Source organism: Phycodurus eques, chromosome 15 (genome assembly GCF_024500275.1).
Source record: "Phycodurus eques isolate BA_2022a chromosome 15, UOR_Pequ_1.1, whole genome shotgun sequence".
Classification (NCBI taxonomy): domain Eukaryota; kingdom Metazoa; phylum Chordata; class Actinopteri; order Syngnathiformes; family Syngnathidae; genus Phycodurus; species Phycodurus eques.
The window spans coordinates 17,777,067-17,890,420 of NC_084539.1; the positions used below are offsets into that span (position 1 = coordinate 17,777,067).

General features: G+C 41.4%; 9 protein-coding genes across 15 annotated transcripts in view; 7 read left to right on the top strand and 2 right to left on the bottom strand.

Moving 5' to 3' along the window:
• The window catches only part of fubp3 (far upstream element (FUSE) binding protein 3), a 25,814-nt gene extending 17,234 nt beyond the window's left edge, over positions 1–8,580 (top strand). The window contains exons 13-19 of the mRNA XM_061699353.1: positions 2,063–2,223; positions 2,444–2,517; positions 2,616–2,692; positions 3,834–3,890; positions 5,306–5,359; positions 5,453–5,580; positions 7,035–8,580. Coding sequence (XP_061555337.1) covers positions 2,063–2,223; positions 2,444–2,517; positions 2,616–2,692; positions 3,834–3,890; positions 5,306–5,359; positions 5,453–5,580; positions 7,035–7,043 — 560 coding nt within the window. The 3' untranslated portion in view covers positions 7,044–8,580. The remainder of the gene's footprint in view (positions 1–2,062; positions 2,224–2,443; positions 2,518–2,615; positions 2,693–3,833; positions 3,891–5,305; positions 5,360–5,452; positions 5,581–7,034) is intronic.
• A 7,411-nt stretch (positions 8,581–15,991) lies between these two features.
• On the top strand, positions 15,992–23,174 carry LOC133414134 (PR domain zinc finger protein 12-like). Its single transcript, XM_061699280.1, has 5 exons — positions 15,992–16,211; positions 19,151–19,341; positions 19,449–19,604; positions 20,580–20,709; positions 21,585–23,174. The coding sequence occupies exons 1-5, from the start codon at positions 15,992–15,994 to the stop codon at positions 22,106–22,108; spliced, it is 1,221 nt and encodes a 406-aa protein (XP_061555264.1). The 3' UTR covers positions 22,109–23,174.
• A 2,087-nt stretch (positions 23,175–25,261) lies between these two features.
• On the top strand, positions 25,262–37,994 carry fbxw5 (F-box and WD repeat domain containing 5). Its single transcript, XM_061698136.1, has 11 exons — positions 25,262–25,341; positions 26,828–27,023; positions 27,132–27,289; positions 28,620–28,803; positions 29,535–29,683; positions 30,018–30,332; positions 31,022–31,205; positions 31,273–31,420; positions 32,395–32,607; positions 32,788–33,823; positions 37,456–37,994. The coding sequence occupies exons 2-10, from the start codon at positions 26,837–26,839 to the stop codon at positions 33,062–33,064; spliced, it is 1,815 nt and encodes a 604-aa protein (XP_061554120.1). The 5' UTR covers positions 25,262–25,341; positions 26,828–26,836; the 3' UTR covers positions 33,065–33,823; positions 37,456–37,994.
• traf2b (Tnf receptor-associated factor 2b) lies at positions 36,846–52,700 on the bottom strand. Of its 2 annotated transcripts, none has more exons than XM_061698137.1 (11): positions 52,620–52,700; positions 47,998–48,206; positions 47,282–47,360; positions 47,084–47,182; positions 41,556–41,717; positions 41,406–41,480; positions 41,195–41,269; positions 40,663–40,869; positions 39,192–39,495; positions 38,362–38,510; positions 36,846–37,620 (listed from the first exon to the last, which is right to left on the bottom strand). In XM_061698137.1, exons 2-11 carry the CDS (start codon positions 48,171–48,173, stop codon positions 37,402–37,404), a joined length of 1,545 nt encoding a protein of 514 aa, XP_061554121.1. In that variant the 5' UTR covers positions 48,174–48,206; positions 52,620–52,700; the 3' UTR covers positions 36,846–37,401. The 2 variants fall into 2 exon arrangements, with proteins under 2 accessions (XP_061554121.1, XP_061554122.1); XM_061698138.1 differs by lacking the exon at positions 52,620–52,700 and adding an exon at positions 52,496–52,610.
• Positions 52,701–53,168: 468 nt separating this feature from the next.
• coq4 (coenzyme Q4 homolog (S. cerevisiae)) lies at positions 53,169–73,165 on the top strand. Of its 6 annotated transcripts, XM_061698143.1 has the most exons (12): positions 53,169–53,430; positions 54,304–54,447; positions 55,480–55,576; positions 55,658–55,760; positions 56,115–56,244; positions 56,669–56,762; positions 56,873–57,092; positions 57,373–57,826; positions 57,936–57,977; positions 67,577–67,667; positions 67,761–68,102; positions 68,796–68,876. In XM_061698143.1, exons 1-7 carry the CDS (start codon positions 53,364–53,366, stop codon positions 57,021–57,023), a joined length of 786 nt encoding a protein of 261 aa, XP_061554127.1. In that variant the 5' UTR covers positions 53,169–53,363; the 3' UTR covers positions 57,024–57,092; positions 57,373–57,826; positions 57,936–57,977; positions 67,577–67,667; positions 67,761–68,102; positions 68,796–68,876. The 6 variants fall into 6 exon arrangements, with proteins under 6 accessions (XP_061554127.1, XP_061554126.1, XP_061554124.1 ...); XM_061698142.1 differs by lacking the exon at positions 68,796–68,876 and adding an exon at positions 73,105–73,165 and having other exon boundaries at positions 67,577–68,102; XM_061698140.1 differs by having other exon boundaries at positions 67,577–68,102.
• On the bottom strand, positions 58,151–68,140 carry bspry (B-box and SPRY domain containing). The gene is made up of 6 exons (XM_061699281.1): positions 67,658–68,140; positions 66,122–66,220; positions 64,837–65,067; positions 64,723–64,748; positions 63,001–63,125; positions 58,151–59,813 (listed from the first exon to the last, which is right to left on the bottom strand). Exons 1-6 carry the CDS (start codon positions 68,138–68,140, stop codon positions 59,278–59,280), a joined length of 1,500 nt encoding a protein of 499 aa, XP_061555265.1. The 3' UTR covers positions 58,151–59,277.
• Positions 70,841–79,287, top strand: zmynd19 (zinc finger, MYND-type containing 19). The gene is made up of 6 exons (XM_061698139.1): positions 70,841–71,083; positions 73,105–73,164; positions 73,253–73,359; positions 73,539–73,679; positions 75,144–75,324; positions 77,014–79,287. The coding sequence occupies exons 1-6, from the start codon at positions 71,033–71,035 to the stop codon at positions 77,155–77,157; spliced, it is 684 nt and encodes a 227-aa protein (XP_061554123.1). The 5' UTR covers positions 70,841–71,032; the 3' UTR covers positions 77,158–79,287.
• Positions 79,288–80,629: 1,342 nt separating this feature from the next.
• Positions 80,630–86,232, top strand: tmem141 (transmembrane protein 141). The gene is made up of 5 exons (XM_061698540.1): positions 80,630–80,790; positions 80,916–80,982; positions 81,478–81,561; positions 81,635–81,745; positions 82,996–86,232. Exons 1-5 carry the CDS (start codon positions 80,737–80,739, stop codon positions 83,055–83,057), a joined length of 378 nt encoding a protein of 125 aa, XP_061554524.1. The 5' UTR covers positions 80,630–80,736; the 3' UTR covers positions 83,058–86,232.
• A 9,857-nt stretch (positions 86,233–96,089) lies between these two features.
• On the top strand, positions 96,090–108,849 carry sapcd2 (suppressor APC domain containing 2). The gene is made up of 6 exons (XM_061699385.1): positions 96,090–97,042; positions 101,640–101,773; positions 104,581–104,727; positions 104,824–104,925; positions 105,845–105,964; positions 106,073–108,849. Exons 1-6 carry the CDS (start codon positions 96,310–96,312, stop codon positions 106,199–106,201), a joined length of 1,365 nt encoding a protein of 454 aa, XP_061555369.1. The 5' UTR covers positions 96,090–96,309; the 3' UTR covers positions 106,202–108,849.
• Positions 108,850–113,354: the final 4,505 nt, after the last annotated feature.

The following is a 113,354-nucleotide window of genomic DNA, read 5'->3' on the forward strand; positions in this document are numbered from 1 at the left end:
TGTTTTTTTTTTTCCAGCCATGGCAAAAAAAAAATTAAAAAAATAAATAAAAGTGATATTGTGAAAAACGTTTTAACGCCAGATCTCCACAATGGAGCGTTACATAGTTCTTAGTCTTCGAATGTGTTGTTAGAAATTATCTTCAAACGTGTAGAATGTATTTCAAAACAAATCTCTAGTCCCTTTACAGGTTTTTTATGAACAATTTAGTAGCAGCTCCCCAAATGGGCGTGACAAGGGTCTCCCCCTTCAGCACCAGCCGCTAACCAGACCCTCTGAATACCGTCACCAGTTGCACTTTTGTGTGCCTCCCTTTCTTGAAGTGCACTAAACCAGTCTCATTAATAAGACCTGTATTATCTGCGCTGACTCCAGGCCAGTCCATGAAATGAATAGTCAGCCTCTTCATCGCTCTCTGCCGTCTGACTGCGAGAGCTCATAATGGCTTCATTAAGGCAGAAGTTTAATTTGCTTTACAATGCCTTAATGGGCCATGCGCAGTCTGTTGGCGGTGTGGAAAAAAGCTCCGGGAGGAGGAGAGCTTTTTGATGAGCGTTTCACGCGGGGGTCAGCCCGGGTCATCAGAGTGTCAGCCACAAGTGAACAAATGTGTAATTGATGTCAGGACGGCCCCGGTGTCCCCCTCCCAGCCCCCCCGGAAAGCACCCTCGGCCCTTTTCCTTGCACTTGGTTCAAATGCGGAGGGGCGCGCGAAGAGGGGTGGTGGCAGTTGTTTGGCCCCCCCACTTCATTCACTCCCTGCGCTCATCACAGAGGACAACACCAAGTCAAGAAAGAAAAGGCTAAAAGAGACAAACGATATCCCAGGAGGAGGATACGCTTCAATTTTGGCCCCATTCTCCTGCCAGCTATGTTTCATTTCTCCCTGCTGGTTTAATTGCTCTCCCCACACGTCGGGACACTGGCATCTGATGCTGAGGAGGGGGTAAGGGGTGCAAGAGATGTCCCTCTTTTGTTTCCCGATTTGCACGGATGTTACCAGAAAATGGTAGTAAAGTGGTGAGACGGCTGGCAGTCGTCATAAGGTAGCGTTGCAGCGCGCATCGTTCCGTCATGTGACTCGACATGATGCCAAAGACGCTGCGGAACGTCTCTTCTCACGTGGCATTCTACAAAAGCTGGATTTACACGGCGGTCTGAATGCCAATTCCTATTTAATGCCTATATTCCGTATGGCTGTCTACATTCATAGAACACGTGAAACAACCCACGTGCCAGGTGCCCAAATTACACAGAAATAACTTAATGTCAGCACAGAAGTAAACTGACACACAGTACAAATTTATAATGACGCATAGCATTTAGTTGGACTGACTCTTCCCCCCCCCCCCATTGAAAAACTACAGTAGCATTATTCCCCCCATTGACAACGGTAGGATATATACATATGTATGCTTTCACTCTAATTTAGATCTACAGTGAGTGGGTTTTTTTGGGGTCTTGTCGATTACGCGATTTCTGTCTCTGTTCTCAACCGGGTAGCCGAAATGCTCCCATACTGCTTACTTGAATGAGTTTGTAGGGTCCGCAATTTCAAGGTCATTAGTACTAAGAGCCATGGTTCTTGCCCTTACATAGTTGAAGTAGCATTAGTGTGAGTCACAGTTTTGCTCTCACTGGTTAGATGACCATCACTGGAAAAAGTATTAAAATGACACGCAGTTAGAGGCTTACAAAGAGTTGGCATTTTAGTCTCTTTTGCCAAGCAGCAGTCGGAATGTTACAAACACAATGAACACCAGGAAGGACATTTAGCTTTGAGCAGTTTTACACACCTTTCCCTGTGGGTTTAGTTCCTCTGCAAAGTTGAAGCACCTACTGTTGCCAGAAAAACGTATGTCATTAATCATGATGAAAAATAACAATGAATTATCTTTCTAATGCAAATGTCAGACTTAAAAATCTGAAGCAAAATTTTTTTTGTCATTGAGATCTTCCAGAAGAAATTTTATAAATTGGTGACTTTGATTAAGGCAGAAGTGCCCTACATACACTGTAAATGGGCAGTCGAGAGACGTTAAGGTGTCCGTTGCGTTCGCAGGCGGCGAGACTATCAAGAACATCAAAGAGCAGTCTCGAGCCCACGTGGAGCTGCAGAGAAACCCACCGCCCAACACTGACCCCAACGTGCGCATCTTCTCCATCCGAGGCACACCGCAGCAGCTGGACAAGGCTCGCCAGTTGATCGACGAGAGAATTGGGGTAGGTGGTCTGGCTATTGTCCCCCCGCATTTATTCGTTGAGCGCGCATGTCACCGCTGTGAGGGTGTGGGGTGCTGTTGCGTGGTCACAGGGATGACACCAGAGGTTACACACCAAGAATCCATCAAATGGACTTCATGGAGTGCACCAGTGCCCTTCGACCTTGTCTGTTGGCTTCCTTTGTCAACACAAGTGTGGTCTCTCACTCTGTCCGCTGCAGGCTCCCGGGATGGGAGGAAACAGCAGCTTTGGCATGAATCCTTACAACCAAGGAGCAGCCACTCCTCCTCAGCAGTAAAGTCAAATTTTTCTTATTCTTTGTTTTGTTTTTTGTTTTAAATATTTCAAAAACGTACTAAACGTGCACTAAACCCCACTTCATCTTCTCACAGCGGCGCTCAAACGTTCATGACCGGAGGATGGGGGGCAACCTTCCAGATTTGGCAGCCTCCAGGCCAACAGGACCACAGTGAGTTAGACCAGTGATGATTAGTGTTGTCATTATAAAAAAATTCTGGCTTTGATACTATACCTATATAAAGTTCCTCAATAGAGAGAGTGAAATGATACTGTCAAAAACCCAAAACATCAGTAAAAGCAATGGAATCATAGTTGGTAAAACAGGAAATTTCTCCTGATTGAAGTAAGCAATTTTAGACTAAAAAGAAGCATTTTGGCAAAAGCGGTTGCTAAAATGTGCCAGCCACTGAAACTAGGACGTAACCAGCAGGCTATGGATCATTTTCAAATAATCAAATTTGATTCAGTTGTGACTCGCTGGTCATTCATTACTGTTGATGCGAATGAGGATTTAAACAGTCAGTCCGAGCTCTGTTTATATGTTCCTTCTTGAGAAAAGAATGTTAACACAGCTGTTCAGCTAATGAACTAAAATGACTCCCACAGCTGCTGAAACTTTTAGTACTGTAATGTAATTCTCCGAAAAAAGTCACTGTCGCTGCATTTTTTTATTTTATTTTTTGTATTTAAAATGCATCGTTCTGTATAGTATCGTTTTTGACGGCGAGAGACCGCGGTACTTTTTTAGTACCTGAACACCATGCAACCCCCCACAAGTGATCCCCCAGGCAGTGTGCCGTGAGAGATCGTCAGGCGTGCTGCGGGAATTGTCTGATTTCACGTAATTGTTCCAAAAATATATTTTACTACAAATAATGTATCTTCATCTATCTATGCCACTGATGTATAGTGATGGGTAGAACAATGAAATGCTTTCCCACTAGATGGCAATTAACCTGTATATTTACTTTTTGTGATGTTTCTGTTTGGTGGTGTGGGGTGAATTATTTTTGTAATGACATTTTATGTGCCTTGGCTCAAAAATAAAAAGTCAGGACACACAGAGTTAGACCACCAGGCTTCTTCATGTGGACCACATTGAAGTCACACGCTTGGAACAAAATTGTCAGATCTCAAAATGACGGGAAAGGAAAAGAGTATTTCTATAATAAAGTGGGGGGTTTGAGACGTGATGATGATGGTAACCACCTCGTTCCTGTGCAGACGCGTTTTGAATGAAGCCTCCATGGAAACGATCATGAAAGACAATTGCACATGAGGAACTGATGGTGTTATCTGTCTGTTTTCAGGTCACAATGGATCCCAGACAGGCCAGATGGACTGGGAGCAGTATTACAAAAAGCTAGGCAAGCATGCTAACTGCCCTTTTTCTAACACACACTCTGCCGACTACATAATCGAAGGCCAAACGCGTTCCGTTCCGTGATGGTGGCGAAAGTTCAATTTGGTTGACTCAAAAATTTCTCCTATTGAGATCAATTGTACTTGGACTTATTAATTCCAGAGTTCAAATGATGGTAAAAACGTTAACTGTACAGACAGTGTTAAACACACTCTAAAGTCGAAACGTGGATTTTTAAAGCTCCTGCAAGTATTGTTTACACTGAGCATCCAGACTGCCTGAAAATACAAAGAATAGTTGTCGGAGAAGAAATAGAAAAAGCCAGGTTAAATGTTCTCCTTGTCTATTGTAGCGAATGACATGAGAGACTTATTTGTCACCGTAAATATTAAGCAAGTTCAACATTTACGATTGTCGGCCAAACCGTCGAGGATTGAGATAAACCATATTTTTACTTGGTTAAAGAGCAATTATGAATACATGATAAAATAAGCCATTTCACAAAATAATGAACGGCCAGTTAATTTTATTTATTTTTTTTAAATCAGTTTTATTCCGTAAATGCACATTGAGCAGCAAACTGTAGACTTATGGTCAATAAACATTTTCAGTGAGGCAATTTCAAACAAATAAACAGCTAAAACTCAAATATATTTGTTTATCCATTTCTTGTAAGTATAAAAAAAACAAGGCATTAATTAAAAAAGGAATAAAAAGCCTTTTTTGTGCTACCTCACTTGAGCAGCTAGCTTTTTTTTTTGCATCTGACATTATAATACTGTACGTTCATGGCTGTGTGTTTATGATCTTAGACTAAACTAAAATGACACCTCGAGAGGAAACACAAATATCTTATTTCGTTTGGGTTTACTCAGTGTAGCCACTCATTGATCAGATGGTAGTACACTTGCCATATTTCTCACAGTGCTTAACTATTGGCCTACACTGAGCAAAACTGTCCCTTAACTAATATTAATTCACATTATAATCGCGCACATACTGTCGTTCTCACCATTACAATAAACTGGCCACAAATTCACTGATAGTTCTCATTTTTTATTTTTTTTCTCTTTTTTGACTTGTCTGGCGTCATTGCCATCATCCTCTTTGTTGTGTCTGCAATCTATAACTAATAACTAACTATAGCAAACTATAATAGTGCATTACAAGCTGTAGACGCCATCTTCCTGCTCCTCAAGTACTCATTGCAGCCATAATACAAATTAGAAACCTTTACGATTGTCGGTCCGTACCGTTTTCCAAGCAGATCAGGGAGGGGGAAAAAAATCACATTTAACACACATCACCACAGGATAATCTTTCCCAGAGAACCAATATTCTGGCCTCTGGTGACTTTAATTGTAAGGGGAGGGAAATGCTGAAATTGAGGTATTTAAAGGTGGTTGTTGTCTGTTGCAGGTCAGCAAGGACAACAAGCCCAGAGCACCGCTCCAGAATACAACAAAGCCTGGGGTGAGTTAGTGAGTGTAGATTACATACATGCCAGAATCTCGTCTTTACATGTCCTCATCTGTATTTGTATTTATTTATTTATTCGTTTGTTAGGGCACACTTCGACCCCTGGCTCTCAGCAGGCTTCAAATCCAGACTTCAACGCCTGGGTGGACTTCTACAGGCAGCCCATGGCCTACTTTAACCAGGGCGGCCAGCAGTCTCAAGCTCCGGGCCTTCAGGTGAGACGCACAATGTATTCTCTCGTTGACAACAGTTCAATAGGAAAAAAAAAAAAAAAAAGTCACGAATCTCTCCGAAATCCCCCGCTGCCACGAACCCCCTTGGCATGTGCATGAAACACCGTTGCGCGACAGTTCACACAATTCAGCTGCCAGAATACTTGACAGCTACTCTACAGTATGCAGCCAATCTGGATGAAACATGGTGTACTTACTGCACTATGTAGTGGAATTCAATATAAAAGCTGTGTCAAAAAAACATGGCTTTTTAGATCACGCCCACGTTTTGACAGTAACATTGAAGACAGTGGAGCTGAAATATTTGGTTTAAACGAGGGGTGGGCTAACGGCTCATGGGCCAGATATAGCCTTCTAAAGCAGGTGATCTGGCCCACCATGTCATTCTAAATACATTGAACCCACAAATGCTACAATGTATGATGATTATTTTTTTGCATAGATGTATGATGATGATTTTATTCATCTATTTTTTTTGGCCGTTTTGATTGAGCCCAAATTTGACATGCCTTTGAGCTGCTCGTGTGAAGTGAAAGAAATAGAGCAATTTAGGTACTATGATGCCCTCACATGTGGCCATGGGGAGCCAGTCACCGATGCGCTTTCAGCTCCTTATTGCATGGGCAATCAGTCCAATAAGATCACTCACAAGAAGCTGCTGTTGACCACAACTCTCGTCCATACGCTCACACGCAGCCAAAACAGCCAACCTGACTCTAGCTTCTGACATCACGCTCTAGGCCACTCCCCTTAAAGGCACATATCAACACATGACTACTACAGTATGTACAATAATTAACCATTTTATTTATGCAAGTGCTATTTTTTTGTAAGGTGTTAGTGTGAATGGTTGTTTGTCTATGTGTCCTGAGATTGGCTAGCAACCAGTTCAAGGTGTACCCCCCCCCCCTCTCGCTCAGAGTAAGTTGGGATAGGCTCCTGTACGCCCACGACCCTCATGAGGATAAGCAGTACGGAAAGTGTGTGTGTGTGTGTGTGTGTGTGTGTGTGTGCGTGCGTGCGTACGTACATACATGTATATCTGTGTGTGTGTGTATATATATATATATAAAAAATATACACATACATAAATATACGCGGGCGTGCTGGAGCCTATCCCAGCTATCTTCAGGCGAGAGGCAGGGTACATCCTGAAGTGGTTACCAGCCAATCGCAGGGCACATATAAACAAACAACCATTCACACTCACATTTGTGTGCATGTGTGTGTGTGTGTGTGTGTGTGTGTGTGTGTGTAGACAGAGAGAGATAGAGAGACGTATATTTTAATTGTTTTTTCCTCTTTAAAAACTGAATAAACAAGCAGCACTTGTGCTGCATATTGTGTATGAAGTGGGAGCGATTGCTATTTTCATATGTATCAGTTTCCACATGTTGCTGTGTGTGTACTACTCCATTGTGTGTTTTGTCCCTCAGGATCACTAGAGAAAGTCTCATCGCAGAGGATGAAGACTGCCTCTTTTTTTTTTTTTTTTTTTTTTTTTTCTCTCTATAATTTTTTTTTAGACTCGCAGCGCCTTGAAGATTTTTCTTAGTGGGAAACACTAGCTGTAGAATGACATTATGAAAAAATATATTTGAAATCAGCAGAACCTTTATTTGTTACTAAATGCTTGTGTACACTGTTATTTTGAATAGGGCGTGTTATCTGGGATCCGTTTTTTGTTTTTCGCCAAAATGAAAAGCGTGTGTGTAACATTTCAGAGGCAATACGTATATATGATCTGTTTGTTCCGTTTCTTGCGGCACCATGTTGATTCCGCTTAGCAGTCTTGAATACCCTTTTTTTTTTTTTTTTCCCTCATAGTGTCTAATTCAGTGAAATGAAACTGTGATGTTTTGTTACAGCAGAATGTGTTTTTGTTACATGGTTTAAAGCGAAGAAAAAAGCAATAGTTCTAATTTAATTGTGTCGTATGCTGTTCTTTCATGCATTGTCATTTTATTGTACTCACACACGGGGGGGGGGGGGGAAGGTGCAATATCTTATTTCACGTTTGAAATACAAAGATGGCTTCTCTAATATTTTGTCTGACTTTTAACTTGTAGTTTTATGATGTTTTTTTTCTCTCGCTTGAGGATAATTTATTACATGATCTGATTATATAAGACTTAGAGGGATGTTTGCCTTTGCTACCTTGTAAAAGTGTGTATATATATATACTGTATATATATGCTCATGTATCTGACTGTTAATTTAAAAAAAAAAAAATGTTTCATATAGAAATTATCTTTCCTACCACCAGTATTGTAGGAAAAGTGTCCCTCTTTTTTTTTTTCTTCTCGGTTCTTATTTTCTTATACTGCTCCAAGATTGCGAATGTGATAGAAATTGGATGTTGCATCTTGTTATGAAGAAGAAATATGTTGCCTTTTTGTTTTGTTTTGTTTTTTTGGGGGGGGGGGGGGGGGTTGTACGTTTTGCGCGTGTGTTCAAGACTGCTAAGCCTCTGTTTCCTTCTACCTTTGCGATGATTGATTGGTTTTTGTTATGTTTTAAGAAGTGTTATGATTGAAAGATACGCTCTCCTTCGGTACCTCCCGCTTTTGTCCGATGCTAATAACTTTTTAATTATTTTTTTATTTCTTTGTTGTGTGATCTAATATAAAAACATCGACGATGTCGCGTCGTCATGGAGATCTGATTCTTGTATTAACGTCATTTCTTAATGAAAAGGGATATAATTTGAAAAAAATGTCTATGGTGGGTTTACTTTTGGTGTACAGTTAACCATGTATTAAAAAAAAACATCCAGACTACCTTCATTGTGTACTGTTATACAAGCTGTTTTTGTTGGTTGTATTTGTTTTTGATGCCTGAGAGTTCTATTGTGTAAATACAACCATGATAGGCCAACTGTGTATGTTTTATTAGCAGAAAATCTATTTTCTATATAGCCTGTTGACAGTTCTCAAAAGTCAGAATAAATTTTCCGCAAGCCTCTCTTGTGGTTGACCTCCATTTTAGTTCTCGCTCCTAACTTGTTCATCAACACGTTACGTCTGTGCACAAATTATTCATATGAACTGTGTACTGTACACGGCATATGGCACCAATGGTTTTTGGTTTTTTTTACCCATTTGTTGTTGTTGTTTTTATTTATTTATTTATTTTTTCAACCCATTTTTCTTTTTTGGGGGGGTGCGCAACTCCGAAAGTGCTTATTGCTGGTTTATCCCCGCTAAAGAATATTCCATAATGGTCGTCAATTTTCACTATTCACGGTTGAATGGGCCCTCGCATGTCCTTTTTCATGGCCAATCTTCAAAATCATCAAAACTTGATGCCTGAGTTAGATGGTTAAGGTAAAAAAGCTCCTGTCGTCCCTGGGGTTTTGCGGCCACCGGGACATTTCTCAACCAACACCGAGCCGGATCATGCCGGCAGTGTCAGATGCAATTATTTCCCCGGCCCCAATTTACATCCAGTCCCCATACGCCCACCACCAGCAAGCTGAAATGAAACAAGGATTTCCCAAGCATATCATCGGAGCCGCTCACATTTCAATTAAAACAGACCAGTGATGTGAACAGGAAAGGATTTTTCATTCAAAAAATGCACAAATGATGAAAATGACAACAAACAAACAATAACAAAAAATGATGTCCACCAAATTTCATGTTGATGGGTGGAACTGGTGTTGGTCTGATTTTTCATTCCTTCTCATTTTCAAGGCACCAAAATGGCTGACTTCCTGTTCAATTTCTGCCGCGGCTCCTTCAGAAATTTCCATGTGTGCTGTTACGATAAACGTGTCCTCCCAATTTCATGTCGATCAGTGAAAGTGGTGTCGACTTTTCCGGTGAATGGGTTTTGTTGGGAATAGAAACATTCTTTCCAGGATACACACGCTTGCAAAAATTGCTGCATTATCAGGCATGTTGAGGCCCAGAACGAGCGGAAGAATCATCTTAAACGGCGCTTCCAAGAGTGCCTTGGCACCGCCTTGTCCTCGGGGCTCTAATAATACGCGACATGTTCCTCCCGCTCTACCAGCGCACGTTTGCGCCCGGCAGGGGGGCTCCTGCCGCACTGGGCCCCGTTGTCGCCCCTGCATTGATGCACTGCAGCTGTTTCCAAATCCGAGCCTTGATTTTGATCCTCTTCCTCTTTTCCCTGTGGACACTAATGACCCGGTGGTTCATTGTGTCTGGCTAATAACGTTCTTGTTCCAGGCTCATTCCCAGAGCTTCAATGAGTGCAGCCTCTATTGTTGTTGATATAATTAATTCATTGTTTGCTTATCTGCGACATCATCTCGTGGCTAATAGGACTATTAGTGCTAAAAAGAGAGAAAAAAAAATAAAAGAACCTTATTTTTCTAGTTAGTCTTATGTGCTGAAAAGCTCAATTTGGAGATATTTTTCATAGTGATTTTTTTTGTTTTTAATATAATTTTTTTTTTTATGTAATATTGGAATTTTGACAGAATATTAAATTATTGAATATAAAATTAGTTATTGTAATGTTTTCAATATAAAATTAGTTTTATTTAATTGATGTAAAATAGTTGATGTTGGTAATATAATTTTAATTAAAAAAAATATTTACTATACTGTTTTGTTTTTAGAATTGTTAACATTTTATATGAAAAATCCATTGACTAAATTTAATGAGGTTTGAAATTTTGGGGGTCAAATTTGAGTCTTTTTTGCCCCCAAGAAATGTCATTTTCAACACGTCTGAGTGTTACCAGATTTTGTTGTTGTTGTTGAAATGTTACGACAAAACTATAGTAAATGTCCACACTCACAAATGCACCAGCAGCTGTTAATGCTTTTCAAAGCGCTTCTGTATTAAATATTATATAAATAATATTTCAAGATTTCGACGACTCATACAATGACTCTCATTTTTAAAAATCTGATTATCACAACTTTGTGTTAAATGGTAACAATATTCTTGTAGTGTTACAGCTTTATTCTCATTAAATTATGCAATTTTACATTATTGTATTTTTTCAGAGGACAAAAAAGTCAGATTTGAATGGTATGAAGTTATTTTTATTTTATTTTTTTAAATAACATTACAAGAGGTGGTAGCGTTGCCAGATTACGCTTTTTTTTTTTTTTTTTTTTTTCTCTCAAAGAAAAATTTGGGAATGTTGAATGTTAGCGTTTTTGTTTTTTAAAACTTGTAAAAAATGTAAAAACTCCCACACATACAAACACACCATCATGACACCCGCAGCTAGTGTTGGAGAGCTGTCATTACAATTCAGCTAATATTAAAAATGTATTAGGGAAATATTTATTTACAAAACATTACTACTTACTATGATTATACTAAAAAATAATAAAAATCCCTGCTATTTCGGGTATTCATGTCAAATCAAAACTATTCTTGCAATATTACCACTTTATTGTTATATTACTTTTTCCGATTTAAGCAAGGATATTCTCAATATTTTTTTTCTATTTTTTTAATTGTTAAATTATGTAAATTTATACTATTTTCATTTTTAAATTTCTTGATATTACAGTTGTTAATTTAAAATAAACTATATTCTTGTGCTATAATGACTTTGTTCTCATTGTATTTAACTAAGGTTTCTACTTTGTCCTTTAATTACTGCTGTTTTTCTCTTTTTACAACTATGCTCACATTTTTCTGGTTTACGGTGTTCATATCAAATGTGTTTATTCTCATATTCCGACTTTATTCTCTTTGTAAAGCTATAATTTCAATTAAATTTCAACTTTTCTCTCTAAAACAGTATTCTCAAATTTACTTTTTTCGTGTTGAAACAGTTGTTCGTATCGAATGACAACATTGCTCTTATAATTTTTGCTAGCCTTTTCCTGAATCCAGGCCGCCACATGTACAGTAAAATGGAATAGTCCATTGCATGAGAAGGCAGGGAGCGGCACTCGAGACAATTATGATGGATTAAGATTTTTGTGTTGAGTCAAAAATTGCTTTAAGTGGAAGACAACTTTATTAAACAGTTTTTATGAGTGGTTTGGGTGCCCCTGGTATTCTCAGCACCCCAGGCCATTGGCTGTGTTTGCTTAATAATGGTAATGGCTACTCCTAAACACCAATTTATTTATTGTTTTCTGTTTCGCATGCTGCAGGTTTGAAGTATTGATGTCAAAATGGTGAATGGTGGCATCTTTAATAGCTTTGCATTGCACTTCGGTGAAATTTCAGTGAAATGCCGTTTACTACTAACACTTGATTCAGTAGAGCGCCGCCTCCACTTAATGCTTTATTGACATGTTGCCCATTATGACGATTTTATATGCGCCCCCCCACCCCCATATGAAGGCAGGCAGGTGTGGTGTGACAAGGGGAAGAATGGTAGAGCAGGAGGGGGGCGCACCTCTGCTCTCACCTTTGCATCAGATTAGCTGATCTTCACTGTGGTGCACACACTGAGACACTCACTATACGGCTTAATCTCATTTTAATGACTCCTCTCTTGTCAAGTGTGTGTGTGTGTGTGTGCGCACGCCCTCGTGTGTGTCTGTGTGTGTTTTGTCAATTGCAGGTTGCAGGTCCGACTGTTCATCAAAGTACTGCGGTTGAGTGGATACGTTTTTTGTTTGGGTTTGGTTTTTTAATTCACCGGTCACCTTTTTTAGGACACCTGCACCGCAACCTTCCATTATATTAGTTACTTTGCACGCCATAATGTTGGGTTGGTTTGACCTGCTGCATGTTTGTTTTGGTTGTTGAATTAAAATGAATAATAAATATATTTCCTTTTCGAGTCGTCGGAATACTGAGCGAACTTTGGTACCATAGACAAAAAAAAAACTCGTTTCGTCAGCTTCCCTAGTCGGAGTCTGTCAAAGTATGAGACCTGGAATTTGCCCACGTAAGACAACTGCAGGTTATAATACATTATTGCAAAGCATTCTCCCCTGGTTATATTATATATATTATAATATACTTTAACGTGTAGCGACCCTGCAATTGTTACGTGAATTGGTTTTGGAGTTTTACAATTTACGACCGTCTGTGAGGGAATGAACATGTCCAAATGTGATTGGATGAATTGGCCGGAGGATGGCAGAAAGTGAGGGAGTGAGCTTGCATTTGGGGGGGAAAAAAACATTCAATGACATCATCAATTAATCGAACTCGACTCGATTATCATCACCTTAGCATCTACCACACAAAATCAAAATCTGTCCACCAATTTTCATGTCAGTCGTTAAACTGGTGTCTGGGGCGGATTTTTTTTCAAGCTTACCAGGGTAAGCTACAAAGTAATTTTCAGCGTTTTGTCTTCGGTACCCCGAGGATACGTTCAATCTCATCAGGATAGCTGGGCTTGCCGAACCTGGTGGGTTTCTGGGCACGTTGAGACCCCAAAAAGCTGATTTATTCATCAGAAGAATGATAATGAACAAGAGAACTAAATAAGACTCAAGTTGTGTTTAAACAGAAAAGTACTTTATTAACATCAGCATCCTGAGTGCTGTTTCTAATACTGCATTTTGTTGGTCATATTGACCTTAACGCGACTGATCCCGTCAATCAAAACTGAGCTTTATAGGGAAAATGTGACCTCATTATATGTGTGCAAGCGTGCCCGACGTATATAAATGATTATTCATTGAACATTCAAATGTATTCCAACATGTTTTGTTGTTCTTAAAGGGGAGCAAATCTGCATTTATCCTGCTTTATTTCCCTCTTTTTCTCTCCCTTCTCTTTGATAGCTTTCCCAGCAGCTCTTTGAAACGCAACAATTAGCGCGCGTCTTTGTGCAATAATTGTCAATCATCCACACGAAATTGATAGGCTTTAAATGGCCGGGAGAAAGGCCCCCTGACAATGGGGCCGCCTGAGCGGGGGGATGACATGACCAGCAGCCGAGGTTAATGCATAAATAAGCAAATCAAATCCATGCCTGAGCCCAATTCAGGGCCTTTAATTCCTCTTTAATAAAGAGCCTGGCCCCACCCTGATTTTTTTTTTTTTTTTTTGGCCTGATGAATGCCATCAATGTAAATCAATCTAGATGAGAAAAGGAATAGGGGAGAGTGGAGGGGGGGGTGCCCAAATTTCATCTGGGAAAAAAAGGGGAGGCTCATAAAAAAGCAGCTGTTTGCGCAGTAATCTTTTTACGTGCCCTGTCACTCACCTTGCCTCTTTTGGGATCTACTTGCCATCTATACCTCCATATTTAACCACTCCCCCGCCCCCCCACCACCCCCCACACACACACCCACCACCATCACCAATCTCGCTCTTCTTAAAAAAAAATCCCATTTTTCTCCCAATCCCCCTTGTAGCTGCTGCAGTGAAAAGAGGCGTGCATGGATGTCAAATTGTCCTCAAAAGCCCCCATGAAAGATTGATTTGCGACACTTTTCAGGGGTGCTGACATCACTTTGGGGGGGAAAAAAACAAGGTCGGGGTCCTGCAGGGGGTGGGTGAGGGTGGTGGGGTGCTTCTGAAAGCACGAAGCAGCGAATGGAATAAAGATGTCCTAAATAAAAAGAAGGAAAACTGCCCGTTTAGCCGCACTCCATCAAGCCTGAAAAATAGGGGGCTCATATATACTCATCTAAACGTTGTGGGGGGGGGGCACACACACAACAACACCCATGAATATTAAACCGTTTTACTTCAACAAGTGCAGCCTGTCAAAGCAGCTTTGCATGGGAACAATGCTGTAAAACAACCCCCCCACCAACACCTTTTCATGCCCCCCCCCAACCTCTCTCATCATCCCCAATCCAAGAAATATATTTAAAAAAGAAAAAAAAAAACATGAGCGTGTTTCTATTCTTGTTATTCCCGCGCTTAAATAACATTACAGGCACATGAATAGCAAATGCACTCAGGGGAACAATAGCAACCACCGCTTTGGAAATGAATTGTTGTTTTTAACAAAAAAAAAAACTTCACGTGCATCACTTTTCTTGATTTTTGTTTTTTTAAGGCAATTTTGTAAAAAAAAAAAAAAAATGCAAATAAATAAACAATTTATTAAAAAAAACAAGCATGGTTGTTGTGTTTTGTTACATTTTACAGCCACTCCCTGTATTTGTATTTTTAGACTTCACCCACATTTTGTTTCACTTTTTTTCTATTTCATTTAAACAAAAATGGTCGTTATTATTTACTGTAGTTTTTTTTTTAATTGTCTGCATTTGTAAAAGTGACCCAGTTCAGTTAACTTTTTTTTTTCATCATTATATTTTTGTTTTTTTCTAGCAATTCACAAAAGAAAAAGACACCCACTGCTCATTTTTTTATTTTAAAATGTATTTTTATCTTTAATAGTGTTGAAGAAACTACTTCTGAAATTTAACAATTAACAATTGTTAAAAACAACAATTGTTAAATTTAACAAATGTATCATTTAAAAAACAAAGTTGCCATACTTGAGAGAACGAGTCATTCAAGTCTAAAATGTTTTCCTCTCTAGTTTTGTAAAGAATCTTTGTTTGTAAAAATAATTTTGTGCACTCATGAGCAAAAACAAATCATCTGCTTTTGATTTTTTCCCCTCACTTGCATCATTTTAGTGTTTTTTTTTTATTTATGTCTACATAGTTTTTCAAAAACAGCATGCAAAGAAACTTCCCTCTTTTAATTTCTAACAATAATTCCAAAGAACAACTTTTTTTTCATCTTTTAAAATATATTTTTTTTAAATGTTTTCCTATAAAAAAAAATAGTATGCATTCATGCGAGAAAAAGCAAGCCACTCATCCAATTTTTTTCACCTTGAGTGCATTCTTGTTTCGAGTGTATTTTTTTGGATCTTTGTTTTTCTTTGTAAATACTATGATGCATTCATGGGGGAAAAACATCCTCTTCATGTTGTTTTATCTTTTTCTTCACTTTCATTTTTAAGTATTTTTTTTTTAAATATTTTAATTAATAGTGTGCATTCATGAGGAAAAAAGCCGTGCATACCCTTTTTTATTTGTTTATTCATTTCGTTTTTTAAAATTGTTATTTGTGCATGCATTCATGAGATAAACTCTTTGATATTTTTCCATGTGCATCGTTTATTTTTAAGTGTTTTTTTTTTTTTTTTGTCTTCAAGGGTTCCATTTGTGTTCAGCAAGTTATTTTTAATTGTGTTTCTCCATTTGGAAAACAAAAGTGCATTCATGAAAGTAAAAGTTTTGGGATTTTTGTTCCTTTTTTTTTTTTTTTTTTTTTCCATCGTGGGCAGCACCACGCCGCAAGGGGTGTGTCATTAATAAGTGATTAGGGTCCTGGGGGCAGCCCCCCCACTAGTATAAAGGGCCCCTCAAGAGCCGAGCAGAGCCAGATCTCACTCACACACTCTCGGGAGAGGAGACCACCATTTTCGCCTCCTCCCCTCCTTGTTCTTGTATTATCGTTATTATTATTATTATTTTAAGTTCACCTCTCAGGTCCACAAAGCAACAAGATGGGCTCCGTGCTGCCCGCCGAAGCTTTGGCCCTCAAGTCTGGATTTAAGTGTCCGGCCCGAGCGGCGCTGTCGGACGTGATCACGTCGGACGTCCTGCACAGCTTCCTGTACGGCCGCTGGAGGAACGTCCTGCAGGGGGGCGAGCACCTGCAGGCCGCCGACGGCTGCACCAGGACCGCCTTCACCGCCGAAGTGCTGGCGCAGTCCTTTGCTGGAGGTAAGCACCACCTGTTATGTTTTTTTGTTTTTTTTTAAATATATATATATATATATTAAACAATGTCCATCACGGCTTGGGAACGTGCACAGCACCGTGTCTTGATGACGAATGACATTATATTCAAGCGCTAAGTTAATTAAATTCTCAGTGCCGTTTGTTTGCTTATTTGTGTATCTACCCGGGAAATTCATCCAAATGAGTGATAAGGCTTCGTTGTGAGGCTTGGGCAAAAGTAAAATATGTTTCTTTCTGATTGTAATTCAGTTTAATAATAATAATAATAATAATAATAAAAACACAACTGTATTTCCTTTCATTCCTATTGTTGCATGTTGATGACAAAATGGTTGAACAAATTGATATCTCGATTATGTAGCTTTGCTCATTTCTGAAGGACATGAGCAAGAAGCTTGTTTACCGACATTTATTTCACATTAATCGAGAAAAAAAATTAATAAATACAAGAAGAAATTGGAGTAGTAGCCCTATTTTATTTCTATCAATTGGAGGTGGATTAGGCGAAGTATTATTTCCCCCACTAATCAAGCGAGAAGTAAATAAAAAGAAGAAATCGGAGTTATAGTGTTTTATTTCAAAGTGTTTGAATTTCCATGCGACGTCAACCTGGGAGGAATTCATTAGACGAAGAACAAGTGTTAAATTAACTCAAGAAGAAGAAAGGAAAAGTACAGTAGAAGAAGAGAAAAACCTTTTCAGAGGATTTAATGAAACGAAGAAGAATGAGTACAGTATCTCGGTACTATTCAATTTGAACAAATTAAACCTATAAAATTGGGCGTAATAAGTGTTTTATTTCCCTGTGACATGAATGAACCATGCATCCATCCATTTCCTTTACTGCTTATCCTCACTCGGGTCGCGGGGGTGCTGGAGCCTATACATGAATGAATGTATCCGATTATTTCCCCACGAAAAGGAGAATTAAACAAACGAAGAAGAAAAGTGAGTCGTAGAAGAAGAAATGCTTCTTTCCCGCTGTGAAGGAGTAGTAGAAGAAGAAGTGTGTTGTTGATATTGTTGTTGTTTAGTAGAAGTTGTTGTAGTAGAAGAAGTTTTATGGCCTCCAACTTGTTGCTGCCCCTTTTTTTCCCCTTCCCACATTTGCCCGCCATTCTGTTTGTTTCTGCTCCTTTTCGAGCCATTCAGCCCCTGAAAGAAGTGTAAGTGTCGCCGATTGAATGGCGGACGGGCCTTGAAATTCATTTGGTTAACTTTTGCGGAGTCGACCTGAGAAAGTGTCCACTTTTCTTTCTCGCAGCTTCCTCGCCGGTCGGTCAGCCGGCCGGCATTCATCACTGTGCGGACTGCAGTCTCCCCCCCCCCCCCCCCGTGCGCTTGGCAGCCAAGTGGGGCTCCGTCGTCTTCTCTTCTCTCGCCGTCTCGCTTTCTTTTCACAGATTTGCTGTTGGTCGTACAATGCGGCGTGAAGGCTAAATCTAATGCTATTCATTGCATGTCAGCCATCTAATCGCCTTTCCATTATTATATATATATATATATATATATATATATATTTTTTTTTTTTTTTTTGTCGCGCGGATTCCAGAGTCCCTTTTAACAAGACGCCGCTCCATTCAGCGTAAATTTATTACTACAAACTTCTTTAAAGGATAATGAATTTGGAATTAGCCGTCTCTCTCTTTTCTTTCTTTCTTTTTTTTTTTTTTTTTTTTGCACCGACCCTTTAATGAATATCACATCTGAAGCGTGACCAATTGCTGGAGCCCGTGCAATGGAGGACCATTTAACCCCCACTGGACAAAGCTTTTATTATAATTTTTTTTGTGTTGTTGCAGCTTTTAAATACAAGAATAAGGGGGGACTTTGATTTCGACATTAAAGAAACGTTTTCCCCTTCTTCTCCCTCCATTCGCCTATTTAGGTGGGGATAAAACTGCTTTCCAAAACGTTCAATTCAAGCACATAATCGAATTAAACGGAGGATGAAGTGTCGCTAAATATTTGGAGCCGGGCCGTTTTGTGCAACCGAGGGGGGTCGGGGGTTGGGGGGGGACGGGACCTGCGGGCGGTGGGTTACATGAGAGCCTGCATGTTATCCATGCAGGACTTCTCCAAATGTGCGGGACCGAAACATTAAAACATTTTTCATTGGGAAAAGAAACAATTACGGCCCAATGTGTCGTTGTAATTTGGAACAATAAAGTTAACAAATACATTAAATTGTATTTTTCTTTTTAAATTGATCATGTGAATAAAATTGATGAATAAATAGGATCGTTTTAAAAAGTATGGACATTTCCTCATAATACCAATAATTGCAATAATTTCTTTTAAAAGTCTTGTATTATGTTTATGATCATAATAGAATTATGTAAAATATTTGCCTGGCGCCATAATTGTGAATAGCAAATAAATAAATAGATTAATTCATTTTAAAAAGCATGGAATTTTGTAGTTTTAATTTATCATCATACAATTTGGTGTCACAATTGTGAATAGTAAATGTAAAATATTTTTTCTGAATCTGCAAATAAGATATATTTTTTATTATTTTTACTGATCTTGGCACAATTTGGCTCCATTATTATAAAGTATGCATCAGCTAAAAAAAATAAAATAAAAATCAAGAATGGATTTGTTTGAGAGGGGGGGGAAATCACAATACAATTTATTCATAGTTATGAAGAATTAATAAAGTGAAAATAAATAAGGTTTTTATCTTAATATTTGGCATCATAATTGATATACATGAAATAAAAATACAAATGCAATCAATATACAAAACAAACATGATTTGTTTTTAAAGTCATAATATTGTGGCCCAGTTTGGCACCATATGTAAAAATTTGAGAAAAGACATTTGTTTAATTGAGCAACAGCACAATTATTGCTATTTTTGACATCGGAGTAGTTTGTTGACATTGTTGATTTTTTCTTTTTTTTTTCTTTTCCAGAGGTGCAGAAGTTGTCCAGCCTGGTGCTCCCCACCGAGGTAATCATCGCGCAGAGCTCCATCCCAGGAGAAGGTCTGGGAATCTTCTCCAAGACCTGGATCAAGGCCGGTACCGAGATGGGCCCCTTCACGGGCAAAGTCCTGTCCCCGGAACACGTGGACCTGCTCAAGAACAACAACTTGATGTGGGAGGTGAGTCTCTTTTGTGAAGGTCCCAGCCGCTTCTACATGTGTCATTCCTAAAGCTCATATTCCTTTTTTTTTTATTTATTTTTTATTTTTTTTATTTTTAAATTAAGGTGTTTAACGAGGATGGCACTGTCAGGTACTTCATCGATGCCAGCCAGGAGGACCAACGCAGCTGGATGACTTATATCAAGTGCGCCCGCAACGAGCAGGAACAGAACCTGGAAGTGGTCCAGATCGGCAGCAGCATCTATTACAAGGCCGTGGAGGTAAAGGAAACACTTTTGCATGCATGCAGGGTTTCCTAACCGTTCATATTTGGTTGCTCCCTCAGGCCAAAATGCAACTTATAATGCCACCTCAAACTTTTTAGACCAAGTACCACCTAAAAAAAAATACTTGGCTCTCCAAGTACCAACAGAATGGCCATCATTTAAAATACAGTAGTGTAGTAGGCCTACAGTAAGTAGAGTATGTATTAAAAACGAGACATATTTTATTCTTAAAAGTATATTTAATATTATTGTAGAACACTGTAGTATTTTGCACAGTTTGAACATAACCACTGTACTGGAATATATGTACACAATAATTGATTCACTTAGAATGTATTGAACATAAGTTAAATAAAAATTGTACCTGAATAGATGTCCCAAAACAAACAGTTCTTAAAGATTAACACAAATCATGCAAATATATTACAGTAAAAAAAAAAAGTACAACTGAACTATACATTTTTATGTACTGCACTACTTGGAAAAAAAATCTATTGTATATGAAAAAAAATTAACTGCATTAAAAAAAATGGTACTACTTGGAGTTTAAAAAAAAAAGAATTGTACATGAAAAGTTAAAAAAAAGTACTGTATTGGATTTGAAATTAAAATTGAATCCGCAGTAACAATACACACAGCTTGAACATTTACACTGCATTTAAATGTAATATATTTAATAATGATTCATTTAAAATGTATCGCACATAAAAGTTAAATACAACTGAATGTTTTTGGGCGGGGCAAAAGCCACTGGTTTGTCCTTAAATGTTTGGTTATAAGATGGCGTTGGGGATGCGATGGTTTCATTCATGCCTTTATTGCCAAGAACCTGGCCACATGCCACATACTAAGTACCACTAGAGGGAGTCCGCTAACCACATTTTGAGAATCACTTACAGAACACACCAAAAAAGAATAACAAATGCAAGTTTTTGTATTTTTATGAATTTTCCCCTCTTTTTCTTTCAGACTATCCCACCAGACCAGGAGCTGCTGGTGTGGTATGGAAACACTCACAACACATTCCTGGGCATCCCCGGAGTGCCGGGAACAGACGAAGAGCAGCAGCAGCAGCAGCAGCAGAAGAAGAACAGAAATGGTGAGAAACCTTTTTCAAATGACTTTTACAATCAGAAACAATGAGCGATTTATTATTATTGTGGCCCAATACTGAAAAGCAGTCCAATGCTATTTTAATACATTCAAATTTGATGTGCAATTTCCTGTCAACATTTTTTATTTTAATGATACAGTATTTACATACTTTTAATGATACAGTCATGGGCCACCATTAGATGTGTTCCATACAAATATTTCTCAATGAATCATCATTCCCTTACTTTGAGGAATCTGCCACTGTGACAAAATACACTGTTACAAAATATGAGATATTGATGGTGTGCTTATGCATGTTTTTTTGTTATGATTATGAATTTATAAGGGACACTATTTTCTCCCTGCATTGGCTTGAATATTTGTACCTCTGCCTTTCCCAATACTCAAGAGGATTATCAATTATTTTAGGTACATAATTAACCTGTGTATCCACTTGTAGCTGTCCATACAACAAAATATCTACTATTGGTACATGGGCTCCCTCTAGTGGTATGCAAAATAATCACTGCCTCGGTACAGTTCTGTTGTATTTAACTTTTATGATCAATGTATTTGCATTTAATCTATAAGAAATATTTGTTTTTAAATTTATGTGCAAAACATGTTCATTCAATTCTTTAAGTACAGTTTTTTTTTTCCATTTTCCTATCGACATGTTCAAACTGTCCTTGATGTTACGTTGGCTTACAATAATATTAAATGTGCTTTTTAGGAAAAAGACGTCTTGTCTTTGAGGAACATGGTACGAGGCAGCTTTATTTTAATGTCGGTCATGATGGTGGGACTTGGTTTAAGAAGTTTGAAACCACTGATACAGCGGCTAGGAAGTAATTGTCCACGTTCTCTCTCCTGTTCCAGATGACTTGCAATCCTGCGAGTTCTCGTGCTCGCCGCCCTCTTCCTCCTCCTCCTCCTCCTCCTCCTCCTCCTCTTGCTCCTCCTCCTCCTCCGCTTGCACGGCCGGGCTCCTCACTTCAGGGCGCATGCGCTGCGTCATCTGCCACCGCGGCTTCAACTCGCGCAGCAACCTGCGCTCGCACATGCGCATCCACACGCTGGACAAGCCGTTCGTGTGCCGCTTCTGCAACCGCCGCTTCAGCCAGTCGTCCACGCTACGCAACCACGTCCGCCTCCACACCGGCGAGCGGCCCTACAAGTGTCACGTGTGCCAGAGCGCCTACTCGCAGCTGGCTGGGCTCCGCGCGCACCAGAAGAGCGCACGCCACAAGCCCGCCTTGGCCCCGGTCCCCGAGGCTACTGCGCAGGCGTCGCCGCCTCTTCCTCCTCCTCCTCCTGCCGCCGTCCAGCAAATGGCGCCCGCGGTCCGCCACCACCACCATCACATTCCGATGGTACACCACATTCCCGCCTTGGTGCTCTGACAAGTAAGACAACACCAAAGATGCACTTTAGCGAAGAGCTCGAGTGGAGAGGAGGCGCCACGCGTTCCATTTATGTGTTAACAAAGGGGGGGGGAAAATCCTGAGACAACTCACCTAGCACGTGACCAAAGACTTGGAGGAAAAACATTACGTGATTGAAACATCCAGAAACAGTCGTGAGATACACACAGGGGTCACCAACCTTTTTGAAACAGAGCTACTTCTTTGCTACCGATGAATGCAAAGCGCTAACAGTTAGATACACACCTCTGAAATAACACATTTACTCAATTTGCTTTGAATTATGTTATTATTAAAAATATTCATCTTGGTGAATAAACTGATCATGTTAATGAGTTCTCACAATAATAATGAACAATGATTTAACAAGGTGGGAAGCAGAGAAATATCAATAAGCAAAACTTTATTCCCATAAATCTTGAAAGTTCTTACAGTTTCAAAGGAGCATTTTACAACTTTTCTAGGAAATCACAATGTGCCATCAATTAAGTTATTTTTAGCACAGGCCCGCGGGCTACGCATGTGCTCCTTCGGAGCCCACGGGCACCGTGTTGGTGACCCCTGCGCCACGTGATTGAAACATCACGCCAATCTGCGTGAACTCACACGTCAGGTGGTCGAGACTTCTCTCCCATACGCTTCACTGAATTTTATTTATATAGCACTTTTCACAGAGCGGAGTCGCCAAGTGCTTCACATAGTTAAAATACAGTCATACATAAAGTACATAAAATACAGAGGCAAAATGCAAAAAAAAATAAAATAGCTAACTGTAAAATCGCCTGGCACGTGACCCAAAGACTTGAATAAGACGACCCGCCTGTCACGTGATCAAAGCATCCCTCCAATGCTCTCGGGCTCACACGTCACATGACCCCAATCCGAGCCGTTTCTATGGAGTCGTTGGGCCCACACTTTTCAAATAAAATTGTCACTTTAAACTTGTACAGACCGAAAAATTGTGTAATATTAAAAAAAATAAGTAAATGTATGCTACTGTATATGTGAGTGTAAATACATTTGCGCTTCTTGTATTCTAAATAAATCATCTGAATTTACTGGTATGTGTACTTGTTCATTTTGAATGTCCATTCAACATAATAATAGAGAATTGTACAGTACTGTGTTACTTTCGATCTATGGTCCTTGTAAAATACTTTTTTCTTTTGCTGGGTTACGAATGTAGAGTCACTCACTTCACAATGTTCTATATTATGTGTTGCATGTATAAATATGTTTTTAGGACAAATAATGTATACAATAGAGAATCAACCGGAACAATAATTAAATTGGTATCCAATCATGTTTCTAGGAATTCGCTGTGTATTTTTTAAATCGTGTAGCGTTTTTATTGTTATTTTGCAGTTTCAATTATTTTCCAAATACACAAGCAGCAAAAATTAATATCTGAGGCTTTCATGAAACACGCACAAAATAAGGTGACGACAACTGTTTATTTGGAATCAAATGAGATGATCATGACCACTGGTGTGTCCAAATTACAGGCCGGGGGCTATTTCTGACCCGCCATCTATTTTTTTAGCGGCCCGCGGCATAGATTGAAACGAACATTTGACACGACCTGCGTTGTTTGACTGCATTGTACTCCAGTACTTTCTACAATGGGTGGCAAGGCAGGAGAAGAGAAGAATTTTGTTCTTATCTCTCACGTCCTTCTTTTCTGCCAATCACACATTTCGGTAAGACATGACGCCAAGGTTTGCTTAGTACAGAAATGCTCCTATTTTGGTTCTAAATGTGAAGATGTGATTTTGCTGCTGCTCAGTGCAAGAGTAGGTCTATAGTCTTGTGGGATATAAGGCCACTGGCCATCTGAAAATCCTGAAAACGATCTGGCTGTCTTTATTTTTAAATGTACAGTGTATATATATATAATAAATATTGCATCAAATAGTTGTACCCACATTGATGGATTGTTTTAATGTGTTAATTAATCAAAAGATGTCAAAGGGGCCCTTGCCTCCTTTGATTTTCAGTGGATGAAAAAGTTTGGACACCCCTGACGTAGGCTGATAGAATGGGAAGCTGTCATGCTTGTCAGCTGTCAGACGTGAACCGACTTCCCCACGGGAAGATTCCGGAAAAGTCATCATTGGAACAAACACTGCATCACCCAAGAAGAAAAGAATCAGTAGATGTGTGGACTGGATGTGGCTTTGTCCTGGCAGACGGTCCACACTTGTTGTCCTGCATTGTCAGATTTTCAAAAATCAGAAAAGTGACAGGGGGAGATGATGTGACTGCAGATCATTTATTAAAAATGTCCAGTACTTTTAATGTTTTTTCCCCCCTTTTATAAATCACCTTTACAGCGGTTGAGTCATCCTGCTACTGTTGTCTTCTTCTCCTGCTTTGTACAGCAACAAGAAGTGATCAAGTCAGCCACGTGGCTCAACGCTGAAAGAAAACTGATTATCACCTTTTTGAATTTGACACTTTGACCTCAGGTAGATACAAAAATGAAACAATTTACCTGAGAAAATGAGTCACAACATGGCGCCTCTGCGGTTTGCTTGCCTCCTCCCAAGTTATCTGAAGTGCAGGCTGGCTGTTCCTGTGCAGATGCACTCGCTATAATGACACAGCACTTCTGTGCAACTCGCTGTGTGTGTGTTGTCAGTAACCTGAGAGCCACCACACAGTATCACTATCATGAGGGCCCTCAACTTTTCCATTGCGTGTAAACATGTTTGCCAAGCAAGTAGTTACAACTTCACATCTACCATCCAACCATGAGTTTTCTTTACCGAGCTACAATATATGTGGTCAGGTCGCTTTGCAGCAAGTAAGCAGAGAAACCCAGACGGCCCTCTGCCCAGATGATCGATCGATCTAATCTAATCTAATCTAATCTAATCTTATCTATCTATCTATCTATCTATCTATCTATCTATCTATCTATCTATCTATCTATCTATCTATCTATCTATCTATCTATCTATCTATCTATCTATCTATCTATCTATCTATCTATCTATCTATCTATCTATCTATCTATCTATCTATCTATCTATCTATCTATCTATCTATCTATCTATCTCAAATGCATTAGTCGGGCCTTCTGCTTTGAGTGCGACGATATGTTCTGTGTTCGACTACTTAGGCCTTGTCGCTCCTACGCTCTGTGTTGTTATTCTTCCAGGCGGCTAGCCGCTAGCCGGTCGCCAACATGCAAAACTGTGATCCAGCAGGTGGGTTTGAACACGACATTGTCACCGTTTGGGTTCGGTGGGCATTTCCTGAGCGTTGTGCGCTGTTGCCAAAGGGAAACTTGTGCAAGTTGAACACCCAACGTCAGCTAGTGGCTAACTAATTAGTTAGCTAGCAGGGTTAGCAGCAAGTTGGCAAGCGTAACGTCAGCGTTACGTGGGCAGCTTCAAAATATTTTCGATTGAACGCTTTCACGGAGTCAAAGTTGCACTTTCAATTTGGTCGGAGTGTTTTTGCACAGCCGAGTACAGGCCGAGGAGCAAACACGGTGACTTGTCAGGAGTTTCCCCACACTCAGACTGGAAACCTTTACCATGTTAGGTCATCCTCCGTGGATGGCCTGCTTTAGTGAGGACGAGCTCACTCCATGTACGCTCTTCTCAGCCATTTACAGCACAATTTTGTTACCACCAAGGGGACCGTTTTATAAAGTGCCTACTAAATGTAGGAAAATGTAATGTTGTTAAAAGCTGGCCAAAAATAGGTATACGCGTTTTGAATGATCTTATTTAAGGAAGGGAGGGAGCTTGGAAGGAAGGATGGGTGGATTTTAAGAGGGAAGGATTGAAAGATGGAATGAAGAAAGGAAGCAAGGTTGTATGACAGTAAGGAAGGAAGAAAGGGTGGCATGAAAGGAAGGTAAGAAAGATGAAAGGGATGAAGAATGAATGGAAGGATTGAGTGCAAAGCAAGAAAATAAGGACGGGAAGAAACGAAGGATGGGTTGAAGGAAGTGCAAAGGATGTAGGGAAGGAAGGAAAGAAGGTTGGCAGAATGAAAGGAGGGGGCTCACCATCTTTAGGATCGCCAAACCTAACGCTGGTTTTGAAACTTTAAGCCTTGTATAAAAGAGAGACTAGAAACCCTGGTTTGGAAATACTAATGCGCATTTTCGAAATGAAACCGTGTTGTACTCATTTCCTGCTGGCCATTTTCAAAGCAGACTTCACCATATTATATTTTGACAAACAGAATGGTTGTAACGGTAAGCACCAAACCTACCATAGATGAGAAAAAAAATGGTTCCGTTGTTTAGTAATCAGCAGTAGAATCTGGGTTGGTTCCACCAAAAACACCAGTTTCTGACCAAAAAGTGGAGAAAACAAGCTTTTTGTGGAAATACAACATACAGAACTGTGACTGATGTAAATAGTTTTTGCTTTTGTGACACCTTAAACTATAAATTTACAAAACGCGAATGAGAGGGCTTTTGATGGCAAAACAGTCATTTACAGTGAGCGACGGTGGTTTACCGCACGACTGGAGTTGAACGTCAGTGGATTTTTTACGTGACGTTCCTCATTCACGCCCTGATAATCGACATAACATGCCAATAAATGTAATTGCAATAAATAAATGTAATAACATGGAAAATATGCCTACTTGTGACCCATCCTGTACAGAATGAGCATGAACTGAGAAGTTACATCCAATTGAAGTGAACTCAATGTGTTGGATTCAACCCAGGATGTTAGGATGGAGTGTGGCTCATTTTTGCCAGACATTCTGGTGTTGGAGATCTTCCTGCGTCTGCCCCACGATGCCGTGCTGAGGGCGGGCCTCACCTGTCGCCAGTGGCTGGCCGTCTCCAGGGATGAGTTTTTATGGAGGGAGCTGTTCTACTCCTACTACCGCATCCCCCGCGCCGTACCCCGACACCCAGGTGGGGCTCTCACAGGGTCCCGCAACTCTTTTTCTTCCTCCTCCACGCAGCGCCTCAACCGTGTGTGTGTGTGTGTGTGTGTGTGTGTGTTTGTGTGCGCTCGCGCAGCGGCCGTGTCGTGGTACAGGGAGTTCAAGCGTCTCTTTGACTGTATCCCGTGTGTTGAGGTCCAAACACTGAGGGAGCACAGCGACCAGGTGCTCCATTTGGCCTTCTCCCACCGGGGCCACCGCTTCTCCTCGTGCTCCAAAGACTGCACTGTCAAGGTAATCCGTGGCACATCCTTCTCGGATCACAGCGCTAGTGACCGCAAGTTCACAGCATAGTCGAACTAGCGGTCAGCACGTCTGGCTCACAGTGTGGAGTTTGCACGCTCTCCCCAGCCTTGAGTGGGTTTTCTCCGGATACTCGGGCTTCCTCCCGCGTTGTAAAACCACGCATTCAAGTTTCAGTGAAGACTCTAAATTGTACATATATGCCCTGCGATCGGCTGGTCACCAGTTAAAGGTGTATCCCGCCTCTTGCCGAAAGACAGTTGGGATACTGTCTTGCTCATCTCTGACCATAGAATATAAAAGCAAACATATCATACTTTCCCCCCTCCCACACTTTAAACCATTCCAAGGTGTTTTACTTAATCAAATCAAAGTAAAGTCTTCCCCAGTGGTAAAAGGGGAAATCTGGGGGGAATTGACACCCCTTTAAAAAGCTTTATGATTGCCTGTAGATGTCACAAGATGGCGGCAAAGCACTACTTTTCTCTCAGGGCTATTGCCTGGCTCAATGAAACACCTCCCTTCACTTCAACATATTTCCTTGGCGCCAAAGTGCCACAAGATGGCGCCAAAGCTATATTTTTATTTGAGACGAGCCTTTGGCCTGAGCACAAAAACAGTGATTTGGTGGGTTTTTCAGCAAATTACAGGGGATATGTCTGCCCCCCCCCCCCCCCCCCCCAAAAAAAAAATCTGCGGATAAGTGAATTTGCAAATGTGCGGGGAACACTGTACGCCAACGATAAAATCACTTTGGAATTTTGGAGTTGGAATCACTTTGTTTGGTGTGGGCAGTTCTTGTCTCTTGCAAATGCAAAATAAGCATTTTTGTAATATCTCTGCTTTAAGACGTAAAAATAAAATGTCAGATTTGTTTTTTAACACATTTATCAGTCATACAGGTTGATAGAAAGAACTACAAATAAAAATACACAGAATAATCCCGCCCCTCAGAGGAAATATGGATATAGAAAACATGTTTCAGGTGCAAACCTTGACCATCATAAAATCTTTATCACGTTATGGGCAATGTAATAAGTAATATTTTAGCCTTTTTAAGAGTCATGCAAGTGTAATAGTGGGTCCTTCTTTAAGAATAAGTGTTGCTAAAAAGCAAAATGCACGCTCGAAGTTAATCATTTCATCTCATACATGACAGTTGTACATTAAAAAAAAGTGTGCCTACAGATTCCAAATAAAAAGCAAAACAAAAAATGAAGCAGATAGCTAGCTAGATAAAAAGATACCTTTGTCATCACTGCACTAGATTGTGTGGAACCAGCTGCGTCCGTCCTTATCGCTCTCTTTGGTTTTCCCCGAGCTTTGGGACACGGAGCGGCACGATGGCAACATCTCGCTGGTGCACAGCTCCAGCATGCGTCAGTTCAACTGGGGCTACACGCAGTTCTCGCAGTTCAACGCCGACGACAGCCTGCTGCTGGTGTCCGGCGTCTACCTGGGCCCGCACCACTCCTCCTCGGGGGAGATCGCCGTCCTCAGTTTGGGTACGTACGGCGGTGCACCTGCGCAATCCCGAACGAGGACCGAGCTGGATTCATTTCCCAATTTTGATTCAATGCCTATGTCGGATTTTTGTTTCTAATTCCATTTCCATATGCATTCCAAGTGGCGCAACCCGTAAGACTGTTTACATTCATAGATCTCTTATTAGCTTTTTTTTTTTATGTAATGATGGACACAGCTATAATGTAGCATATTGACACCCAATTTAGTGTTCTATACACAACCGATGTGGCATATTTAAGCCATGCTTAAAGTTCTATTCACCTATAATGTAGTATATTTACAGTAAATTGAGTGTTCTATATGCTTCTAATGTGGTGTGCTTACACTATATTATGGTAAGTGTTCTACGTACCACTAATTTTAGCACATTTAGACCATGCAGTATTCAATGTTCAAAACACCTCTAATATAGCATGTTTCGCCCAGTCATATTTAATGTTAAGTACTCTTGTCAAAAAGCATATTTAAACCGTATTTAATTATCTCTGCTTTTGCTGTAGTGTTCATGTGTGTTTTTTGAAACACCGTAAGATGGCACATGTTGGCGCCAAAGCCCCGCCTGACACCTAAGTAGTGCATCGAGTTCAAGGAAGTACATTGAAGTTGACCACTTGAGAGCAAAAAGATCGGAATTGTGTCATTAAAATCACGCAGTGTGAATCCAGCCCAATCCAACAGCGGCGATAACGTGCTTTCTGCGGCGCGACAGAAAACTACACACTGCTCTCGCGGGTGAGGAACAAGCCGTACGACGTGTTCGGCTGCTGGCTCAACGAGACGCACCTGATCTCGGGCAACCTGCACTGGATCGGCAACATGACGTCCTGCTCCGTGCTCTGGCTCAATAAAGCCTTCCAGGTGAGGCCTGGCGGAGTGGCTGCACGTGCTGCACAATTGAAATTGAATTCAAAATACTGAAACATCAAAATCTGTTATGTTTCTGATTTTTTTCCTCCGTAAGAAACTGTGCAGTCCCCCAAAAAAGACAAAGAAGAAGCAAAACACTTGTAGCATTAATTTCGATGCTCTATTCTGAACTCCAGTGCCGCATGCTCAAGATTTTTGTATAAAAAAAAAAACATAAATGGCTGAAAAAAACAAAAACGTTTCTCCCATTTCCGAATTGTCGGACCACCATTAGGAGTTTCCGCCGTACTTTACTGATTAATCAGTTGTCCGTCATCTTGGACAGGATATCGAGTCGGAGAACGTCAACGTGGTGAAGCGTCTCTTCAAGATCCAGAACATCAACGCCAGCACCATCCGCACCGTCATGGTGGCCCACTGCCGCCGTCACGACAACCCCGACCTGCTGCTGGACTACGACGCTCAGTCTCAGGCCCGCAGGCAGAAAAGCCAACAGCAGCAGCGGCAGCACCAGCCGCTCCTCTTCGACCTGGGAACGTCCGGCAGCGAAGAGGAAGACGAGGAGGACGCGGCGAGCCCGAGAGACGACAGATGTCACGGCACGGCCGCCGCCATCTCGAGCCTGGAGCACTTGAAGCAGGTGAGCCACGTGCAGTGGTGAGAAGTAACAAATACTTCTTCATTACGGTACTTATTACTTCGGCCGATTTTTCAGGTATCTGTGCTACACTTTATGTGCCTTCTGTACTTTTGCTTGCTAATGTCAAGGGAAAAATGTTAAAGGCAAGAACTTTGAGAATAATGAGAGACTTGGAGAACCCCTCGGAATTTTGCCGCGTACGAGCTTATTGGTGGATATTTTTAACTGAAACTTGTCAGCCAATCGGGGATTGATTAGCAGACGAAACGAAGGGGTCCAGGAGATATGTTGAGGAATAATACATTTATATAGTTAAACTCTTCATTGAAAGGCTTTTTGGGACCAGATTTTCATAAGTGATATCATACAACCCCCCCCCCCCCCACACACACACACACCCACACACACACAGACACAAACTACATTTCTCCGGAACCCATCATCCGATTTTCAAAATTCTTGCTGCATTGTACTTAGGTTGAAGTTGCAATTCCATCCAGACTTGTTAAGGTTGCTATTATAAGTGCAAAGTCATAGAATATGCATTCATCTAATGTATTTCAGAGTCTGTCAGCACAGTACTTTTACCAGTGTTTACACCCCCCACAAGTATCTGTACTTTTGCCTCCTCTGATATGTGCAAGAGCCTCTTAACGGATTGGCTGTCATGTTTGTGTTCTCTATGTTAGAGTTGTAAGAATATGGAGCCCAGCCAGGTGGCCATTGAGAGACAGGTGGCTCAGATGATGGGCCGGGTCTACACCAAAGCCCCAGACACAAACCTAATGGAGACCTGCGAGCCCGGTGACGGAGAGGACAAGACTTACTTATTGTTTACCACTGGCAGCCTTACGTACTCTCCTCACCAGATAGGTGAGTGCCTCCGTTGTACTTCCCTGTCGCTGTGGGGCGGCCGTCTTAGCGCTTGTTTTGGGTCCAGGCATTAAGAGGATCAAGCCGGACCAGATGACCACCTCCGGACCCGTGCTCGGAGAGGAACGCAGCTCCGACGAGTTCTTCGACTCGCTGGACCACGTCATCGATATCCACGGGCACATCATTGGGATGGGCCTCTCTCCGGACAACCGGTCAGTAAATCTTGTTCGTCCCGCGTCCAACACCAGACACAACCGGTCGCAAGTCTGTAACGCAGTGAAGCCCCTCCTCCAACAGAGAACATTTCCAGGAAATTGACGGCCGCTCAAAAAGTAGTTGCCAATAGATGGCACAAATCACTTTTTTTCTAGTAACCTGATCAAATGAAACTCTTCCCCCTCGTTTCATCGTACGTGCTTCACACAAAGATGGCACCAAACGTAGACACTTATATGCGACGTTGTCGACCAATCATTTACTTGTACGTGAACAGGTCTGTGTTGCGTGTCGACCAATCGGATCATCAAATTAATCAACTCTTTTGATCATCGATTAATTGTTTAGAGCCATTGTTAAACTTAACATTGTCTAAATCCTCTGATTTCAACCTCTCAAAAGTAAATATTCTCTGATTTCTATCGTCTTTCAAAGCAGAGGAATTATCTTTTGTGTTTAACTGTGGAAAATAACGATGAACATTTTTGCCTATTTTTTGACACGTTATGGACCAAACCAGTGACGGAATCATAATCAATTTATGAGGAAAAATAAGAGTCAATTTAAAGTATTATGAAAAGAATCATTATTTGCAGCCGTAGTATGAATAACCTGTAATTGACACGGTCGAACCTGAAGCAGCCTCAGAAGTGTATATCACTACGAACTAGTAGCCCAGAGCATTAATCTGTACCCAACAAGTAACTCTTATTTCAAAAAAAGGTTTGAGAGTTTGACATATTTGATATTGCTGAATTGTTATTTGGTTTTCATTAATCATTTAACAATACAAAATAAACAACAAAAATCACTTATTGAACAGTAATCTGAAAAAAACCTTTGGAATAAACTACCGCAAAATACATTTTTATCCGATATTCAATAGTGACAGCCCTACACGTCAGTGTCACTTGTCGACCGATTGCCCACTCGTATGTGAACACGTCAGTGTTGCGTGTGGCCCAATCAGGTACCTGTACGTGAACAGCCGGGCGTGGCCCGCGGGCTGCATCATCTCCGACCCCATGTCTCCGCCCCCCATCGCCGAGGAGATCGACCTTCACGTGATCGACCTGAAGAGTCTGAGGGAGGAGCGGCGCAGTCTTCGCGCCCACCGAGCCTTCACGCCCAACGACGAGTGCTTCTTCATCTTTCTCGACGTCAGCAGAGACTTTGTTGCCAGGTGGGACGCACGCACGCACTGAACTGAAAGCATGTATCGAATTATTTGATTACAAATAAAGTGGGAGCAAAAATCTCTGACTCGAAGCACTTTAAATGGCTTTTATTGAACAAACGGTGACAAAATAAAAAGTCCATTTTGAGTGGCTCCAAGCTATACTGAGCTCCCAACTCTCTCCAGCGGCGCCGAAGACAAGCACGGCTACATCTGGGACCGCCACTACAACATCTGCCTGGCGCGGCTGGCCCACGACGACGTAGTCAACTCTGTGGCGTTCAGCCCCGCCGATCAAGAGCTGCTGCTGTCGGCCAGCGACGACGCCACCGTCAAGGTCTGGCGCTCCCCCCGCGCCGTACGCCTGGCGTGGGACGCCACCCGGCACACCCGGACCCACCGCCGCCCTGGCCTCTTGGCCTCCTGGCTCAATCGCAGCAGGGGCCTCAACGGCAAGCCGTGACGGACGCCGCGTCAACACTGGGGGGGGGGGGGGGGGGGGGCGTTTCCTAAGCGTGCACGCAGACTGTTGATAGCTTCGCTGTGAACAACCGTCACAAGACATTTTTAACAGAAGACAAAACATTTTTTAAACTTTTTTTCTTTGTTTCTTTTGAACACAGACATAACACTGGGGAAATTGTTTTTAATTGTGGCCACAGTGTAGATATAACAAACGTGGACACAAAATAGAAATTTGTGGCCATGAAATACATGGGTATAATGTATGACCATAATATGTACGTGTGGTCACAAAATACTAATTTGTTGCCCCGAGATAAATAGAAGGAAGAATTTTCTTCCCATGTCATATTTGGGGCCACGTAGCCCAGAGAGAATTTTAACAAAAAATAAGTTACATTTTAGGCGGCACGGTGCAGACTCGTTAGCACATCTGTCTCACAGTTCTGAGGACCGGGGTTCGAATCCCGGCCCCGCCTGTGTGGAGTTTGCATGTCCTCCCTGTGCCTGGTGTGGGTTTTCGCCGGGCACTCCGGTTTCCTTCCACATCCCCAAAACATGCACGGTAGGTTGATTGGAAACTCTAAATTGCCCTTAGGTGTGAATGTGTGCGCAAATGGGTGTTTGTTTCTATGTGCCCTGCGATAGGCTGGCAACCAGTTCAGGGTGTACCCCGCCTCTCGCCCGAAGATAGCTGGGATAGGCTCCAGCATGCCCGCAACCCTTGTGAGGATAAAGCGGTACAGAAAATGGATGGAAGGTACGTTTTATGTTGTTTTGTTTGAACATAATATCTCACATTTTTGTGATTTATTTTTAAAAAATGTGGGCATGGCTGAGAGAAAACTAATCATATTGGGCCTGTCATGTGCAGAAAAAGGGTATTTGTTCCATCTTCTTTTTCTGTAATACAGCATGTAATCCTCGGAGGATGTCCGAAAATGAACCCTGGATGTCATTTGTTATTAACAGACATGTTTCAATATAGCATAAATCAGGTAAATATAATATATTTGGGGAAAAAAAAAAAAAAAAAGTGCAGAGGGACTTTCCCTATAGAAACACTCGCAAGACATCATTAGGCACGCCTGCACCATTTTGCCCCTCTCGTGTAGCCACAATTTGAGAAACAAAAGTCAGGACATTGTTCAAATGTGACAATGTCAGTCAACACTGACTGACATAAAATTGCGCAGGTGTACCTAATTCTGTGTCCAGCGGGTGGACATTAATAGACCCTAATTTGGTCAAAAGATTCTCCTTTTTTTGTCTTTAAAAAACATAAAGGTTTCCATCCCTTGGTTGAATGTATGATAATTTTTTTGTTCCCTTGTTAAGTCCTTTTAGGATTGTGAGGATTTTGTTTTTGTTTTTACACATATTGACATATCTAAAAATAAATATTGTATGTATTGAACAGCACACTGAATTCCTTTTATAGAAAAAAAAAGTTCTAATTGAAATCAAACTTCATCTTCAGTTGGCAACACGTTATCATGATGGCAAAGTGTTGTTCAAACAATTAAAGGCCAACAACGGTTGCATTTAGGGGAGGTGACTGAGGTTCATTGCAAAAATAGCTTCCTTGTTGTCTTCGTGTGAATTGCGATGCTTTCAGTTTGGAATCAGGCTTGTCAAATTGGCAGCCTTCGATGGTGGTGATCGCCATGATAATAATAAACAGGAACTGACCAAAAATCTCCAGTTTTCTATAAAGGGAAATGTTAAAAATAAATAAATCCAGGTCAACAGTCTAAAAAAATCAAGGCCGCCAAAAAATGTATTCTCACTAATTGTCATGTGAAGTGTCCAACCCTTGGGCAAAATATTTATCTGAAAATGTGACTCTTTATAAAGAATATATTTTTTTAAATATTACAATTATGAATTAATTTCAAATATTCATTTTAATAGTTGATTTTCTTAAACAATTGTAAAACAGCATATATACAACTAAATTATATTTCAAAAATATTTTGAATCTTAAATTTTTTTTTATATAGTTCTTTTATTAGTTGAGTTTTTCACAAGTTTTTTTTTCAGAACTGACTCGATAAGTTTAAAGAAGAGTTTCACAACTCTTCTTTAAACTGCATTAAAGAAGAGTTTCACAACTGACTCGATAAGCTGCAGTAAATTAGTCATTTTTCGCAAAGGATAAAGAATAAATATATGTCTGTTTTATATTGTCTGTCTACATTTAAAATCAATTATTTCATTCAGAAAACGTTTACATTTTTAAAAGTATACTGTACCTATATTGGTATTATATATTAGTACTCTATGATACATGTATACTGTACATAGTACTATATATTAGGACTCTCTCTCTCATAGTGTTATTTTTTTACTTTGTTGTAGACCTATTTGTTGAGTCACAGCAGTTCCCACAATGTGATACTTGTGAGTATTGATATTGAAATGGTAAATATGTCAAACACGTCATCATTGAAACGTCGTAACCACGAGGTGGGAATGAGGCGACCTTATCTTAGTGTGGGGAACTAAAGGAGTTTCCCCTTTTCATGATTATGATGACTTGATGGTTTCAATGTGACATTTTGCGCTTCGTTCCGCCTCAGGTCTCATGTTTATGGGAAGCACACTCACGCACAAGATATGGTGAGGAACATCACGACCATTGTAGGTCAGGGTGCGTTTTATTGCACCAAATGTCGATTCGTATACTGTATGTTGATCCTAAATCTGGGCGTTAAATGCTTTTAGGCTTTTATTTTAGAGGACGTGACACACGCAAACCGATCAAGGTGCATTTGGGGCTCTTACGTCTACACTAAACATATGGGGAAAAACTAGGCAAGAAAGGGTTACTAGTATACAGTTCAGGTTGCTTCTGTACTGTTGATTTTGGGCTTTTTCATAAGTCTCTCTTGTTTAGTGATGCATGCGCACATGCGTGCACACAAACAATGTTGTGATGCGTTGTGTTGCTTAATGATACAGCATTGAAACCTGCTCACACTTTGTTTTATGACTTTGACATGAATACAAACTAGTTTTCTACTTGCATACAGTGAAGAAATTAACAGATAAAATAATAATTAGCAATAGGATAGAAATAAGTGTGTATACATAGTATCTTTCAAATGATCTGAAACACAACAAAATATTTTGTATTATATATTTTGAAATACATGACACCAAGCTATTAATTTAAACAAGTAGTAACATAGTATACAAGTCGGTAATAAGAGCCAATACAAGAGCCGCACATGTAATAATGATCATACTGTATGTACGTGTATTTTTTATATAAACACGTATGATCATAGAATATTTTTAAAAAATATTTTACATATAAATTCAAAAGTATTTTTTTTTACATAATTCAAAACATTGATATATTTTTAGAAATATTTTAAATAAAGTAAATACACTCTCTGTCAGTCTGTCTCTCTCATATATATATATATATATATATGTATATATATATATATATATATATGTATATATATATATATGTATATATATATATATATATATGTATATATGTATATATATATATATGTATATATATATATATATATATGTATATATATGTATATATATATGTATGTATATATATATATGTATATATATATGTATATATATATATATATATATATATATGTATATGTATATATATGTATATATATATATATATATATATACCCACACACATATATATATATATATATACACACATATATATATATATATGTGTGTGTGTATATATATATATATATACACACATATATATATGTGTGTGTATACACATATATATATATACACACATATATATATGTGTGTGTATACACATATATATATGTATATATAGACACACACACACACTTGTAATTATTTTTAAATGAAACATTTATATATTCTTGATGTATTTTAAATATTTTGAATTATATAAAAAAAAAAAACTTCAAAATTGACAGACTTCTCTTTAAGAAATGCTTAATAACTGGAATTTATCTATGAAAATAATATGCAATCAGTTTTGAGGTACAGGCGTGACACTGATTTAACAATGTGTTTGTTATTTGATTAAATACAGCTCATGTATTGGCTCTTAACAGATATGTTATGTATATGCAATAAATACAAGTTAACCAAACAGCAATGAACAGAGATTTTGTTTAGCAAAGCAAATAGTATGTGAAATATAATCAATAGCTGTATTATGTATTATTACTATATCCAATTATTATAATATTGTAGGCTCAAATAACAGCTGCATCAGTCAGCTGTGTGTATATAGTAAATAGAAATAGCAATATTCTACTTTGCTGTGAATGGTGCTTTTTGGTGGAAACTTCCGCAGTTTTCACCTCACAAGCCTGTCAGGTCCACGATGGCCTTGATGAAAATGGTGTTGTCGCGCAGGTACGGACTCTTCCCGGCCAGCTTCCCCAGCGGGCAGAAGAGCGGGCAGCCGCTGGCGATGTTCATCTCGCCCACGGGCCGCTGGAAGGACGTGGAGGTGACATCCGGACGGAAGGCGTCGATTATGTGCTCGCGGTTGTTCTGGTCCAGCAGCATCAGCGTCACCTGAACAACACGACGCGAGAGGACCAGGGTCAAGTCGTTTTGCTTGTTTTTCTCGTTTTTCCGGCCCGTTCGGAAGTAAGTCCGCATACGTGCGGGTCTTGGGTGAGTCTCACGGCTTCACCGTCAAATGTTAAGCGAGTCCCAAGTTACTGTGGCACAAATTTATATGATGTTAAATTATCTGTCTTCACGTGTTTGTGACGTTTATGCTCAAATGTCTGTTGTTTAAAGGTTTACAACAACTGCAAAATTTATGACAATTTCATTAGCCCGTCTATGGTATTTTGCAGTGTGTTAGCATTAAGCGAGCAGACTTTTGTAAGGCAAAGTTGTTGTTCACATTGATCTGATTTCATAATTAATGTTATTTTTTTTTCTTGAACACTGAAAAAGTAGCATTTGTTGCCTGTCGCCGCTTCCTAAAATTGGGCTTTACCATGAACAATAATCATTAAAATTATATATTTGTTACTCCTTATGCCAACTATACCAAAAAAAACAATTTCGCATAGGTTGCAACTGCATACTTACTTTTACTCCCGAACCCTGTAGATTGTACGACTTGACTCCTGACTTGCTTAACACGTGCCGACTTGACTTGAAATTCTGTGGTGACTCGACCTTCCTTGCTTGATTTTTGCCACAGTAACGTTTGACTTACAGGTCAAGACTTAAGACTTACTTCGGCGGACTTGCACGTACGTGACTCAGTATGTCCTCCGATTAGGTCTGCGGTCCTACCTTCTGGCTGAAGGGCCACTTGAGCAACGCGTCGCAGCGGCCCCGCATGACCACGAAGAAGAGCGACAGGTGCGTCCCCCGCCCCGTGCCGTCGCCGTTCAGGTACAAGCGCAGGCACATTTTGTAGCCGTACTTGCTGGAGTAGAACGCTGGTGACAGAAAAGATAAGAGAATTTAAACCGTGATAGCGAGCCTGAAACAAAGCCTCTCGAACGCTCCCTAAAGGACATAAAGGGTGGGGGCGGGGGGGGGGGGGTCTGGTGGAAATTCCCCACGTCCGCCGGCCAACACATATAAGCACTGGCGGTCACTCGAGGCGGTGACGTGGCAACCGTCGAGCAGAAGCAAGAAATTGCTTAGGGATTTGAAAGATGACAACCGTGCCAAAACACGTTCAAAACAAGTCTTGTCCACTTGCAAAAACAAATGTCATAGTGAAGCCCACCGAGTCGCATTTCACTATTCACAAATTCATCTTTTAGTGTATTTTTTATTTTTTCCCCCCCCGTGGAACCTCTCTTGCTATTTGCTAAAACTCACCTATTCATTTTTGAGCACTATTTGTAATGGCCTAAGATGCTACAAGATGGACCCAAAGCCAAGGATAACAGGAAAGAAGTAACGGGATCAAGAAACTACGTTGAAGTGATAAAGCTCGACTGTTCTGAGATCTTTGTGTGTCGAGGAGGAGCTTAGGGTTTAGCCTGGGTTGCCGGCAGAAGTTAAGGAGAGTCTTCGCTTCGTGTGTATGTACTCGCTCTGCATTTTTGTTTCCAAATCAAATCATCTGCTGGAAGACATTGCGATCGGATGCAAACGGCGGTTCTCACCTGGCGAGAACATGGCGGGCGCCCGACCCGCCACGGAGTCGACCCTGCGGCGCGCAAAGTCCGAGATCTTCCAGACGAAGACGCCGTCGTAGGTACAGAACTGCAGTTCTCGCACCAGCTGCTCCGTCTCGGACAGCTGCAAGTCACGCATGGCCAAGGCCCGCTCCAGTTGCTGCACCTTGTTGTTCAGGTTCTCCAGCTTGTCCTGGTCCAGGCGGTGCTGGTGCGAGAAGGCCTCCAGCGTCACCGAGCTGCGCTCCACCTCGCGGTTCAGAACGCACACGATGTTCTCCAAGGCGCTCACCTGGACGGAACCGGAATGGAGCGGTGAACTTTGATCCATTGTGCACAACCCTACTTTGAAACCCTAACTCTGTTTTGAAACAATACTTTGAGACATTGACCATGTCTTGAAACCCTACTTTGGAACCCTAACCCTGTTTTAAAACCCTAATTAGAAACACTAAAACTCTCTTCAAACCCTAATTTGAAACACTAAGCCCGTCTTGAAATCCTACTTTGAAATCCTATTTTCAAACCCTAATCCTATTTTAAAAACCCTACTTTGAACCCCTAAGCTTACTTTAAAGCCCTACTTTGAAACCATAACCATTTGTTGTTGTTGTTGTTTTTGGGCTTTTTAATCGCCTTCCTCTTGCTCATCCGCGAGTCGATTTAAATCTTACGGAGTTAACTCTTTGTGCCGCGTCGGTCTCTTGATTTCCCCCCTTAATTCCTCAGCAGCATCCCGCTCGTCAAAGGTGTTGTAATCACCAAATAAACTAAATGATTAAATCACTTAGTGTTTGAAATTCGCTTCGTTTCTCTCCTCGGAGTACGTCAAGTTTACTTCTCAGAAAATGTGCCTGTGTCAGATTGCTTTGTTTGCTCGTATATACGAACGATGAAGGGAACTGCGCATTCATTTGTGTTGACAGGAACTACTTGAGATGTTCGAAGGGTGAACATTATGGAATTTTCTGAGCCAATTAGAATCGAGTATTCACCCATAGCATGGTAATACCGTGTGTTCTCACACAAACATTGAACATGAATATTTTGCGATGCAATCATTTTCCAGACCTGGAGTTTTATGACTTTTCCAAACTTTCCATACTTGCGTAGGAACCTTGGAGGAAAAAGTCCTAAAATTACATAACTCAATATTTTTGGGTTAAAAGTCATGAGACATTTTCTTTTATGACAGGAGAATAAAGTAGTCTTTTGTGTGTGTATTTTTAAAATAAATATGTAATGCTATGAGATTAAAGTAATATATATATTTTTTTACTAACCATCCTAAAATTACACAAGTTGAAATATTCAGACATATTTTTATTATGAGGGGGGAAAAAAATCTGTTTCTGTGCGAAACTGTGATTATTGATTCATCGTCTTGAAACAAGTGAGACGGCAAACGCGCTTTACGAAAGAAGACCCGACGTCAGCCGTGTTGCATCGGCGGACTCACCTTCTTGTCCCTGACCGCGGGCGGCACGGGGGACGAGGCTCCCTCCTCAGGAGCCCTGTACAGGCCCAGACCCGAGTCTTCTTGCCACTCGCCGGGGACGGGGGCCTCTGTGCCGGGCCGGGCCACCGACAGAACCAAGGGCAGCAGCATGCGTAGGTGCTCCATGACGCTGCTGTGCTCGTGGTCGCTCAGCTTGCCGTTGTCCAGCTGAAAATGTAACAAAAAGGGCCATAACAAAAATAGGACGCTAAGCTAAGCTAACCGCCCAGCTTGTCACTCAACATGGCACCTTTTAAAGAAAGAAACGATGTATCTTTCAGATAAATACTCGTCTAAATTAAAGTTCAGTTTCAATTTTGACATTTAGGTGACAATCCATTATTGTACTCCGCACACTTCCAGATCCGCCAGTGCAACAAGTGGGCCAACTCCCGGAAAGGAAATAATGCTTTCGCTTGGGTGCCACTGCATCTATTTTTGATGAAGTTCTTGTACTGGTGTACTTCATATTGTGGCCTTTGAGGGGACTCACCACAAACTTGCAGCCAACTTCGCTAAAGGGGCAGGCACTCTTGGACTTGGCGCAGGATCGAACATGATCGTTGAACTGGTGGCGGAACAGATAAAGGTTATGGTGTGAGTCGGCGACCTCAGATAGACGTTAAAAGATTAGATCAAATCAGTCCGTTGGCATACTTCAAGTATTATCACTTTTGCTTTCACTTTCAACATGTCCCGTTCACCTTTTCTCTCGGGATCTTCTTTTTGCCACACTCTTTGCACTGCAAGGGGAACTTGAGGCACACTTCATCATGCGCCTGGAAAACAACAAAGTCACAATGTTCATTTACCACCAAAAGCATGCGAGCCCGAGCGGACCAACCGACGCTCACCTTGATGTCTTTAAAGCTGCACGACACTTTGCAGTATTTACAGTTGAGCATTCGGGCCTCGCACTCCCTCTCGTTGTGTCGCTCCATCTCCGAGCGCAACAGGAAGGCCTGGCAGGCCTCGCACTGCACGCGCTCCAGGTCGCAGGAGCCTTCATGCTGCGTCTGCAACGAGACAAAACTTTGTCAGTGATTGGTCTCCTGTTCCCCATTGGAAGTAATGTAAATACTAATCCAGGGCTGCAGCTACTGAATATTTTTACAATTGACTATTCTACCAATTATCCCATCGATTAATCGCCTAATAGGATTCAAATTGAGTTTGCATTATCAAACACAATAACATGTGCATGTGAGGTGCAGGTATTATTTTGTCCACTTTGGGTCACCATCCTCACGTTGAACATTGTAACGTCTGTGACTTTTTGTGTGTGGCTAAAAGGCAGTGCCTGGACTGGTCAGTGACGTGGGTGTCAGCAAATGAGAGTTTAGAGTTGGCGGCCTGTGACAGGCTGGCTAACCTTTAGTTGTGGTACACATTGAACTTGATCTTCCTTGTTAACTCATTTAATCCCAGCCATTTTGTGTGCCATATTGTGTTCTATGGCTATATAAACATGGCAAAAAAAATGATCGTCGCAAAACTTCAAGGTAGAGATTTTGCGTCGATTTTTTTATTTTTTTGTAATCGAATCATCATTTTTGTTGTTCAATGAATCGTCAGTGTTCATGAATGCGTCTACCGTTATCGTCACACTTTTCCTTTGGTACCCTTCTGTTGTGGCCTCACAAAAAAAGATATTCTCACATCTTTGGAGTTAACCCATTAGACACCTACTGAACTGAAGTCTCATGAGATTTGCAGACATCACATATGATCTTGTGGCCTCTTGCTGCCAAGAAAATATTTTAAGGAACTTCGTGTATAGGCAATCAAAAACCTTTTTTCTCAATTACATTTTCTGCTATTTGCGACAGGGCTCGATCCCCAGACAGGTCACTTTTTTTTCACTCATCAGCAGAAGTGAAACCATAAATGTGACATCTAGAGCATGGCGGGTTTTTTTCAGTCAGTGTGAAGGAACATCAATTTGCAGTCGTTGAGGTTGTGAAATGCTTTTCAGTTCCTCCAATGTCAAAATTCTAACGTTTTTTTGCAGACCTTCGGCAAGCATCCAACCTGCAAGTGTGTCGCTTTTTTTTTTATAGCTTTTGGGTATACTGTGGCTCCATAGTCACAGCATTCTCGAATTCACCTATTTGATTTGGGAAGGGTTTGGGCTTGTCTACATTATTTGTGGAAAAAGTTGCCTATTTGTCTGAATTTTTTAAATTAAATTTTTATGGCAAAATACCATCTACACTATGTTTGGAAGCCTCTTCCCAAGTGTTTCTGCAACAATATTAAGAGTCACCCAATGTTTGTTTTTTTCCCAACTGAACTGTTCTGGTTCTCTTAGCACACTCCTTTTGTATCCCAAAAGAGCGTGATACCATTCGTGGTTAGGCCATGCCTCACCCAAACAAATGTAAATATCTGACAAATATGACCCAAGTGCGCTTAAAATGCTGTTTTTAAATGCCGATTCAATTTATTAAGGGGGAAAAAAACTATTCAAAGTGACCTGATCCTGTGTGAAAAAGTAATTACACCCTTTGATAAATCATGCATTAATTGTGGCTAATCACAATTGCTGCGATCGGCTGGCGACCAGTTCAGGGTGTTGCGTTAGCTGGGATAGGCTCCAGCACACCAAAATCACACCTTTTGGGTGAATTTTCACTGATCACACCTAAGCCTGGTTAGCTCCAACACCTGTTTGATCGAGAAACCACTGAAACAGAACCTCTCAGACAAAATCAAGTCGGGCAAAAGATCTTAAAAAAAGCTGCAACAAAATTACACTATCCAAACAAATTCAAGAGAAGTCAAGAAATAAAGTAATTGACATTATCAGTCTGGAAAGGGTTACAAAAGCCATTTCTAAAGTTTTAGGATTCTAGCGAACCATTGGGAGAGCCATTACCATTATCCTCACATGGAGAAAACATGCAACAGTGCTGAACGTTCCCAGGAGTGGCCGGCCTACAAAGATTACCCCAAGAGAACAGCAATGACTAATCCAGGAGGCCATAACGGAATGCAGCACAATTTCCAAAGAACTGCAGGCCTCCTTTGCCTCAGTTAAGCTCAGAGTTCATGTCACACCAATAACCAAGAGACTGGGCAAAAACGGCATCCGTGGCAGAGTTCCAAGGCGAAAACCCCTGCTGACCAATAAGGCTCTTACTTTTGGAAAAAAAAAAAACATCTGAATGATTTCCAAGACTTTTGGGAGAATATTATATGGACTGGAGATGAAAGTTGAGCTTTTTGGAAGGTGTGTGTCTCGTTACATTGGGCGTAAATGTAGCACAGCATTTCAGAAAAAGAACATCCTACCAACAGTCAAACGTGGTGGTAGTGTGATGGTCTGGGCCTGCTTTTCTTCTTCAGGGCTTGGACAACTTGCTGTGATTGATGGAACCATAAATTCTGCTCTTGAACAGAAAATCCTGAGGGAGAATATTCAGCCATCATTATGTTTTCACAGGGCCAGGTAACTTGAATAGTTTTTTTCTCTTAATAGTGAAATCACCATTTAAAACTGCATTTTAAGTTAACTTGGGTTATATTTGTCTGATATCTACATTTGTTTAATGATCTTAAACCATTAAAGTGGGGAAACTATGCAAAAATATAAGAATTTGAGAAGGGAGCCAATACTTTTTCATGGCACTGTATCTTCTAAGTTTGAGGCGTGCCCTAACCACAAATGGTATCACACTCTTTTGGGACACAAAACGACGGTCGTTAAGATACACTGGAACGAGGCCCCTGCAGAGTTCATCCAACTGTGTTGCGACATGTACTTGCTCAGTGGCTGCTTGGTTTACAAGTATATACATGAGAGCAGTGCAGGTTTGAGAGGCAAAATGTCTTCGAAGACGACCAGAACAATCCAGTTGCATTCAATGCTCTGAGTATGCCACGACCTGGGTGAATGACAATATTCACAGGTATGTCACTGGCATGAAATGCACAATGAGGCAGAGATCACTCAGTGAGCTGTTTTTTTTTGGAGGCGGAACACAGGGTGCGGCCAAAGTGGCACTTTTCGAAGAATGTAGTACACGCTCAATTCTCTACTATTTAATTCACCGCAGCTGTAATGCCAATAAAAAAATATTTTGCACGTCTTTATTACCAATGAATGCATAATCGAGCCAGTGAAAGAGAACAAAACAATACACGCATTTTCATCACCACTATGTACTTTCATTAAATATAATTGGAGTGGCATGCTAGCTTACATCAGTGTCTAATAAAAGGTTTTGTGATGCTCTTCCAGGCTTTCACAGCAGCCTCTTCCAGCTTGTTATGCACACTTTCACCGTTCAGTCTCCTCTTTGACGGGTAATAATGCATGCTCTGTCGGGTTAAAGTCTGGAGATCGACTTAGTGATGTCTGTGGGTCACAGGTTTGATGCAGTTATTTCAAGCAAAAGGATTATCACTAAATATTGTCTTATTCACTTTAATCTAGTTTACGTCTCTTTAAATACTTTTACTCACCTACAAATGTGTACAAATGTATAAATAATGCAATCTTCTAAGTTGTGTGTCCAGATGTAAATGCCTGGAAATAAAAAAAATAAATAAAAAAAAAACTGAAATGTTGGTCTCATGTCATATTCATCTTTTGATGTCAAACTCGAATGTTTTCACTCAACAGCAAAAGTAGCGTGAACGTGAGAATTATTGGACATACTGTTCCAATACTTTTGGAGGGCAGTGTACTTTATTTAAAAGTAAATAATATGTCACAACTGCAGGGGGAGCCTCGGGGTAAATTAATGTTTTTTTTGCATCCCTGATCAGATAATTTTGAGAAACCATAATTAGGATCTGGTATCCAGTCGCATAATGTACAACATTCTAATTAATTACAAATTTAGAACATTGAACATACCTGTATTAAGAAAGGGTATTCATATTTCTTTGTCAATAAAACTATGAATATATCCAATAACGCAATATTTTATAGTCTTTTATGTCTGGCAAAAAAAAAAAAAAAAAAGCTTACGAATAATTTGCTTCACGAGATTTTTGTTTTTGGAAATACAAAATCAAATACACGAGGGAGAGAGCATTTCATCTGTGCAATTTTAAAAGAAAGTAAAACTCAGGAACTTAAAAAAAATCCAACATTAAATATACAAATGCTTAAAATATATATATAATAATAATAATAATAAACATTTGTTTGATTGTTGCTTCATAATTATAACCGTTTGTAACCTGAGACAAGAAACTAAAATATCAATAAAGGGGTGGGGCCAAGGATGGGGGCGGGGCTTCTCTGAGGGAAAGCTTTGCTCATAAATGACTGGTGACACCGTGAAGGAAGCAGCTGTCCCACAATCGCAGGTAGGCTCGTTCTTTCTCGCTTTTGACTTCTCACTTTTGAGAAAAATGGAAGTGAATGTGTGAAAAAAACAAAAAAGAGGCCAAAGTCTGCCCTGACGACACTCTTGTCCCAGAGAGCATGAGAACTGTGCTCGCAAAAATCCTCACAAAAAAAAAAAAAACAGCACAGAAATTTATTGGAAAACATTCCATGAACAGAAAATATAGGGTGCTCCAAAAACTCTATCAAGCAACATGTGTAAAAACCAACTAAATTCAGGCTGAAGAATGACATTCACTAGCAATGAAAACGCATCCTCTATGTTTGAAAATACTGGAAACCAGTCAAACGAGAGGGTGCATTTTTGAGGAAATCCAATCAAAATATACGAACTGGAAAGCAGATATATGCACAGCGTCCCAAAGATTCGAAGTTGAAGTTGAAAAGGAAAACGTGTGTCGCGTCACAGCATATCGAACACATATCGAAGTGTTGAGAAATCAGAAAATCAGTATCGGTTTTTATTTTACAACATTAAGCCTATTTTATTTTGCTCAGGACATGTAGTTACTCAAGATAGTCATTTCAAATTAGGCAAATTGTTTTGGGTTGAAACCCACATGTTGAATTGTTTCGGGTTGAAACCCACACTTGCAAAAGCGAGACGATTTCCTGCTATCATTTGGTGTTACTTCTTGTTTAGCCCCACACGCACGCCACTTCCTCCCACAAAGGACAAAGGCAAGAATTTGCACAACACAAAAAAACAAATGAACTAAAGCCCTAATCTCCTGAATTACCAAACGGTACTTCATCATAAAACAGAAGTGCAGAGACCTTCTATCAGCAGGTTATGTGAGCTCCTATTGTTTTTTTTGTCCTCTCAGTGCTGGTACTTTCCCAGTGAGTTGTTTTGCCGATTAAAAGCGGGACTTTCCAGGCAAGCATGTTAAGTTTCACTTCCTGTTTCACAGCCATCAAGGCTTTGAAAAATGCGGGGTGGTTACTTGAGCACCTCGAAATACAACTGTCTTTGTGCTCAGATGCAATAAACAAATACTTTTCAAAATCAATCCCCACCTCGTATTCTTTAATGGATCCTTTCCAGCTGCAACCCGCGTTCAAACACTGCGCAGGCAGGCTTGCTATTTCTCGGCCGGCCGCGTTGTCCGGAAAGGCCTGGCGGGAACAAACAAGCTGAAAACATCCCCTCATTACAAGGAGAAGAGGAAGGAGTCTCACTGGACAACAACGCTGTCCACATTCTTTAGCGCTTGCCTCGCCAATGTTGAGGATGGAGGTGGGCTCCTCATAGATCTTTTCCTGCCGGCAGGCCTCGCACGGCTTTGGACCTGAACTGACAAAAGGAAAGGCCAAAATAGGTGTGCCATTTTACAATTAAAATGAACAAAACCCAGTAGTCAAGTCAAAATTACAGTCCATATTTATATGAAAAACACTGTATATAATAATTGAACATGAAACAAGCTTGCGTCAGTGTATCACGTCACACGCTGGTACTAGAGTAGGGAGTAGCATTGTATTAAAAACTGTGGAACTAAACACAGCCATATGGAATATATGCCACCTGAAATTTACAAGGAAATAGTAAAAATATATATAATAATAATAGAATACAGAATACTGCAGGCAATAAATTAACTGGTCTCCTACTAGCTACTTTTGACACCAACGAATCCACAAATTCTGTGATGCATTCAAGACTCTAATCAGACAAGACTTGCATGAGACTGAAAAAATAACCAGAAAACAAAAAGAGAACCACTTCAAACGTGAGTCAGCGTGATGGTCACGTCTTGCAAGTCATTGACACTAAATCAGTAATGTCATGGGACAGATGAGTCTGCATAAGACGATTAGTCTTGGGAGTAAGAAGAAAAAAAAAAATGCCCAAAGAGAGGCTAGTGCATTTAGCTCAAAGGATGCAGTAAGTGACAATGGAGTGAGGGGTGGTCGGAGGACCTGCAGTCTACCTGGTGAGCTGCTTGAAGCAGTGTACGCAGAAGCGGTGGCCGCACTGAGCCTGGACAGGCTTCCTGAGGACCTGGAGACACTGCTGACATTTGTACTTATTTTCCATGGGCACCGACAGCACACTGTGGGGAATCCCTGGTAAAGAGTTGACGCTCTCCAACCACACTCGCGCCATTCTTCCCCATTAAACTGGTGCGTGTCAAGGAGTCTGGTTCACAACAACAAAATCATGGAATCTTAATGGGGACATATTATGGAAACGTTACTTTTGAATTGCTCTAATACAAATACTGGGGTCTCTGGAACCAAGTACCATTTTCATGAGTTGCCTATTTTGAAAAATGCATCTGTAAGCAAGCAAGTTCAGAATGTTGACAGATTGTGAGATCACAGTCTGGCAAATTTACATAACACCGCCCCCGTACCGATTCTCCTCCCAAGACTTGGCAGCTCGGCTGACCGAAGTCTAGTAGGTCTGCCATTTTCTTTGCTCGTAGGCAACTACGGTGGGCTGGGGGGGGGGGGGTCCTTGGTTTATGACGCTCCCAACATACAACGTTTCGATGTTACAAACTGCGCACAATGAACTGTGGCGTAAAGATACGTGATCACGAGGCCCAAGAAGGCTCGCTCAGTTACTGTACAGTACTTACTGTTTTGCATTTGATTCTTTTATATTACTGACCTAGAAGAGTTTTTCCATACTGTTGACTGCGTTAGCGTAGGTTAGCGTGTACGGTGGGCGTTAAGTGAAACTAACCTTTTCTGACGTCTTATCTAAGCTGTGCATATTAAGTTCCGTTATCACTCATCAAGAGTGTGAAGGACGCTCATATCACTTGTTTGATAGTCATCAAGAGAACATAACGTCAGAGTGGTTTGTGGCTACAAGTCACGACATCTATTCTGCATGTACTAAAGTTAACATACTTCCCAAAGTAGCACTGCTGAAATGAATAGCACAGGCGGTAAACTCCAGCGCCATCGTCAATAACAGCTAGGCTTTACACGATCAGGATTTTTGGGGTTGAGTTTAAAAAAACGATCACTGATCCGATCACAAGATGGAGCAATGTGTCTATAAAAATGACTTGTTCATTTACTTCAATGCTAAAAAAAATTATATTTACAATAAATAATTTATATTTGTTCATCTATTTATGCCAGTGAGGCATAGTGACAGACAGAACAAATAAATGCTCTTCTATTAGATGGCAGGAAGTACATACAATAATTAATGTATCCACTTTTTGTGACATTTTTGTTTGTTGGTCTGCCATGAGATTTTTCAATTGTAAAATATGTGCCTTTGGCTCCATAAAAGTTGGAAATCACTGCTGTAGTCAGGTCATGTATTCTAAATCAACATTACAACATGACAGAAATAATGGGTGCTAACTTACTGTATTTAAATTACTTTATTGTAATTAAATTACTTCACGCACACCGAAACTTTAGAACATGACTTGACAGAACGCCGGCATGTTTACGTGCAACCGTTAGTGCTAGCACTAGCTTACTAGGCTACATAACGTTTTGTTGCCTGCTTGCGAGTCGTATCGTATTAAAAGTACGGGAACATACCTCAAGCAATCCTTGAATTAAAGTCCTCTCCTGAGCACCGGTGACCACCAACACACCTTTTGTTCTTATAATACACACGACGCGATCGATTGTTGTTGTTGTGGCCGTGGTAACGGGTGTATTCGGTCACGTTTGAGTTGACAAGATAAAGCCCAGTGATCATAAAAAACGGCATGCGGTGGTATCGGAATACAAGTTTTTATTGCAGTAGTCTGACATAGTTAAATCGTGAAAGACCAAATTTGTCTTGTATTCTGATCCACGCAGTACGTGTTGTCTGTCTCAGACGTGTTGTCTGTCCCACACCATTGATGTATTTTTTCTTATTATTACTTTATTGGCCGTCAGATATTTACGGTACTACGTCAAAAGACACACAACAAGGCTAAAAATAAACTAGTTTTTCGATTCAAAATATACCGTACACAATGGTGATGCGGAGTAAATGTCTTTTGCGGAGAGGCGAATGATGACATTAAAGCATAAAATGCTAATTATCGGCCGAGACCGATCTGGCCGATCAGATCAGTGTAAAGTCTTACGCAATTCCAAGGCTGTTAGGATACATTTTGTCCTAACTGCAGAGACGATGATGTCGCAACGTCCTCCTTGTGGGGAATCAAAGTGCATTGCAATTGTGGTTAACAATGAGGAATTAGTGCATTACCTAATCATTTTGCGCAATCTTGACAGTCTAAGTGTTAGTTGCTAGCGCCACCTTGAGGGCCGCAAAAGACTTTCAGGTATACCTCTGTGGGCCACATAGTTGAGACATGAGAGATGTAACAGATATGCAGCATTGGTATGAAAATCAAGAGCAAAAGCTTGCCACAATTTTTAAAGAATAACCAAAAAAGTAATAATAACCACATGCAGGGGCAATTATGTAATCTGGCGGGGTGAATATTAGGGTTCCCACACAGAATATATTAGCTACGGGTGACAAGAAGTTTAACTGCCTTACAATCTAGCCACAAGCCTAGTCTGTGGACAAACACAGTGCAGCTCAACTTCCAAAGTTGCCCCCCAGCAGAAACTTCTTTTGGACCCCTTATTTGGCCAAGACACCTATTTTAAATAAAAAAAAAAAAAATCTCATGGCAGACCACTGAACGAAAATGTCACAAAAAGAATGAATACTGAAAAAAACGATGATCTTTTGTCAATTGACTCAAATTTATTTTGCTCAATGTGAAATTTGGGCCTCTTTAATTGAACATTAATCTGATATTCTGTTATGAATGGCAACAGGTGGATACTCAGGTTTATTGTAACTTCTACCATCTAATGAAAGAGCATTTCATTATTCCCCGTCACTAATACCATGTTGACGGCATAGATAGATGAACAAAGATGTATTTGTGATTAATAAATAATTTTCACACAAATTATGTGAAATTGAATAACCTCTCAAAGCACGCTTGTGTTCCATGACACCCTGCACTAGTTCACAGTATTGCTCTGCAAAACAAACACCTTCCAGTTTAATCTCCATTATGTGTGTATCAGGCATAAAGGGAAAGGTGTTCTGATGCAGACTTGATCAGATGATTCAACTTCACAGTGAAGCCCCGTTTATCACAGGGGATACACAATAGGCGAAAATCTGTCAAACCGAGAGAGGGGTGCGGATGGAGGTTTCCTTCCATGTAATTATTTGTCGAACGGGAGAGTTGCGCACATAAATGTGTTTCAATCACAACTTGTGTGTGGGTGTTCTTTCCAGTAAACGAGCAGATGTCTTCATCATCATCACACACATCATGGTTATATCAATAATATAGAAAAAAGAAGAAAAAAAACAGGTGCTATGTAGGCTTCACCCAGCTGCAAACAAATGAAGGGAGTGCACATCAATTATAAAGTGTGAGTTGTGCTGAAATTATTAAATTATTATGAGTCACAGAAAAATACACGCGCAAGGTACGGACTTTCTGGTTTTCTGGCATTGTCAGAAAAATTTCATCATTTGGGAAATATGCAGGGTAGCTCAATGGGGCTTTGTTGCTCTTTCAAAAGAAGGGAAGCTGACTTAGAAGAGGGCGTTGAGTAGAACAGTAAAATGCATTATTATCATAGCAGCCGTCACACAGGATATCTACAGTGCATCCTACTTTTCAAAGGCAAACTTCCCTAAGCAAAGTTTATTATGATCATACGAGGCGTATGCTGATGAATCATCATTTTGGTGACTTATATGTCAAAGGTCTGAACATTTCTTTAAGGATGAAATAGAAATACTTTTTAAGCATTGTTTACAGAGCTCCACTAGAAATTCACCTTTTAAAATAAAAACTCCCAGTTTTGATAGAAAATGTTTCTATTTCGTTCCACCTAGGAAGAAACATAATCTCACTAATTTGTGCATGTGCTCCTAATAAAGTCCTAATAGTCTCTTTATGTGACTCATATGTGCGTAGATTCATTGCTTAACCCTTTTTTCTGCTTAAGAGCCCAAATAGAAAAAGTGATTACTCCTCCAGGATCAAAACCCATCAGGTATTGCCATAACGTTGACATATGCTGTCCATAGACATTATGACAACAAACATACCCATTCCTAAGAAAGTGTTTTTACAACAACAAAAATGACCTGGAGAAATTCGTCTTGACTGCATGCAACAGTCTTGCACAGGTTGGAGGACAGTTTCACAACATGATGGCAAAAGCCAGATAAGAAACTGCAAGTGACAAATTAACTCTGCTGCCGGCGCACACACACAAAAAACACAACAAACAAACAAAAACGAGTACAGCCAAAGCACATGAACAAATCCACAAAGCATGACACCAGGATCCAAATGTTTTTTCTAAAGTCTAAAAGAGTCTGACCCAACTAGACTTTCGTGTACATTAGTCCAAAGACCTTAGAGAGAGAGAAAAAAGAAAAAGAAAAAGAAAAAAAAAACTAACTGGAGAGGCAGTTGGATCTAGAAAGAGAGCTAGCTCTCTTTCTAGATATTTGTGCCATGGTGTTGCTCCTCCGTCACAATGCGGCGCTTCAAAAATGAAACCAAAAAAAAGGCACTTTACTCACCGAGTTGTCGGAGTCGCTCACTTAAACCGACACACTCGGTATTTGAACACGGAGTCCACCCCACACCCACACCCACACCCACACCAACGTCACGTAGCACACCCGAACTTAAGTCATTTGCGTTTTCGAGTCCTCTCCGAGTGTAACGCTTGTAAACCAAGGCTGTCTAGTCAAAGGGTGTATGTTTAGGATCACTATTTGTCATCATTATTATTATTAAATTTCTTTTTGCTAACGTATCAGCGTCGTGTCGTTGAGAAAAAAATAAACACGACTTCCCGGCGTGACGTCACACACTTATTTTTGTTACACTTCACGTCGCTGCCAGTAAATCGGTGTTAAAACATGTTGCGCCGTTTTTTCTTGTTTTTTTTTTACTGTCAGTATTTTGACGGTTGCATGTGGTGTTAACATCACATTTAACATCACAACCGTAAACAGGTAAGAGGACGAAAGTGCGTCTTCCGTGCACACCACACAGTATAACAGCTCTAAATCGTACGTTAATGGTGACGCCATATTAGATATGGAAAAGTGGAATACAGGGATGGGATCAAGATTGCCTAAACAACGAATTTGCGTTTGATTTTGCCACCATAACATCAATTTGCAAATATAATTGGGTGACCTTGTGGCTATCATGATGCCTACAGTTAAACAAGGACATTTTCAAAGTGCGACACCACTCACTGTACCTCTTTAAGAGGAACGAGGTGACTGCGCATGTGCATTGGCGTCTAAATAATGTTGCCGCGAGTGGCGAAACCGCTTCAACGGCTGGGTAACCGACACTCCGCAGTGTTAACGTACGGTATGAGTCTTTACCACTGACGTGTCAGCTGCTACGGGAAGAACGGTGACGTTCAACGTTTCAGAAGACGATTTAAAACGTGAATTAATCGCTCTAGTGTAAATGACGCGGTGGAGGTCGAAGCTTTGCTAACAACAGGGACCGAGGACTTTACTACTGGGTTCAGCGATTGTTTTATCCTCGTTATCTGTACTCCAATTAATTTGCAATTCTGTACAAATGAACAGTTTGTTTTTTTAATGGCGCCTTAAATGGAGCCATATAGTGCTGTATGGAAATCGACCAAGTCGCTCGTATTTCCAATTTCCAGCAGACGCAGCACAAGCAGAACTTCACAACGTCGAACTCACATCTCCCTAAAAACTCCTATTTAAAACTAACCCACACGCTTTAAACGCATTTCAACTTCTTAAAACACACCTTTAAAATACATTGTTAACATATTTGAACACTATAAAAAAATGCAAGGATAAAATGTAAAGAAAATAATGCACAAACTGTAGTGCCTTGTGTTGGATCTGTGTCTATGAGGCTGGGCTTGGTCAGGTGGCGTGTGACGTCAGCATGTGAGTGTGAAATGTACACCTGAGACTGTGGCTCTCCTTTCCTACATGCGAGAGCATGACAGTAAGTAAGTAAATAGACAGAAAAAACATAGACAACTGTGATAAAATGCAGCTTTCTGCAATGTAGCAGGGATTTCCCTGATGGACAAGAAAATTCACTCCACATAAAATTCTGCGATGTAGCCAGGACGCAGTAGGTGAACCCTGATGTAACGGGGAATACAGTGTTGCCATTTACAATCAGAATTTTTTTTGTTATTTGTGTCAGCTTTTCACATGTTCATACTCTCTTTTTTGGTCTCTGCAGCATGTGTCAATTGCAGGAGCAAGTTCACAGATAGTCGTGACCATGAAGAACTCTATCCCGGTCACATCCCCACCTCTCCGATTCAGAAGGCCTTGCTGGCGGTGGGCTCGGGGGTCGCTGCACTGCAGGACCCCTACAGGCATGGTGAGAATAACTAATAGGGGCTGTAACTACTGTACCTGTTTCCCTCTTCTTTGCAGATGAGGAGGAAAAAAAGTAGATGAGGCCCACACACATCAGTCACCCTGAAAGTTTCATTGAGGAAAGTCGTTTGTGTTACTCAGCAGGTGTCTGATGTTGTGAGCTTTTTTGAGTTTCATTTCATCTTTAGGGACTTTGGCTATGGGTGAAAAAATACAAATGAATGTCTCCCAGACCTCAGCAATTTTTATTTCATCAGAATTATTTTTGTGTGTCAGTAAAAAGTCACAGGCTTTCATTTCCGTTAAACGGCTTCCGCTGTGCGCAGCAGGTGTGTGCTAGTGGTTAGTACGTCTGCCTTACTCTTCTGAGGTTCGGGGTCGGATCATCCGTCCGACCTTTCAGGATGTTTTATGTCACCCTCCCATGCTTGCGTGAGTTTTTTCCAGGTACTTTGGCTTCCTTCCACATTCCCAAAACACGCAAGTTAAACCAAAATTATCTCAGTTGTTTTTACTTAACTGGCATTTGAACAAGGGTGCGTAGAACTTTTATATCCACTGTGTGTGTGTGTGTGTGTGTGTGTGTGTGTGTGTGTGTGTGTGTGTGTGCGCGTGCGCGCGCATGCGTGTGCACCCCTGCAACATCCTGTCGACCAGTCCAGGGTGTACCACGCCTTGAGGAGGATGAATGGGCTTCCGCTCTACTGTAAAATATGCTGTACTATATTTGTTCACCGGTGTGGACCACCGATAAGAATTTGCCATTGTAAACATTGAACAGAATTCACATTTACGATTGTCAGCACCGACCCTTTTCTGAGCAGATCCGGGAGGAAAACAATCACTATTAGCACCCCCAACGCCACAGGATAATCTTTAATAGACATCCAATAATCTAGCTTTGCTGATTTTAATTGAAAGGTTGTAATCAGATTCAAAATTGCCCCGATTATCAGTGTGTGTGTACCCCGCTTAACTGTTTTCTAAGTAGATCAGAGAGGAAATGTACCATTGTAAAAACTGTACCCCGCAGACATGGTTGCAGTACTCGGAGAGACGACGGGCCACCTGGCTTTGGTAAACCTCAGAGACCGCATGAGAAACGACCCTGAGGGATATGTGATTCTCACGTGAGTTGGCGCGACACTTTCCGAAACGCCGTCTTCCAGCCACAGAAAATATTTTGGGGTTTTGTCGTCACTAAACTGCAGGGAGAGGCCAAGGATCCGCCTGTCCACGCTCGATTTGCAAAAGATGGCCTCTTTACCCGAGGGATCCTTTGGTCGGGAATACCTCACGTTCCTGGAAGACAATGTGCGTAATGCTCAGTTCGAATTAAAGACACTCAGGATAATCTCCTAGAGTCATACCCCCGTTCATTATGTTCCAGGTCCAGCAGCAATGGGTGAAAATCCGCGATACAGCACATTCTGCGCACCCCTGCTATATCATAAATTTTTAAGCGATCATTTTTAATAGGTATTTACAGGTACATCTAAATGAATTGGAATACATTAAAAAAGTCAATTTATTTCAGTGCTCATACATTACAGTATATAGTTTCATTGAACACTTGGGAAAATACTTTTCAAAAGGCAAATTCCTGACTGGGGATTACTGTAATCTGAAATGTTGCCAGTGTTTAACACATTTTTCTTGGCTCCTCAGCATGTGACGCCCGACTCAAGGGTCGACGTGAAGTTCGTGGACAACAAGGAGCTGGCCTACGTCATGCAGAGATACAGAGAGGTCCACGACCTGCTGCACACCTTGCTGGGAATGCCCACAAACATGCTTGGTGAGTAGTATAGTATTGTATGAATAACCTGTAATTGACATGTAGTTGAACCTGAAGTTTAAGAAGTGTAGACTTCTAGCCCTTCCCATTAATCTGGAGCCTGGAAGTAGCTCGCAGTTTCAAAAAGGTTGGTGTGTACAACATACTGTAACTCCCTCTTGTGTGAGAATGCTTATTTGATTTTATTTATTTATTTTTATTTGGTTTTGTATAACTATTGAACAATACCAAATAAACAATAATCATTTGATGAACGGTAATCGGAAAAAAATATTTTTGCAAAATAATTTTGTGTCCAATTGATGGAATATTCGGTTCTAAAAATATTCAATAGTGACAGCCCTAGTCTGAATCATTTTTTACCATCTCACATGAGCAAACAGAAATTTCCACAACATAACGTAAAACCGTATTGTATCCTCAGGTGAAGTGGCCGTAAAATGGTTCGAAGCTGCTCAGACCGGCCTCCCCATGTGTGCCCTTGGAGCTCTGTTGGGGCCTCTTCGGCTCAATGCCAGGTATGGCTTGGTCATTCTTCGTCAATTGTTCATTTATTAACACACCTTCTGTTGTGTGTTGGGAATCGGGCTGATTTGTCAAGTTGTTTCCCTTTACAATCTCCCCCCAGTCGTCTCCAGTCGCTGGTCACATCTTTGGGCCCGTGGGCGGTGCGGAATGGTCGGCAGGCCCGTTGCGTCTTCAGCGTGTTCTACGAGAGGCGATGGGAGCAGAGCCTGGTGGACCTGAGAGGGGAACTCAACATCCAACCGCCCCCATAGATGCCAGCATAGCATTCACAAACTTACACTTATAAACACTTGATGGAATCATGTGTTGAGATTTTTTTGGTGGGTGTGCTTGAGAGTTTAATGTATATTTTTATATCAAATGAATAAATGTAAAGCCCCTTTTCACTGTTTTATGACGAGTAAATGATTGTCTAAGCCTTAACTTTGTCGTTAATGAGTGACAATGCTGACCCCTTGTGGCTTTTTGGAAAACGTGTTAAGAGACAAATTACATGAATTTTTCGCAATTTTAAAACAGTTCCCAGGTGTCTTAATACCATGTCTGTCCAATTTTGTGGTTCAAATTACATACTTTTTCTGTCTGAAATTTGTTCATTAGAGATGGTAGCCCTGTCTCATGCTAATGAGCCAATGGTCACCCTGCGCCATAAATTGCTGGGCCAATGGTGAGTATGACTCTTGTTACCGTGTTGACCGGTGGTGGAGCTGATGGTATTGACCAGACCAGCAAGCAGCTTCTCCCAGAGTGTGTAAAAAAGCAATCACCCATAAAGACAATACAAGCGTTTTAATTTGTAAAGGCACCACCACATCAAAAACTTAACCAAGCAATCACGTATGTGTCGCTCATCAGAAGGTAAAGTTATTGGTCATCGCTATTCTGTACATCCAACAAAACCCAGTGAAGCTCTGCTTACCTTTTAGCTTTGACGTGACAGGAGGGGTGTCACACCTGTGATGGATGTGAGTGTTTCCACATGACAGTAATCTGTTCAAAGTGGCTCCGGATCTTCACCGAGCATAGCTGATAATGTGGAGAAACTGATGTGGCGGTGGGTTATTAAATAAAGTTATGTATAAATGGCACGTAAATTCAGAAGGGCTTGTTCACAGACACAAAGATGGACTTTTTTTTTTCTTTTTTTCTTCACACTTGGGCAGGAACTACATAGACCCAACTATTGGTATCCAAGCTATTAAAAGGTACGTACATTTCCTGTGATTTGACCCATTTGGGGAAATCCTAGATTTATGTATGTGTGTCAGCTGGGATAGCCTCCAGCTTAACCTAGTGAGGATAAGCGGTACGGAAAATGGATGGTTTTATATTGCTGATATTACTGTGATTGAAATGGATCGAGAACAGGCAGATGAATGACTGCTGCAGACAAACACTTTAACCATTCATTTACTCACAACACAAACAATGACATTTTTGTACAAACAGCCTTGGCATTGGGCAGATTATAAAAATGAACGTAAAAAATGTCAATCAGTCAAATATGCGTCAATAAAGTACTGTATCATCAAGAATTAATCAAAGCCTACTCTTCAATCTGAAGCTACGATAATGGTAATCCCCCGCATACTCACCGTTCACTATTCACTATAGCGATCGAGCCCAGTCGTGAATAGCACAAAATGATTAATTGACCCCCCACTCCCAAAAAGGTTTATAATTGCCTGTAGATGCAACAAGATGGCACCAAACCGCTATTTTTTGATTTAGACAAGACTTTGTTTCTGTCAACAAGAAGCTCCTCCCCTTACTTCAACATAGTTCCTTGAAACCAACTGAGGGCGTTTCAGAGAGAGCACAAAAACAGAATAAATTCACGTTTTTTTTGTGTGTGCTCCTCCTGAAACAACTTAAGATGCCGCCAAAGCCCTGTCTACTAATAAGAAAGAAGTACATTGGTGTCAAGGAGTGCTACATCTCGACTGAGTGCACGTCAGACCCCAACCACTAGATGGCGGCAGCACACATCACAACATCCGGCCACCATTAATTCATATTGGCTTCCTAGCAGTGGGCAGATACTATCAGTTGGAGGCAGTAATGTGCCATTAGGCTGGTTTGCCAACTGCCAAAAGACCACACAGAAGAAGAAGAACAAGGAAGTGGAGATTACATTAGATACAGTTGTGTTACAACTGTTATTGTTATTATTGTGTGTTTTACACAGTTCAATACTGCTGAGAGCAATATTATGAAAAAAACATGGACATTTTTTTTTTTACATTTCTGGGGATATGGAACAGATTAGTTGGATTTCAATTCATTTCAATGGGTAAAGATTTGAGATACTAGTGTTATGAGATAAAAGCGCGGCCACAGAACGAATTAAACGCATATCTCAACGCACCACTGTATTATAAACATTTGGGGGGGGGGTTAATTACTTGCATTTTTTCCGCTAATTGAATAGCAGGGGATTACTGGAATAACATCCCTGCTTTCACTTTGTTGACATATGTTGTGCTATAGAGCGCTTTGGGAGTGTCAGTGTAATATGGTTATACTTTGGTCAGTCACGGCGAACGCCGGCAGCAAGGGGGCGCAGAAGTGATGCGTAACGCAGTGCAAGACGGCGGCGGACTCAGGCTCGTAAAAGAGCAGAGTCTGACTTGGCCAGTCCAGCAGAACGCCCACCCTCTGGGGTCTCATCGCCACCCGCAGCGGCGCCTTCTCGCCTCCGTGCCAGAAAGAGTACTCACCGTCGTAGTGGGACAGCACCCACGACTGGTCGTTGTGTCCCAGCCGGGCCTCGTCCCCGGAGCCTTTACGTTGCAGGCCGGCATAGCAGACGCCCACCTTGAAGGCGCCGCTCTGGCCCACGTCCAGCGCCCAGCTGTGGGTGCCGGAGGACACGGAGAGGGAGCCCAGGGCGTTGGGCCAGCAGTCGAAGCGCGCCGGGTCGTAAGGCAGCGGCTGGCGGGGTTTCTTGTGGAGGAAGGTTAGAGTACAGCGGTCGTCGGAGAGCGACAGGAGGGGATTAGCGGTGCGTTCCTCAAACTTTAAAGAGGACAAACTGTAAACTGCAAACACAAGGACGGGATGTCACGAAAGAGCTGATGTTGTTCTATGATGTACAGGGGTCCACGGTCAACGACGTTACCCAAATTTGAAAAAACAGAATGTCCCTTATATGTTAGCATTAACCTAGCGGGCCATTCTTATGGCAACATTGTTTGGATGTTTTAAAAACGTGTAATTCTTTGTGTTTTGTGTTTTAGTTCGACAGTAAACTTAAACTGGGAATAGCATTACACCGCTCAAAGTCTCTTTTTTGATACATGCGCCATATTTGACCAAATACATTTTTTCTAGTATGCGATTGACTGGCGACCAGTTCAGGGTGTACCCCGCCTCTCGCCCTAAATTAACTGGTATAGGCTCCGGCACGCCCGCAACGCTTGTGAGGATAAAGCAGTACAGGAAATGGATGGATGTGGGGTGTTATATTGGCTCTATGGTGCATCAGTAAACATGTGAAATAGAAATAAAAATTGTCCACACATGCCTGAGTTCCAGACGTTTTTCTGCCGAGACACCTGAAATCAGGTCATTTGAATTTATCGAGCTTTTCTACGTCACCAGCGAAGCTCTCAGCCTACCTCTCCGCTCTCAAGCCAGTGCTGTTAACGTAACAAACGTGTGCTCTCACAGCCGAGTCAGATCAGATGAGAGGAAAGGGGACGGTCTTAGCCAAATATGGACAAAGTGGATACAAAACTGGGTCAAGCACAAGTTGCTGTCAGAGGGGCCTTTTCTGGACACTCGCATGACAAAACCAAGGTGTTTTTTTTAATTGAATTTGACACTTTTATTCTAAGTCCATGTTTAATTAGCCAAAATATGGAACCTTTAAATGCTCACTGTTTGTCAAAGGGCTGCTTGTTGTGAAGTAAGTTGAATTTGAGTTTATATATTGCCATCATATAGCGCTCGTATCTCAAGTTAGCTCACAAGTGAAAGCAAAAATCGGCATATCGCGAAAAACTCGTGTCTCGGGCCGCTCGTATCTCAAGGCACTGTATTAAATTCATAAAAACTGTGGACATTTGTATGAATAACAATTATTGGGCAACTCCAGACTGGAAGAGAGTGGAAGAGAGTCCAACCCCTCTCAAAAGGACTGGTACCAGAGCTCAACCTGTGTGTGGAGGTGAGTCCGACTATATCTAGTCGGAACTTCTCGACCTCACACACCAGCTCGGGCTCCTTCCCTGCCAGAGAGGTGACATTCCACGTACCTAGAGCCAGCTTCTGTAGCCGGGGATCGGATCGCCAAGGTCCCTGCCTTTGGCCACCGCCCAGCTCGCACTGCACCCGACCCCTATGGCCCCTCCCAGAGGTGCTGAGCCTATGGTAAGGGGGACCCACGTTACCCTTTCGGCCCCATGGGTGCAGGCCCGCCCACCCGGCGCTCGCCTTCGAACCCCACCTCCAGGCCTGGCTACAGAGGGGGGCCCCGGTGATCCAGGCAAGGAAAAACTGAGTCCATCGTTTGAGTCCATCGTTTGTCGTCATCATAAGGGAACGGCGTGATTGGGAGGAACGGCCCCCCCGGTCAGAACCCGAGCTGTGTTCTGTTATTGGACTTCTGTGCTCATCACGGATTGTCCATAACGAACACCATGTTCCAGCATAAGGGTGTCCACACGTGCACTTGGCACCAGGACACCCTAGGTCACAGTTCGATGATTGACTTTGTGGTCGTATCATCGGACTTGCGGCTGCATGTCTTGGACACTTGGGTGAAGAGAGGGGCGGCGCTGTCAACTCATCACCACCTGGTGGTGAGTTGACTCTGATGGTGGGGGAAGATGCCGGTCCGACGTGGCAGGCCCAAGCGTATTGTGAGGGTCGGCTGGGAATGTCTTGCAGAATCCCCTGTCAGAAGTAGTTTCAACTCCCACCTCTGACAGAACTTTGTTTATGTTCCTGGGTAGGCGGGGGATATCGAGTCCGAGTGGACCATGTTCCGCGCCTCCATTGCTGAGGCGGCCGACCGGAGCTGTGGCCGTAAGGCCTGTCGTGGCGGCAATCCCCAAACCCGTTGGTGGACACCAACGGTGAGGAATGCCGTTAAGCTGAAGAAGGAGTCCTATCGGGCCCTTTTGGCCTGTGGGACTCCTGAGGCAGCTGATAGGTACCGGCTGGCCAAGCGTAATGCAGCTTTGGTGGTCGCTGAAGCAAAAACTCGGGTATGGGAGGAGTTCGGTGGAGAAAGACTTCCGGACGGCTTCGAGGAAATTCAGATGATGTGGTTCTGTTGGCTTCATCAAGCCGTGATCTCCAACTCTCACTGGAGCAGTTCGCAGCAGAGTGTGAAGCGGCTGGGATGAGAATCAGCACCTCCAAATCTGAGACCATGGTCCTCAGTCAGAAAAGGGTGGCGTGCCCTCTCCAGGTCGGGGATGAGATCCTGCCCCAAGTGGAGGAGTTCAAGTATCTTGGGGTTCTTGTTCACGAGTGAGGGAAGAATGGAACGGGAGATCGACAGGCGGATCGGTGCACCGTCTGCAGTGATGTGGACTTTGTATCGTTCCGTTGTGGTAAAGAAGGAGCTAAGCCGAAAGGCGAAGCTCTCAATTTACCGGTCGATCTATGTTCCTACCCTCACCTACGGTCACGAGCTCTGGGTCATGACCGAAAGAACAAGATCCAGGATACAAGCGGCAGAAATGAGTTTCCTCCGCAGGTTGTCCGGGATCTCCCTTAGAGATAGGGTGAGAAGCTCGGTCATCCGGGAGGAGCTCAGAGTAGAGCCCCTGCTCCTCCACATCTGGCTGGGGCATCTGATTCGGATGCCTCCCTGGTGAGCTGTTCCGAGCACCTCCCACTGGAAGGAGACCCCGGGGACGACCCAGGACACGCTGGAGAGACTATGTCTTTCGGCTGGCCTGGGAACGCCTCAGGATCCCCCCAGAAGAGCTTTATGAAGTGGCTGGGGAGAGGGAAGTCTGGGCGTCCCAGCTAAAGTTACTGCCCCCGCGACCCGACCTCGGATAAGAGGTAGAAAATGGATGGATGGATGGATGGACAATTATAGGCCGTGAATATAAACCAATCAAATTGAAAAACATGAAGTACGGCAGTAACTAAGGGAATCTTCTTGTGCCACGTGACCACTTATTATCCTTTCGTGACTTGGAAATGTCATATATCGGGTCCGTCCTAAACCGAGGACCCACTGTATGGATAATGCACTGGACTGACCGTTTGGTCTGTGCATCATGGCGGAGGCCCAAATTCCCCTGAGCAGCTGGCTGTCACTGCAGCCTGGCTTCATGTTGAGCTGTTCTGTATCACACGGCTTGCCCACGCCTTCAGCCTCCTCCACTCTAAAACACACAGAAAGAAGGCACATTGATTTTATCTGATGCATTTTCACTAGTTAACAGGTTTAGCTGCATCATACACATGCAACACAAGAGCTGTATCAAAGAAAAGACAACTTGAACACAGAGTCTGACAAGGTCAAACTAACCGAGACATTAAGACATGACGAGCGATGCTATTACACTCCATTCCCACAGGTGGCAGTAGTACACATTACAAATGTCAACAACTGCCACACGCAGCAAACTTTTCGTATCATTGCTCTGTCTGCTGGCACAGGTCGGTCATTTTCCTACTTTGTCCCAGCGCATAATTCAATTAGCGGGGGATAGGGACTGAAAAAAGGTTTATAATTACCTATGGATGCCCAAAGATGGTGGCAAAGCCTCACATGAAGCTCCTCAACTGACTTCAACATAGTTCCTTTGCACCTGGATGCCACAAAATGGTGGCAAAGCACTACATTAAGCTCATCAGCTCACTTCAACATACAGTGGATATAAAAAGTCGACACACCCCTGTTAAATGCCAAGTTTTTGTGATGTAAAAAAAATAAAACCAAGATGTAAAATTTCAAAGCTTTTTCCACCATTAATGTGACCCAAAATATGTACAACTCAATTGAATTTTTTGTATCTGTTGGAAAGAGGGCGTCAAAATAAACAATTGAAATAGTGGTTGAACACGTGTGCACACCCTCTTGTAATTGGGAATGTGGCTGCGTTGACAACCAATCACATTCAAACTCATGTTAAATGGGAGTCAGCACACACCTGCCAGCATTTTAAGTGCATCTAATTAAACCCCAAATAAAGTTCAGCTTTTCTAGATGGCTTTTCCTAACATTTTTGTTGCTTCCCAGCAGCAGCTTGAAGGTTTGGTGCAAACACTGACTGCTATTTCGATCTTTTCGCAATTTCCTCCACCGTAACTAAGGCTCCAGTTCCATCCATCCATCCATTTTCTGTACCGCTTACCCTCATGAGGGTCGCGGGTGGCCCCACTTCCACCAGAAGAAAAATAGTCCTGAAGCATTATGCTGTCAGCAACAAAAATTTCAGCCATGTTTTAATCGGAACATAACACATTTCCCCACGTTTTGTTATGGTCTGATTTAAGTGTGCAACCACCATACTTCAGTCATTTATTTTTACTTCCCTTTTTTTTTAATTGAGTTGTACAGGTTATACCCCACATTAATAGTGGGAAAAAAATATTTCTCTTGGTCTCATTTTTTGTCACAAAAACCTAGCATTTGAACAGTGGTGTGTAGACATTTTCTGTCCACTGTAGTCCCTTGACACCAAGATGCCACAAGATGGTGGCAAAGAACTACATGAAGCTCCTCAACTCACTTCAACATAGTTTCTTGGCACCAAGATGTCACAAGATGGCACCAAAGCAGTATTTTTATATAACACAGAGCTATGAAGTGAGCAAAAAAAAAAACATGAATAGTAACTAACAAATCAACACTAGCTAACTAACTAACTAACTAACTAACCAGACAGTCTCTGGAGCACTTGTGTTGTATCTCATTACAGTAGAATTGTGAAAGTGTACCTAATGTAAAAACAAAGTCATGTTGCCCTGCTTTACCTTTCACCAATCTCCTGAATGCTCGTCTATAATTGGAGACAGAGATACAGCAATTATTCAATTATTTTTGTAATACTATTATCCCCCCCAAAGAATGTGGATAATGACCCTCACCACCAGCTGTGCATCAGGAGAGTGGGTTAGGGTGTGCACCAGGCGGGCGCGTGTATGCGTGAGGCTGGCCATGGCCTGGCCCCAGTGAGCCCTCTGGGTGAGGAGGCACTGCTCCACACGCTCCTCCTCCCGCTGGACCTCCTCCAGGAGGCGCTGCTCCTCCTCCTCTAGGGCCTCGCGGGCGGCACTGACCCGGGCCACCACCCGCTCCCGAGCAGTGCTCGCTTCCACCTATACCAGTACGATACATGTCCAAAAGTATTTGGACAATGACACAGTGTGTATGGATATGGAGTAAAGCATTCACGATGCAAGGTCGCATGCCATCAAAATCCAAGTTTTTCTACTGTTTTAAGCATAACAGGTCAAAATGAGTCTGTGACATGGTTCAAGTTTGAAACACAGCAAATATTTGAGCAGGCGATGGCTCGTAACTCCAAAAATCTCTGGGGAACTCATTAGTCATGGTCACAAAAATCTATTTTCATATTTGCAGATACTATAAAGCAGGGGTGTCAAACTATTTTTTGTCTCGGGCCGCATTGTAGTTATGATTTCCCTCAGAGGGCCGTAAGAACAGTGAAACCATCCATCCATCCATTTTCTGAGCCGCTTATCCTCACAAGAGTCGCGGGAGTGCTGGAACCTATCCCAGCTATCTTCGGGCAGGAGGCGGGAGTACACCCTGAACTGTTTGCCAGCCAGTCGCCGGGCACATACAAACAAACAACCATCCGCACTCACATTCACACCTACGGGTAATTTAGAGTCTTCAATTAACCTACCATGCATGTTTTTGGGATGTGGGAGGAAACCGGAGTGCCCGGAGAAAACCCACGCAGACACGGGGAGAACATGCAAACTCCACATAGGCGGGGCCGGGGATTGAACCCAGGTCCTCAGAACTGTGAGGCAGACGTACTAATGTTTAGTCACCAAAACATATAATTACCATTATACAACAAAATGAGGGATAACTAGTTTTGAAAGACAAGGATAATAGTTTGTTTAAGTATTGTTTAAGTTACTGTAGACAAAGGGTTTGGTAACAGAAAAATGCAATATCTCAACATTATTGTTTATTATTATGACAATTTGGAATTTGGGTACAGATTTGAACAAAAATCACGGAAATTGACGAGCATGATTTGCTTTCGCGGGCCACCTAAAATGATGTGGCGGGCCGCATCTGGCCCCCGGGCCTTGAGTTTGACACCTATGTATTAAGTATCATGAAATACAATAGATTTACGTGGCCTTTTGAAGGCTCTGACTCATCTCCCACCTGAAGTTTTTGCTCCTTAACAGTAAGCGTGTGGTCGATGAAGCGCTCCATCCTCAGCGCCTGCAGCTGTATTTTCTCACACGCGTCCACTAGTTGATTCTGGTGTGGAGGGAGGGAGTGGGAGAGAAAAAATGAACGAGCTGCACGCTAGAAATCCAACGAGAAAATCTTGTCTTGGGAGAGAAATTAGATGAGGATGATCAAAAATAAATAAATACATTTTTTAAAAAACTGATAGAAATGTCACACACCCTTACAGGAATTTGGATGTTGAGTTATTGGGCTTTCAGTAAACACAAATTCCACACAATCCCCTGCCGGCCTCTTGGCTGCTTTGGTATGTGCTCACAGCAAATGTCCACATCTTTTGACATTCGGTGAACAAAAGCATTGCAAGGACCAATGTAAAGCCACACCCTTCACAGAAATGTGTGCAAGCATTGTTAGTTAGAAAGAAATTCTTGTAGTGCATTTTTAGTATACTGTATATTTAAGCTTGTACGTAAGAACATTGGCAGAGAAAGAAAGAAGCCATGTTCAGTTATTGAACTGTTTTCCATTTGATTGATTTACATTTATGGCCTAGAAGTATATTTAATATATACTGTATTTTTTTACTGTAATAAGGGATTCCCTTCTTCCTTAGTAGTGCCTGTCCCCCCCCCCCCCCCCCCCAAAAAAAAATCGGCCAATATTAGCCAATTTTTCTCTCTGTTGTAAAGGTAAAAAAATACTGAAGGACAAAGTATTGTAAAAAAAGTCCAATGTTATGTCTGTAATTCATATATTTATTGTTGTAAAGTGTTAGGTACCAAAACAGAAGCTATTTTACCCATTATATGTATTTTTTAATAATCGTACGTTTAATCGGTTATCGTAATTTTACTCTGCCAAATATCGGAATAGGCATCGGGCCTATATTAGTAGGTTAGCTCTCGATTTTGGCGCGGCGGAAGGATACGCAGTCACTTGGCAAAAGGAGGCATGCTCAGTTACGTCGTACTTACTGTTTTTTCATTTGATTGTTTTACATTTTGGGCCTTGAAGGGTTTTTTTTATACCAATATTTCCTGTAATTCTGAATTAATTAATCATTACGATAGGTTTCTGTAAACTTTGGCGCACGAATATCACAAGATGGCACGCTCAGTCACCACCATAGTTACTGTTTTCCATTTTACTGTTTGACATTCATGGCCTAAAAGTGTCATGCAAATATTTACTTAAATTATAACAATTTGAGGTTACAAACGGTGCGTAATGGATTTGTTGGCACAACGGATATATGACAATGTTTATTTTCCATTTGGTTTACAGTAACGGCTTTTCATAGTACAGTTTTATTTATTTTTTGAACTGTAATTTGGGATTTAAAGTATTGTAGTACCATGGTAAACGTGCTGTAATTTGTAATTAAGTACGTATTATCCTGGTGAACGATGCCTTCCGATTTAGGTACGAATCTGTCGTAAACCGAGACCCTCGTATCTATGAAAGAAGCAGATGGAGGAGGAGCCGACGACGAAGAACACTCACCCGGACTGCGGTGACTCTGTCGGCCAGGGGGGTCACGGTGTGTCCGTGGCAGGGGCCTACAATGGCGCAGTGGGAGCAAATCAGCTTCAACTCGGTCCCGCAGAACCAGTCCAGTTCGGACTCGTGCTCCACGCACGTCTCACTCTCCCCGGAGAAGATCCCGGACTCGGTGTCGGAGGTGGTGGACATGACAGCGGTCGCAGCAGGTGCCTTCGCCCCGCCGCCTGGCTTCTCCCCCGCGGCTGCGGCGGTGGCGGAGGTGTCCCCCACCAGCGCGGCGAAGATGGGCTGCTCCTCCGCGGTGCTCATCTCCTCGCTTTTTACCGTCGGGGAAGTTTCCACGCCGCCCTTCGGAGCGGTGAACTCGCTCAGCTCCTCGGTCATCATGGCAGCAGGTGCACCGGAGGGACGGAACTGAGTCTGCGCTGTAACACAGGTGTTACAGGTGAGCGGAACCCGGAAGTCGCGAGACACAAAACACATGTCAGCACTGTTGTTCAATCTTTTTGAAACAGAGAGCTACTTCTTTGGTACTGATTCATGCAAACGGCTACCAGTTTGATACACAAATTACCTTTAATGATATGTTATTGTAATATGTTATTATTAATATTAATTTATGTGAAGACACTGATCACGTTAATGATTTCTCACAATAATAAGAAGAAAATGAGAGAAAAATGAATGTGAGAGACCTTATTTCGATAAATCGCTCCCATTGTTTACATTTTCAAATGATCACTTCCACAACATTCCTAGAAAATCACAATGTCCCATCACCCGTGAGCTATGCTTAGGACAGGCCCGCGGGCTTCTTATGAGGTCATTGGGGGCTACCTGGCACCACGTTGGTGACCCCTGATATATGGTGTTTCCCATTAAGTGTTAGCATTATCATTAAGATAGCATATTTACAGCTAAGCTATGTGGTTGTGTTAAATACACGACGTGTAATTCAGCTTCCGTTATGTTTAGTTTGACAGTCAACCTCAACTGGAAGTAGCGCTAACAGCTTGAAGCCTCTTTTTCTTTTTGATGACTTGTTCACTATTTGCCAAAGTGCTGCTTCATGTGAAGTGAGTTGAGTTGAGTTCACTGCAACCATACCGCTCTCGTGTCTCAACTTTCATTCAACCAGGTCAAGTCATTCTTAAAGGATTGAATCAATTGCAGCTGGACTGTTCTGCTTGCGGAACCAATGCCCTGTCTTGAATAACTCGTAAGTCGTGTCACTTTTTTTGTATATCTCTGACACCACTGTACTCAGCTTCATCTTGCCTAATGTTAATACCCAGTCACTCTTTTAGTTGGCTTAAGTGTATAAAATATTGTTTTTAAGTACATACATAATCACGTTGCTTGTGTCGCATTCATACCGGCGAGCGGTGCTATATTTTCAGAAGTACAGTACTTTATAAGTGTATCAATAACTGAAAACTCACTTGTGTTAGGTGTAATAGAAAGAAACATCTCATAGGTAAGTGTGTTAAGGTTTTAGTGGTAAAGGCGCAGCTCAGCAACACCCTGTTCAGCAATAGTGTGCAGCACAAATGCTCATTATTATGCTTTAATGACGACCTTTCCATCTATATCGCCTTTCAAACTGTGGTGACTCTCAAAAGAGCTTTTGTGAAAGTCTGGTATTTTTTGGTGAGTCCCCCTTCCTACCTGAGCATCTGTGCGGAACTGGATGACTGATTGATAGGCTAGTACTGTCTTGCCCTGTGGGGTAGAATTTCCAAATGTTTCACTGTGCGACATTGTTATACCAACAAAGGGGACTGTTTTATACTGCGTACAAGGTAGCCACATCATCAAGATTAAAAGGTGATTGACTGGGTCACTTTTAAAACAAAGCGTTGGCCAAAAGCAGGTATATAAAATTTTATGACATTCACGCTTATTACAATTACATTGATTAAACAGTTTAATCTCACAAAATGCTCAAAATGTTCTCCTTTAACATTGCAACATTCTGAAAATGATGTTTTATTTTGTACAAATAATGTATCTTTGTTCATCCACTGGAGGCCAGCAATGTATAGTGACAGGCAGAACAATTAGATTCCACTAGATGGCGAAAAGTACAATTGACCTGTGTCACTGATACCACAGAATATCATTGTGCTCAACTAAACAGGCCCAAATTCCGCACAAGTAATGTTATGAGACTGCGGGTTAAGTGATTATTTCATTATACAGTGGTACCTAGACGTACGAGTGACCCGAATTTACGATTTTTTTCCAGTTTCGAGCTGTCATTTGGGCACAAACAGCTCACATTCACACCTTTGGACAATTTTGACTCTTCAATTAACCTCCCATGCGTGTTTTTCCGAATGTGGGAAGAAATCGGAGTACATGGAGAAAATCCACACGAGCACAGGGAGAAGATGCAAACTCCACACAAGGAAAGCCAGAGTCCGGATTTGAACCCACAACCTGAGCTCTGAGCCAGATATGTTACACATTTATCAATCTTTATTTGCAAATAGAACATGATATTCAGATTTAAAGACTTTTTAGCAGGAGAGGTCACTGTTACTGAGGCTTCAAGTAATTAACCCATTTTCGAAACAATTGGCCCAAGTGGTTCAATGCTCCACCACAAAGCGTCTTTTCTTCGAGTTTTAGGATTGGTTTAAATTCAAAACGTGTAATTCACCCAGTTTATTACTTTACATTCTCTTTTATTCCGTTTTTTTTAATGCAACATAGTGTTAGTTTTTGGATTGGCTGCGTTCTTTTGGGGACTGGAAGTGGCAAACACTACAGAATAGATATATTTGGCCTTGCTTGTAGCCTCTGCAATGGATTGAAAGGCAGCACTGTGTGTACGCCACCGAAAACCTGCGTCAGGGCTGCTTTTTTAAATTTATTTTTATTTGTTTTACCAAAAACGTCATTCGTCGTGACGTCAATCGCTGATTTGTTGCGTTTACGTGTACCCGCAAAAATAAAAGCAGTGGCGCGACTGACAAATCCCACCAAGTTTATCGCCCATTCCCCGCGAAAATAGATGGGATCGGTCACGAGAGTGATGGCGTAATACAATAAATGGGTGGTCCTGAGCCGTACTCGGTGCCCATTGGAGATAAAGCAGGAAGCGACTGTATTAAAAAACGTAACGATCGTTTTGATTGGCCAGTCGGACAAGCGTTTGCTCCCGCCCCGCCCCCCAATGAGCTCGCCCTCCTTTCCTGCGCCAACAGCGGTGTCACCGAGGCCGGGCTGCCGCCGGAGAGACCCCGAGTCCCTCCTGACGTCGAGCCACTTAAGCCGTTCGAACGGCATCGCGACCGCGGCTTTCGGGGGCTACCTACCCCGCCGTATACGTTTCACACCGGTTTGGGTCCCTCGCCTCGCGCTTTCCCGATGTCGGACTTCAAACTGGGGATCGTACGGCTCGGCCGTGTGGCCGGGAAGGTGAGCAGCCATCCTGGGGTTGCCATGTGCGGCCGGGGGAGGGTCCCCGGGAGCTCTAAGGGAGGAGGAATGAACCGTTGGTGGCTCTAGTCAAGCTTTGGTTTAATTGCCGTATTAATTATCTTTATTGGCTAACAATTTAGCCTCGTTTGAACGGATTTAGAGAAGGCGGCGGTGGGACGTCTTTGCTAGCGCCGCTGCCGCCACCACCAGGCAGTCTCGCGGTAAGATGCTAATGCTAACTAGCATTAGTGAGGGGAGGGGGGGTGTCGGCATTTTGGTCATTGTTTAAATATTGTTGCTAAAATGGCGTTTTTCGCTCGCCGCGACTTTGCCACGCCGCAGTTGCGGAGCCAAACGTTTTTCTTTCCCTGTCAAGAGTAATTAAACTGACACGACGGCGAGCATTTTAGCGAGCGTGGCCACGCTAGCGCCGACATGATTTGGATTACAAGATGAGGAAGCCATTGCCCAGACGCCGTCTCGAATCTTGGCTCCCACTCGAAAAAAAGCCGAGTAAAAGGAGAAAATTACACACCCTCCCCAAAATTTGTCCCCCAAATGTAACATTTTTCTAGTAGATAGATTGTTGCTGGTTATGGGACACCATGTGCGGAAAACGTTGTTTAAAAAGTCGGCTAGCGGGCATCATCGTGCACTCTTGGGCTGTCATGTCGCGTGTTTCCACCCGTGTGTCATACGGATGACGCCGTGCTTCCGACACTTTGCATGCCCGGGGAGGGCGGGGGTCTCAGGGGAAGAGATCACATGTAGCCCCCCCACGCCACCTGACGGATCCCGGTGAGGAGATGGAACGTGACGAGTAGTCTGTTGACGTGGACTTGTTGTATTCCTGAAAAAGTAACGGCGAAAGGCTTTGAGAGGCACTGTTAGATAAGAATGTAATAATATGTGTATTACTGAGAATATTGTTCAAAACATATGGGGATAATACAAATGGATGTATGTATGTGGTTTGGACACTGATGTCACTGTATTTATATACTCAGTTCAACTTGTAGAGCACTTAAAAAAACCCATAAAATTTTACATAACCAACAACAAAAAAATACATTCATAAACAAATTAAGAAAATATAATTTTTTATTTAAAAAATAATGTCATCTTTAAAGTTCTTGTAAAGTGAACATAAATGTCTTCTAAATTTGAGTTGTGTTGTTAATAGGGTTGGTTAGAAATATTGATTAATCGACGCATTGCTCCCCAATTCAATATCAATTCAGCAAATGCTCTTGAATCGATTCACCTCCTAAGCAGTGGGGGGTGCTTTGCATGCAATTCGTGTAGTATGGACGAAGCCAGCACTTGTCCGAAACACAACAGCAAGGCGACCAAAGAAAGTAGCGGTGGCGTGAAGCCAACACCTTCAACTTTTAAATCTGATGTTTGAGGTCATTTTGGATTCCCCTGTAAATCCGGAATATAAGAAATAGACAAAAGTAAGGTGTTCTAGACAGAATTTTTATTTTCATCACCATTTACAGTAGGAAAGACTACTAAATCGATATCAAAGCATTTAAATCCATACCGAATCCACTGCCTAAAGAATCCAAATCGGAGATGCATTCCTGGGATGTGTATTTTTGTGCATCCGCACCAATTTCAAAGGGTTCTTTCGACCTTTCCTAGCATTTAATGGTAGCCGAGGGTGAAACTCATGGTGGAAATTACTATATTGTTGAATTAACAACTGTCCATCAGCGTCTAACCTTTTGAAAGATCCCCATCAATATATTGAACTGTCAAGGACGGTACGTCTCTGTTGTTCTGCTTGACCATTGGTCCGTCGTGCATGGTCACAAGGCAGCAGTGCCTGCATTTTAAATGTAAAAAAAAAAAATTCCTACGATGAGGCTCATTTAATCGTTGCAGCCAAAATCGGGATCACGATTAAAATTCCATTAATTGTGCAGCCCTAGCCCGCATCTAATGAAGCGTCTAGTGTGTCTATTTTTGGCCATCTGAAATGCAATCTAACTTGTGTATTTTTGCTCTCTCAGACAAAATACACACTGATTGATGAACAGGACATCCCTCTTGTGGAAAATTACGCCTTTGAGGTAAGTACTGAAAATGTAACTTTTTTTTTCTTTTTCTTTTTAAATCATCTTTGTACACCCGGTGTTAAAGTATGTGATGTCCTCCCAGGCACGCATGGAGGTTGATGCCGACGGTAACGGTGCAAAGATCTTTGCCTACGCTTTCGATATTGGCAAAGGCCGCTGGGCGGGAAGGCCGCTGCACGAGCTGCTCTGGTGAGTCGTTTGTACATCTGGGAATCGCCCCTTGAGTAAACAGTAACCAGATGCCGCCTATGTCTCAACAATTAAGTCATTAACCACCTTTTGGATGACACGCCTGCGTGTGCGATTGATTGATGCCCCCCACTTTCTTTTCTTTTCTTTGAGTGTCACTCCTTGTCTGGTTTCATCAGGGAGAAGCACCGAGGAGGCATTGCCCCAAGTTTCCAAGTCATCCACATCAACTCTGTGACGGTTGACAACCGGCTAGACAACTTGCGACTGGTCCCTGTCGGCTGGAGTCCCAAACCAGAAGAGCTTTCCAGCAAGCAAAGGCAAGGCTGGGAACTATGAGCTACAAGTGATGCTTAAGTGTTATGTCATCATTGTAGTGGTGTAGTGATCGTTATTTAGGCGGGGCCCACACCGGACTGGTCCTCAGCCACTTGCTGGGCGCATGTATTGTTGACAAACGAGCATTCAAACTCACATTCACAACGTTGGACAATTTTGAGTTCTCAATTAACTAAAATGACTTTTGGTGAGAGAAGTGGGGTACAGCCTGGAGTGGTCATCAGTCAGTCACACTGCACTATAAACTAAAAAAACATTCACTCACATTCACAGCTATTGACAATTTAGTCTTCAATTAACCTAAGGTGACTTTTGGCACGAGAAGCAGGGTACACCAAAAATGTTCATGGGTCAATGGCATGTTAAGGAATAAAAATATATAAAATATTTATATTAAATCTACACCTATACAACATCGGAACCGAAAATCATCGTACTGAGACACGAGCCTGAACCCAGCTCCTAGAGTTTGTGCTTCCGCTGCAGATACAGCCATATGAGCTCACAGTGCTACCAAACCTAATATGATTAATATTATTGTAAGTTAATTAATAAAACATAAGCCTCGATTGAAGATTTATTTATTTTTATTATATTTATTTATTTATTTATTTAGCAAGCCGCATGCATCTTGTGGGTGACTACTTTTACCGGTGATGGTCATCTGACCGGAGTGAGCAAAACTGTGGCTACCGCTAATGCTAATCCTAGTCCCACTACATGAGGAGAGAGGACCGGAGAAGCTCAAGAAACACGTATAATATATTACTGTAATTTATTTTTAAAATGTTGTATTTATAATGACTTAAAAAAAAATCAGAAATCGAGATGCAAATCGAATCTTAACTTTGGTGTATTGTGACAGGCCTAATATGTGCATAGATAATTGAAAGAAGAACATTTGTATTTATTTTTTATTTTTTTATTGTATACTGTGCCGCAGAATAACAGGGCTAACCTAAAATCAAACTAACCTTTATAACAAAGCTTCATGTAACTTCCTTGTGTATACTTTTCTCTAAACAACCCTTGTTGAAGCTGGTCCTTCTTTTGGAGGAAGTGTACCCCCCCCCCCAAAAAAAGCCAAAGAAAAAGATCATGTCCAGAATCAATCCTTTGATTTGTGAGCAGGGGTCTTGTGTGATGTCGTGCATGAGGACGGTTCAAACGACAAAGTTTTGTATCATGTTAAAGGCATTTTAGTTTTTACAGATAGCGTTGGGTGAATTCCTGTCACAGAAGATCAAAATTGAAGTCCTAACCTCACAAAATGATTGCATCATGCATTATGATAACTGGAATGATACTGTAGGCATATTTTTGTTAAGTTTTAAATCGCTTGACCATAGAGGTCCCACTATCATAGGAGAATTGGATAGTTACCTTGGGATTTGGATTCATAATTTTTGTTGTCAGTCATATTTTGCTCTTCCTCACCCCCCCAGGGAGCAGTCACTGTACTGGCTCGCCATCCAGCAGGTTCCGGCCGACCCGGTGGAGGAGCAGTACCTGGAGCTGAGCCGTACGCGCTACTACAACGCCAATGGCGAGCTGGTGGAGGAAGAGGAGTGCTCGTGCACGTACTACGAGTGCCACTACCCGCCTTGTTCGCTCATCGAGAGGCGGGTAAGTCTCGACTGTAAAGAAAATGTATACTGTGTTCCAAATTATTGCCGTAGTTTCTCATGTATCATATGCAATTTTTGCAAAACATTTTGTTATAAATCTAGGGTGCGTCTTATACATAAGTGGAAAAGTTACCCAATTTAGTCAGCCTTAAAATGGTGAAAATCAAAGCAACAAACTTCCCTGCTACTACCTCTTTGACCATACCTTAGAGAACTTAAAAAAATATTTGAAAAACCTAATAAAATACAAATTAACTATGCGGTTCCGTTACACTTCACAATAAACAAGGCCATGGCTTGGTCCGACTCGTGTTCGACCACACACATTTGTGATCATAAATTTTGTACGGGGTTAACATTTACGATTATCGTCCTTGTCAGTTTCCCCAGCAGATCCATGAGGCAAAATCATTCTTGATACACACCACACCACAGGATAATCATCCAGGTAGACATCCGATTATCGGGCCTTTGCTGAGTTTGATCGCAAGGGGAGAAAATGCTCAGATTAGGCCCAGTAATCAGTATATGTGTACTCCACTTAAATAGACAGGAGAAACAACGTATGCAAAACCTTCCCCAGATCAACTGAAACTCAAATATTTATTTCACTTAAATCCATCCATCCATTTTCTGAGCTGCTTCTCCTCACTAGGGTCGCGGGCGTGCTGGAGCTTATCCCGGCTGTCATCGGGCAGGAGGCAGGGTACACCCTGAACTGGTTGCCAGCCAATCGCAGGGCACATAGAAACAAACAACCATTCGCACTCACAGTCATGCCTACGGGCAATTTAGAGTCTCCAATTAATGCATGTTCTACATGTATTATAATTTAGATCACTGTGTAGATGTGTGATGTGTAAATGCTGGCCTTGAAGTTTACCGATTCCTGATTGCCCGGGCAACTCAAAAGCAGTCACGGACGACGTGCAAGCTAGCAAAACATAAATTTCAGATCGGACAAGTGGATGAAAAAAATTATCGTATGTAGGGATGTCACCATATTCACGATATTGCGAAATTAGAAGTGCTTCGATATCGTCGTGGGCTTGTCTCGGCATAAAATAATGAGCCGTTGTGCTCAAAATGCTGTTTTGTGCCGTCACGGCCGCCTCTGTCCCAGCAAACGCAGACCCATGGACCTGGTTCGGGTGCCGTGGGCCTCCTGGCTTGCGGCGGCTGCCACCGGCAAGCCCCATGAGTCAGATCTCTGCCGCTGACAGTAAATTTCAGCTGGGAGTGGCATTAAAAAAACATGAAGCCTCTTTTCTGAAGAATTGTTCACTGTCTGCCAAACTGCTGCTTATTATAAAGTGTGTTGAGTACATTTTACTGCCACCGTGCCACCATACAGTGCTCGTATCTCAAGTCTGCGCTTGCAAGTAAAAGCAAAAAATCGGTCGAACGATGGCACATATCTTGAAAAACTCAGAAGTTTGGTCACTTGTATCTCAAGGCACCACTGTATATTTAAAGAGCTGAAATTGGAAATTACAAAATCAGACAACTATCCCCATGCTTGGGAAGTTTCATTACATTTGCATTAACAGTTAAAATGGTTGGGGTCAGAAAAGGAGGCAAGCTGGACACAAACGGCCAACATCAAGCTCAGAGGGTTAATGTCATTAATTTTGTTTCTGTGCAGAATGTTTTAAAACCTTTAGTGACTTTTGACTGTCTTCTGCAGCTCCGGGAGTTCAACATCTGCGGCCGCTGCCAAGTGGCGCGCTACTGCGGCTCGCAGTGCCAGCAGAGGGACTGGCCCGCCCACAAGAAGCAGTGTCGGGAGCGCAAGCGGGCCCTGGCGCTGGAGTCGGAACCGGAGCGGTGATCGGAAAAAGGGAAGAAAAAAAGGGGTTTTGATATGCGGGTTGAGGGCACGGGGAAGGCGAGGGACTAGAACCACAGAGACAATGGCGCTCGCCTCACTGGTGGATTGGAAGTTGGTGAGGAACGAACATGTGCGTACACTTCCAGAACTGGTTAAATTCTCCTTGCTTCTCACGTGGACGACAGGGAAAGTTTTTGTTTTGTTTTCGTCTTTTGGGGTTTGGCGACACCCACCGAGCTCGACCTGCTGCTGCTAATCGTTTCGCACGTGAGAGGTAACGACTCGGCTTGCCCACCAACTGGACCACACTCAGATACGGACGCCATCTTCTGTTCAGATTGGATTACACTAACAGTATTTTGTGTGTGTGCGTTGTATGTTCTGCCAAGGACTGTGGGTATGTGTGCGCACGCATCTTCTTAAAAGGGGCCATATTCCAGTTTAATTTTATATTGAATCCAATTAGACATTTTCACTGTTCTCTAATAAAGTAGCTGCGGAATTGTGGCGTTTTTTTTTTTTTTTTTATAAATATCTTTTGTTTTGCAGCCGACGGTACAAACTGTCCATCATTTAAGTCACCTTTATATCTCCACTGTTTGTGAACATCTGTGGTTCATATTTTTTAGAATGTTGATAAAGCAGGGTGTTCCAAAAAATGTTTGATCTCTTGTAACAGCGTTTGCCTAGTAGCGTACTGGTAATTCCCTAAGTCATTTTTAAATGTTTTCTATCTTGATTCAACCTTTGTAAATTACCATGACCTGGATGACTGAGAATCTTCACAGACAAAGGGGGAAAAAAAAGTTTTTTTTTGTTGTTGTTTTTTTAAGCAAGCACATTAGTTCTTTTGTTTGATAGTGTCAGTAAGTTAAAAATAACTTGGGTACACAAGTACACTATTAGGCTAGTGATATGAATATGTTCAACATGCACACCACCTGTGACACGACATGTCTTCCGTTTTGCCTTGCACTTAGTTTATTGTCCAAATCTGCTTTCCAGTTGGTGTATTTTTATTGAATATCCTATGAAATGCTCACCACACACTCCTGTTTGACTGCGTTTAAAAACATTCTAATTCACAAAATGCCTTTTGATTGCTAGTGAATGTCATTCTTCCAGTAAAGCAAAGTTTTTAGACAGCTTGTTAAAATTTGAGATCACTTGAGTGACAATTTGCTATCATTAGACCTTGAAGTGAAGTCAGATTTTTTTGGAACACCCTGTATTTTTGTTTCTGTCCAATGAAAATCACTTTTTTCCTTTTTTTTTTTTTTCCCCTGTTCATCTGAAACAGGCTTTGTGGAGATTCATTCATGCTTTTCATTGGGAAGCGACCATTTGGTACTTTTGGCTTCGCTAATTAATGAGAAAAACCAACGCTCTGTTGAAATGATTCACAAATGGTGAAATTATTATTTAAATCCCTCCAACGGTATTATTGCGTGCGTATGTGTCTTGGGGTCACTTTTTGTTGATTAAATTTTATCAATGGAGCTCTATTTATTTAAAATATTTGTGAAAACCTATTTAGTGGTAGGGATATTTGAAGGCAAACTGAAGTGGACAAGACAGTATGAGACATATTTCAGCTTTTTATTTTGTAATCCTTCTGGGTGTTAGGGCGGGGCACTAGATTGTTTTTCACACGCCTTCCAGGTTCTCCGTACGAAAACACTGTTCACTGAAATCTTCCATAAGGTTTAAAAACTTGAATCCCTCACCCCTTCTGTTTGGTTTCGGATAGTTTTTTTTTTATTTTTTTATTAACAAACCACCTTGTATCCACTTTTTGCCTTCCTCCATTTACCCACAATGCACCTGCTTAGTCTGTCTTCGCTGAGGAGTCCAGACACTTTTGGCGCATGTGTGCCCTATGTTGACATGCGACTCATTGATTGTGTATTTTTTTATGTGTGTGTGAACAGGATTTCACCACTGCACTAAAACTCGGCTCCCATGTTAGTCCTAGATGGGGTATGATTTCAACTTCCCCACCCCCATGTTCTTTGTTTTTTTTTAAGAATATGACAACGAGTCACTTAGAAATTAAGAGCTACAATATGTGAATAGAGTCGGGCGATAACACAGTTGCTTTTCCTATGTAAAATGATGGTAAAATAAAAAATGAACCTCATCTGTTTCTGTCATTTCTGTCTGTGTGCATTGCACGGAAAATGTAGTTAAATGTTTCTATACTGAAAAGGTCTCTGGAGTGCCTGCCCATCCATCAAGTGTGAAATTAAGCAACCTTGTAAATCTTATCTACCTATTTTTGAAAGCACTTCTGCCCTGTTGTGATGTAATAGTAGGCTAATTAACATAACCGCCTACACGCAAAGTTTCTGCACTTGACAGCCAGGATGACGTAAATTCCGTGAGTGAAGCGAGCAATGTATTGTAATGTATGTGTGTATATGCTTTGGTTTGTAAGAGATTTCTGCCTGGGGCGCTGTCACATGACTGTTTCACCAATCCGATGGAACTCCTAGTGACATTGGACTCCGTTTGACCAATCAAACGGCGCCAGGCCGTCACATGACAGCACATAAAGTCGGCAGCCTCACACAGCAGCGACATTTTCGAAGTGACAAATTTTCGTGAAACCAGGTTTAAAAAAAAACAAACAGGGAAAACCATCCACCAGTGATAATGTAATGGATTCTCTTCTTATAAACAGCACTTGGAGTTGTTGGCAGGGCAAAGGGGGAGGTGGGATTGTTTGTGTTTAGTGATGTGTCCATGCACGACAAAAATGTTTTGACTGTCTTGGGCGCTCGCTTGTTTTCAGCACTTTGGGCGGAAGAGAAGACACATCGATGAGATCCAGCCCACTGGTTGTCATTTGGCTCGCCATTGGCCCAGCAGCGGTGAGCCAGTTTCACCATGATAAGAAACAGGCTTGCAAAAATGTATAACGTTCTTAATCCTCTGAGTATTTTGACAAAAGCACACCGCAGAGATGTTATTAAGACAACTGGAAACTATTTTAAATTGTGAAAAAAATAAATGCATAAAGTCTCCCTGAAGTCAGTTCACGCGCTCTTCTCTGGTAACAAGTAGCAGATGTTAGGTACCCAGCTTGGTGGTCCGGTAACTTGACCTTCTGTGTTACTGAATTCTCTCCATCTGCCTTCTCTATAGACCCTTTGAGGGCATTGTGGTGTCAGGGGTCACTGTGCTGTCGTGCCAGAGTCCAAAACAGGTTTTGACAAGATTTCATCCACTGTCATGTAAATTTGAAAAATAAATGTCTCCTGTAAGATATCAATTTTATCCATCATTGTATTAATCAACCCCACGCTTAATACAACTGTTAGATCGGGATATATATATATATATATATATATATATATATATATAAAACACTTTTCCATAATATGTCATGTTTTGAATTGCTCAGAGGTGCAGTACCACCGCCGGTCTGTTAGCGTCGCCCTACTTTTGTTCACCCTCTGTGTTTGTTTTGTAAGTGTTCGGTTGCGGCGTTGTACAATAATGTTAGCAATATTTTGCTAATATTATTGTGATACTATCTATGAAATAACTTTCAACTTTAGGTTTTGACACACAAATATGGTCAATCTCGGTCTCACTCGAGTGGACGATGAGCTGGTAGCAAAACACCCGGTGAGCTTTTACAATTACGCGTGTCGTGATTCCCTTTTGCTCAATTTTACACCGACGACACTGTCTAAGCGTAATGTAAAATATGAATTAAAATATGCCTTTATCAAAGAAATGTTGCCTTTCAGGGTTTAGAAAGTTATGCCGCCTGTCAGTCTCAGGCCTTCATGAAGGGGACTGGAAGCTTTGTGCTTGGTACGTAAAATGTGTACTTTTTTTAAACCACTCATTTTACTAACTTGTAATAGCTTTTTTTGTTTTTTATGCAAGGTCCCAGTATGACAGAAAAAGATTCCAAGATTGATCTAGTATTTGCCACATGAGGGCGGAATAACCCTCAGGCATGATGTGGACAAAAGTATTGGATATCTGCTTATTATGAATAAATCATTTTATTTAAAAGTGCCTTACGGGGCACTCAAGGTCACCGTACAAAACATTTAAAATAAATCAAGCAAAACAAATAACAGAACATAAAACATCAATTAAAATGGCAAATAATACGGAAAACGAGATTCCCACAAACACTCCAAAATCTTGTATAAAGTCGTCCCACTCCTTATTTTCTTCCATTTTCACTTCCTTTTAGCATAACCTGTCCCTGTACAGTAGTGTACCAATAAATGGTGGAAGCCTGTGCCATATTGTCATAGCAGTTCGATGGTCTATTATGTCAACCTTCCCTTACAGGTACTGTTGGCCTTTTTGCCCTCCAGAACGTTCTACAGAAGAGATTTGCTTATCCTCTGCAGTGGAACTTGCTCATTTCCATTGGTGAGGAATAAAAGCGTGATTCTCCCCCCGCTCCTTCTCTCTATTATAAGTCTCCATCTTTTGTGCCTGTCAGTGACGTCATCGGCGGGCAGCTATGCACTGACACGGTGGGAAACGCAGAAATGCTCCGACCTGTGGTTGCTACTCGAAACTGGCAAAATCCCGGACAGGTTGCCGCCACAAGGTGAGTTTCTGGCCCAATGTAAAGTATGTACGACTGGATTGACAGATGTAAAAGAAACATACTTTGCTTTACTGTCACACTTTAAAACAGTTCTCAGGTGTCTGAAAACATGTCTGTGTATAGGTGGTACATGGACTCGTCACCAAACACAAATACCCAAACACTGTCAACTTCAAGCAGTCAAGTACAGTGGAACCTCGGCTTTTGTATGCCCCGGTTTTCGTAAGATTCAGTTTTTGATAATTTTTTTCGTCGAAATTTGGTCTCTTGTCGGTTTGAAAATGGTCCGTACCAAGCTCATCTGCCTGCCCGCAGGACTCTGACACTCATTTTGTGGAATCAAGCACCCACACATAGGATTCCAGGTACAAGTGCAACTTTATTGAGTGTTTTCTTGTAGGGCTTGTGAACGTGTCATCATGACACAATCCTTCATGGACGTATCGGGCATTTTCCTGTCTGTTTACTACTCGGACGTGCCCTGTCATGGTGGTTCCTTTGTATTTCTGTTAAATTTATATTTTGTCAACTGAATTTAAGTATCGTCAGATGATGTTGTGTTACGGGGCCGAACACTTCCTGAACGTTGTAATTCTTTTTACCACTAGAGAGTGCTAAGACACTTTAACATGGTCATAGGGACCATGACTTGCATTGGCTGGAATGTGAACATTACGGTCATTGAGCCATTTAAATGGTCATTTACTGTCTATTTATTTCACTTTGTTTCCTGTATGTTAAACTGTAGCTATTCTCTACTTTTTTTGTTAATATTTTTAGGTGTCTGGAACAGATTTTGATTTATATTATTTCCGATGGAAAATTTCGCAACAGATTAATCATGAAAACCAGGGTTCCACTGTATGTACTGCTTATCAGAAGCTAAAGCTTTTAGTATACACTTATCTGTGCATCCATCAAAAGTCAATGCAGCTCTGCTTACTTTATGGCTTCAATAGGTTAGCAGCAACATCGCACCAGTGGGAGATGTTTCTGCATGATAGTGCCTATGCATGAGTGGTTCACATAGTGTAGCCCGGACACCGCTTGAAAGTGGCTCTGGCTCTCCACCCAACCTTACTGATCATGTTTTGAGTGGAGAAACTCAGTGTAGGGGTAGTCACTATGTAAAATAGCCACATCGTTATGTAACATTGGGGTGGTTGTCCAGAAGGAAATTTTCAGAAATAGGTCAATAAAATCGGTATAAAATGACCTTTAAATGATGGATGTTTACTCTTGTCTTCTAGTGCCTAAAAAAGAAGAACCACCCGGGACTGGGAAGACAAAATATGGTGATGTGATGGATTGAAAGCCTTATACAGTTATACAGTGGAACCCGTCTGTTCGGGGACGTAGTTCAACCAAAATGTTTTCAGAAATATGCCTCAAAGGTAAAACAAAACTTGGGGCTCAAACCGGCATCATGTAGGTTTTCTGAGACTTCTGCTCAGTGAGGAAGTGTATTTTGCTTTTTCGTCATTTCGACATTTTCCAAATTTAACTTATCCTTCCACCGTTCTCCCAATTCAAACCATTCCAATTTAAACATATTTTGTTCATTCAGGAAATATTAAGAATTACTGTTCACGTTCCCTAAATTCACACATTTTTCAGTGTTCCACATTTGCATGAAAATAATCCCAAATGTATGCAGACATTTTTTCAAATTTGCCTAATGCTTACACATTTCTCAACCGATTTAAACCATTGTAATTTCTGTTAGCTCATACATGAAATCTTCAAAACGATTTTTCACATTACAAAAATATTCACTTTAAAAAATTCACAATTACATACACAGTTTTCATGATTTCCCCAATTAATGCAGACATTTTTCAAATTGTCCTAATTCTTCCACATTTCTCAACCACAATTAGCTCCTTCAGGATATGGTGGGAACTATTTTTTTTACATTGCATAAATTCCCACTTTTCCCAAATCAACCAATTTTGCATGGTAAAATTCCCAAATGAACGGCGACATTTGACAAATTGACCTCATTCTTATGTCAACCAATCAAACCATTGGAACGCCAAATTGTGCAGCTCATTCAGGACATTTGCCTTTCCATACTTGGGCTGCTATTTTGCTATATGTTAGCATACCTGTGGTTAGAATGTTAGCATTTGATCAATTAGCATAGAAATACAGAAGTACCTAATAATGGCACAGAGGAAAAGCGTAATGATAACCATAAAACCAGGACCTGACTGTGATATAGGAACTTATCTCATAAAATCAGTTGATAAACGCTGTGTCATATTTGCAGTCAACAGAATGTGCTTTAAGACTTCATAGCAGCATTAACATGAGGATATACTGCAGGTCAGAGTTCGGTATGGCTTTTTGTAGTGATCAGATGTTAAGCTTATGATCTGATATGAATTTTTTTGGAGGATGTGTTTGTTGGCTATGTAATACATTTTATACTGCAGTACCACTCAATGGATGCTGAACACAGACTGCTGGGATTAACAATCAAATAATTGAGGGGGGGGGGGGGGTCGAGTGAAAATCTCTGATATTCATGGACATTATTATCTTTGCAAAGGTTTTTTAAATACTGGAGTTCATTAGATTGTGTAAGTGTTCATCTGTTTTGGCCACACTTGCTATTTTAAATCACCCTGCGTCTTGAATGTGTGAGTAAAGCGGGGTACAAACATCGATTTTTGAATTTTTAACTGATTTATAAAATGTATGAAACGACACACACAAGGTAAAAATATCAGTGTGTGTGCATAAAGCTCTTATATTGTGTTGGAACTCTGTGTTGACCACACACATAGCGATTTGCAAATGTAAATATTGAACAAATTTAACATTTACTATCATTGGCCAAGACCATTTTCTGAACAGATTGTAGTAGGAAAAATCACTCTTAACACACCCCGCAGCAAAGGATCATCACTGAAGTTAATTTTTTAGAGACATCTGACAGTTAGGCGTTTTGATGACTTTGACCGTGCTCAAATTCAGCCTGATTATCAATGTGTGTGTACCACCGTTTAAAAGTAAGTCTCTGCATATTCTGCTCCATCCAACAATACTGTCTTTCGTGACAAGTGAACGCAGTGATAAAAGCTCTGCATGTGATCATCCTCCCATTGCAGTTACTCAAATCTGATTAAACATCTCCAAGTTTTTGAACATTCTCGCTCTCTGTTGCTCTCGCTCTCTTGTCTTTCGGATCCAAGAAATGAACGACAAATCCCTTGTCACATACACTCAGATGCCGCTAAAAGAGAAAGAGGACAAACCAGAAGTAATGAGGGACCCAAAGACTGTTGTTAACACGAGTGGAAATGTGACTCATACAAGCAGCTGGAGAACACTTGGCAACCTCTGGCAGCACTAAGCGGGGTCCACACATACTGAAAATCGGGCCACATTCAAGCATTTTCCCTTCCTTGTGATCAAAGTCAGCAAAGGTCCGATTATCAGATGTCTCTAAAAGATTTGCCTGGGCGATTGTCCTGTGGTGTGGGATGTACTAAGAGTAATTTTCCCCCCTCAACCCCCTCTGAAAAAGGTCTTGGCCAACAATTGTAATTGTTAAACCTGTTTATAACATATGATAGAAAATACTTTTGTGTGTGGAGAACACCAAGTTTGGTTGAGGCACAGACTCTGTGATTGTGACAAGAAAAGGAAACGCTAGCCAACTAAGCGAGGGTCACAACTTCACACGTATCATAAATCGGACCGAATTTGAGATTTTTTTCCCCCCACTTTTTGATCAAAGTAAGCAAAGGCCCGATTAACGAATGTCTCTAAAAGACTGATTATCCTGTGTGTCAGGAGTGATTTCCCCCCCTCCACAATCTGATAGAAAAATGGTGTGGGTTGCCAATTGTAAATGTTAAATCTGTTCAATATCCACGATCAAAGATCCTTGTGTATGTGGTCAATAACGAGTTCGGCCGAGACACGTACTCTGTGATCGTGATGTGAAAGGATATGATAGCCAATTAGTAAGGTACACATAGTGATAATCGGGCCAAATATGAGCATTTGTCCTCCCCCAGAGGCCTCATTGTCAGATGTCTTTTAAAGATTAACTTGAGTAAATGACAAGGAAAAGCTTTGTTAAAAAAGCTAAAAGTTCAAGGCTAGGTTCTCCCATTTCTTCGAATGCCACTCATTCTTTTTCTTTGTATTTTCTGGCGGTCTGCCTCTCACTGGTCAGTTTTGGTACTATAACAGACCTCGTTACATATTTGGTGTGCTTTGTTGACGATCCAGAGTGGACCTCTCACGCTAAGATTAGTAAGCATACACATGACAATATGTGGCTTCTCTTTCTAAGAAATCGATTAAGATGTTAAATCGGTCTGTGTACCGTGCTTTAAAAACACAAATGTGTGTGTTTGCTTGCTCTTGGCCTTCTATTTTAGTGTGGCAAAAAACTTGACATCGCACTGTTATTCCATTGACATTTTGGCAAAAAAAAAAAAAAAATGCACAAATGTGTTTGATCCTTTCACCCTGTTAGACTGTGACTGCGTGTGCATGGGCATGACAGTAGAAGAGGCGAGCACGGCCGGGCGTCAGAGTCGAGCCATCTCGCTGAACTGGAGCTGTGACCTCTCTCCTCTTTCTGTCACTCACTTTCTTGGGTTATATAACAGCAGCTCACGTCCTCATCCAGGCCAATGCAAACTCTATTTACAACATTTTTGCAGCGCAAGACTACCACAAGCGGCACGGATGCGTGGTTAATATGTTTGCCTCACAGTTCTGACGTTGTGGGCTCGGCTGCAGCCTTCCCGTGTGGAGTTAGCAATGTCTCCTTGTGCTCGCGTGGAGTTTCTCTGGCTTCCTCCCACATTTGAAAAACATGCATGTTGGCATCATTGAAGACTATACATTGTCCATACGTGTGAATGGGAATGATTTATTGTTTGTCATATGTCCCCTGCTACTGGCTGACAACAAGTTTAGGGTGTAGCCTGCTTCTCTCACCAAAAGTCAGCTTCGATTAATTGAAGATTCTAAATTGTCAATAGGCGTGAAGGTGAGTGTTTGTTTGCCAATAAGTGTCCTGGAATTGTCCGATGACTAGTACAGAGTGGACCCTGCTTCTCTCAACAAAACTCATGATAGGATCACTAAAAATTCTAACTTGTCAATAGATTTAAAAATAGAAGTTCTAATCTGGTTTTGTGTATATATATATATATATATATATATATACATATAATAGCACGGAGACAGTCCCCCTCAGTGTAACAAGTGACCTGCTTTAAACAGTTGATAAAGGGGTGGGCTCGATGCTTTTTCTGTTGGATCTCAGTGCAGCTTTTGACACAGTTGACCACGCTATTTTAATTGACCGGCTTAGACACTGGCTGGGGATCAGGGACACTGCACTGAGTTGGTTTCATTCCTATCTTTTAGAGCAAACCTTTGCCGTGACCATAGGCATCCATCCATCCATCCATTTTCTGAGCCGCTTATCCTCACTCGGGTCGCGGGCGTGCTGGAGCCTATCCCAGCTGTCATCGGGCAGGAGGCGGGGTACACCCTGAACTGGTTGCCAGCCAATCGCAGGGCACATACAAACAGACAACCATTCGCACTCACAGTCACACCTACGGGCAATTTAGAGTCTCCAATTTATGCATGTTTTTGGGATGTGGGAGGAAACCGGAGTGCCCGGAGAAAACCCACGCAGGCACGGGGAGAACATGCAAACTCCACACAGGCGGGGCCGGGGATTGAACCCGGGTCCTCAGAACTGTGAGGCTGACGCTCTGTTAGATATATTGTAGAAGTTATCATTTATTTGCTTAGCTTGCATTAGTATTATGGACAATGTTTGGAAAGAAAGATGTCTCGCCTTCAAGAAGATGACTCAGCAGGAATCATCTGAGAGAAGGACGTGGCCGGGACGTGGCAGGTGCCATGTTTTCACCTTGAAGCCCTGCCCTTGGTGTGTTGTGTCTTGTAGCTTGGTGCGTTATGTCTTGTAAACTTAGAAACCTCCCTGTTTTCAAATAAATGCAGGAGCGACGGGAGAGATTGTTTAGAGCGTGTTGAGAGGCTGTAATCTGAACAATCTCCCATGCGCCCTCCTCATGAGTAAAATGACCAACGTCTTCATTCCTTTTGTGTTTATTCATTATAATGTTTGGTGAGATAAATCCAACATTAAATTGGTCCTTCGAGCCGGATGTCAACACACCCGAGGATTCCAGTTGTGGAGCCGACACCCAGTTAAGAGACCGTGGCCACGGCAATTGAGACCCTTTCCGGGACTGGTCTTCGTACTCCTCAACTGGGATCTGAAGGTTGACGACAATCCACAGGATTGAAGACGAATGGTGAGTTAAATTTTTAAAAATTTTTTGAATGTATCGCGCGACAAAGAAGTCTGCGGCGAAATAAACCTTGTGTAATACTAGTCACTGGCAAGTAAATGGACGGCGGAGTCCTACAAATTCCGCATGGACGGCGGAGTCCTACAAATTCCGCATGGACGGCGGAGTCCTACAAATTCCGCATGGACGGCGGAGTCCTACAAATTCCGCATGGACGGCGGAGTCCTACAAATTCCGCATGGACGGCGGAGTCCTATACGTGCTAAAATTCCGTGTTAAAATAAAAAAAAAAAAATTTCAAAAAATAAAGGACGGCGGAGTCCTAGACGTACTTAAAATTCCGTGCCTTCGTGTTTCCGTGTTTCCATGTTTTCGTGTGTTTGTTAAAACGTTACTAATATCGTGTGTGTGTGTGTGTAAAAGTTTGGATGTAAGAGACTGGATTGTAAGTGACAACTGAGTTTGGAAGCAGAGGCAAGAAACCTCCGCCCCATTCGGGGTAGAAGGTTGAGGTTTACCATAACTCAGACATTCATTGTCACCCAGTCATTGTTTGAATAAAGTCAGTATTAGGTCACTCTAGGTGCGAATAAACTGACTTCCAAATTCACAAAAATGGGAAACAATAACAATAAAACGAATCCAACAGAAAGCCTGACGTGTAAAGACTGGCAATGTGTACAACTTCAAAACCCTTCCAAAATAAAACATTTAAACACGCGGATAACCAAATACGGTTTCGCTGGCTAGCTAAATTCGCAAAAATTAGTTCAACTTCGAAACAAAATAGAGGGTCGACACAAAAAATAATATATCACAAATGGAAAAAGATGGATTTGACGACTTACTTTTTGGCTAAACATGGCGTCTAAAAGAGAAAAAGGATAGGAGAAAAAGAAATACTATCGAGGCAAAGAGGGAGATAATTTTAGAGGACGCAGCAGAGTAAGATATGGTCGAAAATGTTATGATAATACCATCTGTTGGTGCTGTGGAGATAAAGGCCACATCGCACGTAACTGCCCTATGAAAAATAACAGAGAATATGGACAAACAACCGCATGACTAAGCCAACCTGATTCCCAACTCAACAAATCCTCTTGTTTAATTATTACAGAGAATGAGGAAGTGGATTTCAATTTACAGGACATTCTGAGTTTGGACACACAAAAAAAAAAAAAAAAAAAAAAACCTGAAATAACCTTGTCAATAAATGGGAAAGAAATGAAATTTCCTTGCGATACAAAAGCATGTAGGAAAAGATCCCAGGTTCCAAACTATCGGGACATAAGGCAATAGTTAAATCTGCAAATACGCAAATTACTTTTGCCATGGAACTTGAACTTGAGCCTGTGTGGATTAGAGAGAGTTCGCCCTCAGGGGAGAACTTGTAAAATGCCAATTTTCAAAGTCCCGGAGTGCCCTGTGAATTTGTTGGGAAGAGATGGCTTATTCCAACTAGGACTTATACTCATTCCATCTTCAAATAAAAATATTGTAGTGAAACGAAAACATGAATTAAAAAGAGACAACCTCTATATGACACTAGAAAACAGAGAAAGTACATTCTATTATACAATCGATATCCCAGACAAACCACCGTTAAACATGGGAGAGAGTCTGTTGTCTGCAGCCTTGCAGCTTATCACACAAATAGAAGATAAAAAAAAAAAAAACAATGATGAGCTGCATACAACACTGTGGTAAAAAAAAACACGCCAATGCAAGACCCAGTATATGAAAACAAGTTACAACATGCGACACCTGATAAAATTACTGAAGATTATCTGTACTCAGACAATGAAGCAAAAGTCGCGGCAGGAATTATTTTACTGGACAAATTAAAGGAACTGTATAAAAATACAAGTGTCCCACGTATTTCATTGTGCAAAGATTATGGGTCACAATGGAAACATGTGGGAACATTACTGAAACAAGGATAGGAGACAAATGATTGGCGACAAATAGAAAACAAACTGGAATACAGTGCGTCAACTGGTCTAATCAGGAATGCGATGTTTTGGACAACGCAGGCTGATGAAGGGAGACACATGCATCCTGTATGATTGGACCAAATGATCCTCACTGAAATTGATGAAGAAATATTGACATAAGCAATGCTTTCGTTTCTATACCAATAGAAAAGAACAGTCAAATTTGGTTTGCATTTAAATTTGAGGGAGAAAATATATTTTTACTAGATTACCACAAGGTTACTGTGAAAGTCCAACCATTTATTCACAAGTAATAATAACAAGCATGTCTAAATTCACTCCCCCAGGAGGGCGTGACATGCAAAGATTCATTAGCCTTACTGTGTCATCTAGCAGAGGAGGGACATAAAGTTAACAAGAATAAATTGCAATGGTGTAAAAAACAAGTCAAATATCTGGTACATAATCTAAGTGTAGGAGGAAGGACTATATTAGAAGGCAGAAAAGCTACAGTTTTAAAAAACCCTAAACCACAAACAAAGAAACATATGATGTCATTTTTAGGTCTGACAAATTAAGGGAGAGCATGGATTCAAAACTATGCAGAAATGATTGCACCATTGTCAAAATTTATGTATGAAGCAAACCTTAAAATGACATCACCTGTTCTATGGAATACAGAGGCGGAAAAGACCTTCTGTGACATTAAACAACATTTGGTGTCCAGGGCTGCGCTCGGCCTTCCAAATTTAATGATAAAACATTCATTCAAATTGTAGATTGTAAACACTATGACATGACCTCCGTACTTACACAACAATATGGTGATAAACTGAGACCAATAGCTTATTTTTCAACTAGACTAGACAACGTGACGTGTGCATTACCGCATTGTGTCAGAGCAGTTGTGGCAGCTTCAATGGCAATAGAGAGCAGCTCCACAATTGTGTTATTTCATCCATTAACTCTTAAAGTGCCACATACAGTGTCTGCTCTCCTATTGCAAACCAATATGGCGTTTTTAACACCTGCAAGATATTTATCTTGCATGGCCATCTTGCTGTCACAACCACATTTGACTGTTGAGCGATGCACAACCTTAAATCCAGCCACGCTAACACCCTTACCTGATGAAGGCACGCAGCATGATTGTCAGGAATTGGACGAACAAACTGCTGAATTAGTAGCATTAACCGAGGCATGCAAACTAAAAATAAATAAAGATGGTACAATCTATACTGATAGCCAGTAAGAGGGTTCCACAACAAGAACGCAATTCAAAGTGCAAAACTACAAAATGAAATTTACATTAGCAAAGAGAAAAAAAAATAAAAATAAATAACTATTCAAATGGGCTGCTATATTGAGACATGCTGTGTCACATGTCTCAACAGGAGGGATGGTAAGACAGATAAATCAATATTATACAACTTATGGTTTTAATTCCTATTAAAATAATAATAATAATAATAATAATAATTTGTAGAGCATGTATGATTTGTGCTAGGTATAATCCACAAGGCAATTTGAGGCCCAGGAGAGGAATATTGAATTAAACCAAAGTGAAGGAAAAAAGTATTGTTTGGTTATCATAGATGCATTTTCTAAATGGATCGAATTATTCTCAACAAAATCACCTGATGCTCTGACGGTGGCAAAAGCACTATGTAAAGACATCATTCCAAAATATGGCATACCTGAAACCATTTACAGTGATAATGGGACTCATTTTGTAAATCAAATAATCAATAAAATAGGAACCATGTTCCACATCAATTTGAAAAACCATTGTGCTTACCACCACCCTCAGAGTGTAGGTCGAGTGGAAAGAATGAATGGGACAATAAAAAATAGCAGAAAGAAACACGTGGGTTCATTTAACACACTGTAAAAGAGTCATTTCAGCTGAGTACTCAAATAGGGAAGGTGAGCAAAAGTCTGATAACGGAGCGGGAGCAGATGTGTAGATTCTGAAAACGCTTGCTGGTCAGTGAAGAAAAAAGACACCAACCCGTTTAGTGAGAACTCAGCAGAATGGCACACCCGCGTTGGTTACGAGATTCGATGAGTTGTTACATAGCAACTTTGGTTACTATAGTGTTGATTTTGTTTTGTGGTACATGACGTCCCACCATAAATGATACAACGCATTTTTTAGATAGGAAATCACCTACCAACTGGACCAATATGACCAACCCAATAATAAAAAATTTGGAAGCATTAACTCGTACCAAAAGGAGTACAGTTGATGATCAGAACTGTGGGCATGACCTCCAAATGCGGCAAAACAGTTTAATATTTTGTGCCCCCCAAAATCAAGATACTTTAATCATAATTCCATATGCGGCTCTCACCAATGATGCTCAAGAGAATGGGCAGAATTGAGGATAGGTGAAACAGGTTATGAATGGTCCAGTTGGTCACAAAAAAATAGCAAAAGAATATAGAAAGAAGTTTAACATAAGCAAAATGGCCCATAGTTTAATATTGAAATACAAATCAAGTCACCCAGTGTGTTTGATGATGAGTTTGTGGGCATATTCTGGCGGAAAAGATCCCCACTTCCGAGTAGCATTGTGTTATGGCAACCGTGTTGAACCAGAAATGCCATTAAAAAACTTCAAAGAAAAGTGTACACATTTTAATGGTTAATAACATAACTACTTATGATTGGTTCCTTGTAGTCACAGGAGTTTCGGGACAAAATTCTATTCTAGTAGCACCGAATAATTTCACTTGTATAAACATGATTAGTAAAGGGAAAAAAAATAAAAAATAGGACCACTTAACGACACACGGTGTAAAGTAACCTTAAAAGTCGGACCAAAATTTATGCCAGTATCACGGAGCAGCAGCTGGTGGTGGTCCGGAGATGATAGACTGTTTGATAGATTACCTAAAGATCTGGATTGTGAACTATTATCACTTTGATATTGCATGTGTCAGTATACCCTATGCCTGTTCAAGATTTAATGGAAAGGGCACCAATGTTTTTGTCCAATCTAGAACATAGACAAAAAATAGATTTATCCTGGCAGAGGCAAAATTATCCAACATAAAATATACATCAACGCCATAGGTGTTCCTCATGGGGTTCCTAATCAATACAAATTAGCTGACCAAGTTGCAGGAGGACTTCATATGCTGGTGGTGTACGATGAATAAAAATGTTGATGGGATAAACTATATCCACTTCAATGTACAGAGATTAGGAAATTGGACTCAGAGTGGGTTGGAAGCTGTGCATGAGCAGCTCAAAGCTACCTCTTCAAGGACGTTCCAAAAGCGCATAGCTGTCGACACACTCCTCGCAAGAGAGGGAGGTGTTTGCGGTATGTTTGGAGAACAAACAATACTGCTTCAGATGGCAGCTTGACCAGAGCCATCGATGGTCTACGGACCCTCAATCAACACTCCTTGTGGGACAGCTGGATGGACGTTTTTGGTAAATATAAAACCCTAATTTCACCAATATTGATATCAATTGCTGTTTTTGCAGCCATTCTGACATTTTGTGGATGTTGTTGTATCCCATGCATTCGGGCTTTAATCAGTAAATTAATCACCACAGCCATAACCCCATGGAGAACCGTATGGAGATGATGTATCCATTACTGTTTGATGATAAAGATAATGATGATGATGATGATGATTTTGCTTTAACTGATTTGTTTCCTGATTCAGATGATTACGATGTTTAGACTACAAAATTCATGTATGACAAATTTACTCTGAGTATAAATGTATTTGTTTCATAAAAATGATTCTACAGTTAAAAAATCGAAATGAAGTGACTGTAAGATGATATGAGAATTTGTGCAAATACATGATAAACAGGAGGGAAATGTTAGATATATTGTAGAAGTTATCATTTATTTGCTTAGCTTGCATTAGTATTATGGACAATGTTTGGAAAGAAAGATGTCTCGCCTTCAAGAAGATGACTCAGCAGGAATCATCTGAGAGAAGGACGTGGCCGGGACGTGGCAGGTGCCATGTTTTCACCTTGAAGCCCTGCCCTTGGTGTGTTGTGTCTTGTAGCTTGGTGCGTTATGTCTTGTAAACTTAGAAACCTCCCTGTTTTCAAATAAATGCAGGAGCGACGGGAGAGATTGTTTAGAGCGTGTTGAGAGGCTGTAATCTGAACAATCTCCCATGCGCCCTCCTCATGAGTAAAATGACCAACGTCTTCATTCCTTTTGTGTTTATTCATTATAATGTTTGGTGAGATAAATCCAACACGCTCTAACCAGTCAGCCACTGTGCCGCCTGACCATAGGCAATCACTGTTTTTAGATGTATTTATCTATTTTTATCATCATACATCAAGCTGCTTGATCTCAGTTGGACAAGCTGGGTTCTGCATTGCCTGGGGCTCCAGTGTTTTTTTTGTTTTTTTTAAGTATGATACACGCGCATGATGTTTGGGGTGTACTGTGTTCTACTCTTGTCTGTCACAGCACTTTGTGAACATGATTTTAAAGGTGCTATATACTCTAAATAAAGGTATTATTATTTTATAGGTGTGAATGCGAGTGTGACTTGTTTTTCTATACAGTATGTGTCTAGTGGAGGTGCAACAATTAATCGATTAATTGACAATCGATTATCAAATTAATTGACAGCTATTTTGATATTCGATTAAACGTTTCAAGACATTTAACTTAATATTGTCCAAATCCTCAAAATTTCAGCTTCACAATGGTAAATATTCTCTGATTTCTGATTTTTAAAACAGACTGATTATTTTGGCTTTAATCAAAATAAGACATTTGAAGACATCTGCTTTTACTTAGGACAACAATGATCAACATTCTTGCCCATTTTCTGATGTTACGGACCAAACAAGTAACTGAATCGTAATCTTTTTATGTTTGTGCATTTCATTTTCTGCATTGTCCATTTGAAGCAATGTCCTGTTTTTTTAAATAAAGGGATGGACATTAAAAAGTATTTTTTTTATCTGATTAATTGACAGATTAATCGAAATTAAATTATGGTTAGTTGCAGCCCTAGTGATTTAGGGTTGGCTGGCGACGAGTCCAGAGTGTACCCCGTTTCTCTCGATAGGCTTTGGTTAATTGAAGACTCCAATTTGTCCATAGGTGCGAATGGATATTTGTCTGTTTCTTGTCATTGGCTGGCAAACTCTTGCCTAAAGTCAGCTGGGATAGGCCCCAAACACACTTTGAGGCTATTTGATCTCTACTATATATGCTCAGCCCCCAGCCACAATTGATGCCCACCCATTTTATTTGTTGACTAGAATAACCAGCGGATGATTGATTATGTGAAGGCAACTGTTGATTCTGCATCACATCAACATAGCAGGACAATTCCAATATCTCATCTGATCGGGACAGGAAAAGTTGGCAGGGTAACAGGGAATTCACTGTTGTTACAACATGAGTCACTCTGGGACGTTTGCAAAGCAGATGGAAGCAGAGTGAGTGTTCAAGCCTAGATAGGTTGGAAGTATATACAGTAAATGACTCAGGAAGGTGATGGAGAAAGTTAACAGACAGTTAACCTCTTATCAGATAAAATAAAAACAATTATAACAAAAATAGACCTGTGCTGATATTCATTTGTCATTTGATGAAACAAAAATTTAGATAGATAAAATGCAGTGCACTTTTATTTCTTGCATTGTATTCAATCTGTGTAGTTATGTATTTTTTTAATACAATATACCCCGGTCACAATAGGTAGGATTGCAGTTTGGGTAAATTTTTTTTTTTTTTTTTACAAATTAAAGTGAAAGGATTAAGAGGGTTTCTCTCTCTCTCTCTCTCTCTCTCTCTCTCTCTCTCTCTCTCTCTCTCTCTCTCTCGCTCGCTCTCTTTCTCTCTAGTCTTTAGTACGAGCAGCATTTTTCAAATCATATAGTAAAAAAAATAATCCTCTATATGAATAACGTCCCACTACGAGTAATATAACACAAAGCAGCTCACAACTCAAACTGGAGTTTAACCTCGGCTCTCCGCCAATCAGCGCACGACTCTGGCACGCCCCGACCAATCGGTGGGCCGGGAGCGCTCGCGCACATACGTTTGAAGGGCGGTGCTGGACTCCACAGGAGAGTGTGTTCAGTGTGCACACACGCGACGATTAAAAAGTGAAGTTTCACCAGCCAACGCGGGATTAAACATGACGCCGAAGCCTTACAAATACATCACAACATGTTTGTAGTAGTTTAAATTAAGTCGCTTCTGTGGTTTTTTTGGTTAATTAGTCTTTTCAGCTCGGTAAAGTTGTCAGGCTCCTGGTAGTTTATGCTAACTGGAAGTACTCGAAAGTAGTCATGGCTTTGATAGCCACGGAGCAGGGCAGCAAAATGAGCGGTACGTCGGCGATTTATGGCCGAGTTGGGCCCAGAAAAGATGCTGTTCACGGGAAAACCCAACCGAAAGAGGGAGACTATTCCACGGACGGACTTCCCAAAGCGTTTCTTCACAGCCTGCGGACCTTGTTTGACATCCTGGACGACGCCGGTCGCGGCTACGTCCACATATCGGAGATCGAGAGCCGCTGGCAGGGCGCCGACACTCGGGAACTACCCGGCGGGGTGTTGAGCTGCCTCCGACGGGTCACCCCTCCGCACGGCTGCCTCACGTTCGAGCGCTTCGTGGCGGGGCTGCGCTATTCCATGCTTAACCCGGAGAACCGGTGCCAGTTGAAGGCGCAGGCGGCCGTCCCTCCGCAGCCCCCTCCGCGGTCCGCATGCACCCGGGCTGAGAACAAGGTCCGCCCGCTGGGGCCGAGCAACGTGACCAACATCCAGCCGCACCGCGCGTCCTCCCTGATGAGCCGGGCCAGACCAGAGGAGGGAGGTGGCCACCCGGCGTGCGGACCGGCGCGATACGGCGCCGGCTATGAGAGACCCGGTCGCAGTCTGGAGCGGATCCCGGCCGCTCAGGAGGCCGGCGGGTCTTACCGGGTGGAGCCGGGTCACGTCTCAAAAGCACCCCAGCAGCAGAGCCGGGTCAGGTCCATCGAATCGCTGGCGCTGGAGTCACCACAGCTCCAAGGACCAAGTATGTGCAACCCGAAGGCATTTCTAACTGTTTGCATCTGTTATGAATTAACGAGTGGGGGAGAGGGGTGTGTCTTTGCCACAATTTTCCAAAATCAATGATTTTGATGATAATAATAAAATAATAAATTTGATAAAAATCAAATGCAGGGACTCTCGTGTAATATAATGTAGTGATGTGATTTTAGGTAAACAGAGGTTTTCCTGATCAGATCGAGGCAGCGGTGATACCATTCTGATCATTCACCCCCACTGACTGAAACAAGAAAACCAATTTGAATTGGATGTTGTGTCTGTTACAAAACCTAGTGTTTATACATTTATCTGGTTTCACTATAACAACCGTCCCCGTGAGGGCAACTATAACTACGATATGGCTGGGGATGAAAACGCGTTTGACACCCCTGCAATCCAAGAACCAAAATGCTTTGTTTTAATTGACACAGTCAGAGAGATATTAGAGATATTATTCCCACATCCCAAAAAACATGCATGGTAGGTTAATTGAAGACTCTAAATTGCCCGAAGGTGTAAATGTGAGTGCGAATGGTTGTTTGTTTATATGTGCCCTGCGATTGGCTGGCGAACAGTTGAGGGTGTACCCCGCCTCCTGCCCGACGATGGCTGGGATAGGCTCCAGCGCTCCCGCAACCCTTGTGAGGATAAGCGGCTCAGAAAATGGATGGCTAGATGGAGTTTATTATTTTGTTTGTAGTGTAGTGGTGTAAATCATCCTTATCATGCTTAAACTATCATATAGTATTTTGAAAAGGAAAAAAAAATGGTGCCAACTCTTTTTACATGTCACAATATGAAACAATAAAATTTGCCATTGCGATCAAATTGAGACAAAAGTGTAATCCGGACAACAAAAACAGTACATGTCGATGATGTGTGTCACATCACAAGTAGGGCGTCTGCATACTTTTGAGCAAGCCATGCGCACATCTGTCTTGCAAAAGCAAGTTGATATGTTCACCACATCGTCTTGCCAGTTTAGTTCCTCTGGCAGTGTTCAATTGGATGCACTGATCCGAGCGCAACACACACAAAATACACAAAGTAAGTAGGATATGTTCACTCAGTAAATAGTCTTGTAACTGCAGTAGAGTCTACTTATGGTAGAAAGCCATCTATTCCGGGATGCCTGTTTGGCTTCCCAATATTTAAGGCTTTGGAGCTTCAGTTCACTTCCTAATCCCATTTCATGTAACAATCATGGCTCAGAAACATGTCCATTGAATTGAATTATGAAATCATGACTCATAAAACTGTTTATTCATTGATTCATCTTCCGCGCCGCTTATCCTCACTAGGGTCGCGGGCGCGCTGGAGCCTATCCCAGCTATCTTCGGGCGAGAGGCGGGGTACACCCTGAACTGGTCGCCAGCCAATCGCAGGGCACATATAAACAAACAACCATTCGCACTCATGTTAACACGTACGGGCAATTTAGAGTCTTCAATTAACCTACCCTGCATGTCTTTTGGGATGTGGGAGGAAACCAGAGCACCCGGAGAAAACCCACGCAGGCACGGGGAGAACATGCAAACTCCACACAGGCGGGGCAAGGATTTGAACCCCAGTCCTCAGAACTGTGAGGCAGATGTGCTAACCAGTCATTCACCACGCCGCCAGAAAACGCTTGAATTCTTTGTATTCTATTTAATAGTGTCATTACTATATGTTTTTAATAAAGTACCATACTGTAGAGGGGCGTTTTTCTTATTAAAAACAAAAAGACATTGCAATGTTTGGAGGAGTTTTTTAGGGGGGATGCTGGAACAGATTAACGGCATTAATTTACATTTATTTCAATGGGCAAAGTTGATTTGCGTTATGGGTACAGTCACAGAACAAATTAAATTTGTAAATTAAGGTACCACTTCATTTGTATACAAACAATAATTCACTTTTACATATGCCCCTTCTAAAATGAATGTCTATTTAGGTCTTATTTTTTGTTGCTGTTGTTGTGTATTGTTTTGACAACAAGCTTGTCAAGTATGCCACATGCTCCAAAAGGAGCTCACGTTCAGCATGTTGTAACTTGTTGAGTTATTGCTGTCGTTAAAGCCAGGCCAAGTCAGCGGTCCGGTCAGACGTGTATCTTTCTTCATTGGTGCCGTGGGCCTCGCACTGCGTGACTGCCGATGGTCAATTCTCCCCCGGTGTGAGGGAAGTAATGCTTTAGGAATCAAGCTACCTCATTATCTCACTCGTACGTCTCTTTGTGTCGCTCTAACGACCGCGCTTGCTGTCACACAGGCTCAACCCTCTGATGAGTCTCTCTGGGTTAAAAGTCTGATCCCCGCACAGCCAGCATGCCTCGAGGGCGACACTCCATCACTCCCTGCTAACTTACTTCCCTCGTTTGAAAAGTTTCAAGAGATTTTTCCACCCAGCAGCACACGTTGTTTCAGTGCATTCATCTTAAAAAAATAAAAAAAAGACACAACACTGCACCATAGCTTATAGCTTTCATTGGGTACCACACACGGTCAGTCATATGGTATGATAAAGCCATTATTAGTGTTTTCAATTGCATAATTCACACTATTGATATTGTGCTTTCCTAAAAAGAAATAATAATAATCAATGACGTCATTGACTTCAACTCAACTTCCATCACATTAAAGTTGACGACAAAAAAACCTCGACTTGTTTAACCCCTATTACCAACCACATTGGTAGTTATCGTAGGATACAGCTACGATTCCCTCAAGTTCAGTTCCATACTGCATGTTTTTTTTTTTTTTTTTTTTAAAACAACATATCCAACCTGTATCGTGTCACTTTAGCACACAGAGTGTGGGGTGAGCAATGCCTTATCAGCATGAGACTGGCCCACCCCTCAAAGCAAGCTGATATCAGCAAGGATAAATACGAAGTAAATTGTGCTGGAATTCCCGATCCTTGGGCTACTGGTTACAGTCGTAAGAAACGCTTTGTTTTTGGCAGATGCCGGTAGACATCTGCTGTCTATTGTTTGGTCGATGGAGAATTTGTGTTACGAAACAAATGGAAATTCATCATCTCTTTGGAAGACCATTTTAGCATCTATTTACCTTGTACACTATTTTTAGGCATTAACGATCCTCAAATCCCCATGTTTCGGGCCTCTAGTCCTCATGCATTTGGCTGATTAGCGTGGACGGACAGAGCAGCACTTGTCCGTGCCATAATCTCTCACATGCAGTAAAACCTAGTAGTATTAGTCCAGATTACAGCACGCAGGTCAGGCCTCGCCAAAAGGGTGACAGCTGTGAAATCTCTCACCAAAAAGTCCTGCCAGAAGCTCACTTTCTCCTGGAATTTAGACACGTAACACAGTGGCAGTACACTCATAATCTATAGGGTCCTGTTGAATCATCAAGTGATAAATCACCGTCAATCTTGTGGGAAATGCAATTGGAAAGTCATAAAATCAGCAAAAAAAGGAACATTAACTGCTGAAACTTTCTCAAATAAATGTAACAATTATTAAAAGGGAACTAAACCCAAGATGTCAAAATCTTACCATAAACATAACCGTACGGAGTAATTAAATGTTAAGCAATGCTGCATTGTTCATGTCGATATTATACCTTATTATTCTATCATATACCGTTGCATACCAACATCGACACAACACCACCCCAAAATGATGTTGAATCGCTTTTATACCAATTGTATAGCACCGGCAAAATCCATCACTCTCTGGAATCTGTCATCTGACATGATTCAATAGTACGTAACAGGCAGCAGGTAACTCTACCGGCGCTTCGTCGTCACTTCCCGTCTGTAACTGATAACGATTTCGCCCAACATGCCCACCCCCCCCTTAAATTAATTAATTATTCAGTTTAATTCTTGTTCCACAAACGCAATATTAATCAGAGTATTGTGTTTTGGCTTGTGTTGGCACATACAATGTATTCTTGCTTTAAAAATGTTGTAATCAAGTCCCCCTTTAAAATGTTTTTGCAGCACCGTTTTGCTTCACTGGTACTGGGTGCGTTGGGTCAAAAATATTTTAAATAGTGACAATTTAAGCCTCTTTGTCTGCTATGTATTTTATGAAGGAGTTTTAAGGCCACACTGAAAAGGAAAACAACTTTTACACTCGGAGATTAAAGTCATAATCTTTTGAGACTGTAGGCATATTTCGATTTTTTTTTTCCCCTTTGAGAATAGTGGTAATATTCAGAGATTAAAGTTGTATATTTTTGACATTTTTTAAAAATTGTATACTTTCTAGTAAAAAAAGTTTGATTTTTGGAATAAAAAGTATATTTTTTATATAAATTGCATATTTCAGAGAGTAAAAATTATATTTTAACAAGTGCTTTTAAAAATCTACCAGCACGCAATGCAGCCCTCTGTAGCATTTTTCTCGAAAATACATGATTGGTAGGATTACAAATTCAATTATATAGTGTACTTTTTAACAGATTTTCCCACCGACGCCCTAATACTCTTTCATGGGTTCATTTTGAATGGCTCGCACGTGTGGTGACCACTGGCAAAATGTTTTCACCCTCCTTCCTAGTTGTTGGATATACAGTATTCTCCTATATTGGTAAACAACTACCCAATCATCTCATCCACGTGTCCAGGTGTCGCCAAATCCAATTTGCCCCGATCACAAAGCGAGTCTGCGACGGGCTTCACTGGAGGCTCCAGGCGTCACAGCCGCAGTCGGGAGGAGCCGAGGCGCCACACCATCACCAGCGGAGTGGACTACGAAATGGTCGGTGTGCGGCTCCGGAATGGCATTCAAAACTGTCATGCACATTCATACACTCAATGTGACCTCTGCATTTAACCCCCATCAGAGCAGCAAAGTATGCTGGGTAGTTGTAAATCGGAAAAGACAGAGCCACTTTTCTGCAACGTAGGAGATTTTGTGCAAAAAGTCCACTGAAGCCTAAATCGCCCACAGGTGTGAACGTGAGTGTAAATTCTTGTTTGTCTGCGATTGGCTGGCGACCAGTCCAGGGTGTACCCCGCTTCTCTCGCCAAAAGTCGTCCTGGTTTATTCAAAGAGTTGCCCTTGTTATTGCCTGGTGGCCACTCTAGGGTCTAAGTGTGCCTCTCTCCCAAAGTCAGCTGGGATAGGCTCCAGCTCACACTTGATGCCAATGTATGAAAAATGGATGGATGATTTGTACATGTTGTTCAGTCACAAAGAAACTAGTGTCACTAGTGGCGAGAATAGAATAACAAGAGAAAAGTCTCATTTGACCTCCTATTGGCTACCCCGTTCCCCTCCCACTCCTGTCCCCTTGCACCCCCCCCATGGTGAAACTCCCACCCTCCCCTCTGGAGCTCATGCCTGCCTCCTCTCTGGCTCTCTCTCCCCCCTCGCTTCCACCATTTTTCCACCTTCCCTTGCATGCCTGATCTCCTTCTTTCTCCTCGCCGGCGTCTCCTCCGTCTCTGCGTCTGAGGAGGCCGACGGACCCCCCTCCTCCCCTTCTTCCCTTCTCTTCCTCCTCTCCCTACCCTCCCTGCCCTCATCCTCCCCCCCCCCCCCCCCCCCCCCCCCTTCCCTGTGTCCCTCCCACCGGGGCCGACTCCGCTGCCCCGATGGTAGCGAGCCGAGTCGGGCCCAGCGGCCCGGTGGACGTGGAGGAAGCCGGCCGGGCCTGGACGGCGGTGTGGGCCGCGTACACCACCGTGTTTATCCCCCTCAGCAGCAGCCTGTACAGCCGCAAAGCCCTGCACTTTTTTTTGTGGGTGAGTAGGCGGAGGTGGAAGAGTTGAGCGGCAGCTTCTTGGCTGTGTTTGGGGAGTTTAGTATCGTTGATTTTTGAGTATAATGGCACTACTACACTATATGGAATGAACGTATTTTGATCTATACAGTACTACTATTATACAATGCTTAAAAAGGCATCATCAGTGTTTAGATCACTGTAGTATACTATAATTATGCTATACGGCTTGATACCATACTACACTGCATGGAATGAAAGTTCTAACCAGCAATAGACAAGACTTACCTCGAAACAAGTGATTTTCAAAGTGTGGTACTAGTACCACTAGTGGTATGGGGGCTCCCTCTGTTGGTACATGAAATAATCACTACCTATTCAGTTCCGTTGCATTTAACTATTTAGTGGATTACACTTGCAGTTAATATTTTAAAACTGTTTTAAATTTTTTATTTAGATAACATTTTTATTTAACTTCTATGTGCAATGCATTGTAATCGAATCATTATTTTGGTAGGCCGTACAGTTTTTTGTTTTTCCCCCCCTATATTTAGACACAGTATTACTGTTCAAACTATGCACAGTGTTACAGTGGCTTATATGGTATATACTTTTAAGAAAAAATAATATATATATCGGGCTTGTGTTTTTTGATGAACACTTAGGCCTACTGCGTTACTGTATTGTACTGTTTGTCATTTTGGTGGTACTTGGAGAGCTAAGTTTTTTTAGGTGGTACTTGGTGTTAAGTTGGAGAACCACTACTATATACTAGTGTACTGTACTTATACAATTTACTAAACTATACCTAAAAAGGGACAGGCGTACTACACTATACTGCATGAATACCATAATACACTATATGGAATCGTGAGTTTTAACGAGCCACGAGACTTTCCTCTATTGTATAATATACCATACAACAATATATTCTACTATTCTATACTGTGGTACTATACGAGTAGTGTTCATCCCCCTCAGCAGCAAGGTGCTTTTCCTGTGTGTGAGTAGGTGAAGGTTGAAGAGTTGAGTGCTAGCTTTTTGCTGGTTTTTGGTATATGAGTGAAAAGTTTGTTGTGGATTTTGGACACCCTGCTGAATGAAACAAAACGTTTTTACCTTGTAGTATGTTTAAGATCATTTTCCCTCAATAATCCTTTTGACACCATTGTATTTGGGGATTGTTTATCGCCTTTGACGCGCTGTTGTATAGCCGCTCTTTCATCCTTTGTGTCAAGCAGCCTGAGCAACTGTTGTGCTGTTATTGTGTGTATGTATGTGTGTATGTGTGTGTGTGTGTGTGTGTGTGTGGTGTGTGTATTTATGCACTAGTTGAGGCACACACTCTACTTCAAACCTTCTGGCGCTCACTGTTTTAGATGCATTCATTGACACTAGCTCCTGCATCTCACCACCAACACACTCCCCCTTATCTGCCTTATTTAGGCTCAGGCCAACAGTGAGTGCTCTGATGTAGTTGTTTAAACACGGGATGGAACCATGCAAGGGGCGCTTGGGGGTGTGTGGGGGGTGGCTGAATGCCAGCGATGAGGCTAGGACTGTGCAGCATGGACAGCCAGGTCAGCACAACTCACATAGACACAGAGGGGTGGCCATAATTGAGGGGCTGGCTATTTACTCCATTCTTAGGTTGTTGCGCAGTTGCCATGACTGCGCAACAACCTGATGGCTCCTCTCGACTTTGTTCAGGATTCAGTCGGACTGTTCGTCTCTGTCTGCGCCTTCTTCACAACACAGTTTGCTCTCAAGTTGTGTCGACGACGTGGAGTTTGTGCTCTTTGCGTGTTCCCAAAAAGCACATTTCCTCCCTCTTTTCCAGCTGAAGCAAATGAAGGAGCTGGAGCAGGAGAAGGACTCCTTGCTGGCGGGCCTGGAGGTGGTGGAGCGTGCGAGAGACTGGTACCAGGGCCAGATCCACAATGTCACTGAGAGACAGCGGCAGGTCGGGCAGAACTCCCACTGCACGGTGTGTAAAGACCCAGGATAATCCAAAACTTCTGATACACATTTACCAGGGAGTATAAGCGTGTTTTTTTTTTTTTTTTCCAAAATCTTTTTTTAGGACTTTTTCACCGAAGCCAACCAGAGTCGTATCAACATTCTTATTCCCAAATTACAAGAAGTCAACCGCTGCCTCAATGACCTCATTTGCTGTTCTGGAATGGTGAGAATCAACCTACCACACGTAACTCATTCCATTGTTATACTACTGTATATCATACCTATAGTTTCCTGTCCAAATACCATACCGCATCCATAATACATTCATACTAGCCTTTGAAATACTAATACATTGATACCTTGAGATATGAGTTTAATTCGTTCCTGGGCAACGCTTGTAACTCAAAACACTTAAATCTCAAATCATCTTTCCCCGTTGAATTTAATGGAAATGCCAATAATCAATTCCAGCCTCCCCAAAAAAACTAACATAAATTTTTCATAATCTTTTTTTTTTTTTTAAATGAAAAGATAGCGCTCTATAATATTGTACTTTTGTAAAAATGTACAGTAAGTGCATAATTAAATTGAACTCAAAATAATTCAAATAGTTTAAACAGTTTTTTCACATTTTCTCCTTCAATCTTCTATGTGCGGCACGTCACGTGACCAACACGGAACACAGGATAGCTGACTTCCTGTGTATGCTATGCTAACGAGCATAGCTACGGTTGATGACCTGGTTGTTTGAAGCCGAACTTGCTAAAATTTTGTTTTCTTTTTGGCTAGTGTCTAAGTTAGATACATCTATATCATTTATTTATACAGAGATGATATCATAGTTTTAAACATGAACGAACCCTGAAGACCTATTGTCATCTTTGGTGGCTCTGTGGTGACATCTTGTTTAAAAAAAGACATTGTAGACATTTAAAGTTCTTACGGGTGCTTTGAAACGGTCCCCTTCCTCAGTCACCCGAGTGAGGAGGAAGTGTTTTTACCCGATTTGCCGAATGTGGAAATAGTTTGCGGAAAAGCAAAAAATCGGGCAAGTGATTGGGCAACTTTATTGTATACAGTACTGTACCACACCACCCTACACTGTATACTATGTTGAACTCCTTTTTGTTTTGTTTTCCCAGTCATCCTTCCCTTCCAGTGGCGGTCTGACGGCAGTGCTCTCCACAAGCTCGCAGCCTCCGGTTCCAGCTCCACCACAAGCCATCATGAGACTGAAGGACCAGAACAGACTCCTCACACAGGTTCCTTTAAGTTAATTCCTCCAATACTTCATTGCTGTCAGCGTTTATGACCGTCTGAGTTTCATATACTTCTTCCTTCTTCTCCTCCTCCTCCTCCCCCCGCGAAAGGAGGTGACAGAGAAGAGCGAGCGCATCGCCCAGCTGGAGCAGGAGAAATCTGCGCTGATTAAGCAGCTGTTCGAGGCGCGTTCCCGCAGCGTCCAGGACACCAGCACCATGGACTCCACCTTCATCTGACCTTTATGCAGTAGGTCGGATTTGTAAGACTGACGCTGTCGTAACCGTTTACCCGACTGACCTTTTGTGGCGGCGATGCACCTTTTTCAACACCCCTTGACTGCAACTTGTAACCTCTCCACTCCACAAGCTAATTGTGCACTACAAGAGGCAGAAACACTCCCAAGTCGCTGGACTCCAACCTCTTTAATTTTGTTTACAGTAATCCCTACTCTTCATAGACGCCCATATCTGTAGTTAAAACTATAACTATACCACAACCTATGATCCCAAAATACTTTTTCGCACTTATCTTACACTATCCTTAAAAATACATGGTTTATAGATTATTTGAATTTGAAAAATGCACCAGAAGTGGGCGTGTACATGCACATGTGGCGAAGACTCACTGTAACTTCCACTAACAACCCGGGCTAAACTTAGCTCCTCCCCGACATACAAAACCTGTCTCTCAGACGAGATGTGTCACTTCAACATACAAGTGGTGCCTTGAGATACCCATGACCCGCCTTATGAGTTTTGCAAGATACGAGCCGTCATTTGACTTGTGAGCGCAAACTTGAGATACGAGCGTTGTATGGTGGCAGTAAACTCAATTCAACTCACTTCACAATAAGCAGCACTTTGGCAAATAGTGAATAATGTGTTGAAAAAGAGGCTTCAAGCTGTTTAATGCCTCTCCCAATTGAACTTAGAGGAAAAACACGGTTTGTATTTAAAACAAGCAAGCTATGGTGCCTTCAGAATGCCCCCACTTTCTTAATGCTGACATAAATGGAAAATACCATTTACATTCTAACGGTTAGCATGGATAATTGTGGTTTTACAACCCTTTAAGCAACACATCTTTGAACAACAATGATCGAACGACACAGGAAGACCGATAATATAACAAAACTCACAGGCATATATTCTTTATCCTCTACAAAAAATGACTAATGTAACAGCAATTTATTGAGTAGTAGTGGTAAAAGTCTGTTCTTATTCATTTGTGTCTGCTTGACTGTATTATACAGTGGTGCCTCCCGGTGGCCAAGGCAGGCACACCAGAAGGAACAACAAAAGGAAATTAAATGCAGCATTAAATCATTATGCGAAAACTGTTTAATGCTTTATGTTAGAAATAATATTGAGTGATTTTTGTGATTTTTCCCCAAAAACAAAAACACAAGAATTAGTGTTTTTCTGGGGGGAGGCTGGAACGGATTGATGGCATTTCCATCAATTTCATTAATGAAAAATGTTGCGTTACAAGTGTAGTCACGGAATGACTTAAACTCGTATCTCAATTTACCACTGTACTTCCTTTGTACCAATTACCGTACTAATGTCCTATTTAGACGGGCTTTGGTGCAATCTTGTGGCGTTTAGGGTGTTTCAGAAAGTGCACAAAAACCGTGATTTTGAGTAGGTGAGTTTTTCAGTGACTAGCTCGGGGTAGTTTCCACAAAGATTACCTGGTATAGGTGAATTTGTGAATAGTGAACTGCAAATATGAGAGGGATCACTGTACTTCCATAGAAACCAACCACTTTGTGCAAAGAAGGTATATCATCACCTAAACCTTCTGTTTACGTTTTTATAAAAGTTTGATCCCTCAATCTAAAATACAAAGTTTACCCCCTTTCAGTAGTCTCTCTTATTATGCAAATCCTACACTGACTCTCTGGTTGGAGTGTTTAAAAAAAAAAAAAAAAAAAAAATCGAAACACGAAGATTTTTATATTCAAGTAGTATGTTGGATGTGTTGTTTTTGTGAGATGATGGTGGGGTGGGGGGAGGTCAGCCCTCAAGCCAACGTGACGTCGATCCAGAGGCGGAGAAGAGAAGTTTGAAAGTTTGGATGTGGAGGAAAGTGGAAGAAGTGTTCACTTGTTTGGGAGATGTTTAAAAATACCTTTTGGCTCATTTTTAAAAAATGCTAAATTTCCTGTTTTGTCCTCCACGTGACTGGATAGGTCGCAAAATTGATCCTCTGAAGATGTTTAGCTAAACATGTAGCCCTCCAATACTTTTACACAGGAACTATTGAGCTATTTAGTTTATTTCTGGCAGTAAAACAATAATAATAAGCTGTAAGTGTATACAGCAATTGTATGGTACTTCTGGGATATCTCCATAGAACATAGTTACTGTATGTAGTTTTGAATGTTTAGGTTTTTTTTTTTGCTGCTCAAAGTACATAATGTGAGTGAAACTCTTTTCTCCTGCTTTCTATTACAAGTACTTCAACTATAAATGAAATGTAAAATAATAAATACAAGCAAACAGGGTGACAAGGCGTCCTTTTATTCTTTTAATTTATGACTAAATCGTGTTCGCAGCAGCTTGAGAAATATAAAGTTTTTCTATTTTTAAACCTTCAAGCTCCAGAAAATGAGTGTGTTGGTTTTACACCCATGAAAAAGACTCAGACTTTTAATTTGACAAAGGCAATGTGTTTTGAAGTTGTTAAAATGGGGGGAAAAAAGAAGCCTTACTACATGTACCAGTATGACTATGGAACCCAGCTACTGTACTTCAAGAGGCATAGACTGTATATTGATATCTTGACTATGTTATATTAATATTGATGTCAATTCACACAGGATTTTTGCTGTGAAAAATATCTTTGAAAGGTTGGCAATAAGGACCGATTTCGTATCCGCTACCGTGGCTGTCTTGTGATTATTTTGGTCAGAATAAACTTTGAAAGAAAATGTGGAAATAGTTATATATGGGTTGGTTATCCATAAAGATCATTAGAGTTGTTGCTTTTGGGGTCAAAGCATATGCTGTCACATTATTTGCAGTGACCGCAGTGCAAACTAACTTGAAATGGACAACCTATATGGAGGAAATTGTCGCTTTCAGTCCTTTTTAACTGTTCTGATGCACATTTGGAGACCCACGCCCTTCAACAGGACATCTACCTGAAGGGAGATGTACAACAATTACAGAAGACAGACACCAAAGGTAAACAAACCCAGCTCATATTTCACCCAGAAACTGACCACTTGTGTATTTCTGTGATTAACTGCTGAGGAATAGGGAGCCAATAGACTGGTGGCAAAGGTACTTCCACTCAGTTCTCAAATACGGTAGTACCTTGAGATACAAGTGACTCGACTTACAAGATTTTCGAGATACAAGCCGTCGTTTGGCCAATCTTTTGCTATGGCTTGCGAGGAAAATTTTGAGATACGAGCGCTGTATGGTGGTAGTGAACTCAACTCACTTCGCAAAAGCAGCACAGTGCCACATGGTGAACAGCTCTTCAGAAAAGAGGCTTCAATCTGTTAAATGCCACCAGTGGAGGTTTACTGTCCAACTAAACATAAAGAAAAGAGAATTACACATTGTGTATTAAAAACAACCACATACGGTAGATTTGCTTTAGTTTAGATAGTCTATTTAGCTTTTTGCTAATAACAAATAGCATCTGAGTTGCACTGTTATAATCCTTTTAGCAACGGATTTTTGAACACAAATGGTGGAGCAACAAGTAAACAGATCATATAAAAATACAGGCATACATATATATATACATATATATATATATATATATAATATATATATATGCTTATCACCAGCTCCATGCATATCCATATAACTGTATTATACTGCCACCAGGTGGTCAAGTCCCGCACACCGGAAGGAGCAGCACACTGTCCATTGAATAGAAGCAACAAAAAAAAATGCTGTATAATTCTGAAACAAGTAGTAATTACTTGTCATTACTGTATGTTTTCTGATTTTTAACACATTCCAAAGTTTTTTTTTTTTTTTTTTTGGGAGCCTGGAACCAACCACTGCTAATTACCAGGTGAAGGTCATTCCATGAGCACTGAGTTGTAAACGGTGAGCATAAAAAAACATGTCAGCCTGGCGTAACACTCTCCGAAGTGTTACGGCAAATTTAATCATGAGCGAGTCGGTGCACGGTTGCATCAGTTGTTTACTGCCGTCAATTTTCCGTCAGGACCCGCATTGCTTGGTTGCATCATTGCCAATCGGTGTTGAATGCATGACGGCTTGCCACAACATGTCGGCCTCACCGACCCCCGCCACTCCATTCTTTTTATTAGCCATTGTTTCCACCAGATTCCCTTCGACACTTTCACCCAAGTGTCATTGCTTTAAACTAGTGGATTTTTAAAAATTATTTCTCTGCAAGGGTGTGTGCACAAGGGCCTCAAAGAGACATGGCGGCTGGTTCCTGACGCTCTGATTGGACGACGGGACGGGAAAAGGATCCCTCAAGTGTTGGTGTGTCTTCCGAGAAGGACTTTTCCAATCATTTATTTTAAGGCTCAATCTCAGGATACAGAAGACTTAGTTTGATTCACCGATTTATTGAATAGGTAAGTGGCTTTTGTTGGCATAATTAATAGAATGTAAGTAAGTCTATTAACTCATTTAGCTACTCTAACATAGGAATAACTCCTCATAAATATGCATCCTTGAGTCACTTGAAAGGAACAATTATTATTATTATTACTGCTTGATTGTTTGATTTTGTAATTATTACAAATTGTACATTTATATTCAAAAAATCAAAGTTAATAATTAGAATAATTTTCATTTTTCCAAGAATAAAAAATAAACAAAATATCCTAAATTTCATTTTTCAATTAAAATGTTTATTTTTAAAAATGTTTCATCCTAATTCACTAATTTATTATTGTTGCTTGTAATTTGAGTTTTTAGCAGTGGCGTCGCTCATCCTAATGTGTCTCAAGCCCCCACAATAAATATTTGGTAATATGTGTTAATGTTGAAGGTTCAAACTCCAAGCCCCCACTTAAAACCGAGTCGTGAGTGTGTCAGTGCCAGCTACCAAAGACAGTTACATCATAAAATGCATGCATGCATACAGTGTGTGTCTATTTTTTTTTTTTATAGTGGACATGTCACACTGAGATATTAATATATTGCCTCTGGTTTAACTTGTTGTTTATGCAGCAGATGTACATTGTAAAGGAATACTCGCAAATAATTCATATACATCTACAACCCCAATTCCAATGAAGTTGGGACATTGTGTTAACCATAAATAAAAACAGAATACAATGATTTGCAAATCATGTTCAACATATCTTTAATTGAATACACTACAAAGACAAGATATTTAATGTTCAAATTGATAAACGTTATTGTTTTTAGCAAATAATCACTAACTTAGAATTTTATGGCTGCAACACATTCCAAAAAAGCTGAGACAGGGTCATGTTTACATCATGTTACATCACCTTTTCTTTTAACAACATTCAATAAACGTTTGGGAACTGAGGACACTAATTGTTGAAGCTTTGTAGGTGGAATTCTTTCCCATTCATGCTTGATGTACAGCTTCAGCTGTTCAACAGTCCGGGGTGTCCGTCGTATTTTACGCTTCATAATGTGCCACACATTTTCAATGGGAGACAGGTCTGGACTGCAGGCTGGCCAGTCTAGTACCCGCACTCTTTTACTACGAAGCCACGCTGTTGTAACACATGCAGAATGTGCTTTGGCATTGTCCTGCTGAAATAAGCAGCGGGCTCGATGAAAAAGACATTGCTTGGATGGCAGCATATGTTTCTCCAAAACCTGTATGTACCTTTCAGCATTAATGGTGCCTTCACAGATGTGTAAGTTACCCATGCCATTGGCACTAACAAAGCCCCATACCATCACAGATGCTGGCTTTTGAACTTTGCATCCATAACAGTCCGTCCAGATGGTTCTTTTCCTCTTTTGCCCGGAGGACACGACCTCCACAATTTCCAAAAACTATTTGAAATGTGGACTCGTCGGACCACAGAACACTTTTCATCAGTCCATCTTAGATGAGCTCGGGCCCAGAGAAGCCGGCGGCGTTTCTGGGTGTTGTTGATAAATGGCTTTTGCTTTGCATTGTAGAGTTTCAAATTGCATTTACGGATGTAGCGCCGAACTGTATTAACTGACATTGGTTTTCTGAAGTGTTCCTGAGCCTATGTGGTGATATCATTTACACATTGATGTCCGTTTTTGATGCAGTGCCGCCTGAGGGATCGAAAGTCACGGGCATTCAATGTTGGTTTTGCTAAAAACAATAAAGTTTATCAGTTTGAACATTAAATATCTTGTCTTTGTAGTGTATTCAATTAAATATAGGCCGAACATGATTTGCAAATCATTGTGTTCTGTTTTTATTTATGTTTAACACAACATCCCCAACTTCATTGGAATGGTGTTGTACTACTGCAAGCACACACACGGGCGAGTTGCACTATAACTACAAAGAGGAAACTGAGGGTCAGTCAGTGAAGGAGCGAGGGGCTAAGGACACCACTTCATTACATTAATTCAAAGAAAGAGGAGCATCACAATGATCATTCTTTTTCATTTAGTCACTTTGAACATATTAATGAATTCATGTTAAGGACTAAAGGAGTGTTAAAGGTACTCTATGGGTCACATATACTGTCTATATGTTTACAGTTCATGGCACTTTTTTGCACATTTAGCTATTAAAAGTCCATCCTTTATCGTTGAGCTTTACTGTTATTTAGTCCTGCTCATATACAGTAAGCTACATGAATATGTGTTGTGGATGATATAATTAATGTGCTGTGCCAGGTGAGGGTTTTATTGACGCCGCATTAGGGGGCGGAAGTAGGATTCAAAAGAAATAACAGTGTTATGGTGATAAGAGCCAGTTAAGTAGATCACCATAATAAAGCAATGAATCGTGCTCAGCAGTCATTGAATAGGACATATACAATACTACTGCGACTACTACCTCTACTGTTCCTACTACTATAATTTAAAATTAATAATACACAGTACATTGTATAAATAACACATTTTAAATGTGCCATATATTACCAAACCAACTTTTTCAAGTATTTGGGAAGTAATATTGGCTCTACGGTGCCTCAGTAAACGTGAAATATAAATTAAAATCATCCACGCGTTCCTGAGTTCCAGATGTTTTTCTGCTGAGAGGTCTGAAATTAGATAATTGGAATTCATCTATCCATCCAGCCACCAAACCACCTAGCTACCTTGTACCTAACAATCATCTATCCTGATGCTTTTAACTGGAGCACGTAAGAGGGAGCACATTCTGTCATCCCTATTCTGGCCTCCCTCTGTTGGCTGTATTTGCACTTTAGAGTTGATGTTAAGATTCTTTTGTTCATTT

What these genes read in the sequence shown, in the direction of transcription:
- LOC133414134 (XM_061699280.1), top strand. Translation starts at nt 15,992, where the DNA reads ATGGGCTCCGTGCTGCCCGCCGAAGCTTTGGCCCTCAAGTCTGGATTT. An exon ending in TCTATTACAAGGCCGTGGAG is followed by an intron (nt 19,605 to 20,579) that starts GTAAAGGAAACA and finishes TTTTTCTTTCAG; the next exon opens with ACTATCCCACCAGACCAGGA. An exon ending in GCAGAAGAAGAACAGAAATG is followed by an intron (nt 20,710 to 21,584) that starts GTGAGAAACCTT and finishes CTCCTGTTCCAG; the next exon opens with ATGACTTGCAATCCTGCGAG.
- fbxw5 (XM_061698136.1), top strand. Translation starts at nt 26,837, where the DNA reads ATGGAGTGTGGCTCATTTTTGCCAGACATTCTGGTGTTGGAGATCTTC. An exon ending in CGCCGTACCCCGACACCCAG is followed by an intron (nt 27,024 to 27,131) that starts GTGGGGCTCTCA and finishes GCGCTCGCGCAG; the next exon opens with CGGCCGTGTCGTGGTACAGG. An exon ending in AGCAGAGACTTTGTTGCCAG is followed by an intron (nt 32,608 to 32,787) that starts GTGGGACGCACG and finishes AACTCTCTCCAG; the next exon opens with CGGCGCCGAAGACAAGCACG.
- traf2b (XM_061698137.1), bottom strand. Translation starts at nt 48,173, where the DNA reads ATGGCGCGAGTGTGGTTGGAGAGCGTCAACTCTTTACCAGGGATTCCC. An exon ending in GCCCGCCATGTTCTCGCCAG is followed by an intron (nt 38,511 to 39,191) that starts GTGAGAACCGCC and finishes TTCTGTCACCAG; the next exon opens with CGTTCTACTCCAGCAAGTAC. An exon ending in AGTGGCCCTTCAGCCAGAAG is followed by an intron (nt 37,621 to 38,361) that starts GTAGGACCGCAG and finishes CGTGTTGTTCAG; the next exon opens with GTGACGCTGATGCTGCTGGA.
- coq4 (XM_061698142.1), top strand. Translation starts at nt 53,364, where the DNA reads ATGTTGCCGCGAGTGGCGAAACCGCTTCAACGGCTGGGTAACCGACAC. An exon ending in GCAGGACCCCTACAGGCATG is followed by an intron (nt 54,448 to 55,479) that starts GTGAGAATAACT and finishes TGTACCCCGCAG; the next exon opens with ACATGGTTGCAGTACTCGGA. An exon ending in CCTCTTCGGCTCAATGCCAG is followed by an intron (nt 56,763 to 56,872) that starts GTATGGCTTGGT and finishes ATCTCCCCCCAG; the next exon opens with TCGTCTCCAGTCGCTGGTCA.
- bspry (XM_061699281.1), bottom strand. Translation starts at nt 68,140, where the DNA reads ATGTGTTTTGTGTCTCGCGACTTCCGGGTTCCGCTCACCTGTAACACC. An exon ending in ACAGAGTCACCGCAGTCCGG is followed by an intron (nt 66,221 to 67,657) that starts GTGAGTGTTCTT and finishes CCTCCACACCAG; the next exon opens with AATCAACTAGTGGACGCGTG. An exon ending in TTAAGGAGCAAAAACTTCAG is followed by an intron (nt 65,068 to 66,121) that starts GTGGGAGATGAG and finishes GTACTGGTATAG; the next exon opens with GTGGAAGCGAGCACTGCTCG.
- zmynd19 (XM_061698139.1), top strand. Translation starts at nt 71,033, where the DNA reads ATGTCGGACTTCAAACTGGGGATCGTACGGCTCGGCCGTGTGGCCGGG. An exon ending in TCGGCCGTGTGGCCGGGAAG is followed by an intron (nt 71,084 to 73,104) that starts GTGAGCAGCCAT and finishes TTGCTCTCTCAG; the next exon opens with ACAAAATACACACTGATTGA. An exon ending in CCGCTGCACGAGCTGCTCTG is followed by an intron (nt 73,360 to 73,538) that starts GTGAGTCGTTTG and finishes TGGTTTCATCAG; the next exon opens with GGAGAAGCACCGAGGAGGCA.
- tmem141 (XM_061698540.1), top strand. Translation starts at nt 80,737, where the DNA reads ATGGTCAATCTCGGTCTCACTCGAGTGGACGATGAGCTGGTAGCAAAA. An exon ending in AGCTGGTAGCAAAACACCCG is followed by an intron (nt 80,791 to 80,915) that starts GTGAGCTTTTAC and finishes GTTGCCTTTCAG; the next exon opens with GGTTTAGAAAGTTATGCCGC. An exon ending in GACTGGAAGCTTTGTGCTTG is followed by an intron (nt 80,983 to 81,477) that starts GTACGTAAAATG and finishes CTTCCCTTACAG; the next exon opens with GTACTGTTGGCCTTTTTGCC.
- sapcd2 (XM_061699385.1), top strand. Translation starts at nt 96,310, where the DNA reads ATGGCTTTGATAGCCACGGAGCAGGGCAGCAAAATGAGCGGTACGTCG. An exon ending in GCGGAGTGGACTACGAAATG is followed by an intron (nt 101,774 to 104,580) that starts GTCGGTGTGCGG and finishes CCTCTTTTCCAG; the next exon opens with CTGAAGCAAATGAAGGAGCT. An exon ending in GGCAGAACTCCCACTGCACG is followed by an intron (nt 104,728 to 104,823) that starts GTGTGTAAAGAC and finishes ATCTTTTTTTAG; the next exon opens with GACTTTTTCACCGAAGCCAA.